The 115,201-nt window shown below is 44.5% G+C and overlaps 6 protein-coding genes across 14 annotated transcripts; 4 read left to right on the forward strand and 2 right to left on the reverse strand.

The window, feature by feature from the left end:
- Positions 1–2,450: 2,450 nt before the first annotated feature.
- On the forward strand, positions 2,451–19,926 carry CDC23 (cell division cycle 23). Its single transcript, XM_040979775.1, has 16 exons — positions 2,451–2,619; positions 2,704–2,776; positions 5,030–5,167; positions 9,103–9,145; positions 9,664–9,769; positions 9,872–10,004; positions 11,742–11,919; positions 12,002–12,099; positions 12,510–12,591; positions 13,000–13,153; positions 13,259–13,378; positions 16,150–16,225; positions 16,542–16,603; positions 18,070–18,148; positions 18,225–18,344; positions 18,546–19,926. The coding sequence occupies exons 1-16, from the start codon at positions 2,456–2,458 to the stop codon at positions 18,714–18,716; spliced, it is 1,797 nt and encodes a 598-aa protein (XP_040835709.1). The 5' UTR covers positions 2,451–2,455; the 3' UTR covers positions 18,717–19,926.
- Positions 19,867–28,358, reverse strand: KIF20A (kinesin family member 20A). Its single transcript, XM_040979694.1, has 19 exons — positions 28,156–28,358; positions 27,637–27,851; positions 26,092–26,181; positions 25,878–25,997; positions 25,298–25,436; positions 24,985–25,172; positions 24,773–24,902; positions 24,402–24,596; positions 24,181–24,292; positions 24,004–24,072; positions 23,425–23,568; positions 23,122–23,287; positions 22,844–23,005; positions 22,574–22,713; positions 22,341–22,443; positions 21,829–22,027; positions 21,543–21,634; positions 21,192–21,329; positions 19,867–20,461 (listed from the first exon to the last, which is right to left on the reverse strand). The coding sequence occupies exons 2-19, from the start codon at positions 27,799–27,801 to the stop codon at positions 20,141–20,143; spliced, it is 2,673 nt and encodes an 890-aa protein (XP_040835628.1). The 5' UTR covers positions 27,802–27,851; positions 28,156–28,358; the 3' UTR covers positions 19,867–20,140.
- Positions 28,359–28,775: 417 nt separating this feature from the next.
- On the forward strand, positions 28,776–51,481 carry LOC121156242 (bromodomain-containing protein 8). 6 transcript variants are annotated; one of them, XM_040979884.1, is made up of 22 exons: positions 28,776–28,817; positions 29,656–29,752; positions 33,188–33,257; positions 35,868–35,917; positions 36,786–36,908; positions 37,020–37,100; positions 37,559–37,623; positions 39,734–39,870; positions 40,396–40,614; positions 41,012–41,156; positions 41,994–42,203; positions 42,618–42,898; positions 43,235–43,684; positions 43,969–44,062; positions 44,263–44,309; positions 45,057–45,271; positions 45,681–45,773; positions 45,953–46,021; positions 47,101–47,278; positions 48,921–49,025; positions 49,469–49,513; positions 51,119–51,481. In XM_040979884.1, exons 1-22 carry the CDS (start codon positions 28,799–28,801, stop codon positions 51,176–51,178), a joined length of 2,853 nt encoding a protein of 950 aa, XP_040835818.1. In that variant the 5' UTR covers positions 28,776–28,798; the 3' UTR covers positions 51,179–51,481. The 6 variants fall into 6 exon arrangements, 5 of the variants coding, with proteins under 5 accessions (XP_040835818.1, XP_040835886.1, XP_040835950.1 ...); XR_005883870.1 differs by lacking the exon at positions 47,101–47,278; XM_040979952.1 differs by lacking the exon at positions 49,469–49,513.
- Positions 51,482–51,728: 247 nt separating this feature from the next.
- LOC121156529 (bromodomain-containing protein 8-like) lies at positions 51,729–64,350 on the forward strand. Of its 4 annotated transcripts, XM_040980409.1 has the most exons (7): positions 51,733–53,650; positions 56,863–56,865; positions 57,083–57,234; positions 60,379–60,468; positions 61,683–61,751; positions 63,418–63,595; positions 64,032–64,350. In XM_040980409.1, exons 1-7 carry the CDS (start codon positions 53,375–53,377, stop codon positions 64,080–64,082), a joined length of 819 nt encoding a protein of 272 aa, XP_040836343.1. In that variant the 5' UTR covers positions 51,733–53,374; the 3' UTR covers positions 64,083–64,350. The 4 variants fall into 4 exon arrangements, with proteins under 4 accessions (XP_040836394.1, XP_040836482.1, XP_040836343.1 ...); XM_040980460.1 differs by lacking the exon at positions 60,379–60,468 and having other exon boundaries at positions 51,729–53,650; XM_040980342.1 differs by lacking the exon at positions 56,863–56,865 and having other exon boundaries at positions 51,734–53,650.
- Positions 64,351–64,659: 309 nt separating this feature from the next.
- On the forward strand, positions 64,660–77,745 carry NME5 (NME/NM23 family member 5). Its single transcript, XM_040980680.1, has 6 exons — positions 64,660–64,688; positions 65,081–65,280; positions 70,174–70,379; positions 71,571–71,671; positions 74,339–74,457; positions 77,556–77,745. Exons 2-6 carry the CDS (start codon positions 65,152–65,154, stop codon positions 77,637–77,639), a joined length of 639 nt encoding a protein of 212 aa, XP_040836614.1. The 5' UTR covers positions 64,660–64,688; positions 65,081–65,151; the 3' UTR covers positions 77,640–77,745.
- A 14,779-nt stretch (positions 77,746–92,524) lies between these two features.
- On the reverse strand, positions 92,525–96,591 carry WNT8A (Wnt family member 8A). Its single transcript, XM_040975566.1, has 6 exons — positions 96,524–96,591; positions 96,404–96,437; positions 96,062–96,200; positions 95,004–95,129; positions 94,202–94,344; positions 92,525–93,189 (listed from the first exon to the last, which is right to left on the reverse strand). Exons 1-6 carry the CDS (start codon positions 96,589–96,591, stop codon positions 92,641–92,643), a joined length of 1,059 nt encoding a protein of 352 aa, XP_040831500.1. The 3' UTR covers positions 92,525–92,640.
- Between the last annotated feature and the right edge of the window lie 18,610 nt (positions 96,592–115,201).

Here is a 115,201-nt window from a genome sequence, read left to right on the forward strand (position 1 = left end):
CATAGCATCCTTTTTCGTAAAATGGGAATAACAGTACCTACCTTACCATTTCATTGTGGTATATAGTGACATAATGTCTGTGCAAGCGTTAGAAGGATCCTCTGTGTAGAACCCTAGCACAGAGATTGACACACAACTGACATTCAGTAAGTGGACTCTGGTTCTCAAGTTGTTCTTAGTTTAATTTTTTTTTAAATTTTGTTCATATATCTGACAAGAATGCAGGCCTATGAGGACCATCAAATAGGGTGGGGAGGGCCCGGCACAGTAGACTAGTGGCTTAAGTTCTTGCCTTATACACTCTGGAATCTCATATGGGCACCAGTTCATATCCCAGCTGCTCCATTTCCTTTCAGCTCTCTGCTTTTGGCCTGGAAAAGCAGAAGAGGATGGCCAAAAACTTTGGGACTCCCGCACCCATGTGTGAGACCCAGAAGAAGTTCCTGGCTCCTGGCTTTGGATTTGCTCAGCTCTGGCCGTCAAGCACCTACATCAGCCCACGCACATACTACTGATTGTAGTTGCCTGGTAAGTTCCATCCCTAGCCCCACATCCTATGCAAATTGACAGATGTTGTGACCCAGCCCATCCCGGTGTGTCACAGACCTGGCCCTTGAGCACACCAGGGGGAACTGCAGCCTAGTCGGGGTGACCTTGAGTTACTGTTATTAGAAAAAAATTCCTCAGATGGAACTTTTAGCTCTAACAGAGCTGAGCAGCAACTTGGGAATCAGACACTGTGTCTCTAGGATACTGCAGTGACATGGCTTGATGCAAGTCCTTAAACTTCTCCATCTAAAAATGAGGGTGATGCTACTCATTGGTGGGAGCCGACTGCACAGTCAACATAAAAACTATTTTTTTTTCTCTTCTTTTGTCTCACTTCCTCTTCCTTTCTCTTCTATTAAGTTTTCCTGCCAACAGAGACACTATGCTTGGGGCATCTTCTCTAAAGCTCTCAATTCAGCTCGCCTACATTTAGCAAATGCCCACCAGGTGGCTGCCACCATCTTCCTAGTGTGAGCCGTGAAGCTTAGCACACACCTGACCACTTGCAAGAAAATGAAGCTGTGGGTCTGAGCCCTGGGTCTGGGTGCCTGGACCCATGGTGTGTCAGGGTGTGGGGCAGCTTTGCTGTCAAGGAGCAGCGCTGTCCGCTGCGTGTAAGAGATACACAGAGAGTGGGAGAGACAGACTTTCTAGCCGTTGGTTTACTCCTCTGATGGCTCAGCTGGTATCTGGGCCAGGCCAGAGCTAGGGGATTCATCCAGGTCCTCATGTGGGTACAGGGACCATCTTCTATCGCTTTCCCAGGCCATCAGGAGGGCCTCGAACCAGCAGCCACATGGGATGCTAGTGTTGCACAGTGGCTTTACTTGCTCTGCCACAACACTGGCCCCTTGCTAAGCACTCCTGTGCAGGACTGAGAGACAGCCTCCTGACCAAAGGATAGACACAGTGGGGAACTCATTCCTGAGGGAAAGTACAATGGAACTATAGCACAGGGACCTGCAGGGAGCCAGGCGACTGCACCTCTCTTCTCCCCTGCCCCCTCCACCTCATCAAGGAGCCTGTCTGATGCTGGCTAGGGGTTTTCCAGTTGTAAAGTAAGGAGACAGACAGGACTGAGGTCTCCCAAGCTCCCACTGATCCAGGAGCTAGGCATTCTAAACACAACAATGTCTGCTTCATTCCTCCTAGCACATCAATACCTGTGACTTTTTAAAAAATTAAGCCTTTTTAAAAAATTATTTATTGTCATTTTATTTGAAAGGCAGAAGCTTGGACTGGGTTTCAGGCTTTCATGTGGCCCAACTCAGCCCCCGCCGTTGAGGTCACTTTGGAGGAGTCTGTTTCTGCCTTTTAAGTAATTAAATAGGTAAAAATAAAATAAAACAACAGAAGTTGGAAATATTCATGTCACGTAACAGCACTAAGCCATGGAGCCAGATCTGAGCCCTAACTTAGACCCTCCCTCCCCTACCCCACCCCACTGACACCAACAGCCTCGTGCAGTTTTTAGGATTGCGATTATTCTTGCGGAACCCGTCACAGCGTAAGCTAATGATACATAAAGAGCAAGGGTGCTCCTTCGGGAGCCAACTGTGCACCCTCCCTACACCACGTGGCTTGGTCGTCGCCCCGCGGAGCACAATCTTCCCTGAAGGCACACCCAGATTTCTACCAATCACATCACCCCGAAAGCGAAGGCCTCTCTCCCTCCTGCACGCCTCTCTCTGCTTCCCCTCTCTGGTTCACTTGCTCTAACTTTCCCGCCTCCGGCTCCCGTGGCCAATCAGGGCCCTGACTGCCCGTCTCCTCCAGCCTTTCCCAGAGGAACTTGTGATTGGTCCTTGCAGGAGCAAGAGCCGACCAATGAAAGGCAGGCTTTTTGGAGCATGGCGGTCCGAGAGTATCCTCTGCGGTGATTGGCTGGAATGATCCAAGCTGGAAAATGGCCGCTAGTACGTCTGTGGTGGCGGTGGCCCCGGTGGCTCCGGCCGCAGTGCCTGTTCTGTCCACAAACGCCGATTTTTCAGACTTGCGGGAAATTAAAAAACAGCTGCTGCTCATCGCAGGCCTGACGCGGGAGCGGGGCCTACTGCACAGCAGCAAGTGGTGAGCGGCGTGGGGGCTGGCGGGGCCGGGCTGGGCTACGTGGCTCGGGGCTGGCGGAGCTGACGCGCTGTGTGTGGCTTCCAGGTCCGCCGAGCTGGCCTTCTCGCTCCCGGCCTTGGCGCTGGCCGATCTGCAGCCGCCGCCGCCGCTCACCGAGGTAAGGCCCTTCCGCGCGCTGCAAGGCGAACCGACGTGAGAGCTCAGGCCCAGTTGGTGTTCGCTGCTACGTAATGCGCATTTCCATGAATTTTGTTGGGAGGGAGGTGCTTAAAGCCGAGTTCTCTGACGGAACAGAGCGCGCTGCTCTGCTTAGCTGGGTGTGTTAGAAGCGATTTTTAAAAACTCATTTTGCAACCTTTGTGTCAATGACCTTAAAGCTGGGAAGAGTTGGACGATTGGAAATGTTAGTCGTTGCTGAAAACGTCAACATTTGAGTTCTGTAGGCCAGGCTAAGAGACGATACTTCGGAAAGGCAGCAGCTTGTAACGGTTGCTATGGTGTTGTGAGACAGGCGCTGCAGGTTGGTTCATACTGAGTTCAGACCTCAGTTTCGCAGCTTCACCCTCCTCCGGAGCCAGTCTCATGTGTGACGGAGGGGTAGTAAGTATCTACCTGACGGGGAGATTGAAGGAAGTCGGGACATCGCATTGGTGATTTTGAAGTGTATTTGGCCACTCAGAACTCAGTAAGGCTAGCTGGTTTCTTCATTAACTGTAAGGAGTGGCGGTGCACTGGGAGGTGGATGTGCATCTACATTCTAGTTAGGGTCTACGGGACGGCTGTCTCGTCTGTAGATACTGTTGACTGTTAATTTGCTTCTCAGGTGAAGCAAAACCATAAGAGGGAAAAATACCTCACGTTCATTGTTTTGAGTTATTGTGATTTATCTCTGTTTGATTCTTCTCTGTTTTCCTGTGCCTGTTTTTGTAGTGTCTGGGTACCTTCTCTGTCCTGAATAGTATATATAATGAGTAAATAAAGCACAGTGAGAGGGGAAAAGCCCCAGTTAATACCCTCTCTCCCAGGAAGGAGATTCTGTAATATGTGGGGATGTAACAGACTGCAGAAACCAAACCATAATTGAATTATTGGGATAGGTTAGTTACTGGTTGGCTTAGTAGCTTTCCTCTCACTGTGGAGGGTAATGATTCTGCAAGCTCCTTGCTGATTTGTTACATTTAATGTTTTCTCTCCTCTAAGGGATATGTCTGAGAAATCCCCAGAGAAACATTTTGATCTAATTATGATTTGATCTAAAGTTGAAATTACACTAAGCTTCTTTGATCACTAAAGAGTGGTTGAAATTGAGGATTATTATGCTATGCTCATCTATATGGTAGATGCTTGTTACAGCTTACTGTTGCAATATTATGTAAGCATGGCCAAAGAAGTGTTTCATGTGTTTAAACTTGTTACACTCTGGCTTTTACTCTAAACTTAAGTTAGGGTTTCTGAATGTAAGCTTTGACTGGGACCACCTGTGGTGACTTTGATACATATCTGTATATTCATAATTCTCCATATATATTCTCTCTATATATATTTAACATTTATTTACTTTTATATGAAATATGGATTTGTTTAGAGCAGAGACAGAGAAAGAGCTTCTACTTGTTGAATCACTTCCCACATGGCTACAATGGCCAGAGCTGAGCTGATATGAAGCCAGGCGCTAGGCGCCTCTTCGATGTCTCCTGTGTGGTTACAGGGTCTCAAGAACCTGGGCCATTCTCCATTGTTTTCCCAGGCCACAAGCGGGGAGCTGGGAAGTGGAGGAGCCAGGACACAAACTGGGGTGCATATGGGATGCCAGTGCTTGCAGGTGGAAGACTAGCCTATTAAACCCCTAAACTGGTGTTTTTTTTTTAAACCACAATGCTAAATGCTTCTTAAAGATGTATGTAATTTTCAGTGGTGCATTTTAGGCATTTCCTGTGTGCAGTGGTGGTAAGGGCCTTATAACTCAATCAGTAAAACTTCTCTAACTTATAAAGGTATATGGAGGGCCCAGCATGGTATCTTCCATCTGCTGGTTCACTCCCAAAGTGGCCACACTGGCCAGAGCTGAGCCAATCCAAAGCCAGGAGCTTCTGGGTCTTCCACATGGGGCAGGGTCCCAAAGGCTTTGGGCAGTCCTCCACTGCTTTCCCAGGCCATAAAGCAGGGAGCTGGATGGTAAGTGGAGCAGCAGGATATGAACTGATGTCCATATGGGATCCCGATAGATGCAAGGCAAGGACTTTAGCCACTAGGCTACTGCGCCGGGCCCGTATATATGCATTTTTATATGTGTTAGATTTTGGGGAGGAGCAAAGTATTTTTTACTATTTCCAAAATAATGGCTATGCTATTTAGGTTTGAACTTTTGTCGCCCTGGTCTTTCTGTTTACCTATACTTGTCTCTTTCTAGGAGGATGCCCAGGACATGGATGCCTACACCTTGGCCAAGGCCTACTTTGATGTTAAAGAGTATGATCGGGCAGCACATTTCCTGCATGGCTGCAATAGCAAGAAAGCCTACTTCTTGTACATGTACTCCAGATACCTGGTGAGGACTGTTTTAGGGTGTCATCCTGCCTTCAGTGACGTGTCCATTTCCAGTGGAAAAAGTCTTTTAAATAGCTTAACGTTGGACCAGAGTGATCACAATTGAAGTTTTACAAAACACAGTGTGGTAGATGGTATCGTTAGGAATAACAGGTTGATCAGTAGCAAACCTGGTTCTTTGTTTTAGATTACATATGTTTTTAATACATTGGCGTTGATATTATAATTTAAAGATTAAGTGAGAAAAATAGAAGTTAAAAACTTTAAGTTTTTTACATTTGTAAATTCGGTTGTTGTATTGATAATTGTTGTTTTTATTTCCTGACTGTTAAAGTTATGCATGTGAGGAAACATGCAAGTAAAACAATTTAATACCGTATTTAGTAATAATTCAAGTATTATTTATTATTACACTTTTCTTCTTGTTCTTTGTTCTATGTGCATGGAACTTTTTCTTTGTTTTTTAGATTTACTTATTTTTACTTGAAAGAATCACACAGAGAGGGAGGGACTGAGAGGGAAATCTTTTATTTACTTGTTCACCACCCCCACATGGAGCTACGTCTAGAGCTGAGCTGGTTTGAAGCCGGGATTCAGGAGCTTCCTCTAGGTCTCCTGCTGGGGAGCGGGGTTCCAAACATTTGAGCCATCTTTTGCTGCTTTCCCAGGCCATCAGCAGGGAGCTGGATTGGAAGTGGAGCAACTGGGACTTGAACTGGTACTCGTATTTGGTTCTGGTTTCAGAGAATTAGCCTGATGTGCTACTGTGCCAGGCCCTTATTTTACATATGTTTTCATTTTAATTTTCAAAATTTGATTTATCTATTTAGAAGCTCTAGTTAGATATCACAGAGAGAGCGAGAGAGATCGTCCTCCTGCTGGTTCGCTCTGCAGTGGCTGCAATGGCCAGAGCTGTGCCAGGCTGAAGTCAGGAGCCGGAAGCTTCTTGCAGGTTTCCCACATGGTACAGCAGTGATTTGTGCCCATATGGGATGCTGACATCACAGGCGGAGCCTTAAATTACTGTACCACAACACTGGTTGCAACAGACTTTATTTTTCCACAGTTTTAGGTTTACAATATCATTAAGCAGAGTATGTAAATTCCTATACATTCTCTTCTTCCCGTCTAACTTCTCCCTCTGTCAATCTCCTGCTGTAATGTAGTGTATTTATTGTAACCAGTGAACCAATGTTGCCACATCATTTTGTTGATAATACATGGTCCACTCTGTGTTATGCTTTTTTTACTTTGGATATGTCTGATGTTTCTTAATAATTTTATTCTGGTTATTTATCATCCAGTCAGTGTAGTATGTAAGTGGAATGTCACAAGCACATTGCATCTGGTGGTATATCTGTGTGCCTTTTCCTGCTAATGTTAATTTTGATCACATTGATATTTTCATTTTTTTCCCCTATGGATTTATCGTTTCTCTAGCAAATATTGAACAATCTGTGGGAATACACTTTAAGATTTTGTAAATGTCATGCTCCTCATGAAAATTACCCTATAAATTTAATATCCATAAGTATTGCCTGAAGAACTCTTTACTTTTACTCTTTAATTTTCAGGGCAGCCTCAGAGGCTCCGCTAAGGGGGTCCTTTTCCCCCTGCCCAGATGGCAGTGGCAGGGGTGGCTCTGGGCTGGATGGCCCAGGTGCAAAGTGCACCTGATGCAATCCTTAGGCTGCCCTGTGGTGCGCTCCAGGAACTTGGGCTTCAGGATTTACAGGGAGATTGGATGATGGGACAGGTGAGGGAGAGCTTCCGCTGGCAAGCACATTGTTCATGCATGGGTGTTGGGCAGGTTGGGCAAGGTAGCTCTATCCATTGGCAAGTGTGTGAGCTGGTTTTGGAAGGGGGCGGACTGGGCAGGGCCAAGCAGACCTTAGCCCACTAGCAATTGCAGAAACCATGTTGGAGTGCAGATCATACTGGGCTAGACTACCACACCTGCCAGTTGCAAGAGCCAGGGATAGGAGCAGACTGAGCAGGTCCAGGATGTAGCACCTGCCAGCGAGTTAGAATTGGAGGCTGGCCAGGTCAGGCCAGGCTGTAGCATCCAAAGGCAAAAGCCAAGACAGGTGGAGGCTGCCTGGGCTGGGCTGGGCTGGGCTGGGCTAAGTCAGGCTACACACACACTGGCAAATCTCAGGGTGAGGTGGGCCATGCCGGAATGGGCTGCAGTGCTTAACCAGCACATGTGAGACCCAGGAGGTAGAGAACGAACACAGTAGGAGTGCGTGCGTGCATGGGGCTCTACTGCTGGACCATTACTTCCACTGATGAGTGTGAGAGCTGGGATTGGGGACAGACCAAGCTGGTCAGGGCTACAACATCTATTGGCTTCATGTGAGCAGGATTAGGGAAAAGCCAGGCTGGGTTAACTGTTCCTACTGGTAGATGCATAAGCCAGAGTGGATGTGGATGGGTTAGGCTTTGCTGCAGCACTAGCTGTCAGATGCTAGCATGGTGGACAAATTCTATCAAGTTAAACTGCAGATCCATTTCGAGAGTGCAAGATCCAGGAGTGGGAGTGGGCCCAGTAGGGAAACAGTGGGTACCTCCCTTTTGGGTTGCCACTCACTGGTGAGCGTGAGAACCAGGACTGGGGCAGGCATGGCTAGATAGAGTGGCACCTGTTGATGTGTGTGGGCTGGATAGTGGGGCTGGTTAGGTTGAACTAGGTTTTACTGCCTATTGAAATGTATGAGAACTGAATGGGATACGGGACAGACTGGACCAGTCTGTTGTACATATTAGCAAGCGTGGGAGCCAGGGTTGTGGTGGACCTGGTAGGGGTTATTGCAGGTCGCCCCAACTAGGCTGCAACTCCCACTGGTGTGGCTAGGTGTGTGATAAGCAGGATCGGGATGGGCTCCAACACCCATTGGTTTGCATAAAACACTGGGCTGGAGACAGAACTGAACCAGCAATTGCAATCATCAGTATGTGTGTAAGCTGATTGGGGCCAGACTGTATTGGGCCCTATATTGATAAGCACACACAAGAATCAGGTCTGGGATCACCTCAGATGAATTTTCTTTGGGGATCTCCCAGCTGAAACGCTGAACTCAGAACTTCAACCATGGAGAAAATTGCAGGGTCTGTGATCCAGCTGTGGAGTGCTTATGTCAGAGCTGGGCCTCCTCAGTGACTTCGACAAAACAGTGGAGTGTATATCCAGTTGCACATGGAGGATATGATAATATATTAGAACCCGCAGAGGACATGTGGTACCATAACAGAGAAGGAGGACAAAACAAATTGATTTGTGTTGGCCAAGTGTGGGCAGTGAAAACTAGGCAAACAGAGACTCTTAGGTGGGCTATGTCAGCCAGTACATTCTGGAGAGATACTGTGCTTAGAGTGGCAAGATCAGCAGCAATTCAGAACTGTTGAACTATCAAAACCACTTGAGCAGGCGGACCCTGGGATGGTTGGGAGGCAGGGTGGAGCTTCTCCCTTTATCTTCCCTTATCCCCCAGATACAGGAAGGAAAACACTTTCCTTAGCCCTTGACCCTTGTGTTCTAATCAACTATGTAAAGATCATCAAAAATAAAAATTTTTAAAAAGTGGAAATTTTCTACTGAAACATGAATAGTAACCTATTTGCTACTAATGAACACTTGACACTCTTCCCTAAGTAAGAGCCTTCCTTTTCTTTCTGCTTTGATTTATCTACTTCCACCAGTATGAACTCATGGACTCTTCAATTGCTTATAATTCATTATTGTATTGAATTGTTTTGGTATTTCACATTATCCCTGTTTGTCTAGTGAAAACCCTTAGAATACTTATTTTACACTGATCAAAAGTAAATGCCATTTTAGTTGGACTTCAGTTCTTTAGGTAGAATCAGATTGCAAATTTTAGATTGTATTTTAGATTGAACTGAAAAAAAGACCCATTTGTTGATTTTCTCTTACAGTCTGGAGAAAAAAAGAAGGATGATGAAACAGTTGATAGCCTAGGTATGGCTGTCTTTCTATTATCTTTTGACCTAAAAATCAGAGTTGCATACTTAAAAGCCTACAGGAGTCAGGTGGGTGTATACAGGGACTGGGAGGACTGTCGCAAATTGGAGAGCGTTATGGCTCATTTCTGCTGCCTGGCTGCCACCTTGTTGTGTTTGAGCTTCCTTGGTGCAATGTGGGTCTGATGTTGTAATTTTTTTTTCCCTTGGCCCTTTCCTGGTCCCTGCAATGAGAATCTGGACATTAAGATTTTTAATTGACGCTTCTTTTAAATACTAATTCAAAAGTTGTAAAAGCTGTTTGGTTCTAACTAAATGGAATTACAGACCCATTATTAATGGTGGTTTCTGGAATCAAGGAAATTAATTGTGTAAGGTATTGTTAATTACTCTGCATGTTTGCTGGAGGCTTCAGGGTAACTTTGGTTGGTGCTAATGGAATTGTGTAGGCTTTGGTTTTGTGAAGGTGAAAGCCAGAATCCTTCCCTTAGGTCACAGACTTTGTGTCTTTCTTAGGCCCCTTGGAGAAAGGACAAGTGAAAAATGAGGCTCTTCGAGAACTGAGAGTGGAGCTTAGCAAAAAACACCAAGCTCGGGAACTTGATGGATTTGGCCTTTATCTGTAAGTATGATAGTAGTTGGGAACTTTCCTTGGCATATTCTCATGAGTAGAAGGGCGATGTTACAAAGCATTAATTCCTGCTGTGGTTGTGTCCTTTCCTAGGTATGGTGTGGTGCTTAGAAAACTGGACTTGGTGAAAGAGGCCATTGATGTGTTTGTGGAGGCTACCCATGTTTTACCTTTGCACTGGGGAGCATGGTTAGAACTTTGTAACCTGATCACAGACAAAGAGATGGTAAGTTGAAAGGAGCCTTGTGAAAAGCCCCTGCTTCAGGTTTTACATCATTTTGCCATAATGTAGGAATGGAGGAAGAGTTTTGCCTGACCTGTGGTTAAAACTAGCTGTGTGCTGTGTCTCACTGATTTAGATTTTAAGTCTTCATTTGAAAGACTAATGACTACCTGTTGTTCAGTAGTTGTTGAATTTGTATCCAGCTACATAGAATATTTTTTCATATTCATGTCTTCACATTCAAGTTTTTTGTAATTTATCATAGACTACCTGGTCCAAGTACTACAGTTCTTCTCCAGTTTCAAAGATGGTATAGGAAGGTCTTCTCTGATATCAAAAATTGTGTTAAAGCTGTCATGGATTCTATAGAAATTTGAATATTGGTTAATTGATGAAAAATATGCATGGTATTTTATAAACTGCATTTGTTTTCTTAGTTATTACTAGATGACATTGTCTATTGTGTTAATTCTGCAGTTATTTATAGGTAATGGAAGCTCTTCCTTTCATTCACTCTAAAGAGCCAAAGACTGATTGATTTTCCCTAATAATGGTTCAAGTTATTAAACCTGTGTCTGAAACCCTATTTTGGTATAGTTGAATTTCTGTGTCTTTGTCTGCTAGACTTTCATTGGAAATTTGATTTATTTCTGAACTCAAAATATGCAAAATTAAGTGTCTTGTCTTGATTAACAAATTCACTTTCTTCCTCCCAACTTGATAGTTTCTCACTGGTGTTACTGTTTTTCCTAACACAGTTTTGACAAATTAGAATCATGTTTATCTTTTTCCTTTTTCTTTCCTCCCTTTATCTAGTCAGTCAAGAGACAGTGCCATGGTTACTTTCTTGTTTACATCTCTTCTTTTGGTTTCCTCTGCCAACTTGATTATCATCTCACATTTGGAATATATAAATAATACTCTCCATCGAATTTTTCCATTCTTACACTTCCGTATCTGAACTATCCTACAGCCTTTTCCCATGCTTAATTCTTTTTTTTTTATGAATTTATTTAATTTGTATTGGAAAGGCAGATTTACAGAGAAAAGGACAGAGAGAAAGATCGTCCATCCTCTGGTTCACTCCCCAAGTAGACACAACCACTGGAGCTGAGCCAATCTGACACCAGGAGCCAGGAGCTTCTTCCATATCTCCCATGTGGGTGTGGAGTCCCAAGGCTTTTAGCCATCTTCTTCTTACCCAGGCCACAGCAGGGAGCTGAAAGGAAAGCAGAGCAGCCGGGACTCCCAACAGGTGCTCATATGGGATCCTGGAAGTTAAAAGGCAAAGATTTTAACCAATAGGCTGCCAAGCTGGGCCCCACACTTTTTTCTCCCATGCTTATTCTTAAGACACACATATCTTGTCATTCTCTTACCAAAACTTTGCAATGATTTTACCAGTTCTATCTTATTTTTGCACTGCTTGGCAGTGCAGAACCTCGTGTCAGACCAAGCTGGCTTCTTTTTATGTTGTTGCCCTGGCCTAAATATGATCCTCATTTCTGTTTGTCTCATTTTTATTCAAATCTTACTTTTTACTTCAAACCCTGATTCCTTTCCCAAATAGGCATTCCTTCCTATTATGCTTGTATGTCATGTTTTACTTAATTGATCTGCTCTGGATTCATTATTGGGCACTCTAATCAAAGCTAAGTTCCTTTAGAAAGTATAGTTTTATGATGTTTGGGAGAGATTTCAAATTGTATTAATTGAGTCCCTCTTTCTCATGCTGCACAGTTGAAGTTCCTGTCTTTGCCAGACACATGGATGAAAGAGTTTTTCCTGGCTCACATATACACAGAGTTACAGTTGATAGAGGAGGCCTTGCAGAAGTATCAGAATCTCATTGATGTGGGCTTTTCTAAGAGCTCATATATTGTTTCCCAAATTGCAGTTGCCTATCATAATATCAGAGGTAAGTGAATAAGGACAGTGAAGCACCATCAGTCTGTGAGTGTGCCTGGCATTGTTTTCTGAAGTCCATCTTCTTTCTGCAGATATCGACAAAGCCCTCTCCATTTTTAATGAACTAAGGAAGCAAGACCCTTACAGGATTGAAAATATGGACACGTTTTCCAACCTGCTTTATGTCAGAGTGAGCTGCTTTTCTTCCTTGGACCTGATTAAACTCATTTATGTTGTATTTTGGGGTCACCTAGTTACTGCATGAAATATAATTTAGGGAGTTCCTGTTTGTTTGTTTTTATTGATTAATTTGATTTGGGATGCAGAGAGCACTCCCATCTGCTTATATAGTGTCTGGGGTTGGGTCTGGCTGAGGCCATGAACTGAAACATTCCAAGTCTCCTTTGTGGGTGGAAGGAACCATCATTGCTGCCTCCCAGCATCTCCATTTACAGAAACATAGAGTGAGGAACACTGTGGAACCCAAGCTGTCCGATACGGGACATGGGCATCTTAAGCAGTATTTTAACCACTAGGCCAAATGCTTACCTCTAGGGTGCTGCTTTTTCATGCTTACATTATCTTTCTCTTTTATTCCAGAGCATGAAATCTGAATTGAGTTATTTGGCTCATAACCTCTGTGAAATTGATAAATATCGTGTAGAAACATGCTGTGTAATTGGTAAGAATTAACTGCATTTTCTCTTTTGATATTTTATCATAATGCAAATGTAAAATAACAATATTAAATGTCAAAAATAATCACAATATGTTTCATAGAGGGTGATCCTACTATAAGAATGTTTAATGAACATGACTAAAATATTTTTCTGTACAGATACTAAAAAGTATGACTGTGACAGGGACTAATTTATTTGCATAGACTATTTTTAAGCAGAGTGTTCAGTAGACATTCTCTGTTTCCTGAGGGTATGGTGACTCCCTCGTGTGCAAATGAACTTTTTTTTTGCCAACACTTTGAGGGTAATGAATTATGGTTTCATGGCCATTTGGTGGAATATTATCTATTTTAGTAGACTTTTATTTTTCCCTGCCTACTTATTCATTGTTTTCTGTTGCTTTTAATTAGGCAATTATTATAGTTTACGTTCCCAGCATGAAAAAGCAGCCTTATATTTCCAGAGAGCCCTGAAGTTAAATCCTCGGTATCTTGGGGCCTGGACACTAATGGGACATGAGTACATGGAAATGAAAAATACCTCTGCCGCCATCCAGGCTTACAGGTGAATGTGCCATGGGAGTGTCGGGGAGGAGACTGAGAGGGAGCCGATTGCTTCTGTGTTGCCAGTTTTGGCTCTGCCCTCTGACTAGTCTATTCTGTTTCGTAGACATGCCATTGAGGTCAACAAGCGAGACTACAGAGCTTGGTATGGTCTTGGACAGACCTATGAAATACTTAAGATGCCATTTTACTGCCTCTATTACTACAGACGGGCCCACCAGCTTCGGTAAGTCTGGGCACTCGACTGTGTTTGGTGATTGCTTTTCTCTGTCTCTTGCTTGCTGTCTTATTTGCTTCAGTAATAAGTCGTGTGAGTGCCGGAGGGCTGGGGTAGGCAGCGGTAGTTTCTGTGAGGCAAATCACTGCCCAGGACTGCAGAAAAGTAAGATAGCTGGGGAAGAAGAGCCAGCTAACTGCAATCAGCAGAGAGACCTAAGCTTCGAACCCTGGGAGCTGCTAAAGCTGTGTGCTCCAGCTTCACGTTCTCAAGAAGTGTTGTGATGGCTGGCCTTCCACAAATGCATCCTCAATGTAAATGTTGATGCAAAGTTTATTAAAATTTAGAAATTGTTGACAAGGTTAGACAGATAGGAGATTATAAAAATTCTGAAAATCCACAAGAAACACCACAGAATGGGGAAAAGCAAAGAAATCAGATCACAAGAAGGCTTCCTTATTCCCCAGCGATAGGTACTTGTACTGTCCAGTGTCACAGGGAAGTGGTCTGGTTTCAGGGAGCCTGAGCTGGGGCTATAGGACAAAGGTTCTGCTCCCCCAACATTGTCTCTGTTATTGGAGAAAAATTTAGCCTCAGAAGCATGTCAAGTCTGCTATGACTGTGCAGGCAGCAGCAGAGCTCTTAAGTTTTTTTTTTTTTTTTTTTTTAAGATTTATTTATTTTTATTGGAAAGTCAGATATACAGAGAGGAGGAGAGGCAGTGAGAAAATCTTCCGTCCGATGATTCACTCCCCAAGTGAGCACAATGGCCAATGCTATGCCGATCCGAAGCCAGGATCCAGGAACTTCTTCCAGGTCTCCCACAGGGGTGCAGGGTCCCAAAGCTTTGGGCCGTCCTCCACTGCTTTCCCAGGCCACAAGCAGGGAGTTGGATGGGAAGTGGAGCTGCCGGGATTAAAACCGGCGCCCATATGGGATCCCGGTGTGTTCAAGGTGAGGACTTTAGCCGCTAGGCCACGCTGCCGGGCCCTAAATTTTTTTTCTTAAGATTTATTTTTATTGGAAAGGCAGATCAGATTACAGAGGAGAGACAGAGAATGATCTTCCATCCTTCACTCAAGTGGCCACAATGGCCGGAGCTGAGCTGATCTAAAGCCAGTAGCCAGGAACCTCTTCTGGGTCCCCCATGCAAGTTAGGGCCCCAAAGCTTTTGTGCCGTTCTCTACTGCTTTCCCAGGTCACAAGCAAGGAGCTGGATGGGAAGTAAAGCAGCCGGGACATGAACTGGTGTCCCTATGGAATTCTAGTGCATGCAAACAAGAATTGAGCCATCACTCCAGGCCCAGGACTCTTTAATCTTAATAGATACTAAATTGTACCTCCGAAAATAATAGATTCTTGCATACTCCCTCCCCTAACACTATTTCCCGCTTTAAAATTAACCTATCACTGGACTGTTACTTAGATCTAACTCTGAAGCCAAATCTACCCCAAAATGAACAAATAAAAAGTCACTTGAGGTTTATGATAAACACATATAAGGAGGAGGAGAAGAGGAAAGGGGATGTCAGAAGCAAAGTTGAGTGGCTGCATATTTCAGCAGGCAGGTGTTTGTACAGAGTATGCTGGTACCACAGCAAAGTGCCACATGAAGTCACACGCACGTGTCTTGAGTGCTAGACCCTGCCCTCGGCAGATCCAAGGACTGGGAGCTAAGGGGGGAGGTCATTCCTGTCATTCCAGTTTTAGAAGCTGTATATTCAGGATGAGAGTGACATGTGGCAGGATGATGGCCAGTGCCTGGTGGCACCAAAAGCATGGTCTGGGGAGACAGACAGTTGAGCTCTCTGAAGCACACTTACCTCGGCATCCTCTTCTTCCCAGACTAAGATCACTGCCTGCCTGCCCAGCATAAACTCAAGGGTTTGTGTCTGTCCTGGGAAGAATTGTATTTTTTGTATCTTCAAGCATCATGGTATAGTGCACCATGCAGGTCTGGCCTTGCTTCAGAAGGGACAGCATGGTGAGCCAATGTGCACAGCATTGGAGGCACCATAGGTGCCCCTAATGCCATTTATCACCAGCTGCTCTATATCTTTTGTTAGCAATTACTGAGTCACAGCAGATGGTTTTGTTCTTTAAAAAAGAAAACATAATAAATCTGGGCCTGGTGTGATGGCTCAGTGGCTAAATCCTCACCTTGCATGTGCCAGCATCCTATATGGATGCCAGTTTGTGTCCCAGCCGCTCCACTTCCCATCTAGTTCCCTGCTTGTGGTCTGGAAAAGCAGTAGACATCCCAAAGCCTTGGGACTCTGCACCCATGTAGGAGAGAAGTTCCTTGCTCTTGGCTTCAGATTGGCTCAGTTTCAGCCATTGCAACCACTTGGGGAAAGAACCAGTCTCTCCTTCTCTCATCTGCAACAGTCAGGCCCATTCCAGGGCAGAAGAGCCTGGAACTCCATCTGCGTCTTTCCTATTGGTGCGAGGGGTCCAGATACTTGTCAGTCATGTTAACAGGAAGTTGGATCAGAAAGTGTAGCTGTGACTCAGACCAACACCTCCATGTGGGATGCTTGTGTTCCCTGTGGTGGCCTGTCCTGTTGTGCTTCAGTGTCACTCCACAGCAAATGGGTTTGGTTCTCTGAGACCTCAGTTGAAATTTGGTAAATGCTGTATTTAGTATATGCTAACAGCAGTATCTTGAACACAGATTAATTGATGAAGCATTAGATAAAAGACCAGTCCTTGTGTATATTTGAAATAGTAGGGGAAGGCATCTGTAATTAACTATTTGCTACACTTTTGTTCTTTCTTAGGCCCAATGACTCTCGTATGCTGGTTGCTTTAGGAGAATGTTATGAGAAACTCAATCAACTCGTAGAAGCCAAAAAGGTACCTGAAATTGGGTCCTGATGAGTGGAAATGAAATCTGCTGAGAAGATGAAAGTGTAGCCATCCATACTCTAGTTTTTCTTTAGTCTGATCTGTATACATAGCACAATCTGAACATTAGTTATGTGAGATGAGAACAAAGCTGGACTGAGATCATTAGAAGGAGTGTGTGGTCTGTACCTATCTGACCAGTAGAAATGTCTTACATTGTTCAAGTCTGAGCTTCTGGGAGATTTGCAGGGCCTTATGCTTTATGTGATTAGATGTGGCACCTGAGCCAGTGTTCAAAGTGACTAGTTAATTATTTTTTTGACAGTGTTATTGGAGAGCTTATGCTGTGGGAGATGTGGAGAAGATGGCTCTGGTAAAACTGGCAAAGTAAGTGGAAGCAGTATAGCAAAATGAATGTGTTGGCTCCTGTGGGGTGGTGGGTCTTGCATGCTCTCGTGCCTCCCGTCACCCATCCAGAGTGTACGGATGTGGCAGGATGGACAGCTGCTGGGCTGGGAATTTAGCTGTCTTTAGAGAATGTCACTTCTTGAAAGGAGAATGGCTTTCCTCTCAGACAAGGGATCAATAGTAAATGGAAGAAAATGTATTTTGTGTGAGAACAATCTAGATGTACTTTGTTTCTTAAAAATGACTTATTTATTTTATTTGAATGGCAAAGTGACAGGAAGAAACAGAGATCTTCCACCCACTGGTTCACTCCCTAAATGCCTGAAACAGCTAGGGGTAAGCCAGGCTGAAGTGAGGAGCCTGAAATTCTTTCCAGTCCCTTCCATGGGAAGAAGAATCCATGTGCTTTAATCATTGCCATTACTTCCCAGGGTCTGTGTTACCAGGAAGCTGGAGTCAGTAGTTGGAACCTTGGATCAAACTCAGGCACTCTGATCTGGGATTCAGACATCTTTACAGTTGGGCCAGATACCTGCCCTGTGGCAAGGGGATTGTTAATGTAATTTCATTTGTGCCAGTTCTTTTATCTAGTCTTAAGAGTGAAATTCTGAAGTACATAGTATCTTTTTAAAATTTTAATTGGGTTATTACCAGAAAATTTTGTGAGAAAGTATTATCCAACTTGAGTATGTACTGACTTTTTTTTTTTTTAAGATTTTATTTTTATTGGAAAGTCAGATATACAGAGAGGAGAGACAGAGAGGAAGATCTTCCGTCCGATGATTCACTCCCCAAGTGAGCGCAACAGCCGATGCTATGCTGATCTGAAGCCAGGAGCCTCTTCTGGGCTTCCCACATGGTACAGGGTCCCAAAGCTTTGGGCCGTCCTCCACTGCTTTCCCAGGCCACAGGCAGGGAGCTGGATGGGAAGTGGAGCTGCCAGGATTAGAACCGGCACCCATATGGGATCCCGGTGTGCAAGGCAAGGACCCTAACCACTGCGCCATCGTGCCAGGCCCTGTACTGACTTTTCAACTTCCATCATTAGTAGTGCAGTAATGAGTCAACTAGTCAACTAACTTTGATAAAAGTAAAATATTAAGAAAGGCCTTAATATCTATCTGTAGGTCATAGTGTACCATTTATGCCAAAATTTGTATCTGGGGCTGATGCTGTGGGGTATCAGGGTGGGCCACCACCTGCATTGCCATCGTTTTGAATTTCCAAAGATGGTCCAAGTGCTTCAGTTCCTACACCCATGTAGGAGACTTGGAGGAAGCTCCTGGCTTCAGCTGGCCCAATCCTGGCCACAAAGGCCATTTGGAGAGTGAATAAGTAAATAGAAGATATATCTCCATCTCTCCCTGTCTATAATGCTGCCTTTCAAAAGAGTTGCACCTATTAATTTGACATCTGATGTATTTAAAGACCAATTTCTTTTGTAGGCTTCATGAACAGTTGACTGAGTCAGAACAAGCTGCGCAGTGCTACATCAAGTATATTCAAGATATCTATTCCTGTGGGGTATGTGTCATAATTGGAGAACCATATTGCTTGCCTGCCTCTTACCACTGAACTAATTCCTGCTTCTTCTGTCTAGGAAATAGTGGAGCACTTGGAGGAAAGCACTGCTTTCCGCTATCTGGCCCAGTACTATTTTAAGTGCAAGCTGTGGGATGAAGCTTCAACTTGCGCCCAGAAGTGTTGTGCATTCAATGACGTGAGTATCAGTTCTTTAATGAAGGGTTTGGACTTAGGCTAGAACGTGAGGTCTTTACCATAATACAAGGATGCAAAATGGTTAAGAACGTAAGTGAGAAACCTCCTCTGATCTGTAGAACTTGTATATCGTCAGTAGCTTAATAACTTGTTTTTAAGAGCCTTGGACATAATTGAAAAGAGTTGTCTGCTTTTCTTTCAGACCCGGGAAGAAGGTAAGGCCTTGCTGCGGCAGATCCTACAGCTCCGGAACCAAGGCGAGACTTCCAGCAGTGAGACGTCAGCTCCCTTTTTCCTTCCTGCCTCACTCTCTGCCAACAACACTCCTACACGCAGAGTTTCTCCACTCAACTTGTCTTCTGTCACACCATAATCGGCTACTTCAAGCAAGTACATTGCTAGATCCATAGCAAGCCTTCCATCCATGTCGTTCATCCAAGGACCTCACTGTCATTCCTGCAGACGGAAACCAACCACTCCTTGGGCATAGCACATATGAATGACCACCTCCAGAGGCTGACTGACAGATGAGTATCGGGAGGTACAGACATTGTCTTTTGCTAATTAGTAGCACATCTGTTTCCCTTCTGCTCAGAGTGACTATAGATCTTGGTCTTCTTCCCAGAGCTATTTTTATTCCCTAAAGAGTAGCCCTTCTACAGCACTTTAGCAAGGCAATGCTGCAGAAACAAAGTGTTAATGCTTCTGGAGTGGAAGAGTCCAAGAGGGAAGGAAAAGTCGGCTGCTCCACCTTCTGTTAGCAGTCATGGTACTTAGTACCCTGGGAGGAGATCAGGGCACCGGATAGAACTAACCTCGTTCTTGGATTTGCTGAGCATGATCCATGTTCCGATGTCAGAGATGAGGTTTAAATGGAGTGGAGCTATTCATTTGTCCTTTTTCAAGGGAAGGCATTCCTCGAAAACTGTTTCAAGATGGAGTCTTCTAAAAGCTTTCAAATTGGAAGTTACTAGAGTTGAATAAAAAAGGACAAAAGAATCCGAGTATGGAACTGCTCATGGCCCTTAACTGAGGGCAGAAGTTGGCGATAGCATTAGCTATAACCCTACCAAAGCAAAGCAAGGAGACAGTGTTTTTCACAGACATTTGAAAATAACTTTTGTTACTTTAATGACCAGAATAAACTCACTTCAAGCTGGCCTGTTTTAATAATCTTTTTATGTAAGTGTCTGCCTTTTCCCTCCTATCTCCAGTGGCCTTTATCTGGATGAGGCAAAGGGAATCATTCTTGTGGTGCTCTCAGAGGGTGGTAGCCCTGTGCATATTTCACTCTAACGCCCACTGTAATGAACTGGTGCAGAAGATGCTGTGGACCATTCTGAGCTCAGGGTCCAGCCTTTCTGTTTCCAGAACATCATTTAATATTACCTATTCACCTCCCAATATATGACATTTCATTTTTATTTACTAAGTCTTAGGTTAGTTGTATGTTAATTACTTATCTCCACTGCCATTCCTGGGTCAAGTTCCCAGGTGTTTGTTTGATTCTGTTGTTATACCTATTTTATAATGTTTTGATTATTTTTCCTAAATTTGGAATTCAAATAAAAATATGAATAATATCTTTATTTTATATACTTTTTTGTGTGCATAGAAACCATGTGAGTGAAAAAATATGAGATTGCATAGGTGATTATAATACAAAATGGGGAAGACAACTAGTATCTGAGTATTACATTCTGCGTAGTTCCAAGTATAAGGTAAAGCTTAAGAGACCCATTAAGCTGAGCAGCTGAATCACCCGAGAGCAATAAACAAGCTTTCCTTCTCAGGGCCTTAATATTTTTTGCCAAAAGGTCCCGATTTTAGTAGTGGGGAGCGCCGTGAACGCAAGATCCGAGCATAAGGACTGCAGTCTGTAGAGCTTTGGCAGGTGGGTGTCCGAGGAAGTAGGTTTCGAAGGAATGGTTTCTTTCCTGGGGGTTGCTGGTTTGGTTGCTGGTTTTCCTGGTTGGCACCAAAACGTTTTTTAGCAGAAGAGGCCTGGCCTTGAAGTTTCAGCACAGTGTGATACTGCTCAGCAATGCAGGATGCCTTCTTCCGTAGGTCCAGTTTGACTAGCATCATGTTATTTTGCAGCTCAGCCAAGGTCTGGTCCTATGGAAGATCAAAGAAGTTAGAACATACTTCTTCCTAGTATTCTGGAGAAACAGGAAGATGCCCATTACTAGTTGCTTACAACTGTTCGAAGATGAACTCCTGGGGTGTTGTGGCACAGTTTGTAAAGCTACCACCTGCAGTACAGGCATTTAATTTTAGGCAGTGTTTGTGCGCCCTGGCTGTTGCAGTGGATAGGGATCCTTAATGTGCCTCTGAAAGCAGAAGATGGGCCAAATCCTTGGGCTCCTGCATACATGTGGTAGGCCCAGATGAAGCCCCTGGCTTTGGTCTGACCATTATGGCCATCTGAGGAGTTAACCAGCAGATGGAATATCTTTGTCTAATTCTACCTTTCAAATAAGTCAATCTTAAAAGGTATTTGAATGATAATCTGCCATCTGCCAAGATGAACATTATCAGGAATCTGGAATCAGAAGCAGAGCTGGTACTCAACTCAGGATGCATCTCGCTAATGACAAATGCAGCTCAACTGTTAATGTTTTTCTTAGTAGTACATAGAATAATGTCAATGGCATCTTTAAGGGGATATGACTGTCTACCTCTCTTGGTGTTTTTAGGATAAAGAAACTTCCTATAAAATTCTTGCTTTTATTTTCCAAGAAAGAGATGCTCCCATTACTGTAAATTCAACCTAAAAATCCTCTCCCTTTCTCACTACCTCTGGATAGGGCTGGTGGAGAGGGAGGGCCATATAGGCTGTTCTAACCTGTTTGATTAAGATGTCATCACAAGTAGTAAAGGCTTGGCGGAGTTTTCCTGCCCCAGTGCTGTGACAGCAGGCTCGCTCTGCTGACTGGAGAGATTCACCGAGTTTTTGAAGCTCTGTCCGCAGCAATCTTATATTCTGAAAAATAGAATAAGGGATGGACTGGCCATGATCAACCAAGATAATGGGCTGGGTATCCAGGGGAGAAAAGTAAAATTAAGTTGCTAAATGAAATAGCCATTCTAGGACCATGTACAAAAACTGTCTTCTGCTCACATGAACCAGTGCCAAAGGATATTAGGAACTCCTTAGGTAACAGAAAGAGGACCTCTGGTAACACAGGAGATTTACCTTCTGACCCTCCTCTAACTTCTTCTCCACATCAATGATGAAGGGCTTGGCAGAAGGTGGCGGTTCTAACATTTTCTGATACTTTTGCAATTCTGAGGGGAGGAAACAGGAAACTTAAATATGTACATTTACCGAGTTAACAGCAGCTTATAGCAGGTTTAAAAAGTGAAACCACATGCATCCTAGAGGGAAAGGTTGGGGGAGTAACTTCCAGTTGAAGAAATTATGTTGCAATTGGAATCTCAGGGCCCTGAACCACTGTCTGGCTTCCCCTCTCCTTCCTCACCTTCTGTGGTGGAGTTTAACTCTGTCTTGCACTGTTCTAGTTTAGCTTTAACCTCCTGGAGCTGCTGGGTGGAGGCAGAAGCTGCCAACCTTTGTGACCGCCGAAGGGACAGTTCAGACTCTGACTGTAGATTGGCCACTGGTTGCTGTTTGGCCTCTTGCAAGAGAGCTTCTAGCTCTTCAATCTTTTCATCCCGCTCCTAAGAGAGAAGCAGAAAGCCACAATTCTCTTCACTGTCAGACAAATATTAAAATAGATGACTGAAGAAGTGAGCAAAACCTTCCCGAGACACTAGGCCTTGAAAGCCTGGCCATTAAAAAAAAAAAAAAAAAAAGCCTGACCATCTACATTCTTAATTAATCCACCAAACAGACTGAATGCCTACAAAGCTGTAACGGGAGCAGAGAGGCGACTTACATGCTTCTGCCTTTTGCCAGAGTGCAGAAACTCCATTTACCCCAAGTAACCTGGTGATCTGAACCATTATTTGGGGCTGGTTCAAGGTAACTCACTTGAATCTCTTCTTTGTAAAAACCTGTCAGTGACTCTTTGAGAATCTTTAATTTTTCTTCATACATTTCCTCCAGTAGTTCCTTTTGGGTGTCCAAATGCTCACTGTCAAGAGAAGTGGGCAAAGACCGTCAGAGGTAAACTTGGAGAAAAGACTGAAGCACAGTTCAATCCCAGTCCTTTTCCTCTAACCCCATCCCAGGTGACACAGGGCTGGGGGCTTCTTGGCTGGTACCTGCACCACTGTTCTCGCTGTCGCATCTGCTCCACCATCTCATTGCAGATTTCATCACGGAGCTCCATCTCCAGCTGCCGCTTTTCCTGTCTTTCTTTCAACAGCAGTGCTTTCATGGCTTCTACCACCTGAAGGAGCTCCTAGGAGGAACATCCACAGCAGAGGTCATTAGTAGCAAGCCTTGCCTCAAAAGGCACAAGTCCACCCAGAAGGCAGCGTAAAAAATGCAAAGGCAGAAGCTAAGGCATCAGAGCCTCCTTGTTTTCTCACCTCCTTGCCATACACGGAAATGTCAGCTTCATCTTCAATGTCGTCATCAAGCCCTGGACCTGCCTTGGCCCCTCTGTCCAAGCTGGATGCTTGAAGACTGTGTTCCTTGATGAGTGAATGTAGTGATGAGAGTCCCAGTTGTACAGGTGGGACATGTACAAGCTGGAGGGGAGGGGAGACAAAAATCTTAATTGATTGCATAACTAGTACACAGTAGCTTTTTTTTAAAAGCTGTCAGACCAAAGCAAGCACAACCATTCCCCTATTTAGTGTCTCACCTGGCTGGCAATGGCTGAGAACTTGGCTACATGAAGAGTCTCATCGTAAGCAGATGCACAGGGATTCACATTGACAATCATGCAGGAACGACCTCGGCCAGTGAAGAAGCCTTGGAATACTCGGGTCAATTTGCTGTCTCGGAAGGGAACCAGGCTCTGCTTTGATCTGGCATGAAAAAGAAAATATGAGCAGAATTCGAAGCCTTGGGGCAGCCCAGCACCATACCTGGTGGTGACAGGAAGTCTCAGGACACTGCAGTGCCTGAGGACATCCCAGCCCGCAGCTTATAATCAAAAGCTCACCGGTTCTGCTGGTTTTGGCGCAGAGCAGCGATACAGCGGCCCAGAGTGTGCAGAGAAGTGTTAATATTTCCAGCTTCCTTCAGCCTTTCACCACTCTTCTGATCTTTGCAGCGCTCTGACCCAGCCAGGTCACAGAGAGACAACCTAGAATGATGCACAGACCCAAGCAAGCACCTCATGTAACAAACCTGGCAGGACTTACCAAAAATCTCAATACAACTTCCTTCTCTGAGGGCTTCCTCCCTGTTCTTCCAGCTACCATGTATGGCTAAGAAGTCCAAATTTCTTTTTTCTTTTTTTAAAAAATATTATTTGAAAGAGTGACATCTGCTTGTTCACTCCACAAATGGCTGCAACAACCAGGGCTGGGCCATGCCAAAGCCAGGAGCTCCATCCTAGTCTTCCATGTAAGTGGAAGTTGTCCAAGGATTTGAGGCACCAACCTTTGCCTTCTCAGGCATCTGGATTGGGAGCTGAGCAGCAGGGACTTGAACCTGTACTTTAATATGAGATGCTGGTGTCATAAGCCTAAGCCAGTAAGCCAAAACGCAGTCCAAATTTCTAAAGGGAAAAACTTACTCGCTGATTTTGGGGACTATATCCCCTTCCCCTTGAAGGTGCAGGATCCGGATTGAGAAGATGCTGTGGCTATAAGTTAGGAAAAAGAAAAACATGTCATTGTGTATCTTCCATGACCAAGTGGAGGACTGACAATCCCTGGGGATGGTGAAGAGTATATTCTTACAACCCTCTTACCTGCGGCTGGAGTTCTGGTTCAGGTGGGTGCTGGCAAAGCTCTGGTTCTTACGACCCACCTTCAGGAGTTTCCAGGCCTCCTCGGCATTTTGAACATGAATCCAATTAAGATCTGAGGCCAAACGAGAGGGGCATAAGACACAAGAGACACACCATCAGCTCTCCCAGTCTCTTTCCAAGTTCCCCCCTGGGTTCATGCCAACACCCTCAACAGTCCATACCTTTCACATATGGATTTCCATTCTGATCTTCACATAGCCGCAGAGTCTGCCTTTTGCGCTGCTGGTTAGGTGGCTCTAACAGATCATAGAGTAGTTCGTTGTAGATCTCAAAAAAGGAGACCCATATGGAGAAGCGAATGTCTGCTGGAACACTTACAGGGGCAGTGTCTGGCTGTGCCCATCGGTGACTCATTTCTGGAGAAGAAGTCAACAAGGAGAATATTGACACTAGAGCAGCCCTTGCACCTTTGGACTGTGAGGACCTCTGAAGGCAGAGCTCAGACCTGTGTGGTTGGCAACTCTGGCACTAATTAAGATTGGGGAAAGGTTTCCTACTATTATCAGACATGGAACCTCATCACAGTACCTACCATCTAATTGGCTACTGCTGGTAAGTTGACTGGTAGAAGAAAGTCCAGCAATGCCACTGTCCAAGCTGATGCTGGTACCCATCTGACTTTCAGTGTGGACACTCCTCTTCAAGGAGGTGGACAGCTCTTCCTGAGGGGCACAAAGAGAAAGTGAGCATAAAACTTGAGATTTGTGCCTACTGACCCAGCCTCCACAGATACCAACACTTTACCTCTAGGAGGCCTCCATTTATCAATGACAGCTTCTTAATTTCTTCCTGTCGGATCTGCTTGCTATCTAGCCAGATGACTTCATTGGAGAGCAAGGGCTTCAGGTCAGGCGTGGGATGAAGTTGGCCTTGGAGGCTACTGAAAATCAGAGCCAATGATCGGGGAAGGATTCCTCCATCCTTAATGGTACCTGGAGGCATATAAAAGATGGGACTGCTGAGACAGGTTCTTTCTTATCCCTAACTCAGAGAATCAAGAGGTAAAGATTATACTGTCATAAGACAACCGGCAACACCATGTAGCCTTGCTACTCACCTTGAATCGTGTGCGTTTTCCCCGAGTTGGTGACTCCGTAAGTATAGATGAGCCAGTTCTGCCCTCTGAGTACATCCTTTACCATCTCCTTTACAGTCAGGTTGAAGAAGGATGCCTGTCCAACTTCTGGTCCAAAGATCTAGAGGCAGACCAGTACCTCAGAGGTCCATCATGTATGTTACACTTTGCTCCCACCCAGAGCCAGCCGGCATATCCCTTCTTGGTAATTTAATGTGGAAACTACTCAAGAGTTCTCTCTCACAGTGCTATCAAAAATTCACCAAATGCTGACACTCAACCACACTCTGCTAGTGCATCTTTGATCCTACCCAACAAACACGCAAGGGATTGCTGCACACCCAGTGGGGCAATGTAACAGTCCCAAACATAGGCTTTGGAGATGGACAGATCTGTGTCCAAGTCCTAATACTACCACTAACAAGCCATACAGCTTGGGCTTAATGTCTAGACATTAGTGTTAATGTCATTGAACCAGATTCCTTGTATTTCTTCAGGGATACAGAACCGGGAGTATGCACTTCGACATATTTCCCTTACTTACAGACCAGTACCTCCATACCTGGGAAAAAGTAAACCTGTGGGTGGCTGGGCCAATTCCCCGCTCATTGCTCTTCAGGGCAAAGGAGTCCTTGGGGGCTTGTAAAACAAGGGTCTCCACATCCTCGATACGGACACAACCCTTCGATGAGGGAAAGAGTTGTTATAGCAGGAAATATTCCTGGGAACCTCTTCTCCAGTGCATTATTCCATTTAAATACTCCCTCTTTACTCACCTGATCTTCTTGTCGCTCCAACTCAGAAGGTAACAAGGGCCTGACCCTCAGGTAAACTTTGACCTTCTCTGTACTGTCTTCCGACGGAACCTGTGATAGAATTCCAGTCCAGTACCAAAGATTAGTCTCAGGAATTTCCTCTGAGCAAAGGGCAAGCACGCACCACAGTCCTAGGAATCATGCCGACACTACCAGAGTCAATTTCAAATTCAAATGTCTTGGCAGTCACATTTTCGGTTCTACAATCATTCCAGCCTGCATAAACTTTTTTTTTAAACTGTTTGTTATCCTTTTCTCTCTCCTCAGTTCTCAGTATCCTGCAAACCTGGTTTGCCATAGCAATTATTTGAGTTAGAATTGACTGACATGAAAATCAGCAAGGTGAGCCAGGCAGACACAATTCAATCTCAGTCCCAAATTATTTAGTAATTATGAGCTTTTGAACACATTTTAAAAATACCTGCTGCTACAGTTTCCTCATCTATAGAATGGGACTCATAATACCACCCTCTTCATCCACTCAGTAGGTTTATGGATTGGCCACTATGGCCCAAGAGCTCCAAGAACTACAGTAGTCCACAGGGACATTGTCAAGAACTCTACTTTTTCTTTTTTTTTTACAGATTTATTTTTATTGAAAAGGCAGATATACAGAGAGGAGGAGAGACAGAGAGGAAGATTTTCTGTTCAATGGTTTACTCCCCAAGTGACTGCAACAGCCAGAGCTGAGCCAATCCGAAATTGGGAGCCAGGAGCTCTTCCAGGTCTCCCACGTGGGGGCAGGGTTCCAAGGCTTTGGGTTGTCCTTGACTGCTTTCCCAGGCCACAAGCAGGGAGTTGGATGGGATGCAGGGCCACCGGGATTAGAACTGGCGCCCATATGGGATCCTGGCACGTGCAAGGTGAGGACTTTAACCACTATGCTATCGTGCCAGGCCCAAGGACTCTACTCTTGTGGAGCATTCTAAGTTCATAAGAAAAATTCTTTTAAGAAAGGACAAAATGTGACAACAGGATTAGTCAACATTTAGCATAGGGCTTAGTAAAATGGTACTCAACCAGGGCCATTTCTCTACCTCTCATCCTGCATGAGACATTTAGTTATATCTACACTATGTGGTTATCAGAAAAGGGACGGTATTACTGATATCTGATTCTTGGAGAATGCTGCTAAAAGATACAGATAATACCTCCCACAAAGATTACACCCCCAAATGTCAAGGAAGCTGTGGTCAATAAATGCAGAAAGAAGTTATGGTTCATATTGTTAAGAATATACATTCTACGTACTTAAAGCCAGGGTGACTAATTATCTAAGTAAGTACTATCTTTCCCTTAGATATATAACTAGGAGTATGCACTTGAGGGTATTTCATTCACGAAAGCAACTAAGAGTTCTTAAGGGTGCACATTTTTTTAACTTGTCATGCCCTTAGTTTTGAATTGATATTTCCCAGTTTCTGTATTATCAGCCTCTGGCCTTGCGGGGGGACAAAACTGAGGGTATCACTTTCTGCCCAGCGAGCCACACTCTCACTCCTTTACCTGCTGCTTGTCCTCGAGAGAAGTGGAGATGATGGAGCAGTCTGACAGTAGTGCCTTGCGAACCACGGACCCCAAGTCCGCAGCTGTGGACTCAAACACGGGGGAAACACCCACATCCTCATCTGACAGTAAGCCCGTCGGCGGAGAAAGGATCCCTTGCGACATGGCAGCAGTGGGCAGCCTGGCTCCACGGAGGCAAGAATCGGGAGCAAGAACTATAAGGGACAGAAGAAGTTTCCAGTTCTAGGTTTGAAAAATTTAAAAAGGCAAAAATCTTGTCCTAACACACTCGGCTCAGCTGCTTGAATTTCTACTCCTTCCCCATCTCGCTCCCCGCCCCCCCCATCCCAATTATCTGCAAAGAGAAAAGGAATGACGAAGGTTGATCACGTCGTCTGAGTTCTCGAACGCTTACAACAACAACAAAAACAAACAAAAAAAGACCCTCTGGCTCCAAAAGCAGGAGGCCACGCTTCATCCAGGGCTCCGGACACGGCCCCTGGGTTCGTCCGCACTCACCCCTGACTCGCCGAGAGAAACGAGAACGGCCAGAGGAGATGTCTCTCGGCGTTCTAGAAGTCTGTTCCTCGTGTGCAGGCGCCGGTAAGCAGGCTGGAGCAGGCCAGCAACCGCACCGAGATCCTGACGTTCGTCTCCGGCTCGGGTCCCAGCTAAGATCCCCGCGGCAGGATCTGTTCTCCAGCCGCCCGAAGGCTGAGCTCCGCCCACGAGGGGTAGCTTTGTTCCCGATACAATGTTTTAAACTGCGCGCTGCCGCCCGTCCGGCCAATCGGCTCGCGAAGCCTGCCGCTGGCCGTCAGCGTGAGGGAAGGAGGCGGGGACTTGGGGGAAGCGTTGACCTCTCCGCGCTCATGTGGGTCCGGGTTACCAACCGTCGCCGAGTCCACTTGGGATTCCTGACTCTGTTTGAACGCTATTCATTTTGTTCCTAAGTCTTGAGCTTTACGTCCTATTTTTTTTTTTTTTAAGTAACAGTCGTTCCCAGGAATTCACAGATAACGGGTTCAGAGGTCGTCGAGAGAAACACTACGTTTCCCAGGAGGCAACGCGAACCAACGCCTGCACTCTATTTCCCAGAGTTCCCCGGGACCGGGCCTCTCGCACGGCCTCCCCTCAGCAGTTGGACGACGTCGGGGCCAAGATGGCGACAGGGACGGGCAGTGAGTGTCGGGGCGGCTTTTGTTTAGAGGGCCTCTGTGAAGCCGGGGTTTAGCACCGCGTTTAGACGGCGGGGAGAGTGGGTTGCCGGAAAGCTCACGGCGTTGAGGGACCTGGGCTCGGTAGTGCGGTGGAGAAGGAACGTTTGAGGGTCCATTAGAGTTTTGTGTCTTAGGAAGCCGGAGGTTCGAGAAAACCAGCTTAGTGAGGACGTGTGGTGTAAGCCGTGAGCTCCGCAGGAATAGGAGAGCGAGGCAGTTTGCACAGCCGGGGGTGCGGACGGGCAGTTGGGAGCCCCGTGGGGGTGTGGCCGGCGCTCGAGGGCCGCTCGGCGTCCGAGGAACGGTTGGGGGGCGGCGGAAACGGGTGGTTTGACCGCGGGCTTCCGCCGCTGAGGAAGTGGCGTTTCTTGCCTTTAAGCCGTTGGGTAGGAGATGGGGCTCGGAGTCCCCACGTTGACAGGTTGCTAAGAGGGTAGGCGGGGCAGGGGAGCGGCTGGCCGCCCTGGAGCCTGGGAAATAGGCTTCCCTTCACGTTGGGAATCTTAAGTGTTTTGATAGAATGGCTTCATCTTAAAAACTGGTGGTCCGTTTTTCTCCTTCCTTTTTTTTTTTTTTGTTGTTAAAACAGCTTTAGCTATAGCGTTTGATGAAATACTCTATAATTCCAATGTAAGGAATGGAATAGGTGCCACTTCCAGTGGTGAGAAAATAAAAGATTGGTTGATAGTTTCTCACATTACTCCAGCAGCGCAGAATGTTTTGTATGGGGTTTTAATCTTTTCTTTGGCACTGAAGGCTACGGTTCCAGCGGTTGTCTCTAAGCCTTGTTTCCTTTCAGAACACAAGCTGCTGAGTACTGGCCCGACGGAGCCGTGGTCCATCCGAGAGAAGCTGTGTCTAGCCTCTTCTGTCATGAGGAGTGGTGATCAAAATTGGTAAGAAGTCCGGGAGAGTTGTTCTCCTGGATGTGGGAGATTGTTGGGATTTTTTTTTTTTTCACATTTGTGAATTCCTACTCATATTAACCTTTAAGTAGTAATTTTTTTTTAAACTTTTGTTTTGGTTTTTCTGAAGTTTACAAATTGTTTATTTTTGTTGGAAAGTCAGATACATATAGAGGGGAGGAGAGACAGAGAAAAATAACATCTGTCCATTGATTCACTCCCCAAGTGGCCACAATGGCCTCAGCAAGCCAGGAGCCCAGATCCTCTTGCGGGTCTCCTGCTTGGGTGCAGGGTTCCAAGGCTTTGGGCCATCCTTGACTGCTTTCCCAGGTCACAAGCAGGGAGCTGGATGGGAAGCAGAGCTGCCAGGATTAGAACCGGCACTCATATGGGATCCCGGTGCATTCAAGGGGAGGACTTTAGCTGCTAGGCCATGGCACTGGTCCTAACTTTTGTATTTTTATGGTACAGTTCCACAGTCTTAGGAATTCCCACCCTCCGCATTCCTCTCCCCTTCTGATTTCCCCAATATTATTTTAGGTAGTATTTTTTTCTAAAGGTTTTATTTTTATCGGAAAACTTTTATACAGCGGTTGCAGCTGTTTGGGGAGTGAAAACTTTTATACAGCGGTTGCAGCTGTTTGGGGAGTGAATCATCAGACCGAAGATATTCCTCTAAGCCTCTCCACTCTGTATAACTGACTTTCCAATAAAAATTAGTAAATCTTTAGAAAAAAAAAGATTTACAAAGGAGAGACATTGTTTTACTCCCTAGAATTACTCCCCAAATAGCCACAGTGGCTAGGGCTGGCCCAGGCTAATGCCAGGAGCTCATGACAGTCTGCCCAGATCTCTCACATGAGTGCATGAGTTTTTCCACTTTACCCATTCTCTGCTGTTTTTCCCAGGCACATGTTGCAAGCTAGATCAAAAGTAGAGCAGTTGGAACTAAATCAGTACAGGGACTTTACCTGCTGTACCACAGTGCCTGCTCCTCAAAGACCATTGTAATCTTTTGTCCATTCAGACTTTTTCATGTGAGATAAAAAAATGAAGTAATTGGGTAAAATTTTATTGTATTAAAGTAAATGCTTTTTAGGGGAAAAGAGCTGTTAGATACCATTATCCAAAAACAAGTTTTAAAAATTGGCTCCTTAAGATCATGAAGCTTTGAGACTGGAGTCGTGGCGTGGTAGCCTAATCCTCAGCTTGTGGTACTGACATCCCATGTGTGCTCTGGTTCAAGTTCCAGCTACTCTGCCTCTATGTTACCAGCAAAAGTTTAACCCCCTATACCTTGATACACCACCCCCGCCTTTATTTTTTAAGATTGCTTAATTTATTTTGAGAGGCAGCGTTACGTATAAAGAGATGTTCCATTCAGTTATCTACTTCCTAAATGAGTGCGATGGCAAGGCTGGAGCCAGGAGTTTCATCCAATCTCCTACAGGTAGCAGGGACCCAAACACTTAAATCATGTTCTGCTCATTTCCCAGGCTTATTAGCAGAGAGCTGGATTGGAAGTGCAACAGCCAGGACTTGAAACGGTGCCCATATGGGATGCCAGTGCTATAGGCAGAGACTTAACATATTATATCATGGCATCCCTAATTGTACCTAATAAGGCAGTAAACACAGTTGGACACTTTTATACCCTTCCTTGAGCTCCATCTATTTTTGCCTGCCTCTGTGTCTTTATACCTGTGACATTTTGAAAGGCATTTGCAGTCTTTGTTGGGGGCTTTTTAATATTTGAGTGAATGAGATGTTAGATATCCTTTTGCAGGTGTTATGGAGAAGTTCCACTGTTACTCGTTGTCTCATGTGGTCTACATGAGCATCTTGCTTGCTTTTGTTTAATTATTTCTTTATGTTACATTCTCAGGAATTGTAATAGTAAAACAAAAGAGAAAAACTGTGGAGTGGAGAGAGAGATCTTCCATCCACTGGTTCACTCCCAAAATGGCTTAATAGCCATGGTATGAGCAAGGCTGAACTTAGGAGCCAGGAACTTCATTCTTTTCTACAATATGGTAGCAGTAGCGCAAACACTTGTGCTGTGTTCTGCTGCTTTGACGTTAACAAGAAGCAGGATTGACAGCAGTACAGTTGGAATTCAAACCTGTTCATGGATATGTAGTATTAGCTTCACAAGTGACAACCCACTGTACCACAGCATTTTACCCAGGCAGAGCTTTTTTAGAAGTACCAAACTAGAGCAAAGGCAACCAAAGAATATTTCCTCAGATGAACAGAAGTAATAGCTTAGAATGCGCTCTCTCTTTTTTTTTTTCTTTTGATAAAATTTATTTTGTTTTTATTGGAAAGTCAGATATATGGAGAGGAAAGACAGAGAGGAAGACCTTCCATCCACTGATTTATTCTCCAAGTGGCTGTAAACAGCCATAGCTGAACCGATCTGAAGCCAGGAGCCCAGGGTTTCTTCCAGTACTCCCACATGGGTACAGGGCCATCCACGACTGCTTTCCCAGGCCACAAGCAGGGAGCTGGGTGGGAAGCCGGGCCACTGGGACACGAACTGGTACCCGTATGGGATTCTGGGCACGTGCAAGTCTAAAGACTTCAGCCGCTAGGTCCAGGAGGCTATCTAGTTCACCCATGAAAACTGTTTGGCAAAGACTTCTCGTTTTTTATAATCACCTATTACCAGTGGTAAATCTTTAAATTTTGTTTATTTGTTTGAGAGGCAAAGACAGATTATTTATCTGTTGATTTGCTCCCCAGTTGCCTGGACCATGTGAAACTCAGCTGAGCCAAAGTCAGGAATGGGAAGATAACCTGTGTTTTCCACATGGAGAGAAATTCAATTATATGATCCATCTCTGATTACCAGGGTCTGCATTTGTAGGAACCTGGAGCCGAGAACTGTAGTGGAATATCAAACCTAAGTACTCTGATATGGGGCACAGGAACCTTAAGTGGTTGGTACATGTATCTCAAAACTGGTAGGGTTTTTTTTTTTTTTTTGAAAGATTTATTTATTTATTTATTTATTTATTGGAAAGTCAGATATACAGAGAGGAGGAAAGACAGAGAGGAAGATCTTCTATCCGATGATTCACTCCCCAAGTGAGTGCAACGGCCGATGCTGTGCCAATCCAAAGCCAGGAGCCAGGAACTTCTTCTGGGTCTCCCTATCGGGTGCAGGGTCCCAAAGCTTTGGGAGGCAACAAACAGGGAGCTTGATAGGAAGTGGAGCTGCCGGGATTAGAACCAGTGCCCATATGGGATCCCAGCGCATTCAAGGTGAGGACTTTAGCTGCTAGGCCACGCTGCCGGGCGCAAAACTGGTATTTTTTTTAACTTTTGCAATCAGAGTCTTGCGAGCGATCTCAGCATACTTCTCTCTTCTCTGACCACTGCTTTTTTGATTTAGTGTTTAATAAGGTTTTTCTCATTTTGTAGGGTATCAGTTAGCAGAGCAATCAAACCCTTTGCAGAACCTGGCCGTCCTCCTGACTGGTTTTCACAAAAGGTAAGTTCTCAAACAAATTGCATTTTTAAAAGTATTTTATTTATTTGAAAAACAGAGCAGCAGAAAAGGAAGGAGACAGATTTTCCATACTCTGGTTCACTCCCTAAATGGCTGTAACATCCAGTGCTAGACCAGACCCATGTCAGCTAGGTTCTGGGAACTCCATCCAGGTCTCCCACATGATTGGCAGGGATTCAAGCACTTGGGCTGTTATCTGTTGCCTTCCTAGGCACATTCCCAAAGAGAGGCAGAATCAGAATCAGCATTCTTATATGCGTTGTCAGCAAAGCAAGCAGCAACTTCTTTTTATTTATTTATTTATTTATTTATTTATTTTTATTACAAAGTAGATGTACAGAGAGGAGGAGAGACAGGAAGATATTCTGTCCAATGATTCACTTCCCAAGAGAGCAAAACAGCCAGTACTGCGCTGATCAGAAGCCGGACTCCAGGAACCTCTTCCTGGTCTCCCATGCGGGTGCAGGGTCCCAAGGCTTTGGGCCATCCTTGACTGCTTTCCCAGGTCACAAGCAGGGAGCTGGATGGGAAGTGGAGCTGCCAGGATTAGAACCGGCACCCATATGGGATCCTGGCGCTTTCAAGGCGAGGACTTTAGGTGCTAGGCCACTCGCCGGGCCCAAGCAGTAACTTCTTGATAGCACTACAAGTGCTCTTTGAGAGCTGTCTTTGGTCCATGAAATAGACTCTCTATTAGGCTCTGTCTTCTAAAACCTTTTTTTTTATTATTATTATTAATTACATTGTATTATGTGACACAGTTTCATAGGCTCTGGAATTCCCCAACCCCTCCCCATATCCTCCCCCCTTGATGGATTCCTCCACCCTGTTGCAATATTACAAATCAAATTCAGTTGAGATTCTTTCATTGCAAGTGTATACCAAGCAGAGTCCAGCATCTAATTGTCCAGATACATTAAATGGTTTCTTGGGGAGATCATCTCTGCTCTGAATGCAGAGCTGGCAGAATATCATCCTGATTAATTAAAGCCCCAACTTGACATCAATGACAGTTTACAACATTATGGAATTAATTGTCATGGTATTAATAACCAATATGTTACAAGGCTACTTCATTGACATTTTGATTTAGTTTATATTCAATCAGCTTCTATACACCTTAAAATGGCTGTAGGGTACTATTCAGCTGTCTCATGTCTATCCTCATTTTAGTATTTAGCAGTCTTTAGCATTGAAGCATAACTCTACTGAACCTGGTAGGTTTTACGATAGTCTAAATTGGCTTATAACTAGCAAGGCATATATCAGCAGTTGAGGTGTAGAGCTATTTTAGGAGGGGTGTGCAGAGAACTCCTCCATTCCCCTGTGAGGAGTATCTAATCTCTGTGTCCTACCTAGTAAGGTATATGTGAGTCCATGCTGACTATTTCCTGTCTGGTTCTGAGCTTTCCTTATTGTTCTCTATTTGTTCTGACTTTGTTTGTTTGCAAAACATTTTTTCTAAATATCTAGTTTTATTGGAAAGGCAGATTTACAGAGAGAAATGTCTTTCCATATGCTTGTTCATTCCCCACTGGCTGCAATGACTGGAGCTGAGCCCATTTAAAGCCACAAGCCAGGAGCTTCTTCTGGGTCTTCCACGTGGGTACAGGGTTCTAAGGCTTTGGGCTGTCCTCAACTGCTTTGCCAGGCCACAAGCAGGGAGCTGGATGGGAAGTGAAGCATCTGAGACGTGCCCTGCCACCCATATGGGATTCTGGCACATGTAAGGGGAGGATTCGGCCACTGAGCTAACATGCTGGGGCTGAGAAAATACGTATTTTTTAAAGACTTTATTTGAAAAGCGGAGTGCTAAGTTAGGGAGAGACAGGTCTTCGAACAATTGGTTCACTTTGCAAATGGCCACAGTGGCTGAAGCTGTGATTAGGGGACTCAGTCTAGCTCTTCTTTAGGGATGGCAGTGGTCCAAGTACTTCCCAGGTGCATTAGCAGGCAAGTGGTTTGAAAGTAGAGTGCCCAGGACTTAAACCTTGGCTCTAGTTTGAGGTGCCAGCTTTGTAGGCAACAGCTTAGTTCACTGTGCTACAGTGTGAATCACGGACCTTTTGTTTACATGGCTTTTATGACATGAAGTTGGGAGAATGATGGAGAATGCCTTTTGATTTTATCTACCATTAGAATTTATGTATGCTCATGTCACAGACTTGTTAGCATATCAATAACTGAACTGAAGCTTATAAGCGGAGTTAGATCTGGGTTAGATATGTCTGCACCTAGTCTTTGGACTATGATTCTCAGTTATTTCTTGTATGAAATAGCTGCTTCAGCAGCATCATAAAGTTAATTGACGTAGTGTAGGTACAAGTATAGCATTTAGCATGGAGCCTTGCAAGTGGTGATCACTTAGTTGATAGTCACTGTGAATATTGGCTAAAAGTTGACTTTCCAAGCCAGAGGATTCCTTTTATGCCTTGGTTTTGATTATTTTGACCTAATTTGATTGCGGAGTAATTGCCCTCCTAGAAACCACTCAATTCACATATAGCTATCCTGGCTGCCTTAATTTGTTGAAACTTTGAAAGATCACTGATTTCCAAGGTTGCTTATCATGTTTTACCTTTCTTCCCACAGCATTGTGCTTCCCAGTATTCAGAGCTTCTGGAGACCACTGAAACTCCAAAGTGAGTATAAAGCTAGATACTCAACTTCCAGGTCCTTTAGTCGAGTGTGTACTGAGGATATCTCTGGTTTATATTTTACTATTGCTTGGAGGGAAGAAATTGCAGAAATTATCTGTGATTAAGTGCTAGAGAAGGTGAAAGAAAGCAAGTAGCAGTGAAAACAAATACTCCCTTATGTAAATGTGAGTTTTTAAATATTAATTTAGGGAGAAGGGAGAGAGATGGTTTATCCACGGGCTCACTTCCTAAACAGCCACCATCGCTGGTGCTGAGCCAGGCTGAAGCCAGGAGTCAGAGCTGCATTTGGGACTCCCACGTGGTTGACCCAAGTATTCAGGCCATCTTTTGCTGCTTTCCTAGGCACATTAGCAAGGAACTGGATCTAAAGTAAAGCAGCCAGGGCTAGAATTGGTGCCCACACAGGATGCTAGCTTTATTGGCACACACAGCTTTACGCATCATGCCAAAATGCTGGCTTACGAAATGTGATTTTGTATCAGCATTTAAAAATCTTCTTGGGCCCGGCAGCGTAGCCTATCGGCCTAAGTCCTCTCCTTGAACACGCCGGGGTCCCATATGGGCACCGGTTCTAATCCCGGCAGCCCTACTTCCCATCCAGCTCCCTGCTTGTGACCTGGGAAAGCAGTCGAGGACGGCCCAAAGCCTTGGGATCCTGCACCCGATAGGGAGACCCAGAAGAAATTTCTGGCTCCTGGCTTCGGATCAGCATAGCATCGGCCGTTGCGCTCACTTGGGGAGTGACTCATCAGACGGAAGATCTTCCTCTCTCTCTTTCCTCCTCTCTGTATATCTGACTTTCCAATGAATAAATAAATAAATCTTTAACAAGAGAAATCTTTTCTCATAGACGCAAACGAGGAGAGAAGGGAGAAGTGGTAGAAACTGTTGAAGATGTTATCGTTCGGAAACTGACTGCTGAGCGAGTAGAGGAACTAAAGAAAGTGATAAAGGAAACCCAGGAGAGATACAGGTACTTATCAAAAAGAATGCCAAATATTTGGGAAAGAAAATAGTGTCTGACTTGTAATACGGGTCACGATGTTTTAAATAGTAGATTATGTCTACCTCTTTATTCCTACAGACGGCTAAAAAGAGATGCTGAACTAATTCAAGCTGGACATATGGATAGCAGACTGGATGAACTGTGCAATGACATTGCAATGTGGGTTATATTGTGTTGTTTCTTCATTTGTGCTTCTTTCTTTTCACCCTCTTTCCCACTTTCCTCCTTTTGTTATTATTTCTGTTACTGTTTTCCATGATACAGTTTTGTAGGTACAGGTATTCCCTCTAGTCTTCTATGCCCCATCCTAACCCCACTTCCCGCAGCCCTTTAAACCTTAAACCTTAGAACAATTCTGGAAAAAGAAAGCTAGAGAGTGACTTAATGGCTAGAATGGGGGAGTGACTCTTAAATAAGGACACAATGAAACATTTCAGCATGCAAACATAACTTTTCTAACTCAAAAGTGAGTCTTATTTTGCCTAAGTTTCATTGTTTAGTATTACTGTTTGATCCTTTTCTCTAGAAAGTATTGACTTGTCCAGATTTTCTTTGGAAGGCAACTGTAACCTGGAGAGAAGCTAGAACTTGCTAACTGTTAACCCTTCTTTCTCAAGGAAAAAGAAATTGGAGGAAGAGGAGGCTGAAGTAAAAAGGAAGGCTACAGATGCTGCATATCAGGGTAAGCTAAAGCTAGTATCTCTTAACAATTGGATACAGTATTACATGCTAATGACATTGGAGCTTTTTTTTTTCTTTAAGATTTATTTATTGGGTTGGATATGATGCCCTAGTGGCAAAATCCTCACCTTGCATGTGTAGGGAGCCCATATGGACGCTGGTTTGTGTCCCAGCTGCTGCATTTTCCAGTCCCTGCTTGTGGCCTGGGAGGGTGGTAGAGGATGACCCAAAGCCTGCATGGGAGACCCAAAGGAGGCTCTTGGCTCCTGGCTTAGGAATAGCTCCAGCTGTTGTGGCTGCTTGGGGAGTGAACCAGCAGACAGAAGATCTTTCTGTTACCTTCTCTCTGTAAATTTACCTTTTCAATAAAAAATATATAAATATTAAGGGAAAAAAGAGTGTTTATTTGAAAGAGTTACAGCAAAGAGAGAAGGAGAGGCAGAGATAGAGCTTCCAGCAGCTGTTGGTGTGTTAGACTAAAGCCAGGACCCTGGAACTTAGGAGTGCTTGGCAGGGACCCATACTCCTCAGCCATCTTCTACCACCTTCTCTGGTGCATTAATAGGGAGCTGAATTAAAAGTGGAGCAGGGCCTGGCGCAGTGGCCCAGCAGCTAAAATCCTCACCTTGAAAGCACGCCAGGATCCCATATGGGCACCAGTTCTAATCCCAGCGGCCCCATTCCCATCTAGCTCCCTGCTTGTGGCATGGGAAATCAGAGGAGGACAAACCAAAACCTTGGGACCCTGCCACCTACAAGGGAGACCTGGAGGAGGTTCCTGGCTCCTTGCTTCAGATCAGCACAGCACCAACTGTTGCGGTCATTTGGGGAGTGAGTGATTGGATGGAATATCTTCCTCTCAGTCTCTCCTCCTCTTTGTATATCTGACTTTCCAATAAAAATAAATAAATTTTAAAAAAAAAGCGGAACAATTAGAACTTGATCCAGTATTTATTTGGTATGCTAGCTTCACAGGTAGCAGTATAACCTTAAAATTTTACAAAAGTTTATTTGAGAGACTGCTCCTGTTTAGGGTTCATTTTTAAATGCCTGTAATGCCTGGGACAAGGCCAGGCTGAAGCTAGGTGTAAAATCAATCTAGATCTTCCTCATGTTTACAGGACCCAGTTATTTGTGCCATTCCAGGGGGTGTACATTTGCAGACTGTTCTGTAATAATGTGTTTTAACAGCTCACAAATTTGCAATCATTGTCCTTTACTCTTCTCTTTTACTAGAATATAAACATCCCTTCATGGCCTAGGAAAAAAACCCTTGGACATTAAGTTTGCTCAGATGTCACTAGACTGAAATGACTTTCAGGACATAAGGATTTGGTAATTGAACATAATTGAACATTGAACGTAAATAAGGTTTTAGAAGTCAAAGGCCTGTGAAAACACTGCAAATAACTCATTTAGATGAGAAAAGCCTCAGTGGCTTCCAACTGTACAGACATGTGCTGTGAATCAGTATAATTTTTCTCTTTTTTTTTTCTCCCCTTAAGGTTTATTTATTGTTATTGGAAAGTCAGGTTTACAGAGAGAAGAGACAGAAAGATTTTCCAATCATTGGTTCACTCAAAATAACCTCAACAGCTGGAGCTGAGCCAGTCAGGAGCTAGGAACTTGTTCTGGGTCTCCCACGTGGGTGCAGGGTACCAAGGCTTTGGGCTGTCCTTGACTGCTTTCCCAGGGCACAAGCAGGGAGCTAGTGGGGAAGTAGAGTAGTGGGATATGAACTGGTACCCATATAGGATCCTGGCACATGAAGGTGAGGACTTTAGCTACTAGGCTACCACACCAGCTTAAGTCTTCCCTTTTTAAGAGCAGAATATGAATAAATTACTGAAGAGGTTGTTGAAGGGGGTTTGTTGTGTTTTCTAAGGATGTTTTGAGATAGTTGATGTTTCAATGAGTTTCAGTATAAGAATTGCTCTTAAGGAAAATTTGAGATAAAAGATCTTTCTCCACAAGAATTAGAAAGATTTCTAATCCAGATTCCTAATTTGCTCTGGTGATGCCACATTGCTATTTTCCATTATTGTGTATAAGCAGGACTGTGTCTAGTTTCATTCAGAAAGATTTGAATGTTGCTCTATTTTATATTGTAGCCCGACAAGCAGTAAAAACACCACCTCGGAGGTTACCCACTGTGATGGTCAGATCTCCTATAGATTCTGCCTCCCCAGGAGGTGACTATCCACTTGGGGACATGACTCCAGCTACTATTGAAGAGGCCACCTCTGGGGTGAGTGTATTTCCATTCTTTGTAATTGATGAAAAAAGGGTTCAAAGCCAGCAGAGAGATGAGTGTTGAGGAAACCACTTTTGACCCTTAGGCAAACTTCCTCTCTTGATTTGAATACAAAAGGTGTAATTTAGCATATTCTTGTGCTCCAAGATAAGGTTGGATCTAAGGACACTGGTTTTGTGAGATAAGTAAAGGACTATAATAATAATTGTTTGCCGAGTGCACTAGGCACATGGCATTCTTGATAAGGGAAAATTTCCTTGTAAATATCGAGAGTGAAGAATTTGTAAAAGGCAGGTCAAATGAAATGGTTCGACCATCTGAGGTTTGAATGGGTGGGTGGAAGCATGAAGGAAGCATGAAGAAGGTGGAAAAGAAACATGGCTGAGAGCAGGAGGGATAGAGGGTTTCTGGGCAATTTCACTTAGGACTAATACAGTTAATAGACACACTAACCCATCCAGATTAGTAGAACCTTCCGTAGTTTGAGAAGTCAGATAAAGGTTCTCTGTTGTCTCTTAGGTAAACCCTGGGACTTTGCCGAGTACCCCAGTCACCTCGTTTCCTGGGATTCCTGACACCCTTCCTCCAGGCTCTGCACCCTTAGAAGCCCCCATGACCCCAGTAACAGATGATTCACCCCAGAAAAAGATGCTTGGACAGAAAGCAACACCACCCCCCTCCCCTCTGCTGTCAGAGCTCTTGAAGAAGGGCAGCCTCCTGCCTACTAGCCCCAGACTGGTATGGAGACTTCTGTGGGTGTTTGAGAGCTGTGGTGATTTAGTACTTGGAAGGGAGTGCCTGAGACCTAAAATATAACATGGAAAAAAAAAGAAGTTCAAAGAGGAAGAGATGTTCTAATTAAATGTTGACTTTAAAAAAAATACAATAAGTTGATAGTGTCCTTGAACCCTGAGGTTTCTGAATCACAATTATTTTGGTTATTGTTATCCAGAGAACTCTTGCAAATAAGTTGTGAATATTAGAGTGTAGAGTTTCCCTTGAATCTTAAGTTATTATCTGTGGATATTAAGTTTTAGTTTACATAAAAGTTTGGTTGACTGCTGGAGCTTGTTTTTGGGAAATAGTAGTAAAGGAAAGATTGAAGATAGCCTTCACCTCTATTCTTCCCTGGTAGGTCAATGAGAGTGAAATGGCTGTGGCTTCTGGCCATCTGAACAGTGCAGGTGTTCTCCTGGAGGTAGGCGGGGTCCTTCCCATGATGCATGGTGGGGAGATACAGCAAACACCCAATACTGTTGCATCGTCCCCTGCTGCCTCAGGTAAGTCACTTTTCCTGTACTCCTAAGATGCTGTACTTGACATTGCCTGTCCGTGATTTTAGAGTTCATTGCTAAACTGTTACCTGTTTAGATTTAGAAGTTCAAGTAAGATTTAGAAGTTCAGATACTTTCTGTAACCTTTTTTAAAACTACCTGTTAAAAGCAGCATAAGCATAAATTCATGCCATCTTCAAAATATTCACAGCACTGATTGACCATAGCACACATATTGACAAAAATCATAGTGAAACTACTTTTGTGTGGTTTGTAAAATTGTGGAAAGACTGTAGGTATACCAAAAGCTATAGAGTAGGAAAAAGAAATTGAGGGCCGATGAACTGGGCTTGAATTTTAGGTCTGCCACACATGGGTTTTATGACCTTGGATGTACAACTATGAAGCCTTAATTACCTCTTTTACTAAAGGTAATCTATGTGTTTCATAAACATGTGGTAAGAATTAGGTGAGATAGTGAATGTAAAGCCAACTTCTTTAGGAAATACCAGATAGATGTAATGATGGGGTTGACAGCCTGTTGAATGAACAGATTTATCCATATGTTTTTTGTCTTTGTTTTTGAAGATTTTTTCACATTCATCTGAAGAAAAATTGCCATCATTTTTTCTGGGCATTGTGTGTTCTAGTACTTTGGTTCATTCTTACTTAGGAGCAAGGTCTTGAAGTGAAGTTAGGACAAGTAAGGAAATGGATAATTAGCTTATTCACAGGAGTTGGCTTTCATTTTTTGAGACTAAAATTTTTCTTTGTTGTATCTTACAGTGGCTATCTTATTCACATGCTTACTTGTTGATATCATTTTGTGTACCTCTTTGTTAGGTGCTCCCACTCTTTCCCGGCTTTTAGAAGCTGGGCCTACCCAGTTTACCACACCTCTTGCTTCCTTCACTACTGTTGCCAGTGAGCCTCCAGTTAAACTTGTGCCACCCCCTGTAGAATCCGTGTCCCAGGCTACCATTGTCATGATGCCTGCGCTGCCAGCACCATCCTCTGCTCCGGCTGTCTCCACTCCTGACAGTGTAGCTCCAGGTGCGTCCTTGACCCACACCCTGAGCAACCACTAGGTCCGAATTGTTATCTTGAACTTCAGTTAGAGAAAGATGGCCAACAGCATCAACTCCATTCAGATGCATCTGTTCTTTTCTCCATAGATGTGTGCTATCCTTGGCCTTAGAAAATCAAGAATGTGAGAAGAGCTAGGTGGGCGTAGAAGCATTTGGGGGAGGGAAGGCTAAGTACACAAATATGAGCAGGCTTGGGAATATATTTTCACCTTACCTTCTAAATAGAACTGGGAGGAGAAAACCATAGGCAGTTGCACCTTTGTCTCGCTATACTGTGTGGGTTTCTTAACATCTGTCTACAGTTTTGGTGTAATAACTGGGTGTCACTTGGTAACCAAAAAGCTTCTAAGATACCTTTTTTTCTCTTTGTGTTATTCAGTGAGTCAGCCTGATACCTGTGTTCCTATGGAGACTGTGGGAGATCCACATACTGTGACTGTTTCCATGGATAGCAACGAAATCTCTATGATTATTAATTCCATCAAAGAAGAGTGCTTCCGATCAGGGGTAGCAGAGGCCTCTGGCGGATCAAAACCTCCCAGCATTGATGGGAAGGAAGATTTAGATCTGGCTGAGAAAATGGATATTGCTGTGTCTTACACAGGTGAAGAGCTAGACTTTGAGACTGTTGGAGACATCATTGCCATCATTGAGGACAAGGTAACTATTCAGCAAGGCCCTAGAGAGTCTCTCATGGGTCCTACATAGGCCACTCTTCTCTGCCTCTCTTAGTAACAGTTACTTAACAATTCTCCTTCTGCCCACCTCCATTTCTGTATTCCACAACTCCTTTGGTGCTGACATACTAGTCATCCTCCCCAGCCATTCCTGTGTTACTGGTTTGCATAAGACAGGTGCGTGTCCACTGATTGATTCCACTACATGGAGAAGATGGAGAGAGAAGCTGCAGATTCAGGCCATCTCATTCAGTGCTAACAAAATTAAGGGACTTGGGCTTCTTTCTGTGACCTCAACAGTCTGTGTATTGTGGGACAGGTAGATGATCATCCTGAAGTACTGGATGTGGCAGCAGTGGAAGCAGCACTGTCATTCTGTGAAGAGAATGATGATCCCCAGTCCCTGCCTGGCCCCTGGGAGCATCCTATTCAGCAGGAACGGGACAAACCAGGACCTCTCCCTGCACCAGAAATGACGGTTAAGCAAGAGAGGTTGGACTTTGAGGAAACAGAAAACAAGGGAATCCATGAACTGGTGGACATGAGGGAACCCAGTGTTGAGATCAAGGTGGAACCTGCCGAACCAGATCCAGGCATTTCAGGGTCTGAAATAGCTGGAGTTGTCCCAGCCCCAAGTATGGAACCACCAGAACTCAGGAGTCAGGATTTAGATGAAGAACCCAGGAGTATTGCAACTGGAGAGATTGCTGAAGCAGATGTTTCCAGCGGGAAAAGCGATGAGACCGCACTTACTACTGTGAAGACAGAGGTATTCAATAAGATTGAGGGTTGGGAGGATGGAGAGTTGTGCTATAGGAAAAAAGTAACCACTTAGGCTTTTGGTTTTCCTATTGCATTCCTGAGTTCTGACATTGTTTGATGCTATTCTATATAAAATTGTCATAGTCCTACTTAAGGTGACCTTTAGACTCATTCTATGAGAAGGACTTGGAATTTCCTTTATAAAGGTTCATTATTGAAAAATGAAATTGTTTTACCAGTACTCTCTTATTTATTTTATTTGTATTTATTTATTTATTTTTTGATCTTCAGGCATCCCCCGAAAGTATGTTGTCTCCCTCACATGGCTCAAATCCCAATGAAGATCCCTTAGAGCCAGAGTCCCAGCACAAGTTTGAAATGTCAGGTAAATAAAGGCCAGGACATCTGTACTCTGTAACTAACTTAAAATCATTTGCTTTTGGCTTCTAAGGGATTGTGGGTTGTGGGCAAGTACAGGAAGTAGAATAGGTCAGCATGGAAAGGAGAGCTGCAGGCGATTACGGTCCATAGTAGGGGAAGGCTGAGGTGGAAAAAATCTTCAGGTAGTCTTTCTCTCCTCTGCAGACTCATTGAAAGAAGAATCAGGGGCTATTTTTGGAAGCCAGATAAAGGTATTTCAGACTTTTCTTTATTCCTCTTGCCATGTCATTAGATTTCCCTATAGCACTCCCTTTGATTAATTGAATTTCAGTAAACTCACATCTTTATTCTCTGAGATGAGACTGGTAAGGAGTTGCATGGGGACAACCTCTAGTGGACAGCCAGGCGTATGGGAGTACGCCTAATGTCTAATAACTGAGTGTGCTTCCTTTCTGAAAATCACACAGTCCTTTTCTTCGCAAATAGTATACAAAGAAGCTTTGTATCTGGAGTGATTTGGAGTGAATAGGAATATTAGAGCCAGGAAGAACTTCTAGGAAACCGAATTTTTTTAGACTGTTCAAAGAGAATCATCCAGAGTTTACTAGCACAATAATAAAAGAAATATGAAGTAATGCGATGTGAGCTTGCTCCATCAAATGAGACACAAAATAAAAACTATTTTTGGTAACTTTGTACCCAGGATCAGAGTTCCTCTCAAGAGCAAGGGGAAAGAAGGAACGCCTCTTAGCTTAGTCTTAAGTAAGTAGCTTTTTTTTTTTTCTCTCTTCCTTAAAAAGATCCTGGATCTTACTCTTTGTCCAGGTTCTGAATTAATTTAGTCAGTGTCTTTTAGGTAGAGGGTAGTGTAAGTGATAGAGGGATCAGTCAAGATAGTGAGGCCATAGAGTTGATCTAACCCAAAAGACAGACTGTTTAATGATGCTTTGCTGAATAGCTTTGCTTGCATTTGTTGACTGGTACACACTGTGTCTAAGGATGCCCCAGGTGAGGATGAGGAAGAAGATGGGGTCAGTGAAGCAGCCAGCCTAGAGGAGCCTAAGGAAGAAGATCAAGGAGAAGGCTATTTGTCAGAAATGGATAATGAACCCCCTGTGAGCGAGAGTGATGATGGCTTTAGCATACACAACGCTGCACTGCAGTCACATGCACTGGCAGACTCCATCCCAAGCAGCCCTGCTTCTTCACAGTTGTGAGTATCTAAAATTGTTTAGATGGTGGTAAAGGTGAGAGGAGAAAATATTTACTTTGAAAATTTTTGTATTATTTATTTGAAAAGCAGAGTTATGGAGACAGGCATAAGGATCTTTGGTATGCTATTTCACTTCCCACATGGCTACAAGCATAGCTGGACCAGGTTCTGTGTCATTACAGGAGCCCAAATACTTAGACCCTCCACTGCTTCATCAGACACATTACCAGTGATCTGGATCAGAATTGGCTCCCATATCAGATGCCAGCATTGCAGGCATGGCTTTATTGGCTATGCCACATGTCAGCCCCATTTAATCTGTCACCTTTCTATTGGCCTAAGACAAGCTGATGACAAGAAATAATTGGACCTTTTTGTTACTTGTGCCTACCATCTGTCTCTATTTCAGTTCTGTCTGTAGTGAGGATCAAGAAGCTATTCAGGCACAGAAAATATGGAAGAAAGCCATCATGCTTGTATGGAGAGCTGCAGCTAATCATAGGTGAGTGGGCTGCACTTCATTAGTAGGTTTTTTTTTTCTGATCCTCCTCTTTATAAATGATGAGATGAAGGCTTCTGTGGAACTGTTGGTGTTGACTCTATTTGTCTTGAACTGCTTGGTCTAAGTTTGTTACCATGTGTCCCTGCCTAGTAATTCCATGTTACTGTTTTTTTGAACAGATATGCCAATGTCTTCTTGCAGCCTGTTACAGATGACATAGCACCTGGCTACCACAGCATTGTGCAGAGGTAACACATGTTCCATACTTCTCACTGACACCCCTGAGTTATAGATTTTCCAGTCTTACTGATAACTTTAAATAATAATAAGTAGGTGTATGTTGTGATATTTAAAAAGATTTTTTTTTTATTTGAAAGAGAGAGACCTTCCATCTGCTGGTTCATTCCCCAAATAGCTATAATGGCTGGAAATGAACTGATCCAAAGCCAGGAACCAGGAGCTTCTTCCTGTCTTTCCCCACTGGGCCATAGACCCCAGCATTTGGGTCATCCTCCACTGCTTTCCCAGGCCATTCACAAGGAGCTGGATTGGGAGTGGAGCAGCCAGGACCCATATGGGATCTGAGTTATTATACATCATAGCACTCTTAAGCATCAATATTAATGCCATACTGAAATTCAGCTGTACTGTAAATCAATCCATTTTTGACACCCATAGGGGATGTTGGCTCTACAGGCAGGGGCTTAACTTGTTATACCATGGCACTGGTCCTGTGGTACACTCGAGATACTCATATACCGTGTTGCCCCTACAACACGAGTTTGAGTTCTACTCTTCCACTTCCATTTAAACTTAACTGCTAATACACCAGGGAGGCAGTGGATGGTGACCCAAGTACATGTGTTCCTGCCATCCATGTAGGAGACATAGACAGTTCCTTGTTCCTAGAATTGTCCTGGCCTACCACTGGCTGTTTTTGGCATCTCAGGAGTAAATCAGTGTAGGTGGAAGATGTCTTTCTTTGTCTATGTTGTTTTGGTTTTTTTGTTAGTTTGTTTCAAATCTTTGAAATATATATATGCTTAAAGTATAATATTTTCGATGTAAGAGTGACTAAATATTAAACTGATTGTTTCAGTGACTGGATCACTACCAATAGTCTAATAAAAGAATTAACTTCCTTATGATCTTTTTAGAGGTTGTTTATTGACTTACTGTGTTAAGCACATATTTTGGGGGGAGGTAAGTTTTAGCATTTGAGTCCCAGCAGCTAATAAAGTATGTTTGAAAGCGTTAATCATGTATTAATAATCATTTATGCAGAGAATCAGGTGAGTACTCTGCTTCTTCCCCTGTTCTCTTTTAGGCCTATGGATTTGTCAACTATTAAGAAAAACATTGAAAATGGACTGATTCGTAGCACAGCTGAATTTCAGCGTGACATTATGCTGATGTTTCAGAATGCTGTGATGTACAATAGTTCAGACCATGATGTATATCACATGGCAGTAGAGATGCAGCGAGATGTCTTGGAACAGATCCAGGTACTTAAGCATCTTTGTGTTTCAGGAAGGATGAAGTGAAAATATTCAAGGGAAGGTATCCATATTGATAACAAAGTGCCATCAGGCATAGAAACATAATATTTTGATTCATGTTGAACTTGTATTGACTTTTCCTGGCTTGATGGGAGAGCTATGGCAGAGTATCTTTTTTTGGGCAGAAGTATTTAAATCTTCTGTAAACAGTAAATACATGTTTTTTAATTATGCAAAGTACCGGTACATAACTAATATTCAGCAAAGAATTTTTTCTCCCTTTCTCTTAATGTTTGTTTATTTGAAAGTATTTGAAAGGCACGATGACAGAGAGGTTTTACTTATGCTGATTTACTCCCCAAAGGCAGTAATGGCAAAGATTAGACCAGACCAAATCCAGGAGCTTAGAACTTGATCTTGAGTCTCTTAAGTGGGTGGCAGGGACTCAAATACTTGGACCATCCTCTGCTACCCTCCCAGGCACATGAATAGACAACTGGATCAAAAATACAGCCACTGGGACCTGATTTGGCAATCAGAGCTAGACCAGGCTGAAGCCAGGAGCTTCTTCCTGAACTCTGACTTGCATGCTGGGGCCCAAGCACTTGTACCTTCTGCTGCTGCATTTCCAGGCATATTAGCAGGGAGCTGGACTTGAATTGAAGCAGCTGGGTCTCAAACTGGTGCTCATATCATGCTCCGGCCAGTAGAGCCAGTAACGTGGACACGGAGAGGGTCTGGGGATGAAGCACCGAGAGGAGACCAGTGATGGCGGAAGTCTCTGCGAAGTCTCGCTCTATTGCTCCTTCACCTCTCCTTATTTAGCAGGGTATTGGATACAGATAAGTCCGATCAGTAGGTGTTTTTAGCCACAAGCCCAGTTCCTGTTCCAGGCCAAGGAGCACTAATCAACTCCTTAGCCTACAACAATATCGGATCCCAGTGCTGTAAGCATTGACTTTGCCCACTCATTACACCATCTTGCTGACCCCAATAATAGACTTGTAGTTGAAATGCCAGACTCTCTTTGGGCTGTTGAACCTATAGAGTGTGAAATTACTAAATTGCTAATCTTAATTCATCCTGTTCTTATTCTTGAAAGATTTTGCTTATTTAGGCTGCACTGTAACAAAAAATAGGGCCAGCCCCATGACTTAATAGACTAATCTTCCACCTTCAAGCACCAGCATCCCATTTGGATTATAGTTTGCTGTCCCACCTGCTCCACTTCCCATCCAGTTCCCTGCTTGTGGCCTGGGAAAACAACAGAGGATGTCTCAAGTCCTTGGGTCTCTGCACACATGTAGGGGACCCTAAAGAAGCTCCAGGCTACTGGCTTTGAATTGGCTCAGCTCTGGTTATTGCAGCTACTGGGGGAGTTAACTAGCAGAAGGAAGATTATCTCAGTACATCTGCCTTTCCAGTAAAATAAGTCTTTAAAGGGTCTTTTTGGCATTTCTGATTCTTGAGAATGCTTGTTAAAAATGTGATTAATGTTTTATATTTAATTTTTAAATCTTAATATGCTAAACTTCCAGTGATTCAAAGTATTTGATTAGAAAGGTCCTGTTTACAATGCCTGAGGTGTTGTAATTTTTTTTCTACTGAATCAAGTCTGTATGACCAACTCTTGTTTATTTCCCTGTAGCAATTCTTGGCTACACAGCTGATTATGCAAACATCTGAGTCTGGTATCAGTGCTAAAAGTCTTCGAGGGAGAGATTCTACCCGCAAACAGGATGCTTCAGAGAAGGTGAGGAAATAAGGAACAGCCTCGCTGTGCTGGGAGTCTGAAGCATTGAGGGAACTTTTTACCAGTATTCCTAAGCTTCTACCTTCAAGTAGTAGAAAACATACAGATCTTACAGTGCTGGCTTTTACCCCCATTTAACACTAAACACTGAAAAAACTGTGACTATGAGACCTGGGAGAAATTGTGAGCTGAGTGAACTACTAATTCCTCTGGGAGAGGGTCACAAAGGTGGAGGAGATGACAGCTTGCAGCATTTGGGGAGCAACAGTTTCTCTGCAAAGACTTATTGGGTAGAATGTGATGGGATCTCTCTCCTTTTTGTCCCTAAGTTTTTAAAATTTTGTCTTTGCATATATGGTGCTTGTGTCTCTGTCCTGAGGTTTGGGTGCTTGTGGCTCAGAGATTCTGTGGAATCTGATCAGTGTTTGTTTGTCCTCTAACAGGACAGTGTCCCCATGGGCTCTCCTGCCTTCCTTCTCTCTCTCTTTGTAAGTATTGAATGGCTGCAAGGAGTGCTGTTGCCAGAAAGTTTCAGCTCCTGCTTGGGATGGGTGGCAGAAGGAAATCCAATATGCAGACTATTGCAATGTCTTGAAGTTTTGTTTATTCAAATCATTGAATAAGAAAACGTCTTTTCTGCATTGCTGTCTTTCTCCATGTGTGTTGGGAGTGGGGTGTTGAGTAGAATTGTTAACATTCAGGTAATCTAGGAAGCATCCGCTCCTCGTTTCTTTACTACACCTTTTATCAAATCTTACAAATAGGTTGTGCAGAGCCTCGGCTGTTAACATGGCTCTATGTTGGTATTCCTCATACAGGCAAAAACATGGCACATAGGTTTTTTTTGTTTTCTCCTAAAATTAGGTTGAAGGACTGATTCCTGATAAGCAAACGCTATGAGTAAATTACAAGTTACAGATTTGCGTAAGAGTGACAGCTCTATTCTGTAGTGACTGGTGGAATTACGTGTAAGCTTATAGAGCTAGTCATAAGAATTTTACTTTTTTTCCTCCATCAATTAAATGATTGTATATCTGTTTATTCATTATGGAGCAATGCAGCATAATATAATGGAAGAGGAGCATCAGGCTAGAAAACTATCTGGTTTAAATATAATCAAGTAATCTTTTGGGACCTTATTTTCCTTCTGTGTGATGGAGCTAATAATGAGGTACCTCTCCAGGCTACTTCAATAGAATATTGTGAGGCTCAAATGAGATATAGGTATGACACTGGCTTGGAAAAAATGAAGTGTTACATGAATGCAAGGGGGTATTTTGATTGTTTCTGTTGCCGTATAGGCAACTCATGTTGACAAAACTAAAAATTTTAGAGTCCTTGCATATTAAAATTGTCAAAATGGTCTGGCCCAATATAAGTGTTCACTAGTTTGTCTTGCCTACAGGCCTCTCAGCCTGTACAACATACAGAACACTATAATCTCTGTTTTCTTATTGGCGTGCAACAGTGACTCTGGATTCCCAAGCAATTGGCTGGCTATTACAAGGCCAGTTAATAGGATCTTTTATCTGATGAAGACAGCAAAATATTGCACAAGAGGAAGGAGCTGGACTGCAGGGAAAGAGCAGCAAATGGAAAGAAGCTTCTGATTATCCTGATCTCATGGAAAACAACTGTCAGGAGGTGCTAGGGAACTAGTGCCAGGGTCAGTCTGCAGGAAAGGCCTTTCTTTTAGGGACCAGCAGCTGGACAGGTATGTTAGCCAAGAACCTCACTATCCGCTGCCCTTTCTGACTTTCCCATCTTTTACTCTTCCTGTTTGTTTGCACATCTTTTGGGCCTGGGCGGGATGACTAACTTCTAGTCACTCTGTGGGTCCCCAGGTGAATTTCAAGGACCTCTTTGGTGGGCATAAGCAGGATACTCTCCTGCATTTTCTCTTCCAAACTACCAGGTGTTCTTTAGGCACTCTGTGGGAAGACAGAAATATGCCCTTCATAACTTTGGATTTTTCTGCTGATTCTTTCCCTTTTACCCAAAGAGACCATCCCCACCATTCCTGTTGTACTTTCTCTCTTATTGCTTAATCAGCTCACTCATACTCCACTTTTTTTTCTTTTGCTATCATGTAGGATGGAGGAACAAGGGGACGCCGCTGTGCCATTGAAGCAGATATGAAGATGAAAAAGTGAAGTCTCAAAAGTGTCCTCTTTGTTGAGGTGACCCTGAAAGGAAAGTAAACAAGATGAAGCTTGGGCTTGTGGGCCCTGTTCCAGAAGTGAAAGTTACGGAAGAGGAGTACCTGGGCCACGTGACAAGCTGGGAAATCTCTCTCAGAGAGTTGAAGAAGCACAATTGTCTGTTTTAGGGCAAAAATCATGGGCTGTGTTAATGTCCTATTGTGTAGCTAACGGATGTAGCTAGTTTGTACTGTCTTGTGAAGTGTACAGATTTTTTAAGAATGAATCTTTGAAGTGTATGTGTATACAATAAACAGAAAGAAAACACTAGCCTTTGGTGTACTCTGTGTGTTATGTATATTTGAAGCTTCTGGTTTGTTCCTGTATTTCATAATTTTTGGAAATTTAGTAAAGGGGACAAATGGCTTGATAATAAATTGCCTGCAAAGAGACAGTAAATAAACAGTTGAATTTATGATCAGTGTCTTGTGGTATTGCATTGTTTAGTAAGGACCTGGTTATTCAAATTTCAAGTGTTTGTAAACGTGGTTTTTAGAGTTATATTCATGGCATTTTTAAAAAGGCTTGAAAATGCTACATTAACTTTTTTCATGAACATTTGTCCTTTCAGACTATTTTACAAATTGTATTTCTAAGATAAGATTTTATAATTTTTTTGCTTTCTGTGGATAGGGCTCTTGTGTATAGAGTTAATACTGCTTTTGAGGGCTAACATCAGTTTTAAGAATTGGCAGGAATAGTTCTATTTCAACTTCTGTTACTAAGTAAAAAATTTTAACTATTAGTGAAATGAACTAGTTAATGAGTTAAAGAGGTCATCATTAATAGGCTGTTGTCTAGAGCTTTATGCCTTGTTAAGCAATAAGAGTTTAAGAGGAACCTGGTAAAGTCATTTGTTAGCGATCTCTGAAAGTAGGAAATGATAACCCTGTGAGTCAGTCCAACACAGAATGAAATATTTACAGTATTTCGCTCCCAAAGCAGTACACAAGCAAATTGGTAAATACACTGAAGCATTGCAAGTTGTAGGTTTGTGGGGAAAGTCCCCTGGAAGGACATAGGTGCTAAGACAAACGGATGTTCTTTAGCAGGATGAGTTGATAGTGTAGAACATCTGTAAGGAGACAGATGTTACCAGGGATCATACTAAGAATAGGTATGTTGTACCATCAAAAGGACTTAATAGAACTAGCTAGGGAGGATTTAGACTAAAATGTTTGAGATAATAGGTGTTTTAAGCCTTGAGACACATTTTGGGAAGTAGGTTGGGTTAAAGTAAGGGAAACTAATCAGGAGACTGATATTTTCTCAGAAACAGGATAGGGACTAAACTAGTGAAAAGAAGGCTTATTATAGTAATAAGAAATTGTGAGTTCTGTAGGCTAGGAAAGTGGTGATGGTTGGACCAAAGAAGTTGGGAAGAGCAGATAATGCTGAGTTGAAGGAGATGGTAGGATTTCTAAAAGGGAATTAGCTTTTGAATGCATGTAAGAATGAGAATGCATGAAAAGATTTGGGAGGACAAAGTTGAAACCTCAGATAATTAAAAATATATATATTTAAGGAAACAACCAAAACAGTCATATTCACAGAGGTCACAGTTTAAACTTTTAAAATGCAGTTTGTTTTTTTTTTAAGGATGTGTTAAGATTAGGCAAGAAAACAAGACAGTTTATTGAAAAAAAGGAAAAGTTGTAAAAAAATAGTTAGGAAAGCAAGATTTTTAAACAACGTTTTTGCTCTCATTCTGAGAAGTGACAATTGCATCTGACCATAGGGATACCAAAAGTAATGTCGAAAGTATTTTGAAATGAACGATCAATAGCTCAAAACAAAAATCTGTTGTGCCTCAAATTTATTATCTTGCATTTGAGTTTATGTATGATTTAAGGGTTGATAAGCTAGCTATACCCCAACTCTTTCCCTTTTGGAGCATGAGTTAAATCAGGTAAAACTAATTCCTGGGTAATTTCTTTGTTGTACTAAATTGTACACTGTAATACCTGCATTCTATTGAAATGGAACTTTTTTCTTTTGTTCCTAAAGGTAAACCATATCATCTCCCAGCATTTCCTTCAGCTAATTTTTATACTTTCTGATAATGAAAGAAATGACTAGACTTTACTGAACTTAGGTGAAGATCCCTGTAAATATTGATTTGAATAATGCTTCCCCCTCCCCCCCCCCATGTATTTACAGATGAAACATGAGTGGTTTTGGTTGGAATCTGTACAAGAGTATCAAAGTGACACTGATTTGAGCAACTACTGCAGGTCCCTCATCAGCACGTGGAACTCCAGTCTAGGTCTTGATGTGGGCAACTGGAGGAAAACTGAGGAACTCGAAGAAAGCAGCCCAAGGAGAGAACCTAGTGAGCTGCTTGTGGGGGATGAAGGCAGTGAGGAGTATCAGGACGAGGCAGAGCAAGTCAACCGCCAGAACCTCCTCCATTTTCTCTCTGAGGTAACGGGGAACTGTGAACTTGAAAGAGTTATACTTTCTAACATAATGCTTGCCTTTACATATTTCTAGCATTCTTAGTATTCTTAGCCTCACAGTGACAGGCTAGGTATAATGGTGTATCTTGCAACACTTGATGCTGATAAAGAATATGCACCAAATAATTTTTTTTTCTTTCTAATATATGTGTCGATTTGAAAGGCAAAGTGACTGACAATGGGAGAGAGAGATCTCTACCCACTGGTTCACTCCCTAAATGGCCACAAAAATCTAAATTAAGGCCATACAGAAGCCAGACAGCAGCCTTCCCATGAAGTTAGCAGGAAGCTATGTTGAAAGTGGAACAGCCAGAAAAGTAGAATCAGCACTCCAATATGGGATGCTGGCCTTGCAACTGAAACCGTTCTGTGCCACAACAGCAGATCCCAAATACACTTTTTGACTGAATGTTTCAAGATCTGAGTCATTACGGGCCTAATTACCAGATAGAACTAGAATCCCAATATATAGGATTGCCCTAGGAGCATCTTCACAATTTAAAGTCATGGCAGATGAATCTTACGTGAACACTACTTAAAATTTTTTTTTTCTTAAAGGTTTATTTATTTTGAAAGAATGACTGAGGTTCACTCTGAAAATGGGCACAGTGTCCAAGGTGGGGGCAGGCTGAAGCCAGGAGGTCCTTTCATGTCTCCCATGTGGTTGCAGGGGCCCAAATATTTGATCCATCTTCCACTGCTCTATCAGGCAGATTAGCAGGGAGCTGGATTGGAAGTGGTGCTACCAGAATTCCAAATGGCTCCTACACTGGATGCTGGCATTGCAACCAGCAGCTAAATCTGCTGCTGCAATCCTGACCCCCTCCTTGAAGTTTAAATGTGGTAACTTTAAGATAATATTTTGAATATTTCCTTGCTGGGACTATCACAATGGTTTAACTAGTTAATCCTCCACTTCCAAGTGCCAGCATCGCATTTGGACACTGGTTTGTGTTTCAGTTGCTCTGTTTCCAATGCAGCTCCCTGCTTACGGCCTGGGAAAGCACTTGAGGATGACCCAAAGCCTTGGGACCTTGTACTTACATGGAAGATCCAGAAGGAGCTTCTGGTTCCTGGCTTTGGATTGACTCAGCTGTGACTATTGTGGCCATCTGAGGAGTGAATCAGCAGATGGAACATTTTTCTCTTTCCTCTCTGTAAATCTGCCTTTCCAATAAAAATAAATAAATCTTTAAAGTTTAATTGCCCTGGTGACCAGAAATAAACAGAATTGGATGATTTGTGTTTTTGCTGCAACTGGACACATTAAGAAGTTAGGTCAGGATTTGCAGGTATTGGAGTTCAGTTGTTGCTACTTCTCTCTTAAGTGTGGTTCAAAATTATCAACACTAGGCCCAGCACAATGTGCCAGGATCCCATATGGGTACCAGTTCATATCATGGCTGCTCAACTTTATTTCCAGCTCCTTGCTTATGGCTTAGGAAAGCAGTAGAGGATGGCCCCCAAAGCCATCTGTGTAGGAGATCTGGAAGGAGCTCAGCTCAGCTGTGTCTGTTGTGGCCACGTGGGAAGTGAACCAGTGGATGGAAGATCTCTGTCCTCTCTGTAAATCTGACTCCAATAAAAATAAATAAATCTTTAAAACAAATTGTCAGCACTTTCCCTGGACAGCCAGTCTGGTTGATAACTCAGATCAACTGCCAAAAAATAGGATCCTAGGAGAAAACCATACCTGTTCACTGTTGTATTTTCAACAATTAGTGTGTGCTTATGTCTGTGAGATACGTCATGAACTATAAATGACTGGATTAAGTAAGCCCATTTGCAGTCTCAGACTTGACACTATAAGCATATGGCATTATTTTTAGATGTTGATTCCCCTTGGTGTTTCTGTGCATCTCACAACTAACTTGGATTGCAGGTAGCTTATTTAATGGAGCCATTGTGCATTAGCAGCAAAGAATCGAGTGAAGGCTGCTGCCTTCCATCTGGAACCAGGCAACAGGAAGAAAGGAAAATTGAAGCTACTAAAGAAAGGAAGTGCTGCAGACAGTTTGAACAACTGTTAGCTGATGTAGACCCCTTAGAAGCTGAAAAATCGCTACTGAGAGCAAACGGAAAGCCAAAGGTAGGTAGCTCCAGCTACTTCTGATGCTTTTTCAGTTCAGGGACTAACCTCAGAGAGTGAGGAGGTAAGGGAATAACGTAAATCAGCTGTCTGCACAAGGTGGTATATAGGCAAATTCCAGAGACCATACCTGGATCCAAATTGTTTTAATGTTAATTTGTTTTTATTGGAAGGCCAGATAACTATAGATAGGAGGAAAGACAGAGGAAGATCTTCTGTCGCTGATTCACTTCCCAAATAGCCGCAAACAGCCAGAGCTGAGCTGACCTGAAGCCAGGAGCCTGGAGCTTTTTCCGTGTCTCCCACATGGGTGCAGGGTCCCAAGGCTTTGAGCTGTCCGTGACTGCTTTCCCAGGCCACAGGCAGGGAGCTGGATGGGAAGCAGGGCCACCGAGGTTAGAACTGGTGCATACGTGGGATCCTGGGTGCGTGCAAGGTGAGAACTTTAGCCACAGGCTACCATGCCAGGTCCCAAATTATGGTTTTAGCACCAGTTTTAGTTGTGTCCTAAAGAATATTACCAGACATTTTAGAACCTTAGTTTTTTCCTTATGTTTGCTGTGTGGTTTAAGGCAATTAGAACAGAGCTTGGCTTAAAATACTCGGTGAAGGGCCCAGCGTGGTGGCCTAGTAGCCGAAGTGCTTGCATTCCATGTGCTGGGATCCCATATGGGCACCAGTTCATATCCTGGCTGCTGTACTTCCCTTCCAGCTCCCTCTTTGAGGCCTGGGAATGCAGTCGAGGATGGTCTTGGGACCCTGCACCCATGTGGGAGGCCCTGAAGCAGCTCCTGGCTCTTAGCTTTGAGTCAGCTCAGCTCCAGCTTTTGCAGCCACTTGGGGAGTGAATCAACAGACAGAAAATCTTCCTCTCTGTCTTGCCTTCTCTCTGTATAACTGACTTTCCAATAAAAATAAATAAATCTTTAAATAGATCTTTAAAAATATAGTAAAATTTAGAATACTGTTGTTTCCACTAATATTTGGCCAGGTGAAGCAGATAACTTGAGGAGCAAAGGTGATAATGAGTGCTTTTAAGGGGTGTGATGTGCAACTAGAATTGTCTATGTATTGGTTTTCATTCTGAGGGAGTAGGAATGAGGGGAAGAGTCATATTTTCCCCTCAGTACCAGCAAGATTGGTGTTAATAATTCATTGACCTGGGTCTAAAAATCAGCTGCTGCGATTTCTACTATAGCTTCACATAATTGTCTTCCTCTCATCTTAATGTTGACCTTTTCTCCAGGAAAAATACTGTGCTGATAGCAAATAATGTCTAACATCTTTTGTGTTTCCTGGCAATCTCAGGAGGAGTCACAAGAATCCAAAGAGGAGGACCAGGGTGAAGGGTACGGGTCAGAGATGGAAGAGTCCCCTTTAGGTGAGTGTGAAGATGGCTGCAGCCTTCAAGGGAGTCCTCTGGTGGATATTCTTCTCAGCCACACAGCCTCCTCAAATCTGTAAGTATAGATTTGTATCCAAAGTTGTCAAGGTCGATAATTTTATTTCTGTTTATACCTTTTGCGATATTGTTACCACGAAATGTAAGTTTTAAAAACATAAAAATAGTTGGAAAACACTAAAATACACTTAAGTGGAATTTTTAAAAAGACCTATGTATTTGAAAGAGTTACAGAGAAGAGAAAAAAATCTTCCATTCATTGATTTATTTAGCAAATGGCTACAATAGTCTGGGGCAGGGCTCTCATGTGGGTGGCAGGATCCCAATTAGTTGGGCCCTCTTCCACAGCCTTCCCAGGCCTATCAGCGGGGATTTGTATGAGAAGTGGAGCAGCTGGACTCGAGTTAGCACCCTGATACTGGATACTGGAGTTGCAGGCAGCAGCTGAACTTGTTGTGCCACAGTGCCAATTTCAAACCTTTCACCAACATTTAGAATCTCTGCGCCTGGCATGATAGCTTAGTGGCTAAAGTCCTTGCCTTGTGCATGCTAGATCCCATATGGGTGCTGGTTTGTGTCTTGGCGGCCCTGCTTCCCATCCAGCTCCCTGCTTGAGGCCTGGGAAAGCAGTGGAGGATGGTCCAAAGCCTTGGGACCCTGCACCCACACAAGAGACCTGGAAGAAGCTCCAGGCTCCTGGCTTCAGATCGGCTCAGCTTTGGCTCGTTACAGCCACTTGGGGCCTGAGTCATTGGACGAAGATCTTCCTCTCTACCTCTCCTCCTCTCTGTATATCTGACTTTGCAATAAAAAGAAATATATCTTTTTAAAAATCTCTTTCGCATGAGGCAGATGTTTACAGTTATGTACTCCGCTCTGACCCTTGACTTCAGCCTCATGCTATTGTAGAGCCTAGGAGGAACAGTGGTGGTTACAATTAGTTGCACTCTGCAGCCCTTGTGGGAAGTCTTGACTGAGTCCCTGCCTCCTGCCCTGCCTCCTGGTGTTGGCATTTTAGTAGTGAACCAGCAGATGGAAGCTTGCTCTCTGTCTCTTCCTCACTGCCTTTGTGCTTCTCTAATTAATTTTTGTTTTTATAAAGATTTATTTATTTTGGAGGTCAGCACCATGGCTAATCCTCCACCCGGGTGGCACCAGCATTCATTATGGAGACTATTTCATAGTTAGGCACCCACACCCACATGGCATACCTGGGTGAAGTGTAGGCTCCCAGCTTCAGCCTTCCCCTCCAAAGCCATTTTGGAGTGAATGAACCAGAATGTTGGGATATTTTTCTGTCTCCTTCTTTCCCTCCCTCTTCTTGCCTTTCAAATAAATAAAAAATAAGTAAATCTTGATTCATAATAAAAAATGAGAATGTGGGGAGAAACCCATTTAGAAAGTATAAAGTAGCAAGTATAACATGATATTTAACTATGCAGTAACTAGAAAACTTGCCAAATATAAATATTGTATTGATTATAAAAAAGAAACAAATATTGGACTGAAATATCTTTGAAAAAGGCTAAGTAAATTACTTCATCTCAAGGAAAGTAATTTGGAAGGAACGGAGGGAAAAACTAGGAAAGGAAAGCAGGAAGGCCACTGAGGAAAATGAAATTTTCTTAGGTATCTTAAAGATTACTATGTGGAAGAAAGTGAAAAGAAAAAACAATGTACAGTCTTCAGATGAAACAGAGAATTCTTTGGTATGTAAACCACATTTTCTTCTCTGTAAATATGAGCAGGATACTTATCAATGTGGCATGTTTCTGTACAAAAAACAGGGCCAGGGCCCGGCACAGTGGCCTAGTGGCTAAATTCTCTTCTTTGTGTCAGGATCCCATATGAGTGCCAGTTTGTGTCCTGGCTGCTCCACTTCCCACTCAGCTCTCTGCTGATGGCCAGATAAAGCAGTGGAGCATGGCCTGAACCCTTGGGATCCCGCACCCATGTAGGAGAAAAGAAAGCTGGTTCCTGGCTTCAGATTGGCTCATCTCTGATATTGCGACTAATTAGGGAGTGAGCCAGCTGATAGATCTATCTCTCCTTATCTCCACAAATCTGCCTTTCAATCAATCAATCAATCAATAAAATTTTTAAAAGGGACCAGATTCAGTTATCAGATCTTGATTGAGCACTTGTTATGTGTCAGGCACTGTAAAGGGCACTTGAAAGAAAAAATCAGTAAACAGGGGCCTAGGGAAGTAGCCTAGTGGCTAAAGTCCTTGCCTTGCATACACCGGGAGCCCTTAAGGGTGCCAGTTTGTATCCTGGCTGTTCCACTTTCCATCCAGCTCCCTGCTTATGGCCTGGGAAAACAGTAGAGGGTGGCCTAAAGCCTTGGGACCCCCTGTGGGAGACCCAGAAGAAGCTCCTGGCTTCTGGCTTCAGATTGGCTCAGCTCCGGCCATTGTAGCCACTTGGGAAAGTGTATCAGCAGATGGAAGATCTTCCTCTCTGTCTCTCCTTTTCTCTGTAAATCTAACTTTCCGATAAAAATAAAATAAATCCTTAAAAAATAACCAATAAACAGTAACTACTTTCATCTACTAGTTCTTCAAACTAACATTTGCTAAAGAACAAATCAGAAAGAGTGGAAAAAGTACAGATAGGGCCTGGCAGTGTGGCCTAGCGGCTAAAGCCCTCTCCTTGAACGCTCCAGGATCCCATATGGGCGCCGGTTCTAATCCTGGCTGCTCCACTTCCCATCCAGCTCACTGCTTGTGGCCTGGGAAAGCAGTGGAGGACAGCCCAAATCCTTGGTACCCTGCACCTGTATGTGTGGGAGACCCAGAGGAGGTTCCTGCCTCCTGGCTTTGGATCGGCATAGCATCAGCTGTTGCGCTCACTTAGGGAGTGAATCATCGGTCGGAAGATCTTCCTCTCTGTCTCTCCTCCTCTCTGTATATCTGACTTTCCAATAAATAAATAAATCTTTTTTTTTTTTTAAAAGAAAAAGTACAGATAATTGTAGATTTGTATGATATTTTACAAGAAGACAGCTACTTCACTGGGTAATAATAGTAAGGGAATATAGTTTGGAGATCATTCTGGAAGCATGAAGCATTTGTTTATTCCTGTAGTGTTAGATTCCTTGAGATGTTAAATAGAAGTATTATGTCTTAAGACACCTACTTTGTCCACCTGGGGGAGATAGAACACCATTTGTGAATTTACTATCGCATGTTTTGTCTTATAGGACTGATCTAAACCAGGATGAAGCTCTTCAGGATCATTTGCTGTTTAAGAAGACTGTTCTGCCAGTCTGGAAAATGATTGCTAGTCACAGGTAAGTCTCCAAGATGGTAAAAGAATGTTCAGAACTGAAGCAGGGTCTGGCAGTCTGATGTTGCAAGCACCTGTGGTGCCAGTATCCCATATAGGCATTGATTCGAGTCCCTCCTGCTCTGCTTCCAATGCAGCTGTCTGCTAATGCACCTGGGAAAGCAGTGAGTGGCGGCCCAAAGCCTTGGTCCCCTGCAGCCACGTGGGAGATCTGAAAGAAGCACCTGGTTCCTGGTGTTAGAAAGGCCCAGCTCTGGCTGATGTGGCCATTGTGAAGTGAACCAGTATATGGAAGATCCCTATTTCTGTGTCACTCTCTCTGTAACTCTGCCTTTCAAATAAATAAGCAAATATTTTTAAAAGAACTAAAACAGTATTACAGATCAGAGTATAAACATAAGAGGAATATATTTATCTGAAACACAAGCCTGTTAAGGGGCAGATCCTGGATCTGAGCCTGTCTTATTCATAAGTGTATACTTCCACAAGTCTATAGTGCTTAATGCTAAATGTGGCTCACTTAACAGCATGCTTAAAGTGGGTTGAGCTGGCAATGCGTACATCTCATATCAGAATGCCACTTTGAGTCCTGGCTACTCTGATTCTGATGCAGCCTCGTGTTAACACACCTAAGATGACAGCAAAATATGGGTTGGTTGGTTTTTGCCCACTTCCACCCATGTGAGAGACCTAGAGTTCTTGGCTTCTGTACGCATCCTGTCCCAGACCTGGCAGCTGTTATGGCTATTTGGGGCATGAAGTAGCAGATGCAATTATGTTTATCTTTCTTCTGTCTGTTTCTCTCTTTGTCAGTATTTCAAATTTAAAAAAAAAAAAAAACACATCTTAAAAAACATGGTTGTATTGTTTAAATTGATTCTAGAAATTAGTTCTTATTACATGGTAACGTTTATATTTTGTTATACCACCTTTCTGTATGGAGATTTCTGTTTTTCTACAGAAAATGCAGGACCTTTGGATAAATTTCTGAACCCTAAATCAGTATAATAATAAATATTTTGTAGATTTTTTTCAGTTCTTCTAATGTGGCTAGAAGTTAGTAGATTTCTTGCTAATGGGGATCACAGTAGGCATTCCCTTAAGAGAAGTCTTACATGAACTAAGTTACATTCTGCAGTTTTAAGCGGTTTTGTTCTTTTCTCATTTGCAGTGATTTTTCAGGGTTTCTTTATTCTCTCTGGGTTTGTCCCTTAACAGATTCAGCAGTCCATTTCTGAAGCCTGTATCAGAAAGGCAGGCCCCAGGGTACAAGGATGTGGTGAAAAGGTCAGTAGAAAAGTGGTTTAAGAAAAAGGTTGTTTACTTTTAGATCTGATTTTCACTTCAATTTTCCTGTCTATTGAATTATTATTATATATATATTATATATTATATATATGTATGTATTTAAATTTTACAACCAAAGAAACTTAAAAGTTGTAGTGACTTCAGTATCTTAATTTGGGAAGGAATGCAAGGAACAATAGGATTCATTAGGGAAAAATGACTTATTTGTGGTATTGAGTACTTTTGATTCTTATATTGATAGTTTTGACACTGTTCTTTGGCATTCCTTTTTCTTTTAAAAGAAATTGTATGCTCATTCAGGCAGCTATGGATGTGCCAAATGAAAGTTAGCAAACGCTGGTTGATTATAGTATTTTGTAGCATAGTTTCTCTAAAATTCTGTCAGAAATGCGGTCAGTGTGAAAATTAGCAAGGAGCTTTCAAGACTGTCTTAATCCACTTGTGCTGCTAAACCAAAATGCCACAGATTGGGCAATTTACTAATGATAGACATTTATCTCTCTAACCTACCATGATTAAATCAAGAGGACATAGTAGACATCTGAAACAAATACATAACAAAGCGATGAAATTAAAGCAACAATGAAAAGTCTTCCATCAAAGTCCAAGATCTGATCACTCTATTACAGAATCCTACAAAACATCAAAGAAGAAATAACTCTAGCACTCTTCAGACTGTCCCAAAACATTGAGCAGAACGGAACTCTGCCAAACTCCTTTTAGAAGGCCAGCATTACTTTGATATCAAAACTACAGACCTGTTGGGGGCACTGACCATTTCCTGCCCTGTGATTGGCCCTTTGCCCTGATTGGTGTGCCTTGGTTCTCTTTAAGTTGATTGGTCAAGTTTGACAGTTAAGCGGGGGGCTTGGCGGGGGAGGGGCTGGAGCATAACGGTGGGTGATAACGGTCACAACGGAGTTAACGGACGGAACGGAAGATCAGAATAAAAAGCGCCTTGGAGACTCTCTCAGGTGTCGGGTGATTTCTTCCGCGGGACGGGAGGACCCCCGATACAGACCTATATCCCTAATGAATGTAGATGCAAGGATTCTCAATACATTACTAGCAAATCCAACCCAAAACCACATGAAAGTAATAAATGTGTTATGAATTTTTCAGATTTATTCCAGAAATGCAAAAGTAGATTAACATTCATCAGTTGATAAGCGGCATAAGTTATATGATTATACCAATAGAAGGGGAAAAAAATCTCGTATGGTCATCTCAATAGGTTCAGAGAAGGCATTTGAAAAGATTCAACACTGCCTGGGCCCAGCATGATGGCTCAATGGCTAAATCCCAAATGGCTGTAATGGCTGGAGCTGCTGATCGGAAGCCAGAAGCCCATGTGAGGCCAGAATCCAAGAACTTCTTCCAGGTCTCTCACATGGGTGCAGGAGCCCAAGGACTTCGACCATCTTCATTGCTGCCCTTCCAGGCCACAATCAGCAAGCTGGATGGGAAAGTGGAGCAGCCAGGATATGAACCAGCACCCATATGAGATGCCACACTTGGAGGTGGAGGATTAGCCAGTTGAGCCACTGCACCAGCCACACTATTATTTTCATTAGGAACCAGATAGTTCTCCAAAAGAGTTTGACAGTTCACATTAATGTTTCTGGTTTCTCTTGGCCTTTTTCAGACCCATGGACTTAACTAGTGTGAAAAGAAATCTGTCTAAGGGACGAATTCGCACCTTGGCTCAGTTCCAGCGGGACCTGATGCTGATGTTCCAGAACGCTGTGATGTACAATGACTCTGATCATCACGTGTATCACATGGCTGTGGAAATGCAGCGCGAAGTACTGGAACAGATTCAGGTACCGTATGGACAGTTCTGCCGGAAAGGGGTAGAATAGTCTCTGGAATCTGGTTTTGGAAAGTCTGTCAATAACTGTGACGGTCCCAGAGATGATATTTAGAGATGATTCAACAGTCTCACCACACAAGCGTTGTGTCTGGTGGTTTGGAAAACCCTGAGCCTCCGTAGGTTCTATTTTAACTAATTATGAAGTGTCACAATCGACTGTGAGAAGCAGGAATAAAGAGAAATGTGGACAGGTGGGTAATAGGAGCGCCTGCTTCTAGATTTTCAAGTCAGCTTCAAAGAAACATTTACGAGTTTCTTTTCTTGGAAGTATTATACCAAAGGAAAAAAAAAGTGTAGTTGAGTCTATTTACTGAATAAGGGAAAATGACTTTAAATCCTCTAGCTTTCGTTTTCATAGCTCGTTGTCTGTGCCTTGACCCCTGCAGGTGCTGAATATTTGGTTAGACCAAAGGAGAGACTTGAGCAGTCTGGAATGAAAACCTACCAATCCAGTGGATGATGGAAACCTGTTTAGTTGACTTGGAGCTGCTACTCTGCCCTGTTCTCCAGTTTAAACCTCTCGAAACTCTGACCCTGAGAAAACGCCAGTACTTTGTTTTACCACTTTTATGTTACTCTTTCTAGTCAAAGTAATACATTGATTCACAACCAGGGAGCAGTGGTACCTGTGGATAGACTATTAAAATAAAGGGAGAAGAGCTGGGATTTGGATTGATGTCATGCATGTTACCCATTTCTTTGTCCATAGACTTAGCTTAGAGGCATTTTATTACTTCTTTAAAAATAAATGTCACAAACCGAAGATTGCTTTTTACTTATTAAAGACGTTGAGAACAGAGGAAACAACAGCATCTGCGGAAACCAGGAAGGTACCTGACATGGGTCCTACATTGTGAGGGAAACATGAGAACTATCAAGAGCTGTAAGATTCACAAGCATATTTAAAAAGCCTGTGGCTACAACCGTGAGCGGTGACACAGCCTTGCTGGGATTGGCCCTCAGCGGCCACTGTCCTCAGGCTTTGGCTTTCGGTCTCCTAGCAACGACTTTCAGTCCCGCTGGGAACAACAGCAGGTGGCGAGGTGAGTTCTCCGAGGTGAAGACCCAGGATTTTTGTCTTCAGCCCGTAGAGTTACAAAGGACCAGGAGACCCTGCTTTCCAATTGGAGCTGCACACACACACAGAGGCTCCTGCGGGGCCCGGTGTCTGTACTAATTAAAGCAGCTTAAGGTGCTGAAGGTGGTCGCTCCCCTGCCGCTGGGGCGCTGCCTGTTACTGCCAGCCAACCGTGCTCCTGGCTGCTGCGGGCCTTATTGTCAGTCTGATGGAGTGAGTTCCTGGGTCCTCCCGCTGCTGAATGCTCGTTAGCGGTACTAAACATTGTGTTGAGATGCTTATGGAAAAACAGGGCAGTTTCTACCTTTGTAACTTAAAGAACATTCTAGTTTTTAATCGCAGCTTTGTTTGGTTTGGGGGATAGAGGTATACATGTGTTGCAGCTGATATCTGAGACAAGCCCTTTAACTTTACACCAAAAAGCCAGAATGGAGAGATCAATGTCGCCACCTCAGATATACATAGAAAAAACTTTGGCCATTATCAAACCCGATGTTGTTGACAAAGAGGAGGAGATACAGGATATTATTCTCAGATCTGGATTCACCATTGTTCAGGTAACTTCTGGGTATGATCTGGGCTTTATTTCTCGTTCCTTTTTTTCTTTTTTAAGATTTATTTTCATTGGAAAGGCAGATATACAGAGAGAAGGCAAGATAGAGAGGAGGCTCTTCTGTCCAATGATTCACTCCCCAAGCGGCCGTAATGGCTGGAACCAAGCTGATCCGAAGCCAGGAGCCAGGAGCCCCTTCCGGGTCTCCCAAATGGGTGCAGGGTCCCAAGGCTTTAGGCCATCCTCCACTGCTTTCCCAGGCCACAAGCAGGGAGATGGATGGGAAGCAGGGCTGCCAAGATTAGAACTGGCACCCATATGGGATCCTGGCTTGTGACTTTAGTCACTAGGCCACTGCACTGGGATCTGCTTTTTTATTTTTATAATGCTTGTGCAAATGTGTCCATCCGTTTAAATCCTTAGGTATTTGGCATAAAATTTAAATTCCTCTAAACATAAAAGCTGTACATAACAAATTTTTTTTTTACCTTTAAAAAAAAATGTTAAATGAAAAACAAAATGGCCTGTTTATTCACCTGTCCTTTTGCACCCCATGCAGAATCTGTCCTTTGAACTGTGTGCTCATATGATACTGTAGTTGGTAGTCCCTTGGACATGAGAGTCTGTCCTATCATCCAGGGAAAACGTTTGTGAAAAAGTCTTTTCAGTAGGTGGCAGCCTTTCCCCTTGCACAAACCTAGCTTCCTTTCCTTTAAAAAGTTCTTGCCTTGCCTTCTTGTTCTTGTGGTGCTGGGATCCCATATGGGCACCAGTTCTAATCCCAGCAGCCCCACTTCCCATTTAGCTCCCTGCCTCTGGCCTGGGAAAGCAGTTGAGGACGGCCCAAAGCCTTGGGATCCTGCACCAGTGTTGGAGACCTGGAGGAAGTTCCTGGCTTTGGATCAGCACAGCACCAGCCATTGTGGACACTTGGGGAGTGAATCATCAGATAGAAGATCTTCCTCTCTTGTCTTTCCTCCTCTCTGTATATCTGACTTGGCAATAAAAATTTTAAAAATAAAATAAAAAAAAATGACAGAGAAACACAAATGGAGATCTTCCATCTGCTAGTTTATTACTTAAAAGGCTGCAGCAACCCTGATTGGACCAGGCCCAAAGTAAGAACCAGAAACTTCATCTGAGTGTTCACATGAGTGACAGGTAACCAAGCCTTGGCCTGTCATCTTCAACCTTCCTGGGCACACTAGAAGGAAGCAAGGTCAGAAGTGAAGCATCCGAAACCGGAACCGGCACACTCGCATACACTGTAGAGAACAGGAGAGATCATGCTGGACGCAAGTGTGGGGTTGCAATGAGGAATCTTTATTGGCTAATAAGCTTGGTGACAGAGCTCCAGCCACACTCAGGAGCCACTGTACTGCCTGGCTGAGTCAGAGGCTTTTGAGCTCTCTGGAACCCAAAGCGCTTTAGCTGAACTAACTGCCCTCCAACTGCCATCCTTCCCACCGGTGGACGTGGCCCCTCACATTCCAAAAGGCCCAACTGCCGACTTGCCCAGCTATATCATTCAGAGCAGTTCATGCAGAAGGACACGGAAAGAGCAAGGTGCATGGAGCTGCTGGAGCCCAAGTCCCCATGCAGAAGCACTCAGCTATCTTAGCAGGCCTGTCCAGTGTTACAGGGTGCTGTTACCCGGCTGCATCCATCCCAGTATAGGATGCTGGTGTGCAAAGCAGTGACCTCACTGCACTACATAGTTTTCCTGACACAACTGCTTCTATTTTGTGAAACTATTTCTATTTGTGAAATTATTCAAATAAAAAAATCTTGGCCTGATCCAATCTTCCTTAAAATTTTAAAAATTTAATCTGAGGGGTCCCAGTGCGATAGCCTAGCAGCTAAAGACCTCGTCTTGAATATACTGGGATCCCATACTGGTGCCGGTTCTAATCCTGGCAGCCCTGCTTTCCATCCATCTCCCTGCTTGTGGCCTGGGAAAGCAGTTGAGGATGGCCTAAAGCCTTGGGACCCTGCACCCACATGGGAGACCTGGAAGAAGCTCTTGACTTTGGATCACCTCAGCTTCAACCATTGTGGCCACTTGGGGAGTGAAATTTCGAATGGAAGATCCTCTTCTCTGTCTTTTCTCCTCTTTGTATATCTGCCTTTTCAATAAAAATAAATCTTTAAAAAAAGTAATTTGAGGGCATGTTGTGGTAGCCTAGCTAAAGTCCTTGCCTTGCACATGCCTGGGATCCCATATGTGTGCCGGTTTATGTCCCAGCTATACCACTTCCCTTCCAGCTCCCTGCATATGGCCTAGAAAGCAGTGGAGCATGGCCCAAGGCCAAGGCCCAAGGGACCTTGCACCCACACGGGAGACCCAGAGGAGGCTGCTGGCTCCTGGCTTCGGATTGGCTAAACTCCGAATATTGGGACCATTTGGGGAGTGAGAATGGAGAATCTGTCTCTCCTCTTCCTCCTCTGTAAGTCTAACATCCCTATATAAATATAAATATTAAAAAATTTTTAATTTGAAAGCAAATGATGGAATCATTTACTCAGTATTGATTTTAAAGTGGAACCTTTGAATGAAAAAAAATATCTATTTGAAAGACAAAGTCACAGAAAGAGCAAGAGCTCTTCTATTTGCCAGTTCATTTCCCAGATGGCTGCAATGGCCAGACTGAAACCAGTAGGCAACAGCAGCTTCTGGATCTCACACATGAATACATCTTGTTGGGTCACCTTCTACACCTTTCGCAGAAATATTATCAGGATCTGGATAGGAAATGCAACAACCTGGACTGGAACTAGCACCAATATGGAAGGTGGCATTACCCCCAAAGGAATCTTAAATTGTTCTATAGAGGACTGGCATTAGAATACAGTGGATCAAGCCACGGCTTTAATGCTGATATAACATTAGTTTGAGTCTTGGCTGCTCTAGTTTTGATCCATTTCCTTGCTAATAGGCCTGTGAAAAGCAGTGGAAGATGGCCCAAGTGTTTGGAACCCTGCTATACACGCCTAGGAGACCCAGATGAAATTCCAGTCTCCTGGTTTCCATATAGCAAACCTCAGCTATTGCCCCATTTGGGGAGTGAATCGGCAGATCTGTGTCTTTCCTTCTCTCTCTTTAACTCTGCCTTTTAACTAAATAAGTAAACCTTTAAAAAAAAATTATGCAGTGGCTGGCCCAGTGGCTTAGCAGGCTAACATCTTCTGCTGGCATCCCATATGAGGGACAGTTCATGTCCCAGCTGCCCCATTTCCAATCCAGTTCCTTATTTTGGCCTGGAAAAGCAGTAGAGGATGACCCTAAGTCTTGAGACCCTGAACCCTTGTAGGAGACCCAGAGGAAGTTCCTCACTCCTGGCTTTGGATAGATTCAGCTCTGGCTATTGTGGTCATTTGGTGAATGAGCCAACAAATGAAAACTCTCTCTTTGTTTTTATATAAAAATAACTCTTACAAAAAATTTTTATTTGAAAGGCACAATTACAGAGAGAGATTTTCTATCTGCTGGCTTACTTCTCAAATGGCTGCAATGACTAGGGTTGGACTAGGCTAAAGCCAAGAGTTTCATATGGGTTCCCATGTGATTGTGGGGGCCCAAGCACTTGGGCCGTTTTCCACCACTTTTCTAGGCGCTGGAAAGGAAGTGGAGCAGTTGAGACTTAACTGGTGTCCATGCGAAATGCTAGCCTCACATGCAGCCCCTTCATGCATTACAGTACAACACTGGCCCCCAGTGTCTTATTGTCAATTCCTCTTTTGTATTTTGTATCTTTTCCCTACTGATCTGCCTTCAGGAGGAATAAAAAACCATCACTAATAATTTTTTTGTTATTTGAGAAACAGAGACTTCCAGATGCTTATAAGAGCCGTAACTGGATCAGAAGCAGAGCCAGAGCCAGGAATGTCATCTCTTCCAAGCAGGATTTTAACCATGGTTCCCAATGCCCACCCCAGACAGAAGAAGGTGAATGTGAAATATTTTAAATCCCAGTTTTATTAACTGAATAAATTCTAAGTCTTGATCATTTGGAGGGCTGTTTGCGGCATGCACATCCCATGTTGAAATACCTGGGTTCAGGTTCCAGCTCTGCTCTGAGTTCCAGTTGCCTGCTGCTGTATGCCTTGGCACAAAGCAGTGACAGCCCACGTAGTCGGAAGACCTGGATCCAGTGTCTCACTCCTGGTTTTCGCCTGGCCTAGCCACTGCTCTTAGCGGTGTTCAAAAACAAGTGAGCCACTAGACAGAAGATTTCTCCCTGCATCTCTGCTTTTCTAATAAATCAAGTAATTAAATACTATGCAAATAATTTTCAAAAATAGATACTGTGTTTCATTAGTAAAACATTCTGAAGGAGATTGTCAAAACAGTAATTAGTTTTTCAGTAGGTTAAATAATCCTTCTTACTGTATTTGTAGCAACCATTGAATTATCATGCCCCCCTTTTTTAAAAAAAAAAAAGAGCTGCTTATTTTTTTATTGCAAAGTCTGATGTACGGAGAGGAGGAGAGTCAGAAAGATCTTCTGTCTGATGATTCACTCCCCAAGTGACTGCAAAGCCAGAGCTGAGCCAATCTAAAGCCAGGAGCCACAAGCTTCTTCCAGGTCTCTCATGTGGGTACAGGGTCTCAAGGCTTTGGGACGTCCCCCACTGCTTTCCCAGGCCTCAACCAGGGAGCTGGATGGGAAGTGGAGCTGCGGGGATTAGAACCGGCACCCATATGGGATACTGGCATGTTCAAAGCTAGGACTTTAGGCTGCTAGGCTACCATGCCGGGCCCAACCCTTTCTTTATAGTAAAAAGATGAAACTCGCATATCTGATAAGACTGTTACCAATTTCAAATTGGTTAATGCTTTAATGGGGATGTTTTTAAACTATTACTTTAAATGCTGTTGTTACATTTTTCTCTTACAGAGAAGAAAACTATGTCTGAGCCCTGAACAATGTAGTAATTTTTATGTGGAGCAGTATGGGAAAATGTTTTTTCCCAATTTAACAGCTTACATGAGTTCTGGACCACTTGTTGTCATGATAATAGCTAGACATAAAGCCATCTCTTACTGGAAAGAACTTTTGGGACCAGCTAATAGCTTAATAGCTAAGGAAACACACCCAGACAGGTAATGTTTGTGAAAATGAAAAAAAAATGTGATTTTACTGTAATGATTTTGTTTTCTTTTTCCTGGATACACTGTTTTTGGGGAAGAATCTATTTTAAATTTTAGCTCTTTGGGCCCGGCACGGTGGCACAAGTGGTTAAGGTCCTCACCTTGCACGCCTGGGATCCCATATGGGCGCCGGTTCTAATCCCGGCAGCCCCGCTTCCTTTCCAGCTCCCTGCCTGTGGCCCGGGAAAGCAGTCGAGGACGGCCCAAGGCTTTGGGACCCTGCACCCATTTGGGAGACCCGGAAGAGGCTCCTGGCTTCGGACCGGCATAGCATTGACCGTTGTGCTCACTTGGGGAGTGAATCATCGGACGGAAGATCTTCCTCTCTGTCTCTCCTCTCTGTATATCCGCCTTTCCAATGAGAAAATAATAAAAATAAATCTTTTAAATTTTAGCACTTTAATTGAAACTCAGTACCAAATGCCACAGAAGGTCTCAGGAAATGTGTGATTAGCCTTATCCTGCCTTGCATTAAACTGCCACTGAAGTAGGACTTTTTTGCGGGTGAGAGGGTTGATAAGATTTTAAAATAATATTGGTAATATAGGAGTAGGAATCCATGTTTTCAGTATTTTAGATAATAGGTAACATCTGGAAATGAGGGTGTATGCATTTTTCACTTGTTATAAAATGACACTTTTTATGATTTATTTATTTTTATGGGAAAGCAGATATACAGAGATGAGAGACAGAGAGGAAGCTTTTCTGTCTGATGATTCACTTTCCATTCGGCTGCAGCAGCTGAGCTGTGCCAATCCAAAGCCAGGAGCCAGGAGTCTCTTCTGGGTCTTCCACACAGATGCAGGGTCCCAAGGCTTTGGGCCATCCTCAACTGCTTTCCCAACCACAAGCAGGGAGCTGGATGGGAAGTGGAGCTGCCGGGATTAGAACTGATGCCCATATGGGATTCCAGCACATGCAAAGCAAGGACTTTAGCTGCTAGACTACAATGCCGTACCTAAAATGACACTTCTTTTTAATTCGGAGAACTGTTTTTCCTGTAAATGTCTCCTACAGATCTAAATGTATTTGGTCCTAATATATATTTAAGCTTAAATTCAAAATAGATTGAAGTGTCTTTGTAGAATCATACATATGATGTCAAGGATTGCAAGTTGGCGGAGCACTCTCTTTTGTGTTTAGTCTAAGGGCAATTTATGGCACAGATGATCTGAGGAATGCACTTCATGGGAGTAATGACTTTGCTTCAGCAGAAAGAGAAATTCATTTCATGTTTCCTAAGGGTGAGTTACAGATGACTAATTTGTCACTTTTTGTTGTTTGCTTTTTCTTCTGTTTTGGAGGTGTAGCTGTAGAGGAATGTAAGAGTTTTTCTCTATGATAATTTTAAGTTGTAGTCACTAAAAATTCGAAGTCTCCATTAGAAAACTCAGCATTTCTCTTAGAACCAGTTGTGCCCTCTAGGGAGTATTTTGAAAAGAATTTAATGCGTTTTTCTTTCTTTTCTTTGAACTAGACATACTTAGGATTTTTTTTCCTATGTTGTAATTCTTTATAGTGTCCTTATGTTTTAGTAAAGCTTGTTACAAATGAATACAATTAGGAAATTTTGATGAATTTACCATCTTATCTAATGATTTATTATTTGGCTAACAAAGTCCTATGCAGTTTTAAGATTCCTTTTTTTAAAAAAACAAACATATGTATTTATGTATTTGAAAAGCAGAGTTATGGTACTTTTGGTAGGAGGCAGGGAGATATGGAGATGTACCATCTTCTGGTTCACTCCCCAAGCAGCCGCGGAAGCCTAGAACTGCATCTGTGCTCTCCACATGGATAGTAGCTTCCCAAACACTCGGTTTATTCTCTGCTGCCTTCCCAGGCACATTAGCAGGGAACTGGTTGGAAGTAAAACAGCAAGTGCTCAAACCAACACTTCTATTGAATGCTAGCATCATAAATAGCAACTTAACCCACTATGTTACAATGCCAGCCCCAATTAAAAATTTATTTAAAAAAATTTTTAATGTATTTTTTTGAGAGGCAGAGAGCACCTATCCAACTGGTCACTTCCCCCAAAGGGCCACGATGTCTTGTCCTGGGCCAGGCCAAAACCAGGAACTGGAAAATAAAGCCAAGTCTCCCACTTGGATGGCAAAAACCCAATTGATTGACCCAAATTGACTTCTTGGTTCTTGATTAGCAGCAAGCAGGAACTTAATCTGGGAACCCAGGGCAGACCTCTGATATGGAGCAGTCATCATAACTGCCATCCTAACTAGTAGGTCAAATACCCATCCCCTGTTCTCAGTATATTTTAATAAAGATCTTCAAAAAAAGCTGAAAACTATCTTGGAAATTTACAAGTTTTTTCTTTTCTTTTCTTTTTTGAGAAGTCATATTTATTGAATAACTGACATACAACAAGTGGAATTTCTTAACTCCAAATTTTTCAGTTTGACTATCTGATGTTATATATTTTTAAGATTTTTTTAAATTGGAAAGTCAGATTTACAAAGAGAAGGACAGACAGAGAGAAAGATCTTCCATTTGCTGGTTCACTCCCAACTGGCCACAGCAGCCAGATCTGAGCTAATCTGGAATCAGGAGCCAGGAGATGCTTCCAGGTCTCATATGTGGGTGCAGTGTCCCAAAGCTTTAGGCCATCTTTCACTGCTTTCCTAGCCCACAAGCAGAAATCTAGATAGAAAGTAGAGCAACCAAGACACAAACCAGCACCCATATGGGATTCTGACACATGCAAGGCAAGGACTTTAGCCACTAGGCTACTGTGCTGGGTCCTGATGTTACTTTTTAGCACCAGTAGGCTTGGAAACATTCTGATGCTAACTTGTCAATGGATGATATTTCATCTGCTGCTTCACTTCCCTTCCAGCTTCCTGCTTGTGGCTTGGGAAGGCAGTAGAGGATTGACCAAAGTTTTGGAACCCAGGACCTGTGTAGGGGACCCGGAAGAGGCTCCTGGCTCCAGATAGGTTTAGTTCTTACCATTTTGGCCATTTTGGAAGTGAACCAGCAGATGAAAGGTCTTGGAATTTCCAAAATTGGAAATGCAAATGTACAGAGAGAAGGAGAGACAGAAAGATTTTTTTTTCTTTTAATTTCTTTCTCATTTGCTTGGAAGGCAGAGTGATAAATAGAAAGAGCTCTTCCACCCATTAGTTCACTCCTTAAATCCCTGCAACAATTAGGGCTGAACAAACCCAGTCCAGCAGCCTGGAATTCCATTTGCGTGTAACAGCAACACAGGTGCAGTTTAGCCAACTGCATCACATCCCTGGTCCCTCTCGACAAAACTTGTTTAAAAAGTAGAAAAAATAGACCTCCTTTCCCAATGGAGGTTTAAAAAATAGCCTTTAGTGGCGGGCCTTTGGGCTAATGCTTTAAACACCAACATCTCACATCAGAGTGCTTGGGTTTGAGTCCTGGCTCTGCTCCTGTTCCTGCTAATGTGCACCAGCAAGCACAGGGCCCAGCACAGTCCATTGTCCGGTCAGCTGGTAGTTGCAATTGCTGGGTTGGTTCTGTTTTCAGCCCCGCCTTCCACTGGAACCGATGGATGTTGCAGTCCAGCCTGGTTCTGCACAGTGCATACTCGGCCCACATATAAACCAGTGGGAGCTGCAGCTTGGTGAGAGCGACCCACAATAACCCCCACCAGGCCCGCCCGCTACCCTGGTTTGCCAGTATGTGTAGCAGACCAGTCCATTCTGTCCCACATCCCCCTTGGCTCTCGTACATGGCAAATGGCATTGATTATTCATGTGTTTTTAAACAAACTGTTGTGCCATGTATATAGTTCCTTTATCTTAAAAAAAAATCCTTTGGGTGTTTCTCACGACAAAGTTATTTAGAGAGATTGTTCTCAATGATCACATCCTATTAAATGATTTATGTTGGCTCTAAAGAGAATATTTCTGTGTTTGCAGTGATTATTGAGCCCATTCCAGTTGGACAAGCTGCTAAGGACTATTTAAATTTGTATGTGATACCAACTCTTCTTGAAGGACTCACGAAGCTTTGTAAACAAAAACCAGCAGATCCTTTTGTAAGAAATATTATTTCCACTTATAATGATGGCTTATCATTTTCATGTTTAAATAGTGTTTTTTGAAAAAGTAAAGGTCTTGAGAACTTCTTTAAAGTAAAAATGTATAGAAATTATTTTACACACATTTTGGCTACTTCCTATGATTATTTCCTTGCTGTGTTTTAATTCTTTTTTAAAAGATTTATTATTATTATCATTATCATTATTGGAAAGTAAGATTTACAGAGAGAAGGAGAAACACAGAGAAAGATCTTCCATCTGCTGATTCACTCCTAAAGCGGCCGCAATGGCAGTAGCTGAATCAGTCCGAAGCCAGGAGCCAGGAGCTTCCTCAGGGTCTCCCACACTGATGCAGGTCTCAAAACTTTGGCCCTTCTGCTTTCCCAGGCCACAAGCAGCGAGCTGGACGGGAAGTGGGGCTACTGGGGTATGAACCTGTATGGGATCTGGGCACATGCAAGGCAACTTTAGCCAGTAGGTTGCCACACCGGACCCTATGTTTTAATTCTTAAAAAATGTTTCTAAATATTGTGTCAGTGATTGCATTTCAATTGCTGAACATTACTTTGTGGGTAATTTAAACAATCACATTTAAGTGAATTTTATCACTTAGAATTTTATCACTTTAGACAGATTTTTAGTTTCAACATTTTTCTCATGATACCTGATTTTCAAATAAGACTTACTTATTTATTTGAAAGGCAGAATTACCAAAAATTTTCCATCTGCTGGTTCATTTGCCAAAGAGCTGAAAAAGACAGATGTGGGCCAGGCTGAATCCAGGAGGCAGGAGCTCCACCTGATCTTCCCTGTGGATGGCAGGGCCAAATATCTGGATATTTTCTGCTGCTTTCCCAGGTGCATTAGCACCTAAGTTGGAAAGGGAGCAGACAGGACTCCAGCTGGCACCCACATGTGGTGCAAGCATTGTAGGAGGTGCCTTGCCTCACTGCACCACAATGTTGTCCCCAGTATCTAAAGAGGCAATAGATGGGGCAGGAATTGTGGTGAGCTGGCGAAGTCACTGCTTGCAATTCCTTATTTCTGTATTGGAGTGCTGATTCAGTCCTAGTGGCTTCACTTCAGATCCTGCTTTCTGCTGTTGTGGCTACAATGGCTGAGGACGGAGCAGAAGGAAGCTAGCATCCCAGAATTTCATCTGGGTCTCCCACATGGGTGGCAGGGACCCAGGTTTCCTCCCTGGGCATATTAGAAGGAAGCTGGATCAGGAGCAAAGCAGCTCGGACTCAGCCTGACACACTGATAGGGGAGGGCAGCTCAACAAACTACTATCACAGTGTCAACTGAAATGGGAAAGGAGAGAATAAGATACCCCTGGTTCCATTTCTACTTCTTTCAAATGAACACTGACACTGTCTTGCTCCAAGTACATTTAACTCCAGATTCAGACATCTAACTTTTCTCAGTCTTTCTATTTGGCGTTAGTAAAATGTAAATATTTTATACCTAACTATATAGGTGGACTATTGCTATGATTAATTGCATAAATGCATATTAAATTCTGAATGAAAATGTCTCTTGAATAATAAATGCTTAAATGTTAGCTACCGGGGCAGTACCAGGGCAGGTAATTAGCCTATTGCTCTGGAACACCTGCCTGGAATGAGATTCTGCCTCTGCTTTCCATCCAGCTCCCTGCTAGTGTACCTGGCCCAAGTGTCTGGGCTAATGCAGCCAATCTGGCGTGCCTGGCTCCCAACTTCACAATCAGCCAGCAGCTCTCAATCTCTCTCCCTCTCCATCTTTTCGTTCTGTGACTGCCTTTCAGATAAATAAATTTTTTCATATATATGTGTGTGATTTTTTAAATTGGAAAGGCAGATATACAGAGAGGAGGAGAGACAGAGAGGAAGATCTTCTGTCTGATGGTTCACTCCCCAAGTGGCCACAACAGCTGGAGCTGAGCCAATCTGAAGCCAGGAGCCAGGAGTTTCTTCCAGGTCTCCTGTGTGGGTGCAGGGTCCCAGTGCTTTCGGCCATCCTTGACTGCTTTCCCAGGCCACAAGCAGGGAGCTGGGTGGAAGTGGAGCAGCCAGGATTAGAGCCGGCGCCCATATGGGATCCTTGCACGTTCGAGGTGAGGACTAACTGCTACACTATCGCGCTGGGCCCAGATAAATAAATTATTTTTAAAAAGTAAAAAATAAGTTCTGCCCATGGAGAATGCCAGTGCTGCAGACAGAGGCTTATGCCATGACACTGCTTCCTCTAGATTTTTTTTAAACATTTATTTGTTTGTATTGGAAAGTCAGATTTACAGAGAAGAGGAGAGACAGAGAGGAAGATCATGTATCTGATGAATCACTCCCCAAGTGGCTGCAACGGCCAGAACTGAGCCCAATTCTAAGCCAGGAGCCAGTAGCTTCTTCCAGGTCTCCCAGTTGGGGTGCAGGGTCCCAAAGCCTTGGGCCATCCTTGACTGGCCTTCCCAGTCCACAGGCAGTGAGCTAGATGGGAAGTGGGCTGCTGGAACACAAACTGGCACCCATATGGGATCCTGGCACAATCCAGGTGAGAATTTTAGTCACTAGGCTACCACGCTGTACCTTCTATATTTTTTAATGTTGTTTGCTCCACATAGATCTTATTTTCAAATATAATACAAAATAGATATCTAAGTTATTTTTAGGAATATTTTGCGGGTTTGCATTATTGCACATCTTGCTAAGCTGCCACCTGTGATGCCAGCATTCCATGTAAGGGCTGGTTCAAGTCCTGGCTGCTCTGCTGCCTCCCAGGATGTATTAGCAGGAAAACTGATCAAAATCTGAAAAGCTAGAACTCAGACCAACACTCTGATACGAGATATGGGCATCCCATGCAGTAGTGTGAAGAACTGCCACAATACCCACCCCTTGGTCTGTTCTTGATAATCTTGCTAAATTCCTTGCTGGAATCCCAGACCATTAGCAGGGAGCTAGATTGGAAGTAGAGCAGCCTGGACATGAATTAGCACCTGTATGAATGTCACAATGCCAGCCCCCATTTTCTTGTTCTTAAAGTGATTTTTAAAAACTGTTTCTGATTGATAGAGATATTGAAAGGAAATGCTTATTAACTTTTTTTTTTCGTAGATTTGGCTTGCTGATTGGCTGCTGAACAATAATCCCAACAAACCTAAGCTTTGTCACCGTCGTCCAAATACAGAAGCTTGTTAAAGTTCTCCAAAGACCAGATCTTGAACTGTGTCATCGTGGAAAGCTGTGCCTCTCCTTCTCCTCACACTTTGACTGAGGATTTACATATGAAATAAATTGTCATTGTGACGTATCTGGTGAAGCCTCATTTGTGACTGTAGAATTCCATACTGGAATGGCAGTTTGGATCTTTTTCTAACTCTACTTCCTGCTAACGTGCCTGGGAAAACAGTTGGAAAGTTGCCAGGTTCTCGGTCCCTGCAAACCAGGTGGGAGCCCCAGATGCAATTCTTAGCTCCTGGCTTTAGCCTGGGACAGATATAACTGTTATAGACATTTGAGGAATGAGCCAGCAGTTGGAAGATCTCTCTTTCTCTTTGTCTAATCCTTTCTGTATGTCACTCTGCCTTTCAAATAAGTAAAATAAATAGTGTTTTATTGTTGAGTTGGTGCTCATATGACATGCCAGTGCTTTAAAGCAGAGTATTAGCCTGTCGAGCTACCGTGCTGGCTGCAAGATTGATTTATTGATTGATTTTGCTTGAAAGAGAGAGGGAAACGTGCACATTTTCATTTAATGGCTCACTACTCAACGCACCAACCAGAGCTGGGCTGACCCAAAGCTGGAGGCTAAGAGCCTCTTTCAGGTCTCCCGTATGAATGACAGGTCCAAGCACTTGCACCATCTTCTGCTGCTTTTTTTTTTTAAGTTCACTGATTTTTTAAAAAATTATTTTTATTTAGGAAGACAATAACAGAGAGAAGAAGAGACAAAGTTTTTCTATCCACTGGTTCACTCTCCAAATGGGCTCCACGACCATAGCTCAGGTGCAAAACCAGGAGCTTTTAGGTCTGCCACACAGGTGCAGGGTCCCAAGGCTTTGCAACATTCTCAACTGCTTTCCCAGGCCACAAACAGGGAGCAGGAAGGAAAATGGAACAGGTGGGACATGAACCAATGCCCATATGGTACCCTGGTGCATGGGATTTAACCAGTAGTCTGTCATGCCAGGCCCCATTTCCTGCTTTGTTCCCAGGCACATTAGCAGGGAACTAGATGGGAAGTGGAGTGGCAGGGTCTCAAAACAGTGCCCATGTGGGATGCTGGCACCACAGCAGAGGGCTAGCTTGCTATGCTTCTGTGCCAGCCCCAACTTCTCAGTGTTTCTTAAGTTTTTGGTTACATTTTCCTGCTAATATATATGGAGTTTGCTCAAAGCATCAATAAAATTGGGCAGAAAAACAAAAATCTTGAGGACAAAAAATTAGTATTTATTTTGAGCAATAGCCAAAAAGATTTAGGCAAAAGCACATTTCTACAGTGAGTTTCCAGTATGATAGCTTCATTTCCATTCGCAGTGCCCTTTCATCTAGAAAAAAAAAGAAATATCTTAATAAAGAGAAAAACTTCATGCTGGAAGTCAGTTCTGTTACTGAAATCTGTCATTTGTTGTTGTTAATTATTTATCTGAAAGGCAGAGTGGCAGAGAGAAAGAGATCTTCTATCTGCTGGTTCACTTCCCAGATGCCCTCAGTGGTCAGAACTGGAGCCAGAAGCTCAGTCTGGGTCTCCCGTGTGACGGACAAGGCCGAAGCACTTGGGTCATCACCCTTCGATCGCCTCCCTCACTATCAAGAAGGTAGCTGGGATATGTGAAGTTGCTGGGATTCAAACTGGCATGCCAAATTGGGGTGTGGGCGTCTCACACAGGAGCTTAACCTGTGCTGTGAAGCTTGCCCCTGAGATACATTTTTGAGAGAGAGAAGTGTCATGCGGATTTGTTTGATCTGAAAATGTCATACAAGTATTTGAGATGAGAAATACATTCTCTCCTCCATTGTAGTTAACTATAAAAAAAAATATTTATATTAAGCATTTTTTTTTTGGTCCAGTTCTCAGTTTGATATTTCTGTGACACTAGTTGCTTTTCTTGGGCTCTGTTTTCATTATTTGTCTCACTGGTAACATTCCCTATATTAACTTTAAGATCCACAATTCCTTTCCAGATGTTAATTAAATCAGAAACTCACAGGCTGATGAGAGCTTCTCACTTGTTTCCCCCCACCCCCCAAAGATTTATGTCAATTTGAGACAGCTTTCTCCTACCTCACCAAAAGATGTGACTGAAGAAAAAGATTGCTGTGCAGCAGTCCTGCATTAGTTGCTCTGTTAATTTAAGTAGAGTCCATTGAAAAGGCAAGATGATTGAATAAAGTGATGCTTCTTCCTTTTGTACTTCAGAGTGACCGAAGGAAGCTCCCTGCTAACCCCCATCTCTCCTCCCCCCAACCCATACAGGTCCTCAGTTGATTACACCGTGGTGATTGATGCCTTTTGTTCCCAAACCAAACTGCTTTTATAGCCCACCCCCTGCCAGCACTTCCCACCAGCTCCAAGGGGAGTCCCTTCCTCAGGCTGCCTGGGGAGCAGTGGCTCTGTGATGGCAGGCGGCAGAGGGTAGGTGGAGAAAGCAGCTTGCAGACCAACAGCACATTGCCAGAACCAATAAAAATAAGTAAATCGTTAAAAATTAATTTATTTGGACAGCAGACAGGCAGAGAGGAAATATATAGAGATCTTTGATCTGGTTCACTTTCCAGATGCCTGCAAAAACCATGGGTGGGCCAGGCTGATGGCAGAAATTCCATCTAGGTTTCCTGTGTGAGTGGCAAGGACCCAAGGACTTGGGCCATCACCTGCTGCCTCCCAGGTGTCCACTAGCAGAACACTGAATCAGAGGCACTCATCCTAGTTAACCACTCTGCCAAATGCCCATTTCTACATATTTTAAATTTGTCAAAGTTAAAAAGTAATTGATTCTATTTTCAAAAGAGAAAAAAAAATGTCAAATTTGTTAGTCTGTAATTCAGGGGTATCTCAGACTGGTCACCGTATATCTGTTTGCTTTTGCTTTTCTTTTTTGATATTATTTGTGATTCCTTTTTTTTTTTTTTTTTAAGCAGAGTTATCGGGAGAAGGAGAGATCTACCATGCATGGTTTCACTCCCCAGATGTCTGCAGCAGCTGAACCTGGGCCGCTCTGAAGCCAGGAGCCTGGAGTTTCTTCTGGGTCTCCCACATGGGTGCAGGGGCCAAGCACTTGGGATATCTTGAACTGCTTTCCCAGTCACATCTACCGTGGAGCTGAATGAAGAGTTGGCACAGTCAGGACCGAACCCCACACTATTTGGGATGCTGGAGTATAGTTGGCAGCTTAACTTGCTACACTACAGTGCTGCCCCCTACTGTTTGTCTTCCCAAACTTGCCTGCCAGGATACACTTTCATTGACTCAATCCCAGATACTGGGGTCTGTTTGTCCACCCTGTTCTTTTCTGTCTGTTTGCTAAAGCCAGTCTCTCCATTTGCTCCCAAGCCTTCACATCAGAAAATCTGGAAGGTTTGTCCTACTTTTTTCTGCTTACGCGACTTGTAGCCTAAGAGAAAAATTAGCTGTGATTTTGCTCTAAAACATACTTGTATCCTGCCTGCGAATCACTCAGACTTAACTTCTGACTTGTTGGAAAGTTAATAATGTAATATTCCCTGACATGATGTTCTAGGAAGTCCAATGTGAAATAATTTAACGTTTGACCTTTGGAAGCAGCAAAAGCAGTTTTTGTCATAACTCCATGCCGTCCCTGCCTTGAGACTTCACGTTGCTGAAGGCTGTTTTCCTGATGTGCGAGGAGGAGATGACCGGGGTCAGCGTGAGTGAAGGGGATGGTACAGGTGAACGTCTCTGCCGGAGCCTGCTGACGCACAGTGAGCCCTCAAAAGGTAGTGATTATTTACCTCTATCACTTTGATTTATGTATGAATTATATATTCCCATCATTAATGAAAGAATCATTATCTATTATTGCCTGTCACATGCTGAACACTGAACACATGTTTTCTCTGTTACTCTCACAAACTTGACGTTAAAGTGATTTGATCTGGATGCTTTATGTATGAGTTAACAGGACCAAGATCTTTTACTTATTTGAAAGGCAGGGTTGGAGAGAAAGAGGGAGAGACAGAGATTTTCCATCTGCTGTTTCATTCCTAATGCGGTTGCAATTGCCAGGTCTGATCCAGATCAAAATTGGGAACCAGAACCCCGATCCTGGTCTCCCACTTGGATGGCCTGGGCTCAAGCATTCTCACCACCTTGTACTGCCTGCTCAGGCACACCAGTAGGAAATCATATTGGAAACAAAGTGTAGCCGAGATGTGAGCTGGCACTTTGAATTAGGGCGCTGGTATCACCAGCGGTGGAGTGTCTGTTATGGAGCATTAAGCTACGATGCTCTTCCCCTACAGAACTCGATTATATTTGAAGTTTTTCCACTATTTTTAGGAGCTTCTTCTGGGTCTCACACACATGGGTTCAATGTGTGATCCCAAGCCTTTGGACCATCCCTGCTGCTTTCCCAGGAAAGCTTATACTCTCATAAGAGAGAGTTGGATGGGAAGTGGAGCAGCGGGAACAGAAACTGATATCCATATGGGATACCAGCACTTGCAGGTGGAGAATTAGCCAGTTGTGCTATCGTGCCAGCCCCTGCCAATTGATTTTTTTTTAAGATTTATTTTTATTGCAAAGTCAGATACACAGAGTAGGAGAGACAGAGAAAAAGAGCTTCTGTCTGCTGATTCACTCCCCAAATGGCTGCAAGGCCAGAGCTGAGCCAAAGCCAGGAGCCAGGAGCCTCTTCCAGGTCTCCCACGCAGGTGCAGGGTCCCAAGGCTTGGGGCTGTCTTCCACTGTTTTCCCAGGCCACAATTAGAGAGCTTGATGGGAAGTGGGGCTGCCAGGATTGGAATCAGTGCCCATATGGGATCTTGGTACATGCAAGGCGAGGACTTAAGCCACTAAGCTACTGTGCTGGGCCCCTGCCAATTGATTTTTTTTTTTTTAAGATTTATTTTTATTATTTTTTTATTGGAAAGGCGGATATACAGAGAAGAGAGACAGAGAGGAAGATCTTCCGTCCAATGATTCACTCCCCAAGTGAGCACAACGGCCCAATGCTATGCCAATCCGAAGCCAGGAGCCTCTTCCGGGTCTCCCACGCGGGTGCAGGGTCCCAAAGCTTTGGGCCGTCCTTGACTGCTTTCCTGGGCCACAGGCAGGGAGCTGGGAGGGAAGCGGGGCTGCTGGGATTAGAACTGGTGCCCATATGGGATCCCGGGCGTGCAAGGCAAGGACCTTAACCACTTGCGCCACCGCGCCAGGCCCGCCAATTGATTTTTAAACTGCATAATCCAGTCAAGCCTTTTATAATTGAAACGAGTCATAAGATGGCTAAGATAGATGCCTATACGTGGTCAAATCTCAGAAGCAGGTTTCTGGCTCTGGGGCATTCATTCCTTCAGTAGTCCCATGAGAGGCAGTATTTGAAAAGATTTTGTCATAAACAGTTACAGATCACCATTTGCAATCTTACTTGTGATATTAACTTCATAGCAGCCCCCTTTAAAAATATACAGGTAAAAATATACAACTAAGCTTCCTTTAGCACAAAATTGCAACGGGTGCAGTTTAATCATGAGACTGTATGTGCCTTAGGAACATCTGACTATTGTTTTTTGGGAGGTTCAAAGCTTCCAGGAAGCAGATATAACTTACGCTGTCTGGCGCTTAGCAGGCATGGAGGATCATGTGAAGGTCAGAAAAGGCTTAGAATAGGATTCTGGAACTTGGAAAACAGTTATGAATATCCAGTGAAATCCAATCCAACTCTTGTTTTTGCAGTCAAGATTTTGAAGCTGGCATTGATTTTGATGGCATTGTAATAGACTAACAGAAAAAAATTAGCAGCTCTTTTTCCAGAATACTAGATTTTCTCCTTTGAGTTCCTGATAGTTACATTGAATTAATAATCAACAAGATTGGGGCCAGTGCCATGGCATGTTAGGCTAAGCTACCTGCTGTACTGGCATCCTGTGTGGGTACTATTTGTATCCCAACTGCTCCACTTCCAGCTCCCTGCTGTGGCCTGGGAAGGCAATGGAGGATGGCCCAAAGCCGTGGGACTCTACATACACATGGGAGATCCAGAAGAAGCTCATCTATGGATTGGCCCAGCTCTAGCTTTTGCAGCCATCTGAGGAATAAACCATGGAAGGCTTACTGCTTTCTTCTCTTTCTGTAACTCGGCCTTTTGAATAAAAATAAATTTTAAAAAGTCAACAATATTACAGAAATAAATCTTCTTGGAAACATAAAAGATAACCTCCAAGAAACTGAAATTAAATTTTATTTTCGCCCGGCGCGGTGGCACAAGTGGTTAACTCCTCGCCTTGCACACCTGGGATCCCATATGGGCGCCGGTTCTAATCCCGGCAGCCCCACTTCCCTTCCAGCTCCCTGCCTGTGGCCCGGGAAAGCAGTTGAGGACGGCCCAAAGCTTTGGGACCCTGCACCCACGTGGGAGACCCGGAAGAGGCTCCTGGCTTCAGATCGGCATAGCATCGGCCATTGCACTCACTTGGGGAGTGAATCATTGGACGGAAGATCTTCCTCTCTGTCTCTCCTCTCTGTATATCCGCCTTTCCAATAAAAATAATAATAATAAAAAATCAACCTTAAAAAAAAATTTATTTTCGTTTTGGAACATGAACTCCATCATTAGTTTGGCAACTTCATTCGCGTTTGCAAGTTTTCTTGGCTTTTTGATAGTCCCTATATAATACTGGCAAAAAATGTTTCTTTTTTCACCAGAAATATCAGAATCCCAAAAGGTGGAAATAGTAAAATTTATTTCAGCAAAATTTCAGAGTTGTGGGTTGTGACCTATTCTAAAGTGGCCTCAGATTTTCAGTAACTTTTGGACATAGAAAGAAATCAGTAATATGGGTTTAGATTTTGTCTCAAGAAAATCAACAATTATCTTTTTAAAAAGAAATTCTGGGAGCCAGTGCTGTGATACAGTGAGTTAAGCCACTGTCTGCAATACCAGCATAACATATGGGTGCAAGTTCCAGCTGGTCCACTATCAATCCAGCTCTGTTAATATTCCTGAAGACTGCAGAGGATAACCAAGTCCTTGGTCCGTGCACCCAAGTCGGACTCCTGGCTTCAGCCGACCTAGCCACCTCTCTGTACCACTATCTCTCCCTCTGCCTTTCAGATAAACAAGAAATCTTTTTTTAAAATTTTTTAAAATTTTTGGCCCAGCGCGATGACGCAAGTGGTTAAGGTCCTCGCCTTGCACGCCCGGGATCCCATATGGGCGCCGGTTCTAATCCCAGCAGCCCCGCTTCCCTTCCAGCTCCCTGCCTGTGGCCCAGGAAAGCAGTTGAAGACAGCCCAAAGCTTTGGGACCCTGCACCCACGTGGGAGACCCAGAAGAGGCTCCTGGCTTCAGATCGGCATAGCATCGGGCCTTTGTGCTCACTTGGGGAGTGAATCATTGGACGGAAGATCTTCCTCTCTGTCTCTCCTCTCTGTATATCTGCCTTTCCAATAAAAATAAATCTTTTAAAATAAATAAATAAAAATTAAAAAAAATTTTTTTAAAGATTTATTTTTATGATTCACTCCCCAAGTGAGCGCAACGGCCGATGCTATGCGGGTCCGAAGCCAGGAGCCTCTTCGGGGTCTCCCATGCGGGTGCAGGATCCCAAAGCTTTGGGCCGTCCTCGACTGCTTTCCCAGGCCACAGGCAGGGAGCTGGAAGGGAAGCAGGGCTGCCGGGATCAGAACCGGCGCCCATATGGGATCCCGGGCGTGCAAGGCGAGGACCTTTAACCACTTGCGTCATCGCGCAGGGCCCGAAATCTTCTTTTTAACGCGCAGAATGAAAAAAGTTCTGTTATCTTAACCATAGGCATAACAGGAAACATCTAGCTATTCCATAGAACTTAAACAATTTTTCCTCCTCAAATTGTTTAAGTTGTATTGGTAATGCAGATTAGTAAGACATTTTGTGTTACTGGGTTTCGTTTGGCTTGGTTTGGTTTTGCTAATTTTATTTTCCTCAGTTTGTTCAGTCTTGAGAATTCATGCAGAGTAGGATTATTGGACACAATGGTGGGAAGGTGGACCCACTCATACCTTCAACCCAGACCTGCCCTCAAAGACAACCCTAGGACCCTGGTGAGTCAGGGGCATGGTGGGAGGGTGTGTATGGGAGGAGGGAACAGGACCTGAAAGGTTGTAGGAAGCTCCCTGCCTAGCTGGCCTGGGATTAACCCTTCTTTCCCAGTCAACAGCTATACCAGCTGCCTGGCTCTCCTGGGGCCTCCTCCATTAATCTAAGGAATTGACCAACTGAGTTTGACCATGACTGGCTTTGTTTTGCAAAACAAAATTGGTGAGGCAGGCCTCATGCTGACTGCCCTGAATGGTGTCATCAATCCAATTCAAGGGGTGCCACAAAAGCAAGGAAATGAAACTTCAATTTCCTCCTCCTGTCAAATGATAGCTTATCATATGATTATGACCCTTATGAAGCTCAGGGCAAAGTATTTTATTGCTGTTTTTGTGAAAAGCAATAAACCACTCTCTTCTTTCACTTTGTCCTCTAGTCCTCACCCCTTACTCCACACCTGATTAGTTAAGGCACTTGGGAAGAACTGTGTTCTGTTGCCCATGGCTAGAAAACCAAAAACATCCTTTACCCTCCACCATCCTATTACCTTAGGATGTACAAGATTTGTTTTAAAAAAGAACATGAATGCAGATAAATACAGGAGAAAAAGCCATTGTGGCATCAGAGTACCCTTATAATATGCAGCTGCTCTCACCACTGGCTGAAGCTCTGCTTTGTTCTGGGCCCGCAGACAGATGTAGGTTGCTTTCATGAATGACTTTCCTCTCCTTCAGTACACACCACCATGAGAATGGACCCTACAGGGTTGCTATCAGTTCAGGAGTGTGTGGTTCTGATTGGGAGGGACAGCGTCCATTGACTTGATGTATTTGGCAGGTGTATATACAACTTCAGACTTCTGTACCTATGGAAGACATGAAGGGAACAAACAAATGGCCAAATTTATGGGAGAGTCCCCCACCAAGCCCGCCTTGTCCATTTCCTGGCCTGCCAGCAAGCCTGCACCTACCTAGCATCGGACTCAGAAAAGTTCAATTGCTCAGCTTCCTCACTGTGTGGCAGACATCAGTGGGGAAGATGTAGCATTCCTTTCTTTTTTAAGAAAAATTTCTTTACATAAAGATAAGAGATTTGAAGTATTTCATATGTACAGGTTTAAGCACATAATATTTATCTACCCTCCCTTAGCTACCTCAGTCCCTCTGTGTATTTCTCAGAACTTGAGCTTGCACTGTACAAATCAGGAGAGTACAGTTTCTGTCATCGTATCAGGACACGAGTGACAGGAGTTGTTATTGCAATTACATTTACAACAAGAGGCATGAACAACTAAGTAACAAACCACTGGATTTTCAGAGATAGTTGAAGTCCCATATGATTCTGACTCTATTTTTTAAAATAATGAATTCATTTTATTTTTGATGATGTTTACATAGTTGAGAAGGAAGCATACACATGTGGATCCCCAATTTGGGTGGGGAGGGTCAAGGAATGGATAAAAGTGGATGAGGCAACTGCCTCCAATCTCCTTTTTCTTTCTGGTACCTGCAGAAAGCGGGCAGAGGAGAAGGCCTCTCCCAGCAGCCCACCTGCATCAATACCCAGGAGTGGGCGACAATTACCCAGTGTAATCCTGGGCTTCCTGATGTGGATCATGTTCTAAGGATAGTTCTGAGATGCTGTTGATCTCATTGCTGTAAGGTTGAGGAAATCCTTCTAAGATCCATTGGCTGACATAACCCACCTTAGAGTCAGTTCGCCCACATACTCACTGTCAGAGCTTGACTTGAAAGCTGTCCAAATTTTTCCACACTCCATGGTACTAGGTGGCCTCTGCAGGCCTCAATGAATGGGCTGTCATGTTCCCAATGTGCATCTGGGCATGCCATCCACAGGCCTCAGGAATCAAGGAGACACAGTTCTAATACTATGATTAAGCATTCCATGATTAAAACACATGTACTGTGATTTTTATTGTGGTTTGGAGTTCTGATTCCAGTGATTCAGTTGGGGGAGTCCAAAAGAAACCTCACCAGACCTGACTGCTGTGTGTCCTGTGCAGGGTCCAGCTCAGTCTGTCACCCACAGAAGCCTAGACACACTGGTGGCTGCAGTCTGACTCTACTCTATAACATTTTTATTTAGATTAAAATAAGTTAAACAGAATACCAAGGGGGCTGGCACATGCAACACTGGCATTGCATATGGGCACCAGGTCAAGCCTTGGCTACTCCACTTCCCATCTAATTCCCTGTTAACGATCCTGGGAAAGCAGTGAATGCTCGGACCTTGCACACACATGGAAACCTTGATAAAGCTCCTGGCTTTAGACTGGCCCAATTTTGACCATTAAACCCATTTAGGAAGAGAACTAGCAGATGAAAGCTCTCTCCCTCTCTCTCTGTGTGTGTGTGTGTGTGTGTGTGTGTGTGTAACTGCTTCAAAACAAGTAAAATCATATTTGAAAATATATAGTAAGGGGCCCAGTGCAGTGGCCTAGTGCTTAAGTCCTCGCCTTGAATGCACCGGGATCCCATATGGGTGTTGGTTCTAATCCTGGCAGCTCCACTTCCCATCCAGCTCCCTGCCTGTGACCTGGCAAAGCAGTCGAAGACAGCCCAAAACCTTGGGACCCTGCACCTGCGTGGGAGACCTGGAAGAGGCTCCATGCTCCTGGCTTTGGATTGGCACAGCACTGGCCGTTGCGGTGGCTTGGGGAGTAAATCAGCAGACAGAAGATCTTCCTTTCTGTCTCTTCTCCTCTCTGTATATCTGCCTTTCCAATAAAAATTAAATGAATCTTAAACACACACACACACACACACACACCTCCTCACTAATCACCCTCATTTTTTTTCCTTCCACCAAACTACTGAGCTTTAGGGGATAATTACTCCCAACCTTCTTTCCCAGGCTTACCCCTTCCTTCATCAGCCTCAGCTACATCGGATTATGATACTTCAGTTCCTAGCAGGTACTGTATCCTAGTTGAGGCCATTTCCATCCTTGAAATACCTGTGTGTTATACATTGCTGCTCCAGGTCCAAATGCTTCCTCACCATCTGCCTGCTTCCTAAAATTGCCTTCTGTGTATTTGACAGAATCTGCATGTGAGAGAGGGAAAGACAGAGAGAAAAAGATCCTCCTCCTGCTGTTTCCTCTCTGCATATTCCATGTGGATAACAGGGATCCATGAGCTTGAGTCATCTTCCACTCGTTTCCCAAGCACATTTGCAGGGACTGGATTCGAAGTGGAGCAGCCAGGACTCAGCTCAGCAGCGCTCAGCTATGGGACGGCAGGATGGCCGCCTTGAGAAAGTGGCTTAGTGGAGGAGGCACATCGCAATCTGATCCTACCTTGTCAGCTCTGTCACTTGGTGACACCGGGCAGGAAAGGGATACTTGCCTTCTCCTGGTCCAGCTTTCTTCCTGTGATAGGGAAGGCAACAGAATTAGGGGATTTAGAGCTCTCTGCCTGCCTAAAAGGAGGTCTTTAATCTCTCCTACAAACTTTTGCTATAGTCCTAGCTTTTGTTTAATTTTCTCCCAATCTAGATCTTTTGTCATTAGCGAAGATTATGAGTAGTTTGCATTTCGGGGGGCTAAAGATTGATGTATCTTCCTGTGGGCCTGTTTTTCCTTTCTCAATCCTTCATGATAAACACCTTCCCTTTGATATTTCCTCTTGAAACTTTGACCTCTAATGTGGACCGTAAGGGCGAGTCTTTCTTTGAGCACCCCTTGGAGAACTAGAATTCTGGCCTCCTAAGTCAGCAGGAGTCAGGCTCCAGCTTTATCATTCTAAAGCATGTCTTTGCAAATCAAAGTTAGGTTCTTCTTGTTGCAAGAGAGCTGAGAAAAATGACTCTTCATGGCACAAGTGTGAGGAACTGAACACCTTTCACTGCATATGAATGACTGTCATCCCAGGAAGCAGTGGATGGTTAAGAATGCTGCCCCAGATCCCTGGGTTCCCAAAACTTAAGTGTGGGTGTAAAAGAGTGTGGCTTTATGAGGTGGCAGGAACGAATTCAAATGTTCTTCCAAGCCTTGAATTTTAGGTGAGGGGGCTTAACCCTTATGAGCCGCTGCTCCCTCAGCAGTACAAAGGGAAATGATTGTAGTTCTAACTGAATTGTTCTGAGGCTGGAAAGAGATGAGACCTATTAAGCAGCTGAGGGTCATTCAGTAGAGAATCAATTCCACCTTTCCTCTCATAACTTTTCATGATCATCCACCAGTAAATGAGAACCGAGTGGACTGGCTAACTCTCGGGCCCTGTGGGCTTAGGCATCCCCAGGTAGGAAATGAGGAAAAGAAAACTGTAGGCTTGGCAAGCATATGTGTTTGTTTGTTTCTAATGGAAACCTGGAAAATGTAGGTGTGCATTCTCCAGGTGAAGTGAGGCAGGGTCTGATTTAGTGAACTCTGGGGAAGGGGCTCATGGACACGTTCCCATCTTTGATTTGATTTCCTTTCTGCAGGTTTTCAACACCCACCATCAGATCAGGCAATTGTGGGTCTCCCTCCCTCCCTGAGAACCCATATAGAACAAGAAGGCTTTACTGTTGGGTCATCTTAATTGTGGATAGCTTGTTCAGGGTAAGCCATGAATCTGAATGATGCTATGTCACTTGGAATGAACTCCTGACAGGAAGGTGATGGATGCAGAGAAATCTGAATTCCTTTAGTTTGACCCAGCATCCAAGTAGGAAGACTGGCTGCTGTGATTGATTGCCCTGAAGGTAAGATGGATGAGGGTGGGAGAGGGTGGGAAGAATAGCAGAGTCGTTGTTTGAGAATTAGGTAAGCTTTTCCTGGAATCTCCATTGCTTTGGATTTCTTTCAGGAAAACTCCTGATATAATCTCACAGGAAGCACAAATCTTGTTAGTGACCATTTGGGTGGCAGGGGCGGCTTTCTTTCAGAACTACCCTGTTACCCACCTCTCTGCTAAAATTACGGGTATGTCAGCAAGTCCTGGGGAAAGTGACAAAGCAGCAGCAGCCAGTATCTGGGTTCTCTGCCAGGGAATTCAGCTACAAATGAAAGCAGGAAATCTAGTCTATTTCTCTAGCTTGGTTTCACAACTCTAGGTTCAGGATGAGTAGTCGAACATCCATAATTTTTAAGGAGAAGATACTTTTATCAGCCCTAAGGGAGACAATCTTTTTAATCGTCTGTTTTTGTACTACAATGATTGCCATTAAATAGCCTCTCCTCCATTCCTGCCCCCCACTACGGCCCTGCACAGGCACCCCACGTTCTTGCTTAGTCAATATTTCACTGAGCTGTTTTAAGCTTTTTGTTGAAGGGACATTTTTATGGATTTCTCATCTCTGACCTCCTACCTCTGTGGTAGCTGTACAGTACTATAGGCAACAGAGATCAGAATGGATTGAAGGCACCTGCTGCTGCAGTTTCTAGTGAGATACCAACTTCAATGAACCTTCCGTTTTACTTAAGAACAAGCATTGATTATTCCCTTTTGCATTTAAAATTTTTTCTGATGACATAAAAATGTTTATTATAGACAAATAAAAGACATAAAAACATAAAGGGAAAAGAAACCACTCTATTGAATATTTTTGTGCTTTTTAAAAGACAAAATTGCAGTCTTCCTGAGCATACTATTTTGTAATCAATTTTTACTGATTGATATCATAAGTATTTTCCGTATCACCAAATATTTCTGAAGAATATCATTTTAGAGTTAATATTCCACTGTTAAGCCATGACCTAACACTGTTGAACAATTAAATTACTGACTACCTTTACACAGTAAGCCAGGCTGTCACCACACACTTGGGGTATCCCTCATTTGTTTATCCAAGTGATGGGGCAGGTTCCCAAGGCCTCCACGTTTGGATTTAGGAAACCAGTGACTGAGCTCTTGGGGACTCTCCTTATAGGAAACTCCCCCTGCAGAGATTACCAATGGAAGGTATTGAAGTGTAAATGAGCAGAATCCACAACTCTCCAGGTCTCTGCCCTGGGGGTCCAGTTTTGGTATACAGACACCTCAGGAAGCCCAAGTTCAGAGAGCAAACACACTTTGAATGTTACCCAAGTTCAAAAGATTTCCTTATCCTCCCCTCCACCCCCCCCCCCGCCCCGCCCCGCCTCAACTGCATTACAATAGCACCTTCAAAATCTGGGTATCTGTGTTGTTTTCCTATTGGTCAGTGCCACACACAGAATTCAAGGGGTTGGACAGGGTTGGACATTTCTAGTTTGTCTTTTGGCATGGTGGATAATTGGAATATAGAAATAGGGATTTTCATTCCCTTTCTCATCCTGATCACAACGGGTACTGATAGGCATCCAAGCCAGATGGAACATGCCATAAAGTGGAAGTCGAGTTCCCAGTCTGGAAAAACAGCAAAACAGGGTCATTTTGCATTTTCTAGAGAAAATTCTGTGTTGTTGGATTTTGTCTAGGGGAGTCACCTGCCCACTGTCTGACCACTTCCCCCCCGTTAGCGCCCAAAAGGGTTATGCACTGCACAAACCACCAAATCCTGATGTTCTCTAGGTTTGGGTAGGAAGAATTTTTCTAAAGTGCATACTCAGGTTAAAAACCCCAACATTAAAAAAAAAAAAAAACCTTCCCAAAGACACTTGTGGTGGGCACCCCCCTCATCTGCATGCCAGAGCCAGGGAAGCTATGACTCCCATCTGGCTCCTTGCAGTACATTTGGTGGGGTCGGCTGTGGTCTGAAATGTAAGGGAACTCCCCAGCAACTGCATTAAGTCCAGGCAAAGACCAGAAAGTAACTTGTAGGAAGGATAAGATGGGGTCTGCACAGGAAGGCTCTGCCCAAAACGTGCTGTGTAATCTGGGGCTCACGTTCCCGAGCATTCACAGAACAACCTGATGATTTTTCCATTGATTCCCAATCTGCCTCTCAGAGACAGAAGCTGTGTGTGCCACTCCCCAGTCATGCAGTGAGCAAGTGAGTCTCTGGGGGGGGGGGGTGTCACCACGCACTGCCCCTCGCCCGGGACTTGGCAGTGCCCAGGGAGCGAGTACAGTAGTATCTGTTCACTACGTGCCTACACTGGTCACACTTGACTGTGCAACACCACTGGAATTTGCAGTTACAGCTGCTCGTGACCTCAGTTCTCCTCTCTTCCACCTGTAGCCCACAGTCGGAACACAGGCGCCCACAGCTTCGCCGCTCCCTTCGGGATGTGTTGTGGTTGTGCTGCAGGCACTCACGACCCTCTGTGCCCTGGATGCCCAGGCTGAAGTTGCGGGTGCAGTAATCTGGTGACTCCTCTAAGAAGACCAACTCAGTCTCTGCTCTAGGAAGAAAGGCCTCTGTGGGGGCCCAGTGGCCCTCGGCGCTGTTCCCAGCTCTTAGCCGCCGCTTGTCCATCTCAATCTTCAGTGCCCGGTCATACTTGGCCTTCAGGTAGTCGCCCATCTCCCGGAAGCCAGCCAGCTGCAGCCAGCATGTCTGGATGCTGCAGCTCCCCGAGATGCCGTGACATTTGCAGGTTCTTTTCATGGTAGCCTTCACTGCCTTCATGGAGAGAGAATACAAAAGAGAGGGCTGACAGCTGGCAGCCAGCAGGAATATGGTGGAGCTGCGCTTTCTGCAGGGTTATTGGGGGAAGCTTGGGAAAGGGCCCCACCTCACATCTTCTCAGTGAAAACTCTTGAGTTTAAGGGCCTCACCCTGGTGACTTTTAACAGCCCTGGTTGATTCTGACAGTGCCAGAAAGATCCTGGAAAGGCTACAGTGGTCAGGAAATATAGACTCCAGGACCATCACCTGTTGAGCTTTTATTTCTGTATGTAACAAGCAGAGCAGGAATAGAATATCATGATCAAGACCTTTGAAGTTTACAGGGGAAAACATCAGCACTGGCACTGTTGTCTTAGAACTGGGAGCTGGAGTGTTTGGGGGCTGGGGGAGCAGTGTCAGATTTAACCTCTGGGCCCTCTGACAAGGAAGGAAACCTGTATACCCCAAAAGCAATCAGTGACCCTTGGCTGTGCCTCAACTGAAGAAACCTCTGCCCCTTTGACCTGGGCAAACAGGACGTCTAGGTTCAGGTTCACAGGGAATTTCTTGAGCCAGATTTGAGTTCAGAATATTCCCAGAAATTCCTTTCCCACTGAAAGTCTAAGAGGGTGAATACCCCCTCCAGAACAGCCTAGAGCAGTCCCATTCTCTCACAGCCAGGACAGTAGCCCCTGCTAATTTCCTAGAATACACAGTCGAAGCGGTTTAAGTAATGGAAGCAAGGCCTTAACTTCTTGCTCTCAGAAACTTGCCCCGTGCCTAAAAGGGGCAAGGATAAAAGGACTACATTAGAAGGCATGACTTCAGGGCCTGGCTCTGATGTTTAGTACCTTTGTTGCCTCAGATAAACCACATGGCTCGGAGTTAACTGGCCCTGTCATCCAGACAATGGGGTTGGGGGAACCTCTGGCCTGCTGGATGGCCTAGGACAGGTAGTTCTGGGTTGGTTGTGAAGGGCTGTGTAGATGTGAAGCTGTTGCCGATACTGGTCGACTGCTATACCCACCAGCCTGCCAGCCCTGTTGTTGTGCAGATTCATCAGGGCTCTGGCATCCTTCCCCTTCTCCAAACTGTCCACAAAGAGTTTAGAGATCCTTTCCCCAAATTCCACATTGTCGCTGCAGCCTCCCCAGATCCAGCCATGGCCTCCTACACGTGAGGAAAGAATAAGTTCTGCATATGGCTCCCTGCCAAGCCCCAGGAGACACAAGTCTTTTTGCTGATCAGCCAATACATCCCCAAGAACCCTTAAAGAGTGTAAAGCCACTGCTGAAGTAGGGGTGGGGAAATGGAGGTGTTTGGGGGGCGGTGAGTGGAGTCCTAGTTTTCCACAGCCAACTTCAGCCAACTTGCCAGCTTTGGGTAATTAATTTTCTGCCCACAGTAAAAGTAGGCACCATGGAGCTGGTTCCATGACTTTAGATGTCTCTTAGCAGCTTAAACATTTGGAATTCTGGTGCCACTATCCTCTGACTCTCCTTCCTCATTGGCAACAAATCTAAGTCTCTTAGGTGGTCTGCCAAGAGTCAAGCAGCTCTGAGGCCTTGACAAGCCATTTCGAGCCACAAAGATCAAGGCTGGCTCTCAGCTCTGGCATTCTGGTTCCCAGATGCTGGCTGGCCTCACAGCCTCCAGGTTTAGCTTTCAGGAGAGTCTGGGCCCAGCTACTCCCACAGTTAAGGGAGGTGCTGGTGTCCAGGGGTTGAAGAGAGAGCTGTGTCTCTCAGCCTGAGTCTGGAAAAATTTGGCCTGTTCTCAGCGCTCAGCCCCTCACCTCCTCCCACTCCTGCTTAGGAAGCTCACCATACCTGTTTTCCCGTTTTTTGAGTCATCACAGCCACAGTTTTCAAAGTCACCCATGCTACAGTTCTTGGTGATAGTGTGCATGACCCCAGCAGAGCTGATGGCATGAATGAAGGAAGTCTCTCTGGTGGCTTTAAAGAGAAAGAGGGACTCACTGCAAGACCCCAAAACCATGCTGCTTCTCTTCTGCTGAGGGAACAATCCTGCAGCCTCCTCACTTCCTCCAGGCAGCAGTAAACACACACACACACACTCAAGACAAATCCAGATATGGAATGATCAGGCTGAGTGGGGAGAGATAATGCAGTGTGCTGCTTCAGGACCAGGTTTTCCTCCTCCTGACTGTGAAACTGGCGCCACTAACAGTCATAATGGTTACAGCTGTCACTTAGGCAGCTCTCAGTTCACTGGACTACTGGTAGATATTGTCACATTTTATCTCGTTTTCTCTGTGTAGTATCCCCTATGGGGAAAGTTGTTCTTTCAGTCCCTATCTTTGTTCACTTCTCCACACTTTTCTTAGGAAACTCTCCATAATTGCTACACAATCAACTTCTGATGCAAGCCACTGCACACAGTCATAAGCCACATGGGTGTGTGTCTATTGGTACACACACATGGCCCCTCACCCTCAGACCCCACCTGAGGCCCAGCTAGCTGCAAAGGCTCCTCAGGACAGACCAGAATCTTCCCCAGTGGCTGCAAAGGCAGCCTTCTCCCATTTTTATTCCATGTCAATCAGTGCAATATTATAAATAATATAAATATAATATAAATATATATATATAAATAATATAAATATTTAAAAGTACATGCATTAAAAAAAAAAGACATTGCTTACATTTGTGTCCAACCCATTCCTGCTTGAAATACTGCCAGTGACCTCAAGAGAGCTGGCCTTCCTGGCCCCAAAAGACAGAACTGGTGTTGAGAGAAGGACAGTGAGTGACACAAAGTCAGCAGGTCACTTTGCTGTGCGCATGCAAGTCACACACACATGCACAACACGGCCACTTCTGCTCACACACTGCCACAGCATGGAGGTAATTACATGCACACTTACCACCTCTCAGCCTGTTGTGGGTGGAGAGCTGGAGGGCATTTTCAGGGCAGTTCCAGCGTTCCCAAGCAAACTGAAATTTACATTCCTCAATGCCACTTTGGGCACCCAGGGTCACACTGGTAGCATAGGTCAGGTAGGCCTGGCAGAAGAAGATGGACTATGAGACACTGTGTGGCACAGGTGGGCCTGTGCCAGGGGAAGTGGCAGGACTCCCTTGAGGAGCATCCTGGTTCTTGGGGGTGAGGGATGCTGGCATTGCCTCCCCACTCCTCCCTTTCTTCCTCCAGAAGTACCCCACTTTAGAACCCCCAGGATCAAGCAATAGCCGGAGACCCATCCTACCTTGGGGCCTGTTATCAGGAAGTTGTTCACTGACCTACCAAAGAAGAGGAAAAGTGAGTCACAGGTGAGACAGTAGGCGTTGCCTTAGTACGGATGTAGGGGACAGGTGGAGACACTTACCAGGCAGAGGCACTCGAGGTGGCACTGCATACGCCCACAGCCACCCAGAGTAGAAATAGGTCCCCCATGACCCTGCCCACTGCTGGAGAGCAAGTGTGGCTCAGAGCAAAGGCCAGAGAAGAAGTGAGGAGAGGGGAGGCCCTTCCAGACTATTTATGTGGGGGATTGTTAATGGCCAAAGGGGGAAAACAACAGCCCTGCTCATTTGTCCTTCCCTGGCAGGACTGCAGGGAGCCACAGAACCAATCGGGGACTGGGGAGGAGGGGGAAGGACTCAGCCCTCAAGGGAAGCCCCGCCCTGCCCCGCCCTCCCCTCACCCCACCTGAGAGGGGCTGAAGCGGCTCCAACTTGGAGGTTAATGCGAACCTATGTGCCTTGAGGGCTCATTCCTCAGAATCCTATAGCCAGAACCCTGCAGGTGGGTTCCCTATCTGTCAGTGCGACCCCACCCTTTTACTTGCCTCCCTCCTCAGAGTGTGCACAAGCTTGGAGGAACTCCATTTGGGGGTCTTTGGACTGGGTCCCCTCCCTACCTGGGTCACTGTGGTAGGAGGTGGTGGGGGGGCCATCTCTTTGGCGGGGGTGATGCTCTTTCATCACCGCCCACCAAACAAAGGCAGGTGCTGCAGGGCTTTGCCCTGACCTCGCAGGTCCTTGGTTTTGCAAGGGCATGCAGTCTGCTTGCTGATTGCTTGTGTCTGAAACTCAGCCCTTTCAGTTGCCCAGGGTTGTATGCCCTCTGATACTGGAATCCTTCCTTAAGATTGGCTTTGAAGCCTCAGGGCTGGGGAAGATGTCTGGCAGGAAGAATGAATGAATGAGCACTGTCCCTATGGGTCAAGTGCAGCAGCAGGTAAAACCATCACTTGGGGTACCTACAGCTCACATCAGAATTTGAGCTGGTTTGAGTTCCAGCTACTTTCTGCTTCAGATACAGTTTCTGGCTAATGCATCCCAGGAGTTAGCAGAGGATGGCCCAGGTACTTAGCTTTCGTCTACTCATGGGAGGCCACGTTCAAGTTCCCAGCTCCTGGTTCCAGCCAGGCCTGGCCCTGGCTGTTGCCAGGTGTTGTGGGGGAGTGAGTCAGCAAATGGAAGAGCTCTCTCTGTCTTTCCCTCTGTCATCCTGTCTTTGAAATAGTAAATCTTTAACAAATAGAGAACTGGTCTCCCAGCCCTAGCAGGCTCTTCTCTGCTGTGGGTTTCTCAGCCTAGGAAAGGAAATGTCTAAGTTCAAGTCACCTGGAAAAAGCCTGTGACCTTCCCTCTGTCCTCTCCTTCTCACCATTGAGAATCATGTTGAAGGTGCCAGCTTTGGGCATGTGGGTTCAGTAGCCTTTTGCTGCTGGTCCCTCCTCTCGTATCCAGCTTTCCACTAATGTGCATGATGGGAGGCAGCAGGTGACGACTTGGGTAGCTGGGTTTCTGCCACCCACAGGGAGGCTTCGATTGGGTTCTGGGCTCCTGCCTTTAGCCTGGCCCAGTGGTGGCTGTTGGGGTTATTTAGGTATTGAACCAGTGATTGGGAGATGTCTACCTCTGTCTGTTTCTTTGCCTCTCCGACGGAAACAACAAGACAAAAACAAGAACAAAATGTTTAACTTTCACTTTTTCAGATGGCATGGTTGTTTGTATGGTACTCACTGAAGGGGTCAGAACAGGATTCATCCTCCACTGCTTTCCTAGGCACATTAGCAGGGAGCTGGATCAGAAGTGGAGCCTACTGGAACCTGAACTGCAGCTCCATAAGGGATGCTGTACTTCCCAGATGATGGCTTAACCCTTTGTACCCGTGGCCTGGGCCAGATGTGACATTTTTGATCTGAGAAAACTTTGTGCTTGCTCTTGCTTCCTGAAGCTGTTACTATTCAGCTCAGTGGAACTGAGGCTATTAAGGGGAAACTTCTGCTCTGGGTATCCAGACACTGGGGCTGTGGCCGCTCACCTTGGGCAACTCCTGGGCGCTGTGGGGACTCAGCTTCTTGCTCTGTAAAATGTGGGGGGAACGTAGACTGTGGACTGACTCAGGACTTGCCATGCTGCAATCCTGACTTCAAGTTATTTATTTAAAGATTTATTTTATCTTTATTGGAAAGATTTAGACAGAGGAAGAGCTTCCATCTGTTGATTCACTCCCGAGGTGGCCACAACAGCTGGAGATGAGCTGATCCAAAGCCAGGAGCCAGGAGCCTCTTCCACGTCTCCCATGCTGCATGCAGGGTCCCAAGGCTTTGGGCCTGGATGGGATACTGGGCCACTGGGATTAGAACTGGAGCCCATATGGGATCCCAGCACGTGCAAGGTGAGGACTTTAGCCACTAGGCCACCACGCTGGGCCTTGTTAGGGGTTTTTAAAAATGATGACCCAAATTTTCGGCTTCTCTGTTTCAGGCATTGGGATCTGGAGTTGGAGGCAAGGGTGGAAGATGGCAGTGGAGGTGAAGCCAGCCCTGCAGCAGGAGGGATGTGGCAATGATGTACGGGCCCTCGCTGGAGCCAGCTGGGTGGGTCTGCTGATTTCTGTGGTTTGAATGTTTTCTCCTGTGGCTGACTCTAAGCCACCAATGTGGTCAGGAGAAGAGATGCATACTCACTGACTGAATTCATTGTCTCTGTCCTTGAGCTAGAATCCATGCAAGCAACTGCAAGAGCCCTCTGAGTAGAAAACGCAGCGGCTCAAATTAGGAAATGCTGGATTTTGACTAACTGTTATCTTTCTAAAATAGATATATATAATTTGTTTACTTCTAAGTTTATGCAAGCCACTTTTTACCACAGTTGCATTTAAAAACTCACACAGCTCTCCTGAGCCTGTGCAGCCTCCTCCAGCACAGTGTGGAGCCCAGCATCCTCCTGTGGGCTGCTGGAGATAAAGTGCAAAGTGCTCGCTTGGCTGCTGTGCTGGTGGACAGGGACATCACACTGTCTTCTCTGTCCCTCCACCCCGTGCTTCCAGTCCAGCTCCCTGCTGATGTGCCTGTAGAGGCAGCCAAAGATGGCCAGTGCCTCCCAGATGGAGTTCTTGCTCCTGGCTTGTGCCTGGGCTAACCCTGACTGTGTGAGCATCTGGAGAGTGAAACCCTGCCCTTGCCTTCTCTCATCCCTCCTCCCCTTTTTCTTCTTCCTCTCTCTGTTTCTCTCCCTCCCTTTCTCTCGTCTACTGTCTCTCTCTGTGATTCTGCCCGGTGCGGTAGCCTAGCAGCTAAAGTTCTCGCCTTACATGTGCCCACCAGGATCCCATATGGGGGCTGATTTGTGTCCCGGTGGTCCTGCTTCCCATTCAGCTCCAGCTCAGGATGTACATTCATAGCTAGAAAAGAGGTAGGGGCAGGTAGTCCAGAAGGCTACTTCCATCTCAAGAAGTGCTGCAGGTTGCAATCAAAGGACAATAACCCAAGAGGCACCAGGAAATCTAAGGAGGTGACAGAGACGCAAGGAGCAGAGACCTGTGTCACGCAGGAGGTTGGGACCAGGGGAGCCTGGATCCCGGCTGCTGGTTGGCCCAAGGCCAACGAGTTCCCACAGCATGTGAGACTTTTGTCCAGCAAATCCCGGAAGTTGGTCACTCCACCAGCAAGGGGACCCTTCCTAGGCCAGTGCACACTAACTTGCCCATTTCCTGGTGGCTCCTCATCCTTGGGGCAAGAGGGGGAAGAGTTGGTGATGGGTGGGGGGACAGAGGAAGGGCTGGAGGTTTTTGGGTGGGGAGGAAGGGGTAGGATTTCTGACTCTTCACACCCCTCTGCTAAGTGGATAAGGAGCCTGAGCCCCATGCATATCCTTCTGAGTTGTGATACCAAGCAGAGCTCTGGGACTTTCAGTCTCTGGTCTCCGCCCCTCCACCTGGAGGCTTCCCACCTCCTGGGGACACACCATTCCCAGTCCAAATGCCACAGTTTCCTGAGCTCCTGGCCCTCCCTCTGGCCTCCACAAGGGAGCCTCAGGGACTTGTCAAGTTCCCCAGTAATAAAGATGCAGGTGGTAGGAAGAGCACATATTCAGTTTTCCCTTCCAGGTGCAGGGTTCCCGGTGAACTCATGGGACACGGGGCTGTTGGAGGCCCTCCTGTGTGTAGAGGGAATGGCAGCAAGTGGTCAGGAAGACAGAAGGTGAGGACCTCCTGCAGGCCATTCGTAAGTGTATTTCAGATTTGCAGGCATGTTTCCTCCACTGATTTTGAAGCCACCTAGGCATGGTCCTTGTCAGTGTGAGCCATATAGGCCTCACCCAAGGACAGGGACACACTGCTCCATCAGGCTATCAGAAGCCCAGATGACAGAGCTCACATCTTTACCATTAGTCTAAGAAGGCCTGAAGTTGAGGAGTTCATCCAAAGAGTCTCAGATGCCTAAAGTGTGTACACACACACACACACACACACACACACACGTCTTGAGAGGCAAAAAGATAGAGAGGATTCCCACTTTTTTTAAAAAAAGATTTATTTTTATTATTTTGTTTATTGGAAAGGCAGATATACAGAGAGGAGAGACAGAGAGGAAGATCTTCTGTCCAATGATTCACTCCCCAAGTGAGCGCAACGGCCGATGCTATGCCGGTCCGAAGCCAGGAGCCTCTTTCGGGTCTCCCACGCGGGTGCAGGATCCCAAAGCTTTGGGCCGTCCTCGACTGCTTTCCCGGGCCACAGGCAGGGAGCTGGAAGGGAAGCGGGGCTGCTGGGATAGAACCAGCGCCCATATGGGATCCCGGGCATGCTAGGCGAGGACCTTAACCACTTGCGCCACCGCACCGGGCCCCTTCCCACTTTTTGCTTCATGTCTCAAATACTTGCAAAAGGACCTGGGAGTCTAGAACAGAATATAGGTCTCTTTGGGCCCAGTGCAGTGGCCTAGCAGCTAAAGTCCTTGCCTTGAATGTGCTAGGATCCCATATGGGTGCCAGTTCTAATCCTGGCAGCTCCACTTCCCATCCAACTCCCTGCTTGTGACCTGGGAAAGCAGTCAAGGACGACCTGAAACTTGGGACTCTGCACCTGCGTGGGAGACCTGGAGGCAGTTCCTGGCTCCTGACTTCGGATCGGCACAGCACTGGCTGTTGTGCTCACTTGGGGAGTGAATCATTGGATGGAAGATCTTCCTCTCTGTCTCTCCTCTTCTCTCTCTCTCTCTCTCTCTATATATATATATATATGTGACTTTGCAATAAAAATAAATAAATCTTTAAAAAAAAAAAAGAACATAGGTTTCCCACATGGGTAGTAGAGACCCAAGTCCTTGAGCCATCCCTGCTGCCAACAGGGTGCACATTAGCAGCAAGCTGAAACCCAAAGCCAGAGGCAGATCTGGCTAGGCACGCCCAGTAAAGGTAGTGGGCACACTGAGCTCCTGGGCCACGTACCTGCTCCGTCTTCTGGCTCCTGGATCGTACACAGAAGTTCTCAGTCAATGGTAGCTGATTACTGAGAATGAAGGCAGATCTGATTGTGGGATTTTATCATTTTTGCATGCAGTCATCTGCTTATTCCTTCCTAGAGTTGACTGCAGGCCAGTACTTATATGTAATGAGTTCATGATGAATTAGGTGATGTTTTTACCTTAGAGGAATTCTCAGTCTGCTCTGAGAAGCTTAAACAATGTAAAGCAGTACAATGAGACATGAGGGAGAGTGAGAATAAAAGGTAATTCTGTCAAAGGGACTTCTGGTTGAGACCTGCCATCTGGTGGCAATGAGTGGTACAACAGACTCTTTGTTGCAATGGCTGTGGGATTCGGTGTGTAGATTTAGCCTTGAAGTACTTATCAAAGGAATAGTAAGCCCAGCTGTTGGCACTGAAGTCACAATTTTAAATATATCTCTGTCCTTGAATGTTGGTGGGAAGCAACAGATGATGAGGCAAGTGTCTGCATCTCTGCCACTCACATGGGAGACCTGACTGGGCTCCTGGCTTCCGGCTTTGCTCCAGTCTAATCTGGGATGTTGTGGGTGTTTGGGGGAGGGAGGGTTTAATCTGGCAGATGGAAGATCTCTCTGTCTCTGCATAAATCTGCCTTTCAAATAAATTAATAACTTTAGAGCTTGGTGCTGTAGCTTAGTGGCTAAAAGTCCTCGCCTTGCATGTGTCGGGATTCCATATGGGCGGTGGTTTGTATCATGGCTGGTCCACTTCCTTTCCAGCTCCCTGCCTGTGGCCTGGGAAGGCAGTCCAGGATGGCCCAAGGCCTTAGGACTCTGTACCCACATGGGAGACCCAGAAGAATCTCCTGGCTCCTGGCTTGGAATTGGCTTAGCTCTAGCTATTGTAGCTACTTGGGGAATGAACCAGTGAATGGAAGACTTTTTTCTCTCTGTATCTCTTTCTCTCTGACTTTCTAATAAAAAATAAATACATCTTTAAAAAAAATTTTGTAATTAAACTTTGAAAAAAGTTCCAATTAAAATGTTATCTATAAAACCAACACCACATATTTCTTTTATTTATTTATTTATTTATTTATTTATTTTTCTGCAGCTCACCACTCCTGGCTTCTGACCGGCCCAGCTCTAGTGGTTGCACCTATTTTGGGGGTGAACTAGCACATGGAATATCTGTCTCTCTTTCTGTAACTCTGCCTTTCTTTTCTTTTTTTCTTTTTTTTTTTTAAGATTTATTTATTCTTATTACAAAGATATACAGAGAGGAGGAGATACAGAGAGGAAGCTCTTCCATCCAATGATTCACTCCCCAAGTGAGTGCAATGGCTAGTAGTGCGCCAATCTGAAGCCAGGAGCCAGGAACCTCCTCCAGGTCTCCCGCATGGGTGCAGGGTCCCATCCTCAACTGCTTTCTCAGGCCACAAGTAGGGAGCTGGAGGAAGTAGAGTCGCCGGGACTAGAACCGGCACCCATATGGGATCCTGGGCATTCAAGGCGAGGACTTTAGCAACTAGGCCACACTGCAGGGCCCTAACTCTGCCTTTCAAACAAATAAATAGACATATATCGTAAAATCGGCGGTCTCCTTCCCTAAACCATTTAACTCATTAAGTGATTTTCTACATTGCACAGAAGTTGCGATGGCATTATTGTGAAAATGCATGGTCCTACTCAATGCGTACTCCTTTCCCTCTACTTTCCAATATGATTGTCCTTTGAGCTCTCACTAGCAGCTTCCTAGAATCCAGAACTCTGTGAAACTCTATGAAAAGTGTCTTCAAGGCTTAAGAGTCACTAAGGCTTTCCTCAAAGCCCCCTTGTAAAATATCAACCACATTTTAAGTTTTTTAAAAAAGATTTTACTTGAACAGCAGAGTGATGGCGAGCAAGGAAGAGAGAGAGAAATCTTCCATCCACTGGTTGTAGGCACGTTACCATCCCAAATGCCTGTAACAGTCAGGGCTGGGTCAGACTGAAGCCAGGAGTCAGAACCTCCCGCGAATCTCCCCCCCAAATGTCAGGAATCCAAGTGCTTGAGCTGCCCGCTGCTGCCTCCGAGGTGCATGGGCCAGGAGGGTAAGGGAGGAGCCGGGACACAGAACTCCAGTGTGGGATGCAGCCAGCTGAGGCAGTGGCTTAATTCACTGTGCCACAGTCCCTCCAGGGTGTGTGTGTGTGTGTTACTGTACCCCCTATTTCCTGGCTCAGAAATCTGTATTAATCATCTGTTGTTGGCAGATTACCCTCATACTTCATTGCTTAATACAAGTGTTTGTTATGTCATTGTTTCCGTTCGGGGACTCTGGAATTTCCAGGTAGGAGAGTGGCTTGATTCCCAGCTGCTTTGCTTCTCCTTGCTGACGCACCTGAGAAAGCAGTGGCAGATGGTTCAAGTGCTTGGGTCCCGGATACCCAGGGTGTAGGCGGCTCTAGCCCTGACTGTTGGAGACTAGCAAAGATCTCATTCTGTTACTCTCTGCATCCTCCCTCTCTGTCACTCTATCTTTAAAATAAATAAAATAAAATAAAATATCTTAATAAAAAAATAAAAGCATACAGAAGGAGGGAAGGGAAGAAAGAAAGAAGGGAGAAGAAAAGGAAGAGAAATTGCCCGAGGCTGCTCTGACATCTGTGTTCAGCCGGAGCTTCTTGTGAGCAGAACCGGTCTTTCCACCAGAGGGCGCAACCGAAGGTTCTGGGAACAGTCAATGCCAGTTAATGCCAGACGATGGGCTATTACAGCCATTGGTTCTCCATTCCTAATACTATTTTGAGGAATAGGTAAACCAAAAATAACAGTAAAAACAATCTCTGAAGATTTTTTATTTGAAAAGCAGAGTAACAGAGTAACACAGAAAATGACTTTTCATCAACTAAAACTCCATCCGTCTGCTGTGTGGGTGACAGAACTATAACCAGCACTCGTATGGGATGCTGGCTTCATAAGCAGTGATTTCACCTGCCACACCACAAAGCCAGCCCCTGGATCGATTTTAATTACACAATCTTGCTTTGCTGACCCATGGTTATTTCTGTTTAGATTTTAACTCAGATATGAGAAGAAAAATTTGTTAATACCAAATATGCAAATTCTCCCGGTTGTAAATCTTTTTAGTCAATATATATATTCAAGATTTATTTTTTTTATTGGAAAGCAGATACACAGAGAGAAGGAGAGACAGAGAAAAAGGTCTTCCATCTGCTGGTTTACTCCCCAAGTGGCTGCAACAGCCAGAGCTGAGCCAATCTGAAGCTAGGAGCCGGGAGCCTTTTCCAGGTCTCCCACATGGGTACAGGGTCCCAAGGCTTTGGGCCGTCCTCGACTGCTTTTCTAGGGCACAAGTGGGGAGCTGGATGGGAAGTGGAGCAGCTGGAACCAGAATTGGCAACCATATAGGATCCTGGTGAATATATAAAGAGATAATTTAGCCACTAGGCTACCGCGCTGGACCCTAGTCTTCATATTTCAAGAGGGGGCTTCTATGCCTGATTCATATGTCTTCTAGGAAGATTTCCAAAGCAATTAATTTTTTTTTTTTTTGGAAAGTCAGATATACAGAGAAGAGGAGAGCTGGATGGAAAGTGGAGCTTCTGGGATTAGAACCGGCTCACATATGGGATCCTGGCACGTTCAAGGTGAGGACTTTAGCTGCTAGGCCACTGCACCGGGCCCAACGTGTGACTTTTCAAAGTACATGGGGTTTATCTGATTTAACCTCCTCATTGTTACAAAGTGAAAATGCAGAGGTTCAGAGGACAGACTCTTCCCAGTGTCCTTGGAATCTGTTGACTATTTACGGCTTGTGTGAAACACCAAACCTGTGTCAGGCGAGAAAAGTACTAGATAGAACGTTTTTGATTCTGCCTTGTTCCTCCTCCCACCCCCTCCCCACCTCTTCGTCTCTTCCCTTTCCTCCCCACCCCTCCCTCCCTTTCTTTCTCTCTTTTTTATTTTCCGATTGTTTCTCTCCCATACTTATGACACCATCTCATGTAAAAATACCTGCCTTTCAGCTGAGTGGGCACCAGGCTATTTGAAAGCACACTGCCCACGGCAGCAGGCAGAATCGATTTCCTCTGCCGGGAACGAAGACGCCTGTGCAGAGGGAACGCGGAGGGTGTGTCCCTTGCCTGCTCTTCTTCCTCAGGAAGCCTGGGTCTCAGTGTATGTGGCCCAAATCCCTGCAACCATTTCAGATGTGAACTCTGTATTGGCTTTACAGTTTCAAATTTATTTCAGCTACTTTCTGTTTCAACCTTAACGTACGGCCCATAAGAGGATATAATGCCATCCCACTCACTGTTCATGCCAACCAGGGCAATCATCTGGGGTCCTGACTGTGCACAGGACATGTAGAAAGGAGCCCCAGGACTATGTGGTTGCAGGCCACGTTGACCAGGAGGCAGGCCCGGCGCTGCAGAACTGAGGCATGGCGCCCCAGGGAAGTGCTCTCACACCTGCACTCACGGCAGGAAGGGGCAGGAAGGGGCAGGAAGGCAGGCTGTGCTGAGGGAGAAGGCAGGCTGGGGTGCACGTCCTGGGAAGACCTCCGCTGGCCTCCCCCAGGGAGCCGTGCCCTGTGCACATGCTGCCAGGTGAGCTGAGGGAGCTGGCCCTCACACCATGCTGTCAGTGACTGGGTGCAAGCTGGCATTGCCAATATTCTTCAACCAAAATGTTGACTAAGGAAGGATCCTGGGTGTTTGGTGTGGCCATTAAGGAACTGTTTGGGATAACATCGCATCCCAGGCCAGAGTCTTGGTTTTAGCCTCAGCTCTGCTTTGACCAGTTACGTGTGGCCTGAGAAGCAGCAGGTGCTGCCTCACGCGGGGCCTACCTACCTCTATGAGACAGATGGAATCCCTAACTCCCAGCTTCGGCCTGGCCCAGTCTGGGGGTTTGCAGGCATTTTGGAAGTAGATCGGCACCCAGAATATTTCTCCCTTGTCTTTCTGCCTTTCAAGTAAAATAAAGAAATAAATAATTTTCAAAAGTCCCAGGGGAACTAATTTCTACCCCAGAATTCTGTTCTGAGTCAAGCTATTGCACACATGTGAGGTCATGATGAAGACATCTCAGAAATGCCGTTTCGACTTCCTTTCCTTTTATGTCCCATGCACTGTTCCTCAAGACCCAGGAAGGAGGACTCCTGGGAGTCCTGCCTGGAGTAGCCAGGCAGCCTGGCATGGGCTGGTGGAGGGGATGTGTTTCTGATTTCAAGTGTATGTTTATGTCATATTAAGAGCCAGCAGAATGAAGGAGCTTTAAGTAACAACGATGAAAGTCAGGAGGTAGCTGGGTATACACATGTCTAAAAATAAGGGAAGGGGGCGCTGTGAGGGAGGAATTTAGAGCAGCTGGTGTGTCTTCCTTTGCGGTCTAAGTTTGCTTTGATAAATGGATTTTGCTTTGTAACTATCTGTAGCCACATACGTTATGCAAATGCATAACGTATTTTCAAAGATTTCATGGGGAATGTGTATTATAAAAAAACTACCTGGATATCAAAGTATTTTTGTCCTAAAATATCTTGGTTTCAAACATTTTCCAGGGGCTGGTACTTTGGCAGAGCAAGTTAAGTCACCACCTGCAGTGCTGATGTCCCATACGTCAGCTGGCTCAGGTCCTGGCTGCTCAGCTTCTACTGTAGGTCCCTGCTGGTAACCTGGGAAGGAAGCAAAGGATGGCCCAAGCAATGTGTCCCTGCTGCCCACCTGGGTTCCTGGCTGTTCGGCCCGGCCCAACCCTGACTGTTGCAGGCATCTAAGTAGTGAGCCAGTGGATCGAAACTATCTCACCGCTCTATATGTCTCCACCTTACTAATAGATTTAAAAAGTGTAATTCTTTTTCTTATAAAAAATGTATTATGATTCATTTGAAAGAGCTACACAGAGAGAAAGGAAATGACAAAGAGGTCTTCCACAGCCAGAGTTGGGCTAGTCTGAAGTCAGAAGCCTAGAGCTTCTTCTGGGTGTCCCACGTAGCTGCAGAGTGCTGTGTCCTAGGGTGTTAGTGGGAAGCTGCCAAGTTTCCATTCAAATTAATTTAGAATGAAAGATATAATCCCAGTAGGCAACTGTCTGGGGTGCTTTGTACCTAAGTAAGTTTTACACTGCTGGGAAAAAAGCAGTCAGTAGCTGACCAGCATTCTGGGCCTGATTAATCCAAATTCTTGTTAACTACGGGCCTGGCAGCGTGGCCTAGCAGCTAAAGTCCTCGCCTTGAATGCGCCGGGATCCCATATGGGCACCAGTTCTAATCCTGGCAGCTCCACTTCCCATCCAGCTTCCTGCTTGAGGCCTGGGAAAGCAGTCGAGGATGGCCCAAAGCTTTGGGACCCTGCACCCATGTGGGAGACCCGGAAGAGGTTCCTGGCTCCTGGCTTTGGATCGGCACAGCACTGGCTGTTGCGGTCACTTGGGGAGTGAGTCATTGGATGGAAGATTTTCCTCTCTGTCTCTCCTCTTCTCTGTATATCTGCCTTTCCAAAAAAAAAAAAAAAAAATCTTTAACAACAGCAAAAACAGTAACAAAAAACTACTGCTTGGTTGGTGAGTGCTGGGAGGGACTGAGCCGCACAGAACCTCCTTGTCAGGCCATGAGTTCGTGGAGCAGGGCCAAGGCCTCTATGTATCTTGGTGTTTGTATCTCTGACCTTTGTCCTTCGGGCTAGTCCTTTATCTCTGAGGACAGAGATGGCAGGCAGGTTTGCCCGCACAGCCCGTGGGGCAGCCCTCGTCCTCTAGGAGCCGCAGGGAGGTGAGCAGTCCACCTGTGGTCTGCACTGAAAGGGGCACCCGTGGGGCTGAGCATGTGGGTAAGTCAGTTCCCACTGGGGTTTCCACATCCACTAGCAGACTAGATGGAGAAAGTATAGATTTTAGAGTAAAATACAGCAGGATTGGGGTGTCATTGTAAGCAGGGTCTTGGAGAAGCTTGTGGAGTGCATACATTATGAAAAAGTACGCATGGCATTGACATTTTTGCACCAAAATAAATTTATCTTTTTTTTTCTGTTTTTTTTAATAGAGTTTTTAAAAGTTATTTATTTTTCTTGTAAAGGCATATTTGCATAGAGGAGATACAGAGAGAAAGATCTTTTGTTCACTCCCCAAGTGGCTGAAATGGCTGGAACTGAGCCAATCTGAAGCCAGGAGCTTCTTCCTGGACCCAAGACTTTGGGCCGTCCTCTACTGCTGCTTTCCCAGGCCAGAAGAAGGGAACTGGATGGGAAGTGAAGCAGCTAGGACATGAACTAGTGCCCATATGGATTTCTGGCACATGCAAGATGAGGATTTAGCCACTGAACCACTGCCCTGGGCTCAACAAATTTATATTGTAATTCTGTGTTTTTCAAACTTTTTGAAGTAACACTAGTATATACACCTCATGTATAACTTGGGTTGCTTTAATTAAAATAACTAATTTCAAAATGTCTACTATTTGGCACATAGCCATGAGCTCCAATATAGTAGCTACTTTGATTTAAACATTTTTTTTTTAATTTTTAAAGGTTTATTTATTTTTATGGCAAAGTCAGATATACAAAGAAGAGGAGAGACCGAGACGAAGATCATCTGTCCAATGATTTGCTCCCCAAGTAAGTGCAACAGCCAGAGCTATGCCGAAATAAAGCCAGGAGCCAGGAACTGCCTCTGGGTCTCCCACACGGGTGCAGGGTCCCAAAGCTTTGAGCTGTCCTTGACAGCTTCCCCAGGCCACAAGCAGGAAGCTGGATGGGAAGTGGAGCTGCCAGGATTAGAACCAGCGCCCATAGGGAATCCCGGTGTGTTCAATGCGAGGACTTTAGCTGCTGGGCCACCACGTTGGGGCCCAGCAGCTACTTTCATAATCAAAATAATGAAGTTAATGGCAGGAAAACAGCTAACTAAGGTGAGTAGGGAATTGACCAGATAAGTAACACAATTGGTCAGGAATTGTTAATATTCACCTCGGCTAAAATTTTGAGAAATACAAGTTAAGTAGTATGTATCATTGGTTTTACTCATTAGATTAGTTTAAAAAAAATAAAATTAGACGTAACATTGATTATTCACCAAATTTAGGGAAGTAGGAATCTTCATATTTTCACAAGATATTTGGGAGAGAGGCTTGGTGACAGTTATTAGATTTTGTTGTTTTTTTTTTTATTACAAAGTCAGATATACTTAATGGTAAGACAGATTTACAGAGAGAAGGAGAGGCAGAGACAAAGATATTCCATCTGCTGTTTCACTCACCAAATGGCCACAACAGCTGGAGCTGAGCTGATTTGAAGCCAGGAGCCAGGAGCTTCTTCTGGGTCTCCTGTGTGGGTGCAGGGTCCCAAGGCTTTGGGCCATCCTCAACCGCTTTCCCAGGCCACAAGCAGGGAGCTAGATGGGAAGTGGAGCTGCCGGGATTAGAACTGGTGCCTATATGGGATCCCGGCAGCACTTCTAAGGCAAGGATTTAGCCACTAAACTAATGCGCCAGACCCATCTATTAGATTTTAAAGGTATTACATTTGTTTAAAAGATTGGGCCTGGCACAGTAGCCTAGTGGCTAAAGTCCTTGCCTTGAACTTGCCAGGATCTTATATCAATTGCTAGGCATCCATTCTACAGAAATGAGCAAACATTACAGTAATGGAAGATTAAATTACATATGGACATATTTCTGTGTTATAGTATGTGTAAAAATATAGTGGAACATTATAATATGATTCCATTTATGTTTCTGAGAAATAACTGGAAGTGTACTTTACAGCTGTATGAAACATGGCCAGGGAGAAATTCACAAGTTTGCTTTGCGGGGAAGGAGTAGGATTAACACAAAGACAATTTTGGTGTGTGTGTGCTTAATATGTTTTGTTTCCTCTTACTTCTCTTCATATTTTTCATTCTTGGTCATTCTTAAATGTTCGCAATGATTATCAATAGTTATTGCTGCAGGCGATGCAGCTGAGACCCAGGAGCGAGGCCGTATCATTTTTGTATGATAAAAAGGAACAGTAAACAAGTGGTGTTGCAGATCAGACCAGGCTCCCTGTGAGCGCTGGCCTAGCTCTGACGGGCTCATGGCGCCAGACCTTGTCACGTGTTGCTGAATCACAGATTCTTTCTGAGAACTTGAAGACATTATCTGTGTGCTTCCGTAGACCAACAGGGCACAGCTCAGCCGTGGCCTCTCGGTATCATCAACAGACAAGGTCAATTACAGGCGTGTGTGGCTGCTGCTGTGTAACAGGGCATACCGCTTTACAGTAGACTTGTTTAAAAAGTAGACTTGGCACACTACAAAATCATGAGACATAGTATAGTGAATATTTAAACCTATCATTACCAACTGTTATGTTCTGGGGCTGATCCTCTACCTCAAGAGCCAGCATCCCGTAAGGGCACTGGTTTGAGTCCCAGGTGCTTCACTGCCAGTGTTGCTCCCTGCCCATTGCCCGGAATAACGGTAGAGGAGGGCTCAGGTCCTTGGGAGACCCGGAAGCAGCTCCTGGCTCATGGAGATCAGATCGGCTCAGCTCTGGCTGTTTGGGAAGTGAAATCAGCTGATGGAAGAGGTCCCTCTCTCTGTAAATCTGTTTCTCAGATAAAAATAAATGATTAAGGGCCCGGCGCGGTGGCGCAGTGGTTAAGGTCCTCGCCTTGCACCCCCGGGATCCCATATGGGCGCCGGTTCTATCCCGGCGGCCCCTCTTCCCTTCCAGCTCCCTGCCTGTGGCCCGGGAAGGCAGTCGAGGACGGCCCAAAGCTTTGGGACCCTGCACCTGCGTGGGAGACCTGGAAGAGGCTCCTGGCTTCGGATCAGCATAGCATCGGGCCGTTGTGCTCACTTGGGGAGTGAATCATCGGACGGAAGATCTTCTTCTCTGTCTCTCCTCTCTGTATATCTGCCTTTCCAATAAAAAAATAACAAAAATAAATCTTTAAAAAAATAAATAAATGATTAAAAAAAAAAAAAAAGAAAGAAAGAAAGTTATGTTCAGGCCTGGTTGGTAGCCTAGTGGCTAAAGTCCTTGCGTTGCATGCACTGGGATCCCATATGGGTGCCGGTTCATGTCCCAGCAGCCCCACTTCCCATCCAGCTGCCTGCTTGTGGCCTGGGAAAGCAGTCGAGGACGGCCTAAAGCCTTGGGACCCTGCACCCGTGTGGGAGACCTGGAAAAGGCTCCTGGCTCCTGGCTTTATTTCGGCTCAGCTCTGGTTGTTGTGGCCACTTGGGGAATGAATAACAACACAGATCTTCCTTTCCTTTTCTCCTCCTTTCTGTAAATTTGACTTTCCAGTAAAAATAAATCTTAAAAAATGTTATGTTCTGTCCACAGTTGCATGTGCTATACTTATGCACAACTAATGAAGCAAGTTTGTTTACAGCAGCACAGTCGGATAAGTAACGTGCTGCACGTGACCGCAGGCAAGCCGTGGCACCCGGCACTCAGGAGGGATTTCAGTGAGTAACCAGTCCTGAAGTAGTTCCCGGAGGAGGAAAGGATACATTTAAAGCCTCAAGAAGTGAAATAAAGCCAAGTATCACTAAAAAGCAATTGCTTTTGTAAAACTGTGGACCATTCCTTTTTTCAGAGTGTTCTGCAGTGCTTGTTTTTCTAAGACCCTTATTCAGGATACAGAGAATGTGCCACAGACAAATACCTGAAATCTACAACACTTCTACCTTGTTTGTACACGTTTTTTCTCTTCCACCAGGAGACCCTAAAATAGAAGGACAAGCCTTGATGTGTCAGGGTTTCTTGGCTGACAGATTTGGGGATTAGGAAGGCATCATATTCTCCTTCAAATCATGGTACCCTTGCCTTCAGCAGAAAAGAAAAGTCGTGTGCAAATGTTTGCAAAAAGTGTGGCTGAGGCCAGCTTGCAATGTGCACACACTTGGGCTGTCCATTTGCCGTAACAGGTGTGGTCTGGATGACTGATAAGAGGAAGCCTGACTGGTCAGATGGCCTAAGGACATGGAGGAAGAGCCAGGGCACACGGAATGGAGAGACCCTTATGCCAGCCTTTCTGGCTAAGGGAGCAATTGAAGTTTCATGCTTTTGCAAAGGTCACAGTCTCTTTGAATCTCTGAAGTTTTCTTTGTTTTCACTACATGGATACGGGGGCCGGGGGTAGAGGAGAAAGGGATATCTATATTTCTAACCATACACTTTCTGATTGCAGGAGAAAATATCTGGTGATTACAGAAATTTAATCAAGAAGCCCAAACAAATTAGTGTTATGGCTGATGACCACATTGGCTTACATTCTTGTCATACACTGAATTCCAAGTTATCAGGCCAAAAAATGTGGACTTGGCGAAGATGAATTACTGTCAATTGTTTCAGCTTTCCAAACCAGATGTGACTGGCACCAGAAGCTCCGAGCGAATATGGAAGCTGAAAGCCACATGACATTACCTTTGGTTCCAATCCAAAAGTCTTCCATTCTGGAAATCTGTAACAAAAGTCTCTCTAGGGCAGACATTGTGACTGCCTCTCCAGCACGGTGCCTGGCCTGTAACAGCTGCTCAAGAAATGGGTGTTGAATAAGCAAATGGCCAGCAAGGTCACTTTGGGTTGCTGGGATCAGAACAGCATATGCAGTTATTGTGGATGCTGGCGTGGGACTTGTACAGCCTGGAACAGTCTCTTCCTCTGCAGCTAGTAATATTTTTCTGTTTATGAAGAGCAGGCATTCTTGGACATTGGCATAACGGTCCTGCACACAGTGGCATCGACACCTCACTATTACATTCTCCGGAAGAGCCAGCATGCTACTCTTTAATGGTGAGTTGCTTTTTCTTTATCTAAGGATTTTGATTTCAATGGGTTTCTAGTCCTCGGTTTCTTTCTATAAAGAGACGAGTATCTAAGAGAGAATCAAGCAGGCAGGTGTGGTTGAATTTGGTAGCATCTCACTGCTCTGAGAGAATGCTGCAGCTTCACCTCCGTCCCAGGGCAGCAAAACTGAACATGTTTTCAGTCTTAGCTGTCGTCCTGTCTATAAACCTGCATTTCAAATAAATTTAAAAACAAGCATGTGCTCAGCTCATTACATGGGGGAGGGGGAATTAAGAATTTTCCTGTTCCTTCTTTTCTCTTTTTTGTAAGATTTATTTTATTTTTATTACAAAGTCAGATATACAGAGAGGAAGATCTTCTGTCCATTGATTCACTCCCCAAGTGGCTGCAATGGCTGGAGCTGAGCCAATCCGAAGCCAGGAGCCAGGAAGTTCTTCTAGATCTCCCACATGGGTGCAGGGTTCCAAGGCTTTGGGCTGTCCTCAACTGCTTTCCCAGGCCACAGGCAGGGAGCTGGATGGGAAGTGGGGCTGCTGGGATTAGAACCGGTGCCCAGATGGGATCCCGGGTGTGTTCAAGGCGAGGACTTTATTTAGCCACTAGGCTATTGCACCGGGCTCTCCTGTTCTCTTGCTCTCTCTGTGGCACTGGTTAGAAGGCTGGGAGAGGAGGAGAAAGACCAGGCAGGGTCAGAGAGGACTGTGTGGCCCTCCTCATGGCATGCCGCGAACCTGCGGTCCCCAGCTGGATGAGAGGGCAGTGTTTCCTCCTATAGACTTGGTGATTACAAGGCTTTCCATTCCTAAGTGGGACGACAGAGATTCTGGGAGCCTGCCTGAGTGCATGACAAATCTACTCCCCTTGTACAGGTTTAAAGGCATGATGAAAGAAAAATTCTTTTTCAAACCATACGCAGTGAGACCCACTGGTCGAATACACAGGTTCCATGTAGGATCCAGAAAAGGTATCTTGCAAAAAATAGATCTTGAGTTTTACAGGCAGAAAATGGCCACATTTGTTCTCTGAGAGTAGGGCACATAGATGCAAGAGAGCCACTGCTGGGACCTCCCTCTTGGGACTCACGAACTGAGTAAAGTCCTCATTATGGCGAGCTGTGTCAACAACAGCCTGTGTTGCATATGCGGTGGGGTGGGGGCAGGTTCAGGAGGGCTTGTGCTCTCTTAGGATTTTTACCTTGCTCATGATTAAGCTTTGGAAGCAATGGAATCACGGGTCAAGCTTCCTCCTCAGATGTTTGCGCAGAGAGCCAAGGTTGGGCACACGAGGCTCACCCTGAGGGGGCTGTCCTGGAACCAGGCACGCTGTGGCTCTTGGTTGGGCAGACTGGAAACTCCCATTTCATTCAAGTGTAATCAGGCTCTGAGAAACTAGATAAAACTGCTTCATAATTCAGTTCAATGAACTGACTGATAAATCACAATGTGATTGACAAGAGCTGCAGACCTGGAATAACTAGTTGCAATGACCTGTCTCCAACAGCAGTTTCTTTCTTT

Source organism: Ochotona curzoniae, unplaced genomic scaffold (genome assembly GCF_017591425.1).
Source record: "Ochotona curzoniae isolate NIBS_2020 unplaced genomic scaffold, NIBS_Ocur_1.0 contig_1, whole genome shotgun sequence".
Taxonomy (NCBI): domain Eukaryota; kingdom Metazoa; phylum Chordata; class Mammalia; order Lagomorpha; family Ochotonidae; genus Ochotona; species Ochotona curzoniae.

Excerpts from the sequence above, each read along its gene's own strand:
- KIF20A (XM_040979694.1), bottom strand. The coding sequence starts at position 27,801 with ATGTCGCAAGGGATCCTTTCTCCGCCGACGGGCTTACTGTCAGATGAG. Across the intron at positions 26,182-27,636 it reads CTCTCGAGGACAAGCAGCAG|GTTCCGTCGGAAGACAGTAC; the intron begins GTAAAGGAGTGA and ends ATTCTATCACAG. Across the intron at positions 22,714-22,843 it reads TTTCCGTGTATGGCAAGGAG|GAGCTCCTTCAGGTGGTAGA; the intron begins GTGAGAAAACAA and ends TGTTCCTCCTAG.
- LOC121156529 (XM_040980409.1), top strand. The coding sequence starts at position 53,375 with ATGTATTTACAGATGAAACATGAGTGGTTTTGGTTGGAATCTGTACAA. Across the intron at positions 61,752-63,417 it reads TACAAGGATGTGGTGAAAAG|ACCCATGGACTTAACTAGTG; the intron begins GTCAGTAGAAAA and ends GGCCTTTTTCAG. Across the intron at positions 63,596-64,031 it reads AAGTACTGGAACAGATTCAG|GTGCTGAATATTTGGTTAGA; the intron begins GTACCGTATGGA and ends TGACCCCTGCAG.
- CDC23 (XM_040979775.1), top strand. The coding sequence starts at position 2,456 with ATGGCCGCTAGTACGTCTGTGGTGGCGGTGGCCCCGGTGGCTCCGGCC. Across the intron at positions 13,154-13,258 it reads GCCGCCATCCAGGCTTACAG|ACATGCCATTGAGGTCAACA; the intron begins GTGAATGTGCCA and ends TCTGTTTCGTAG. Across the intron at positions 16,604-18,069 it reads GCTCTGGTAAAACTGGCAAA|GCTTCATGAACAGTTGACTG; the intron begins GTAAGTGGAAGC and ends TTTCTTTTGTAG.
- LOC121156242 (XM_040979884.1), top strand. Across the intron at positions 35,918-36,785 it reads GAGACCACTGAAACTCCAAA|ACGCAAACGAGGAGAGAAGG; the intron begins GTGAGTATAAAG and ends CTTTTCTCATAG. Across the intron at positions 43,685-43,968 it reads TTACTACTGTGAAGACAGAG|GCATCCCCCGAAAGTATGTT; the intron begins GTATTCAATAAG and ends TTTGATCTTCAG.
- NME5 (XM_040980680.1), top strand. The coding sequence starts at position 65,152 with ATGGAGAGATCAATGTCGCCACCTCAGATATACATAGAAAAAACTTTG. Across the intron at positions 65,281-70,173 it reads CTGGATTCACCATTGTTCAG|AGAAGAAAACTATGTCTGAG; the intron begins GTAACTTCTGGG and ends TTTCTCTTACAG. Across the intron at positions 70,380-71,570 it reads AAGGAAACACACCCAGACAG|TCTAAGGGCAATTTATGGCA; the intron begins GTAATGTTTGTG and ends TTTTGTGTTTAG.
- WNT8A (XM_040975566.1), bottom strand. The coding sequence starts at position 96,591 with ATGGGGGACCTATTTCTACTCTGGGTGGCTGTGGGCGTATGCAGTGCC. Across the intron at positions 95,130-96,061 it reads CCACAACAGGCTGAGAGGTG|CCACCAGAGAGACTTCCTTC; the intron begins GTAAGTGTGCAT and ends TTCTCTTTAAAG. Across the intron at positions 93,190-94,201 it reads ACAACAGGGCTGGCAGGCTG|GCAGTGAAGGCTACCATGAA; the intron begins GTGGGTATAGCA and ends CTCTCCATGAAG.